This window comes from Puma concolor, chromosome E4, assembly GCF_028749965.1.
Source record: "Puma concolor isolate L17-30 chromosome E4, mPumCon1.1.hap2, whole genome shotgun sequence".
Taxonomy (NCBI): domain Eukaryota; kingdom Metazoa; phylum Chordata; class Mammalia; order Carnivora; family Felidae; genus Puma; species Puma concolor.
This window is the reverse complement of record NC_141683.1, coordinates 11,630,822-11,775,000: the sequence shown is the minus strand read 5'-3', so window position 1 is coordinate 11,775,000 and position 144,179 is coordinate 11,630,822. Positions and strand designations below refer to the sequence as shown.

Below are 144,179 nucleotides of genomic sequence, written 5' to 3'. Positions count from 1 at the left end.
GTGTGTAGTATCTAGAGTCCTCAACTCCAGTATGTAGCATCCACAAGGAACAGAAGTCCCATACCTACCACTAAATGTGAGGGCTGAGCCCCACAGTCTATAAATCTTCAGCTGGCAGAATGACAGCAGAATATAAGCAGATTCCTACATTATTGGAAATCTCTCATATCCTCGGCTAGGTAAGCTAGGCTTCCTTCTCTTTTTGACCGTGAAATGTTTAGTGATTTCCTTCTTTGTCTTTGAAACCACGAGGTACTGTGATTGAAATATTTTAAAACATTTTAAGGGCCAGGGAGAGTCCCCAAGTCCACAGAGCAATTACCTAGCACATTATTTTGCCTAGAGTGTACCAGAAAAAAAAAAAAACAAAAAACCCACAACAAAAGCAGATAGCAGATCTGGACAGCGTAAGCCCTTGTAGAGTTATGGCACTACAATAAACAAAGGTCAGCGTTCACTCTCCTTGAGCTTTTAGGCTCAGTTGGTGTGTATTTGTGTCCCCAGGTTTGGGACAAGAATTTGCACTGGTGTTTTAAATACAGAGGCTCAAGGGACAGCCAAAGGGTAAGGGGATGCCTCTCTTGCTTCAGTCAATGCAGAAACCTCTGTTTTCTGCCCCTTCTTTCAACCCTAGATGCCATCCCCATAAGCAAAAATGTTACATTATGAAAGGAATCTTATCTGGCATTGTCCATTCCCAGTATGGTGAAATCGTTTCTGGGTGGGTGTACCCAGCAAAAGGGGAGAGTGGAGTGCATTACAGACAGCCATCAGAATTGATCAGAAACCCCAGCTATTGTGGCCTTTGAGTATAAACAAGTACTTCTGTTACTCTATTGTCAATTGTAATTTGCCAGCACAGCTTTGCGGCCTCAGATGAAATTGTCTTTACAGTTGCGCTTCCCCGAAGGCAACGCAGCCACATTTAAGCTCAAATTAATTCGCTTAAGGGAGGCCCTCTTTACTCCTGCTCGAGCCTGGAGCCTCGTGGCTACCAGGCCCCCGGGAGCCCTCGCCTCTGCCCCCAGGGCCTCCCCGCCCGTCTCAATTGCTCTGGACCAGTTCATTTCGCCACAGCTCGGAGCCGCTCGGAAAGCAAAGATTAAAGGGGAAAGTCGCAGCTGTATATTTATATTTTCATTGCTAGAAGGGAATTGATTTCCGCGCATTTATTTTGGTAGTTGTAATACACAAGGGCGGATTTGCGTCACCCGAGCAACTTGTCGGTGGAGATAAAGTTGCACAAATATTGAAAGGGGAAGTGCTAGGAGTCATTATAGAGTTTTTCTCCGGAAGAAATAAGGATTTCTGCAGTATCCTAAAATACTAAGGCCGCTTCTATTTTGAGACCAATCTCGCAGGCACATCCGCTCATTTAGTACGAGTTTGAGCCCATCAAAAAACAGGAGATGACCTGAACTCCGGCGAGCCCGGGGTTTCCTGCCGCTTTCTTGGTTCTGAGGGGTGGGTAGTAAGGAGGAGGGGAGTCAGCGGACTCAGAAAGGAGCGAGGGGCCAGCAGCGGCGAGACCCGATCCCGGGAAGAGGGTGTGTGTGGGGGGAGGGGGGGGGACGCAGGGGGTCGTTCCAAAGGTTTCCTTTATTTGCGTTTCCCTCCAGAGTTCAGAGTAGGCCCGGGTGGCGCTGACGCGATTGCAAGGGGGCCGAGGGCCTGGAAGAGCAGAGGAGAGCGCTCGTGAAGTTGCAATTTACAGCCAAGCCAGGGGGGAGGGGGCCTTCGGGGACACAGAGGAACGCGGCGTGGCTAGGAGTCTGCAGGAAAACCCCCCTCCGGGCCTTGCCTTCGCCAGTCCCGCCTGAGCCCGCGCTCGAGGCCTTCGAATTCTGCAGACGCGGGTCGTGGATGCCTCAGGACACCCCAGGGGCGCGCGTTCCGCTTAGTCAGCACCATGCACCCACCCGCCCCCTGAGGGACGCGTCTTGTTTGGGGGCGGGAGGCAGGGGTGAGGCCTGTAGAAACTTGAGTTTGAACTTAGGCCGCTGTTTGAATGTTTGCGGTCAAATTGGAATTAGAAGTGACACTAGAAAACACAAGAAAAAAGGGTGTATGGCCGTCCCTAAACACACTTGCGCTGGTGACCGGCCCTGGGAGCCGTGAAGTCACAGCGAGGCCGCGCCCTTGCAGCGGAGTCTCGCCAGAATCCCCGGCCTCGGCCTGAAACATCGCCACTGGAGCATTTCAAGGAGGGTCCAACGCCCCAAGCGGCTTATGCCTGTCACTCCTTTGCCTCTGGCTAGAAACAGAACTGGACTTCCTAGATCTCTTACCCCAGGTGCCCGTGTCCTCAGCAGATCCCACCGCTCCATTCCATCTCTGGAAATAACACCTCTGTCCTTGCTGCATGGAGCCAGGCATGTCCTTTAATAAAAGGAGAGAGGGAGACCCCGAGAGGGAGAGAGAAAGACCGAAAGGGGATGGGGGCGCGGGTAGGGAATGGGCGGGAGGCGGTGTTCCAGTGCTGACCGGACGGAAGTGATTGATCAGTGGTTAATTACTTTCCAGGAGAAAGTCAAAAGCTTAAAATGACAGCAGCTGCAACAAAAGTCTAGAAACGACTAGAAATATATTTAATTAGCCCACATCCTGAGCCTTGACATAGGCATGGCAAGTTCTGTTGCCTCTGGGTTTGTTTGGTAAGACCTCTTGGTGCTGAAGTGAAATAAAAAATGTCACAGAAGCTTTACTGCAAGTATATTAAAAGTTTTCTTGGGGGGGGGGAAGAAATACCATAGAAGCGCAGAAGTTCTGTTAGGAGATGCTTATTAGGACAATCGAAAACAAAAGATTTCGTGTTTCATTATTGTTATTATTTTATTTTCTTCCTGAAAATGTGCAAGAAGAACTCATCTGGGTGGCCTGTGGTTTGTTTGGGAGAGGGGTGGGGAAATCCATTCTGACTGTAATTTAAAAGAGAACGAATTCTTAAAATAGAGATGTTGATGTTGCAGAAAACCCCCACTACACCCACCCTACGCTCTAAAGACCCAAAGCACGAATGGAAGACGTCGACTCCGCTTCGTCTTCTTTTCCGACCAGGCCCAAGGGGTTCCTGGGGAAACCGTCACTGAATTGAAAGTAGTATTTAACCCCAAGGAAATGTGCTCTTGTGGGCGCTTGCAAAACAATGGACCCCACGTGATCTGGGGCTGTGGTGGAGCTGAGAGGGTGACATTTCCTACAAGGTGCAGCAGAGGAGGGGACGCGCGTGCCGCTTTCCCGGGTTTCGGGACGGCGGCCTGTTTTGTTGTCGTCTGAGGCTCCCGGGAGGGTTTGGCTGAGACCAAGGGAGTCGTTCGGAGACATCCATCTTATTTTGTTTGAAAAGTTACTCGTCCAAGTTGTCACTGCGTGACAGCCTGGAATAAAGCTAATTTGCGACCGCCCCTCCTCTCTTCCCTGAAGGTCTCCGAGGCAGCAAGGCTGACGCGGTGCTAAATTGGGCGGGGACTCCGCGCCCCAGCTCTCCCGCGCCAGAGCTCAGAGCTGAGCAGCTTGGCAGCCGGAGCCCACGAAGGATGAGGACATCGACTTTCGGGATAAAGGCTGAGTGAAGAAAAATCAGGCCCGAGTGAAATCAGGAGGAGGGAACCCAGGGGGCCGCCTCCCCGTGCCAGGAGGCGGGCTTTGCACCCGTGAAAATACACGGGAGCACCAGCTGCTCTGGGCAAGCGCCCCAGGAGCGCTGGGACCAGCTCTCCACGTCCGATGCCGGGTTGGAGCTGCAGAAGTTAGTGGAGGGCCACAACTCCCTGCAGCCGCCGCCCGGGCCCCTACGCGCGGGACCCTGCTCAGCCCACGCGGCAGCAGCAAACACTTTGGCGTGGCCGGGGGCGTGGCCGAGGAAGCGGGCCACGCCCCTCTTTCCCAATTCCCCTCCACTTTCCGCTCCCATTGGTCACGAGGATGGCCAATGAGCGCTCGGATCGAGGTCCTACCCTGGGTCTGACTCCGAAGCTCCTGCCAAAACTTTGGGAGTTTTTAGAGAGGAGTTTTTTTTTTTTTTTCTCTTATTACTTTTTTTTTTTTTAAGCTAACGGATTATTATTGTTGTTGTTTTAAATTTAGCTCGTAGGGCTTAGCTGTTTGGGTTTTCTTTCGGTGCCCGGCCCCTGTCTCCCCGGCTTCCCTGGAGTGTGCGGAGCCGCGGCCCCTGCCCGCCTAGCAGCTCCAGAGCCCCTCGCTCGCCTCCGGCCCGCGGGGAGCGCGGGCGCCTCGCCGCCTTTAAAGTGAGGCCAGGGGCCGAGGCTGTGACCGGCCGGGATCCGGGCCTCGCCTCCTCCCTCGGTGGCGCTAGGGCTCCCTGGCCTGTCTTCAGTGCGGACGGAGAAGCGAAAGCGGATCGTCCTCGGCTGGGCTGCCGCCGCCTCCGCGACCCAGAGCGCCCCTCCCCGCGCACCCACCCACCCAGCTACCCGGCCGGGCCCGGCCGGGCCGCGGCGGCGCTCGGCGCACCCAGCCAGAATGTTCGCCGCCGGGCTGGCTCCCTTCTACGCCTCCAACTTCAGCCTCTGGTCGGCCGCTTACTGCTCCTCGGCCGGCCCGGGCGGCTGCTCCTTCCCCCTGGACCCCGCCGCGGTCAAGAAACCCTCCTTCTGCATCGCAGACATCCTGCACGCCGGCGTGGGGGAGCCGGGGGCGGCCCCGGAGGGTCTGGCGGGGGCCTCGGCCGCCGCCCTCACCGCGCACTTGGGCTCGGCTCACCCGCACGCCTCTTTCCAAGCTGCCGCCAGATCCCCGCTTCGACCCACCCCGGTGGTGGCGCCCTCCGAAGTCCCGGCTGGCTTCCCGCAGCGGCTGTCTCCGCTCTCAGCCGCCTACCACCACCATCACCCACAGCAACAACAGCAGCAGCAACAACCACCGCAGCAGCAGCAGCCTCCGCCTCCACCCCGGGCTGGCGCCTTGCAGCCTCCGGCCTCTGGGGCGCGGGGGGTCCCGAATCCCCCCCATAGCGGCTCGGCCCCGGCCCCCTCCAGCAAGGACCTCAAATTTGGAATTGACCGCATTTTGTCTGCAGAATTTGACCCCAAAGTCAAGGAAGGCAACACGCTGAGAGGTAGGTCTTGGGCTAGAGGCTGCAGGCCTCTGACCACGGCCCTGGCGCACTCCCAGGTCCCAGGGCCGTTTGGGATGCCTTTGAGTATTTTCACAATTAAGGACAAGTCGGTAAAATGAGGGAGAAGAAAATGAATTGTAAGAAGACTGTGAAACGTTAGGTGTAAAACTCACCTGCTCTGCATTACAAAAAAAAAAAAAAAGTTTCCAGGGATGCTTTAAAAAACACACGTCACAGAATCATTATTCCTAAAAATCCGTTGGCATAAATATTCGCTAAAATGGCTATTCTCTGTCTCTTGAATCACATATCTAGAGAGTGAGCTATATTAATTTGACAGGGGAAACCCTTTCGGGGAACACTTTCCCTTCCATTTATCTGATTTCTAGTGAAATGCCACTCAAAGAATGTAGATAAACAAAATCGCCCCTCAGCAGAGTGGGGGCTCCTTCACGGGGGAGGGTGGAGGTCTCCTGAAAGTGACTGCCTTTTGGCCGTTTTATATAAAGCCCTTCCTTGCTATATGTGTGGACGTGGACGTGTGCGCTACACATGGGAACATTTTGTGCATCGCCCCTTGGCCTCTGTCGGGGAGAGAGGGCTTTTGGGGTAGAGACAAGGTCTCTCGCGACTTTGCTGCAGGGAAACCGGTCCAGGTGGGAGGGGAGGGACAACTCAGCCGGAGAGTGTGGGTTTGCCCGAGGTGTAACCAGCTCTTCTTTTCCCTCGTCCCCAGACCTCACGTCCCTGCTAACCAGCGGGCGGCCCGCAGGCGTACACCTTCCCGGCCTGCAGCCTTCTGCCGGCCAATTCTTCGCGTCTCTAGATCCCATTAACGAGGCTTCTGCCATCCTGAGCCCCTTAAGCTCGAACCCGAGAAATTCAGTCCAGCATCAGTTTCAAGACACGTTTCCAGGTACGGAAACCCCGCTGAGCGACGGCCTGATGGGGCGGGTCGACTGACTGCTCATTCAGGACTGACGCCTGGCGTGGCCACCGCGGTTCCGCCAACCCGGGGTCGGTGCAGGAGGCTACCGAGCCCGGAGACAGAAACCGAAAGAGTTCTCAGCTAGCTAGCTCACCCCTCGGTTGGCTCCCGGGGGCAGAGGGTGGGGGACCCAGGGAGGCCGTGGGCGGTGGGGTGAAGGGGCTTTCCCTAGTCTTGCCGCCAGAGAGGGGCTTGACAATGCAGCCAGAGGTGTTGTTTTTTAACATACACACAGTTTGGAATGACTGCAAACGCTTTGGCCAAGGAGAGGTTCTGTCGGCGCACACATTTGCAAGAACTTACACACACACACACACACACACACGCGCGCGCGCACACACACACACACACATCCACACACACACACACACACACACACACACACACACACACACACGAGAGTCAAAGCTGTCTTCTCTACATCCTAAGGCCCAACCGACGTTTTCGCCAAATCTTTGCATGCCCAAAGGCCGCGCATTTGGCTGATATTTTCCCTTTGGCATTAATCGATGAAGCTCCGGCTTCTCCATTCCACACTTGCTTTAGGCCTCACGCCTAAAGTCTCAAGAGCTGTAGGATTCCATTTTAGACAGGCCATTCCCAGTCTGCGCGAAGGGCTATCCGAATGCGGGGCGGGGTGGGGGGCAGATGTTAACGCAAAAACAAGTCTTAAGCAGCGCGGTGAGTCCCGGGCCCGCAGACCGCGGACGTGGCACTGACGCGGCCCTCCTGTCTTTCTCTTGCCCCCGCTACCGCCTGGTGGCAGGTCCCTACGCTGTGCTCACGAAGGACACCATGCCGCAGACGTACAAGAGGAAGCGCTCATGGTCCCGGGCTGTCTTCTCCAACTTGCAGAGGAAAGGCCTGGAGAAAAGGTTTGAGATTCAGAAGTACGTGACGAAGCCCGACCGAAAGCAGCTGGCCGCGATGCTGGGCCTCACCGACGCGCAGGTAAGCCGGTTCAGGCGCCCGCGCACCGCTCCCTCGGGGCGCGGCCTAGCCCCAGGGCTCCCTCCGCCCCGGCCCACTCTCCTTCTGCGGGGGAAACGCAGGGTCTTGAATTTCTCGAGACCTCGTACACGTCGAAACTTGAGGCAGGAGGAGGGGGGATGTGGGGGTGAGAAGGACGGAAAGAATAGCCCATCCCCAAAGATGTATGTCAACAACCGCAGCATGTTTATTTTGGCCAAAAGGCGAAAGAACAGCAGAGAAAGCGAATAGGCCGCAGGAGATAATAATTATGTACTCGACTGTAGTGCAATTCGCTGTAGGAGGCAATTTATTTCAGAAGAGATAAAAATCCAAAGTCAAGAGATTGTTGTTGGTCCCCCCCCCTTCTTCCTCCCTCCTCCTCCTGCTGCCGCTGGATTGTGAAATCCCCATTTGTGAGGAAGTGAAAACATCATTTCAAACGGAATTACTTAGTAGGGTCAGGAGTGCCCTTAGAGCAGAGCCACCACCGTCTGTCCGATTTTCTAACGGCACAGGCTCTCAAGAAAATCTCTGGTGGGGGGGCGTGGAGTGAGAGAAAGAAAAAAAAAAAGATTTTCTTAGAATACCTAAGAGCATTTCAGCAGCTTCTGCCTACTTGGATTTTTTTTTTTTTTTTTTTTGCAAGGCAATGGCGAATTGATCGTGTTTGAATCCAATTTTTTTCTTTTTTTCAAATTCAAGAATTGGACCTTTTTTTTTTTTTTTTTTTCCCCGGAAATAGAAGAGGCACTTTGCTTCCACACCCCACAGCAGTGGCCTTTGCTCCCTGGGTGCTGAATGTTCTGAGTAGAGCAGAAGCCAAAAGCAGGCACCTTTTCATAGCTCCTTTAGGTTACCCCCCCCTTTCTGTCCTCCATTACACAACTCCCCCCCCCACCCCAGCACACACTGGAAGAGCCCAGCCGTTTTCCACCAGCTGTGGATGTTATTTTTAAAAGGGAAGCTGGAACTTGTGTGAACAGCACTAGGTCCCCCAGGGGATTGTATATATTTATATAGATTCTCCACCCCATCCCTACCCCCTTCTTCCACTCTGCACAGGTTTCATTCCAGCATTTTCTAAGCCCGCTGAAGGATCAGTTTATCCCAGGCAGGGGCAGGACTTTATCGGTTTCTGAGTACCTACCTGCCAAGGAAATGCTCTTCTGCTGACGGTCCAGCGGTGCCCCCCCCCTCACCACTGAGACTAACTCTTTTGAACCCTATTTCCCCTCTGTTCTCCCCACGGTTTCTCCTTAACGAGAACTGCTTTCGTAGAAACTTGCCTTGGGTAGAGGCAGTAGAGGGGCAGACCAGCTTAGCAGAAATTGTTAACGTTGGTTCACCAAACTCTTGAAATCATGGGTATATTTTTCTGGGCTAGGGGTCCATAATTTAAATCAGATTTTCGGAGAGCCCTGACTCGAGTCGGGCTAAGATGCATTGATTTGGAGCAGAAATCGTCCTTCGTCTGCTTTCCAACAAGCATCCACGTCATTTCAGGATCAGGTCTGGAGGGCCACATTGTGAGAACCAGGCCTAGTGGGTTCCGCAGGCGAGGATCCCTGGCGAAGGCCTCCGTTTCCCGGGGCTGCCTCTCGGCCCCTGCGCTGGGCACAGGGCCCGGCCGGTGGCAGACAGCTGGGGACCGCGGCTCCAGGCCGCGCGCGAGTCGGAGTGCGGCGAGCCCGCGTCTCATCTCCGTGTCCCTTCTTGTCTCCCCACCTGGTGCGGCGCAGGTGAAGGTGTGGTTCCAGAACCGGCGGATGAAGTGGCGGCACTCCAAGGAGGCCCAGGCCCAGAAGGACAAGGACAAGGAGGCGGGCGAGAAGCCGTCGGGCGGCGCCGCGGCCGCCGACGGCGAGCAAGAGGAGCGGAGCCTCAGCCGCTCGGAGGGCGAGGCCGAGAGCGAGAGCAGCGACTCCGAGTCTCTGGACATGGCCCCCAGCGACACGGAGCGGACCGAGGGGGCCGAGCGGTCACTGCACCAGACCACGGTCATCAAGGCCTCGGCCGCCGGCGCCCTCCTCCCGGCCGGCGGCGGCGGGAGCGCGGGAAGCGGCGGCGGCGTTGGCGGCAGTTTCGGCTTCGGCAGCCTTGGCGGCGGCGGCGGCGCGGGTAGCGGCGGCGGCGCCTCGGAGCTGCTGCCCGCGCCCCAGCCCACCCTCAGCGGCGCTCCGCAGAGCCCCGAGCCCGCCCCGGCGCCGCTGGGCGGCCTGTAGACTGCGCGAGGCGAGGGGCCCCGGGGCCCGCGTGCCGCCCCCTGCCGCCCAGGGTGGGCCGGACTTCGCGCCTGCTTTGCGTTGGCAATGGGGCCAGGGCGACGCCGCGGCGGAGCGCCCTTCCCTGCGGTCCCACCTGCCCGTCGCCGCCGCGCAGGTGCCCAGAGCCGAGGGGGGGGGGGTCTCAGTGCCCCCGCCCGAGGCCCCCTCCCCTCCCCCGCGCCGGCGAGCAGTTCACACTGTGAAGTGTTGGACGAAACAGTTCCTCCCCGCACTCGGGGCTGTGGCGCAAGGACGAGCTGCACATAGGACGACACAAACTTGTAAATAAAATGTTTACTACGGTTTGTAAAGGCCGCTCGGCTTGCTGGGGTGGTGCGGTCGTTAAGGTGGGGGATCTCCCACCCGGACCTCAGCCTCGGGGCGCTGGAGGCCGCAGCAGCTGGAGGTGGGAACTAGTACTTTCCTGCGGGGGGGGGGGGGGGGGGAGGAGGAGGGGAGTGCAGCAAGCTGAGACCCGCCTGGCTGCAGAGATCGGCGTTGGGGCTTAGAGGTCCCTCCAGTTCCGAGGGCCCCTCGGACGTAGCCTGCGCCCACCGCCACAGAACCGGCGCTCCACCACCCTGAGTGTGGCCAGAGAACCGAGGTGGCCGCGGAATCTGTTAGGCCTGTCGGACAGATGGCTTCCCCACCCGGGGTCTGGGCCCCATGAGTGTGCCCGAGGGCTTTCCTTGGCTGGAGAGCCTGCTGAGTTGGAGTGGAGGTGTCGGTGATGCGGGCGGGGTCAATTTAGCCACAGTCAGTACTTGCAACGTGGCGACTCAATGGCCGGAGTGGAGCTTTGAAGCAATTCCAACACAAACCGCTCCTTGGGCTTGGATGGCGTAAGGGGAGAAGGTAGTGTCCTGGAGGAAAGGACAGACAGATCACAGTGGTTAGGGTTGAAGGGCCAGGTCTGAGAAGGCTTTAAAGGTGCCCGAACAATCGTAGGCCAGTCAGGGAGGGGACCTGTTCGAGGTCACACGCAGACAAAGTCAAAACCGGAACTCAGACCTCCTGGCTCACATTTGCCCAGTGATGGGTCTACAAAACTGTATTTCCCAGCCCCATCCACTCACAATCTCCCTGGGAGTTAGGCCACTGCAGGTGCCCAGTGAGTCCCTCCCCAGCTCCAGCCCCAACAGCCAGGAGTTGAGAGGCTGTTTCCCCATCACACTGCAGCTGGGATATTTATTTTGCTTCCACTCTGCAACTGGGATGGACCATTTCAGGTTGTTTTGTTTTGAAAGGCTAGACAGTCAAACCTCTCTCTCAGACCTGTCCTCTCTGGGCTCTCTTTCCCTCGAAACTACAAGTCCAGAGTTTGTATAAAGCTCTTTTGGGAGATTTAAAAACAAACAGACTTCGCTGACAAACCTGACCCCAAGGGTCTATTTGACAAGGCTTCTTACAGGCCCACCATCCATGCCAAGATGTGGTTCTCTGAGAGGATGCTCTGTTGAGAGTGATGTTCCCCCAGAGACGCTGAGGTCAGCGAGCCCAGGACACGTCCCAGTCCCCAGGCTGGAGTGAGAAGGTTCTTAGTGGTTCCCCGATCTGGCTTAGCTTCTTCCCCATTTTGACTCATTGACTTGAGCACAAAGAACTCCGTTTTAGAGCAGAGTCCCCAGAGATAGCCTTCTTTGGCCTGGCGTAGCACAGGGGTGCAAGTCTGACCATTCCCTGCCCCCATCAACCTCCTAGCATCCAAGTGGAGCCGAACCCCTTGAGGAATGTGCACAGTTGGGGAGGGGGAGTGGCGGCGACCAGGGTGGTCCACTGTAGGAAAGAGAAGGGAAAGGTAGAAGGCTCGAAGGAGGGGCCTTAAGTTAAATGGGAACGTGAGCTGGCTATTATCTTTAAATGTGCCTAGAGTTTCCAGGCACAGCAGCCTCCATACCTGCTTGGGAGGGATTCCTTCACCACTCCGCGGGCCTTACCACCTAACCGCAGGATTCTTCCTGTGCCCCAATTTTGCTTTCATTACGGAAATCAGTTTCCTCTGACCCCTGAAATATTAAAATGCTGTAATCAGGACATCCCAAGGACACGGAATTTTGAGGCACTTAAATCCAGTGCTGGCATTCAGGAGAATAAGGCGGCAGCAAGGATGCCTAGTTGAGGAGCTCAGCTGGGGAGGAGAATCGGACAGGAGCTGGTGCTTTAGACCACAAGGCCTCGGGGTGCCCACTGCCCTGATCTCCCTTCGCATTTCTCCTCCTGGGGCCTGAGTTTTTTGTTTTTTAAGTAAAGGAAATGATCTCCCAGGGACTGTTAAATGAAATGATTTCAGGTACATTTCGGCCTTAGCACGACCAGGATCCGCTAGACCAGAGGTTGCAGCAAAGCTGGGGTACTGGGAAGGAAATGAACCTGGCAGCGGGCACCGGGAGGTGGCAGTGGGGATGCTCCTGGAGCGTTTCCTCCGCCACCCCCCCTCCCCCCACCTCTCCTTCTGGAACATTTCCCCCGTGAAATTCTAAGGGGCTTTACTCTGGGCGGTGGAGTTCTCCCACATTTTCATCAGGAACGGGGTATCACAAGTCCAGGAGAAGCTGAGGGTTCATTTGGAAGAGGAGCAGCCACAGGACGAAGAGTCGTCTCTAGGCCGGCCCGGCGGCGGAGAGGAAACACCGCATTTCGGGCCGCGTGGACTCGTCCCGGGACTGCTCCCTCGGCCCAGGGATTGGGAATTTTCCCGGGCGCGCTCGATGCTTGCAAGCGCGTCCAGGGAAGCTGGGAATTCTTGAACGAAGACCGAGATTTCTAAGGCGCGGAAGGGAAGGCCGAGCGCGCTGGGGCTTGGAGGCGGCGGCGGGTGCGCGCGGGCCCCGGGGCAGAGCCGAGCCGCCACCCCAGCTTGTGCCGCCCAAGACTCGCCCTTCCCGAAGAGCAGCCGTAACTCTGCCCGGGCTGGGCTCTGCCTCGCCGGCCGCAGTGGTCCTCGCGGCGCCCAGTCCTCGGAGCAAGGTCCTCGAGGCGCAGCCGGGACGTGCCGAGGGGTGGCGACCGCGCGTCTCGCTGGGACCAGGCAGCGGGGGGTGGGGGTGTGTCTCAAACCCCCTCGGGTGCACGCGCGCACGCACCCCAATTACACACACAGGTCAAAGCGCCACATGCTCACAGAAGCGCCCAGGAACGCAGACCCCGACGGAGACACGAGAGACCCTGTCCTGGCCGGTTCAGCATTCTCTGGGCACAAACGCGCGAATAAAGTTCTCCCTTCTGCATTCGGCAAGGCAGAGTGAAGAGCCTCACGCCGTCTTCTTCGGCCACGGTTGGTGGCCGGGTGGGTGGGGCGCTGGTCTCCAGAAAAGCTTCCTTGCGCCAAGCCTCGCCGGCCAAAGCCCTGTAAGCCGGAGCCGAATTCCGCTCCAGTTGTCCGCCTCAGTCCAGAGGAGGCAGGACCTGGAGTCCGGGAGTTTGGGGGAGCGGGTGGCCCTCGCTGTCCTGTCCCCTTCCGGGGCCAAGGCTGTCAGGCCCCGTGGAACTTCAAGGCGAAGTCTTGTCTCCAAGGGAGGCTCTGGCCCGCACACCAGCCAAGGTGTTCTCCAGTTCTCCTCACCCCACCGCCTCGCAAGGATTCGAGAGTAGCGTGTGTGTGTGTGTGTGTGTGTGTGTGTGTGTGTGTGACTTGCTCAGACTCCGGTTGTCACAAATCCCTGTGACTCCCTCCGTACCGCAGAGGGGACCAGTGGCTCTGGGATCTTTCCTGCGGCTGCTCCCTCTAGCTGGGGTCTAGAAGTGAGGTGTCGGCAGGAGTTTGAGGCCAGCACGGAGCAGGTGAGCTCTGAGTGCGCAGCCTGCTGGTCCCTCCTGTTCTAGGTCGTGGAAGCTAACCTAAGTGGAAGGTGACCCCAGATGCCCCTGCAGTCGCAATCTCCGGGAACTTAAGGAGCCGCAGGGTGGGGCGGGGATCAGCACCTGGCAGCGGATATCATGGGGGCGCTCCAGACTTGACTTTTAACCTGTGTGGCTTTAACCTGTTGAGTTTTACTCTATCCCCAGATCAGTCCCCGCCCCCCGCTTCCCCCCAAGCCCAAGCCAACTCAAACAGATCCCCCAGCGTGCAGGGTGGGGCCTAGAACAGCTCTGGAGCAAGGTATGGGGAAGGGAGGCACAAGGCTGAGGTCCACGCACCCTCCTCCCGGGGGCGCAATGGTCTGTTTTGAGAAGGAAGAACCGGTTGAAAGACTGAGTGCTGGGCCCTCCCCATAGGACACGGTGACACTAAGTTAAAGAAGGTGGAGAGGACCCTAAACAGACAGGGCCCTCGCAACCCCTCCCCCCCCCACCCTTCTTTAGCCTCTGGCGAAGGAGGGCTGCACTGTCCATGGTCTTTGTGAAGATCCAGCTACTGGGTTTTATGGAGGACTCCAACTGTAGGTGTTTGGGCTTTGGGAGATACACCTCGATTTAACTGTGCTCAGGCACGCATCTGGCTCCCAGTCTTTCCCTTTGAGGTCGTGACGGGATTGGCCGGGGTCCTGAAGACAAATGAACTGCCTTCTCTGCGGGTTCTCCCCACGCACGGGATATTAAAACCTGCAGCGGGCACCCTCCTCCCCCCACCCCCGTAGCCGCTCTTTGGATTTCCTAACTGCTACACGGGAGGCGTGCACTTTCCAAACTATTCCTTCCCCTCCAACCCCTCCATGCCCCCACCCCCGCCCCACCGGGGTTCTGAAAGGCTGGGCCCCCACCGCGACTGGCCTGGGGCCTCCGACAGCTCCGACAGGTGAGCTCAGAGAATGGGTGGTCCTTGGGTCCCTTAGATGTTCTGTCTTCTGTCATTTTATGAACAAGCATAGATGTCGTGGCAGGTGTGATTACTTCTGACTTCTTCATTTTAAGGATGGGGCAACAGAGGCTGGGTTCTTGACACTTGCCCCAGGTCCCCTGGGGAGTGAGTGCCAGGACTCTGATAAGGCTGTGGATTTAGTGCCTCCTGAGGGGCAAAGGGAGAGGAGTCCTACCAGACACAATTGACCAACCAGATTCTGATCTGGATTGTTACAACTCAATGGCTTTTTAACTTTTTTTCTTAACTGTTTATTTATTTTTGAGACAGAGAGAGAGCATGCATGCATGCAAGCAGGGGAGGAGCAGAGGGAGAGGGAGACAGAGAATCCAAAGAGCCTGGTGCGGAGCTTGAACTCACCAACTGAGATCATGACCTGAGCCTGAGTCGGATGCTTAACTGACTGAGCCACCCAGGTGCCGCTCAGTGGCTTTTTAAAAAGGGGGCATAAAAGGCACTGAGCCTGGGGGGAAATGTGGGCTCCAACTGATCCATTTGTTCTTCCTTTTGGTAGTCCCCAAGAGGTGTCCCTCCAGGAGTTGCAGGCCTGGGCCTCTCCAGGATTACACCCCCACCCTTCAGCCTGTACCACCTATGTGGCTCTGCTAATATGTCTAAGGCCACATCCTGCTCTTGGGACATGACATCATTCTTGAGTGTTTCTCTGTCTGGTTGCTGACATTTGGGATTTGGGACAGCACAAGGTGTCCGAGAGCTCATCACGCTTGTCATGCAGCCACTGAGCTAACTCCTTCTCTCTCCCCCGGTCCTTAGACCTAGTCCCAGCCAGCAGATAATGCCTCCTCCCTTCGCACAGTTCTGGGTGGGTAACAGACCAGCCATAGAAGGTGGTGGAGGTGACAGCGGCTACACCACCTGACCCACGCCCAGAGCTCGAGGCTTCAGTGACCCCAATGACTATTTCTGGGGGGGTTTTACGTATGGGAAGAGGCTGGCATATGGAGCTCGGAGTTGAGGGTGTCAGAAGGAGCATGCCTGACCCCAACCCCAAAGAGCCCGAGAAGCGTTCATTCATTCACCAATTATTAAATGTGAGACCTTGGGAAATTGGCTTCAGTTTCTTCATCTGTACGATAGGAAATAATGTTACCTAACTTCTAAACCACTGTGAGAATGAATTGCATGGTAAAATGTTAAATGAGAAAGTGGATGGCGTATTATATTCCTTCCTTCCTTTATTAATTACAGTATTTACTACCTTATTAGTATTTGCACAGTTGGAAAAAAAAAAAAAGGCAAGAAATCAGATCCTTCGATGGAGGCTCATGAATTCAGGGCAGTCACTGTGTCCCCGGGGAGGAACCTTTGAAAGAGTAGAGCAGAGTGTTTGGATACAGTGTGTCCACAGAGGTTGTGCTCAGACCCCTCGACTCTATGGGAAGACCAGTGGCATGTCTTCTTGGTCCTTCAGGCACTGCGCCTGGCATTCTGTGCATACAGCAGGTGCTCAAGACAGCGCTTTTAGGTGTGGTTGGGAGTTTTCCTTGGGAGCTGGAAGGGGAAGGAGCCAGAGTTTTCTGACACTTCAGGTTTGAGGGAAACTTAAGTATCTGGGGTCCAAGGAGGGAAAACTATGTGCCCACTGTTGAGGTCATGTCAGGACAAATGGAATTTGGGGAGTTCTATTAAGTTCTTAACTAATCGCATAGAGGGAAGTCTTCAAAACGGAAAGAGGATATCAACTGTCCTTTTAGCTGGGGAAAGGCACCCTTTGCTTCTTGAGGGCAAGGCTGGGCTCTGCCTTAGGGTGGGAGCAATTCTAGCACCTCGCACAGCGCTAGGTACGGGGAAGGCGCCTCAAGAAGTGTTTACTGAATAAATGAGTAACACACTGTTGTGTTCCTTGTGGTTACTGATAGTCCCAGTGGATCCTCAGGAACAACGTGATCGGTGGTTAGCACTGTGGACACAGGAAGAAGTGAGCAAAGAAGGCGCGGGAACTACTGAGTGGGGACTCCGGTAGGAGGAGCGGACTTGGAAGTCCCAACTCATTGGATGAGGCTACACAAGGGTCCCGGACACTAAATCCGTTGCAGAAGAAGAAAAAAAGTTCCCAAGCAGCGCTCCATATAGATGACGAAAGCGCTCGTTCGCGCACGTTCATCTGGAGAACGTCGTGCGCAGGTGGGCATCGTCGGCCCCATTTTGTAGGTTGAATGACTCGCCCACAGTCACCTCGCCAGTAGTCAACGCGAGGACCAGGACGGAAGCCGGAGAATGTGTGCTTTCCGGGGTGGCCCGCTCCGGGCGTTAAGATCCGCGCCGGCGTCTCTCGGCACAGTGAGCGAGCGGGCTGCTGTCAATGTGCACCTTGCTTTCTCCTTCTGCTGCGCAAAAGCGTCGGTTAGTTTCGCCGAGTTCCAGAGCTCCCCCCACCCCCAACTGCTCACGCCCCACTCGCCTCTGGCTATTTCAGGGTCAGCAAATTTCAGCCGCGCCTTGATTTGTCAGGGCTGTTTATTTTTGTGTGTGCGAATGGGGTGAAGAGTGCACCCCGCACTTTCCTGCACGTGGTGCGAGGTCAAGAAATGAGCCAATGGATGAATGAAAGAACGAATGAACTAATGACCGCATAAGATTCCTTATCTCGCAGGCCCCACAGGCGTCTGGTTGAGGATCTGGCCATTTTCTGGATCCTTCTATGGAGACAATCGGAGGCCGCGCACGCCCTCCAAAGGAGTCGCTGCGCGGCCCGGCTCTCTCCGCTCCCGGCGCAGACTGTGCTTGAAGCCTCAAGCCTTTAGGAGGGCGCCCGCCCCCCGCCCCGTTCGCCACTCATTTGGGTCCGATGGAGGGTCCCAGGTCCTCTGTCTTCTTGGATCCCCAGCGCCCAGTCGGAGGTCAGCGACCTCGCACGGGTGGGTTCCGACGTCAGCCCCGCAGCGGGTGGGCTGCGCCCGGCAAATCTGAAAGTCTTCTCGGGAAGGCTGCCTTGGGTCCCCCGCAGCGATCTAAACCGCATCCCTTTGTTCTCATCTCCCGCAAGGTTCCTGCCTCCTCCGCCGACTTGTCTCCCTCGGCGAGGGCGCAGTGGGTGAAAAACTAGAAAGGAAAGGAATGAAACTTTTCTATGACACACAATTTAAAAATGAATGTCGACCCACCGTAATGCAAATGTTCCCCTTTCCTTCGGTCTCCACTCTCCCAGTCCTCCTTCTCGCTTTGGGCATCCCCATCCCTTCCCACTTTTTGTTTCCCCCTCTCTCCTCCTCGTGCCTGGGTCTTCCTTCATCCAGCAATTGTCCACCTTTCCACGTAGGACTTTCAGAGGAGCTGGGCCGCGCTGGTGGGGCTCGAGGGCAACCAGGGCAGGCGATGTGGTGCAGGGGCTGCTCCAGAAGTCGTGGGCTCCAGCCTCGGCTAAGACCCCAAATGAAACGAAAGGCAGTTATGTTGTTTGAAACTATTATTAAAAAACGAACGGCCCGTAAGATTAAAACAACAACAACGACCCGCGAAGATGTCATCCTCATCAGAAGCATGGTTCAAGAGCCAAGAGAGATTGATGTGTCGGTGCACGTGAACCAGCCATAGCCTCGGTGTCATCTGTTAACACATGCATACAGCATCTGCGCCCCTACTATGCGCTGGCGGGTTCGGTTGGGGACCATCAGCGGCTCCAGAGGAGCAACAGGAAAGCGCTCTGAGGTGCGCCGGCTGAACCAACAGTTTTAGCTCTCGGAATCTTTCTTTCTCCCCTCTTTTCCCCTCTTTTGGTTTTCGCATCGCAGAGGAGTGGTCATGAGGACACCCATCCTGCCTTCTGAGTCCTCTCCAGCCCTCCCACTATGCTTCCCCATCTTCTCCCCATCAGTTTGCTCAGCGACCCTGGAGGCAGTTCAGTATCCCTTCTACATAGGTTAGGGGAGCATATCTAATACAGGGGACAGTCACAGCCTCGCGCACGGTCGCGCGCGCCGTTATGCTGGCAAACAGAAGTGGCGCTCAGTAAGCGAGAATTGGCATTAAACTCTCACCACCCTCACCGCCATTACATCGCTAATTTCTTCTGTTTGGAACGCGTCTTTACTTGGAAGTCACCCTGGGTGGGGGCGCGCAAGTGAAAACGGAGGAAACAGACACAATCGTTTCCCACTTTTAAGGCACACATTCAAAGTCTTGTATCTCATTTAACCTTCCCAGCAACCCTGGGCGAGAAGATGTTTTCTTCCAATCTTACAGATAATCCAGTTTGAGGAGCAGAGAGGTTAGGTAATTTGATCCAGGTACTGGCTGGCAAGGGGCGTGGCCAAGCCTCTGACCCCGAAGCCCACCGGTTCCTAGTTCCAATCCTGAAAGGGTTGGCTTCCCCGACTCCCTCTTCGAAGAAAAAGAAAAGTTCAAAGTTCAAAGAAAAGCTCTGCTCTCCTTTTTAGCGAATTACTCCATTCATTGTTTCAAATATCCACTTTACATTGTGAGAGTAGACCCCGCAGCAGAGAAATCCATTAAGCATCGTTCTGTTGCACCCCCAGAGAAAGCGCATGCCCGGTGTACCCTGTCTGGTGTACAAGGTTGATGACTGAAGGAGGGGAGAGTTCAGTACAAAAACATCTGTAAGCGAGGGGTCGCCATGAGCACTTAACTGTTCCTTTCCACCTCAAGCTGGGAAGCTAAGGTTAGTCTAGAAGCCACATCTTCCCCTTTCTGTGCTCCTAGTCACTCCCTTTTCTTTCCGTCCTCACCTGGCCTCCCGCTCTGCTGCCTCCCTCCACCCCCTCCTCCCACACTGCGGCCCAGAGCCTCGGCCGGGCTGTGACCCGAGTCCTAACGCTGCAGTGGTGTCCGTGCAGCGGCGGGACGGGATGCGACCGGCCTGGAGCTGCGGCGGGTCCCAGCAGCGCTTTGCCGCGGGCCGCAGCTCCTAGGGCCGGAGCGAGGGGCCCGGCGCCGGGCGGGGCAGGAAATTTATGGTCTGTGTATACTTTCTGGCTCCAGAGCCCCGCGCACCAGAAGGATGGGGCCCCGCGAGCCCCTGAGGCCGCGATCTGGGGCCGCAGGCGCCGCGGCCAAGTATGGTGCCCTCGAGTCTCTCCTTTCTGCTGCGCTAAGGCCGTAAACCTCCCCGGGAGGGCGCGGCTGAAAACGAAAGCCCTGCGGGGAGGTGGGTACCAGCCTCGCCGAAGTTAACCCAGCCCGGCCAGCCTAGGAAACCGGCTCCCAGGCCTGCGTTCAGTCGCTCTGCGTGTCTAGACCGCCGGTGCGGCCGTGGCGCAGGGTGGGATTCCGGGCCCAGTGTAGGACTGCGTGGCCCCAAGTGAGGCTAGGTGACGGGCCCCGGGGTTCCCACGGCGCCAAGTCGAGGCCTGGCCTCGGTCCTCCGCCCGTGGGGCCAGACTTCATTCTATTTCTCGAGTGGGTCCGTGACAGAGAAAAGAGCCCATCCAAAAGTTGGGGGCAAATGCGAGACTTTCTTGGGCCTGGGGGGCTGGAGGAGGCGCGAAAATGGTCCGGGGCAGGCGGCCAACGCCCAGCAACACTAGAAGTTCCAGTGCTCCTGCTTCAATCCTGCCGGGTTAGCACGAATTGCGTCCACGCTGTCTCTCCGAGGCCGGGCCACACCGGCGCACAGGAGGTGTGAGTTAAGCCAGGCAGCCAGAGAAGGACAGGTCCTTTCATTCATGTTGTCCCCAGGACTGGTGTTCACGGAGTGGCGCCGCCTAACGCACCTCGAAAGACGGTTAGGCCTGAGCTTAACTAATAATATTGGGCACAACTTTTAATTTAAATAACGTAGCAGAGTTTTGCGTGCCTATGTGTCAGGCACTGTCCTGAGAACTTTATATACATAAAGTATATACTTTATACTTTACTTATACTGTATATACTTTATATACAAAAGCTTATTTGCTTTTTATAAAATTCCAATTGTTGTGATTACTTGGATTATCCCCATTTTACAGATAGAGAAACAGTGGCTAAGAAAGGTTAATTAACTCGCTGAAGGGCAGCCAGTTTGCAAGTGGAGTTGGAAACAATTTCCATCTCCTTCTCCAGGGCCTACATTATCTAAGTCGTCTACGGTACTAATGAAACCACTACTTATTTCGAATATATTAAGAGTCACGCAGGCAAGAGCGGGCTGAATTCCCGCAGAGAGCCCCGGGGGTGGGGGGTGGGGCGGGCGGGTGTGCGTGTGCAATTTATGCAACTCTTAGTCCTTCTCGGAAGGGGCTGCACACTCGCCCCCTCGCTGGGAGCTGCAAACCTCGGGGTCAGGCAAGCAGGGTGGCCCAGTCCATAAATACGGACCGTTTAGCAATTACCCCGGGGCGTGTTAATTGCGCTGGGAGGTAGTAATTGTGAGTCTCAGACAAGGGCTTCTCTCCCTCTGCTTTCTTTTGATTTACTGTTGGGCCGGGTCTCTCGGGCAGGAAGATCTAGGCGAACCTGGGCTTGGGAAAACGCGCGCTCTGGGATGCGCAAGGCCGCTCGGGCAAGTGGTGCGGGGCCTGCACAGTTCCAGCTTCTCTGCAGGGACAGCTAATGACTGCTGCCGGTGTCTTCACTCAGCAAGGGGGAGGTGGGGAGTCGCGTCTCCGAAGCTTTGGCACCTTTCATCGGGCGCGCCCGCTGACGGAGGTGGCGATTTATTTGAAAATAGGAGAAGAGGTAGGAGTAAAAAATTGAGCAGGGTGGATTATGAAACAACGGAGTGAAAAGAAGAAGAAGAAGAAGAAGAAGAAGAAGAAGAAGAAGAAGAAGAAGAAGAAGAAGAAGGAGAGAGAAGTTGGAGATCATGAAAATAAGTGGAATTTTGCAGCATTTCTCACATTTTTCTAAAGGAGGTGGGCGGGGCTGATACAACCGGTTTGGGGCCGGGCCATAAATTAATAGATTTATTCCTCAATCAGGAAAAAGCCATTAAGATATTCTTGGCTTCGTCTGTGGGAAAATAATTTCTTTGATTGAGTTGCCCCAGAAGACCCTCCGAAGCCCTCTCCTCTCCCCCTCCAACGGCCTCCTCTTTCCTGCCTGCCGGAAGGAGGGGAGAAGCGGGAGACCCCTGGGAGAAGAGGCCTTTCCATCTTTTCCAGCATCTTGAATTTCACTTTGCAAGCTTCTTTCTACTTCTTGATTTGATCCCTGCTGCCTTGGAGACTCGGAACCTCTGAGAGAGAATTCTCCCGCAGCCAGCCTCGCCACCATCTCTGTCCCCCACCTCCCAGTCCTCTGCCCCAGCGGTGATTGGGCGCTTAACCTCCGGCCCGGCCCCAGCGCGCCTGGTGAGCCTGAGAAATCCAGTTATGGGGAGGGGGCGGGGCAAAAGTGCCCTCAAATGAGAAGAAGCAGCCCAGAGCCCGGTGGACGGAGAGTTGTTCCTTTGGAAGGAAGGACTTGAGCTCCTATCAGGCCCTTAAGAGCAGATGTGTGGTTCCGGGACCCCTCTGGGTCTCTGAGACCCTTTCAGAGGATCCCCGAAGTCAAAGCTATTCTCCCAAATATTGGCTTCTCCCAAATTACTGGCTTCTCCGCCAGGGTGCAATGGAGTTTCCCAGAGGCCACATTAGGTGTGGTGACGTCTTGGCTCTGATGGCTTATGGAATGTGTGCATCTTCTAGTACATTCCGAAAATATGTTTTGGTTTTCCGTGTGTATCTGTGCAGTGTGGCTGTTTATATTTAAATTATTTAAAAAGAAATGAAATATTTATGTCTTCAGTCATACCTGCCACGTTTCATTGTTCAATAGCCACACGTGGCCAGTGACTGTCCCCAGTGGGACAGTGCAAATGTACGGATGTTCCTTCATCATGGAAATTCTACAGGACAGTGCTCATCTATGAGGTAAATGGGCATGGGCACAAACACACAAATAAATGCCCTTTAGCCACCTCAGGACGTTTTAAGATTGTAAAGGAGTTCTGAGGCCAATAAAGTTCGAGATTCTCTCCTGAGAGCATCTTCAAGGTTACATCTTTGACATAGACGTTGAAACTAGAGAGGGTGAATTTGTGTCTGGACTTTGCACTTGCTATCTTCATGATGATAGACGATTTTCTGAACTCCGAGTGTCAATTCCTGTTTCTGCAAAACAAAGGTAATGGTTTCTGATAACAAAACATGGAAAGGCAGTGTGGCTGGCGGTGGGGAGCTTACACTCAGGGCAGACTGAATGGACTTGACTTGTATCTCAGCTCAGCTCAGCTCAGATGACTCAGGGTTAGTGATGGAACTTCTCCAGGGCTCAGTTTCCTTATCAGTAAATTGGAATAATAGTAGTAATGATAACATTGTCTTCTTTATAGGGTTATTGCGAGAATTAAATTAGATAATAAATAAAAAGTACTTAAGAACCTGTAACTGGCAGACTGAAACCTTAGTGGGTGATGATAAAATTTAACTCCCCTCCCCTTTCAGATCTGTATCTCTATCTATCTGTCTATAAAATTCTGGGTAAATACACAAAACATAAAATTTACTATCTGAACCACTTTAAGCATATAGTGCAATAGTGTTACGATATCCAATCTCCAGAGCTTTTTCATCTTACAGCACTGAAATTCTATATCCATTAAATAATAACTCCCCTTCAATAATATTTTTATGTGGATGTGAACTGGGCTCCAGGCTTTAGAATTTTAGTCAATACTTTGCACTTGTATTAACCATTCCAGTTAAGAAATCAATTAGTCCTTCAAAATAGCTGAACTGGTTGGAAAAGGACAGCCAGAGTCCTCAAAATGTAATCAGGCTCCATTGAATATGCCACTTTCACTGATTCCCTGGTCTCTAACTCCTGGGATCCCACAGCCCATCGGTGACTAAGCAGTGGAAATACCCTGGGGCTGAAAATGATGTGATGTCGCCTATATCAGTGCTCATCGTGTGTTTGGGGAGTTAATGATGGATCTTTGAAATGTTTTCCAGAAAGTGCTTGAATCATTGTTACAACAGCAGATAAAGAAAGATAAGCTCCAGATTAATCTCTGGTTGCACCTAAAACCCTGGTGATGGTTAGTTATCATGAGAACAAAAAAGTCAAAATAATTAGCAATATTCTTGGTACAGTGTGGCTGGAGAGAAAAAAACCTCTTTAAAAAAATTTTTTTTTTCAGCGTTTATTTTTATTTTTGGGACAGAGAGAGACAGAGCATGAACAGGGGAGGGGCAGAGAGAGAGGGAGACACAGAATCGGAAACAGGCTCCAGGTTCTGAGCCATCAGCCCAGAGCCTGACACGGGGCTCGAACTCACGGACCACGAGATCGTGACCTGGCTGAAGTCGGACGCTTAACCGACTACGCCACCCAGGCGCCCCGAAAAAAACCTCTTTAAAACAATAGTAGTCACTAAAAATAATGAGACACTTCTTTTGGGTAAAGTTTATTTTTCTCCAACGATTTAGTTTTCTGTCATTTTAATTTTTTTATTTTTATTTTTAATTTTTTAAATTTTCATTTTTTTTCGTTTTCTGTCATTTTTAATTAAAAAAATAAGATCTTCACTTGAAAATATTAGATAAATACAATAGACTTACTACATAGGATGCTTTGAGATGTAAGAAAAGAGAACTCAGTGTAAGGTGGTATATCTAATAAAGGAAATTAATTGCTTCACATGATTGAAAAGTGTAGTGATGGAGTGACTTTCACGCATGGTTTGATCAGGGCTCTGGCTCTGTTTTCTGTGGGTTTCTCACCTTCTCTCTATATCCCTTCATGCTCAACCTGGCCTCCCTCCTGGTACCATGGCGTCCTTCTCTTCTATGCACGCTAGTATAGAAGATAGTGCTTGACCATAGCTGGAAGGATAATCAATTGGAGATTATCTCAAGTCTTGAGATGATGGCTTTCTTCCTACATCTTTAACACTTTTGCCTTTGTCTACAATTCCCATATTGTGTTCCTATTTTCCAGATGCTGTGACCTATTTCATCTTGGAAATTTATTAGAATCCAAGTTCTTACTGATTTTCTACTAGGTTTTACTTCAGTAGGTTTTGGATGAGGGGATGATTGGATATTTGGATGTTTAATACGGTATCCAGGAGATTCCTATTATCAGGCTAGTTTAAGAACTAGGAAGCTAAAATTGGTTATCTTTGCATTGGATGTGGGGGAGCTCAGCAGGCCAGTTCCTGAAAAGTGTTCAGGATGCTGTATGCATGCATAGATTTTGGATACAAATTCAGTAAAACCTTGGGTTGTGAGTGACTTGTTCTGTGAGTATTCCTTCCACAAGATGAGCAAACACCTCTCATAAATCTTAGCTTGATAAACGAGCGATGTCTTGTAATACAAGTAGTATGTGATGCCAAATCTCACGTGATCCCAACTGAGCCAATGGTTCTTGAAATTCACTTTGATATACGAGTGCTTTGGATTATAAGCATGTTTCTGGAACGAATTATGCTCTCAAACTAAGGTTTTATTATATTAGTCCTGGCACCAAATTCTTTTATCCTTACTTCTTTTTCTCCCAAATTTTCTCCTTAAATGAAATCTTACTGTACTGTGTGTGTGTATATGTATATATACTATATTATATATATAGTATACTAGACTATATATAGTATATAATATAGTATATTATATTATATATAGTCTATATATATATACTATATATATAGTATATAATATAGTATATATACATATACAGTATGTATATATACATATACATATACACACACACACAGTACAGTAAGATTTCATTTAAGGAGAAAATTTGGGAGAAAAAGAGTAAGGATAAAAGAATTTGGTGCCAGGACTAATATAATAAAACTAATATAAAAAATTAGTATACTATAGTATACTAGTATATATACTAGTATATATATATACTAGTATATATACTAGTATACTATATATATAATATAGTATATATACATATACACACACAGTACAGTAAGATTTCATAGTATATTATATATAGTATTATATATATAGTATACTATATATATATATAGTATAGTATACTAGTATACTATAGTATACTATACTATATATATATAAAATATAGTATAGTATACTACTATACTATATATATATAAAATATAGTATAGTATACTACTATACTATACTATATATATATAAAATATAGTATAGTATACTACTATACTATACTATATATATATAGTCTACTATACATATAATACTATATATAATATTATATATTATTAAATATATTATATATATTATATTATATAGTATATAATATATATAATACTATATATAATAGTATATAATATATAATATAATATATAATACTATATATAATAGTATATAATATATAATATAATATATATAATATATATTATATATATAATATATATATAGTATAGTATACTATGTATACTATAGTATACTAGTATATATACTAGTATATATATATATATAGTATACTATATATATAATATAGTATATATACATACACACACAGAGTACAGTAAGATTTCATTTAAGGAGAAAATATAGTATATTTTCTATGATATAGTAATATTTCATTTAAGGAGAATATATAGGATACTATACTATATATAGTATACTATATATACATATATATGTGTGTGTGTATATATATATATATATATATATATATATATATATATATATAGTCGCCCTGTATATATATAGTATATATATATATTTGGGCTCAAACTCACGAACCTTGAGATCACGACCAGAGTTGAAGTCGGACACTTTACTGAGCCACCCAGGCTCCCCCTCTTACGGTTCTAGAGGCCAGAAGTCCAGAATGAGTTTCCTTGGGCTAAAGTCAGAGGGTTTAGCTGGTTCCTTTAGGAGGCTACAGTGGAAAATCTGCTCTTTGTCTCTTTCAGCTTCTGGTTAATTACGGCATTCCTTGGCTTATGTTTGTGTCACTCCAATCTCTGCTTTTCTGGTCACATAGCCTTTCCTTCTAGGTCAGATATCTTTCTGCCTGCTTCTCACAAGCACATTGTGGTTGCATTGAGTGCCCACTCAGATAATTCAGATAAACTTCCATCTTGAGATCCTTAATCACGTCTGCAAAGCCCCTATCACCACATAAAGTCACATTCGCAGGCTCTAGGGATCAGGGACTGGTTATGGCTGGGGGCCATTATTCAGTCTCCCACACAAGGACCAGTGTTGCTGGAGGGTTGCTGGAGGAGCCTGGAGCCTGGAGCCTGCAGCTGGGGAAGAGCAGAGACCCAGTTGTGGGCAGAGGGCGTAGCTGTTGACACAATGGTGTCACCTGTCCCTGGGGGGAGGGGGCAGGAGGAAGAAAGCCTCTGACTTCCTCGTTCTCACCCCATGCTCCCTGCCCTGATTTCCTGCCAGTGTGTCCCATCAGCTAAGTGGCCCTCCTGGGGACAAAGCAGAGCACAGCACGGATATGGAGACACCCAGCATCTGGGTGCCCAAAACTACCAGAGCACTGCCAAGCGGTGGGCCCTGGGGCAGTCCTGGGCTCTGAGCTGCGTTTCTCAGAGGAGGGCCTTCTGCCACCTAGGGCTGCTCATACTCTGGTCACACACATTCTCCAATGTTTTCACGGAGTCCTCGGTCTGGGTCCTGCCAGTTAAGAGGAGATAGTCTAAGAGATTTGAGGCTGAGTTTCAGCCCAGGTTTTGGGTTTCTCTTTGTATCCCCGGGACCCTCGTCTAAGGTGAAAAAGGGCTATTTGGTTGACATTAAAGGGACTGAGCAGTAATGGGATCCAGGGCACTCCAGCAGTCCCCTCTCCGTCAGAAGGTTCCAGTCCTTAGGAACTTAGGCTGCATATCTTGTCTTCAGGAACCCCATGCTGTTCTGGAGACCAGCAGTGGAGCTCTGATACCTTGTATACCAGCTGCCATCTCCATATGGAAATTTAAAACCCAGCTTGGATCAGCAAGAGACTGGGGCCAGGCCTGGGATACTGGGTTACGGAGAGCCGCCCCCTGGGGCTGCAGGCCCAGCCGTCTGCCCTTGATCCGAAGCCCCAGCCCACACACCTCACCGCTTCTTTCCCCATTGCCACTTCCTAACGGTACCCCCCTTCCCGTCCTCTGCCGGACCCACAACGGGCCATGCCCACCGCCCTCCTCCTGCACCTCTCCCCTGTCTCCCCTGTTGAGCCTTGAACCGCCCATCCTGGCCGACCTGCTGGGACTGACATCAGGTGTGATGGGAAGCTCCCATGTACAAATTCCTGCTTTCTAATGGTTGCCTGGATTTTTTTTTTTTATTGACATTTGAAACTAAAGACAAAACCAGCTGGTTCTTGAGGGGAAAAAAACAAAACATGAAAAGAATCTCCCATATAACACACTGCCCACCACCCCCTGCCAAAGCCCAAACCAATAAAATGAGTCTAACTAATAATTCAATCTCCCTGCCTGGTTCACTGTGACCAAAGCCAGGAGAGGCAGCACAGCAGGGAACCCTCATTGACGAGAAATTTATCATTGGTAATTTTATTAGGTTTAATGTAGCCAACAGGGGTTAGTGATAGTTTCAGTATTCTTTTTCCGGAGGGATTTCTTTCCCCCCGGAGGGACAACTGTTATATAGTACTCATATTTGATTGTCTTTATAATTTAGTGTAGTTTGGTTGAACTTTTCAAAATGCTATCACTGAGAAAGGATTCCATAGTTTGTAATCTATGCCAATTTGCCATTTGTATCTTTCTTTTAAAAATTTCTCAGGGTGAGGCAGCGGGGCGGCTCAGTCGGCTGAGTGCCCGACTCTTGATTTGGGCTCAGGTCATGATCCCAGGGTCATGGCATCGAGCCTCGTGGCAGCCTACTTGGGATTCTCTCTCTCTCTCTCTCTCTCTCTGCCCTTCTGGACACATGCACTCTCTATCTCTCTCTCTCAAAATCGATTTCTCCGGGCTCACAAGCGTATCTACCATAATTATGATAATAATCCTCTAAAGAAGACATTCCTCTGTCATGGTTGAAAGTCATTTCTTTTTAGTGGCAATGCTTTAAAATGTCTTGTTTGGACAGAAATGGCCATCCGTTCGTTGGTAATTTAAGCAAGTTACTTAAAGTCAGGCAATTAGGTTAATGAGACAGTTGGCCTTTTGAAGTTGAATGGGATCAGGGATGAGCTCACCGCTCCTCCAGAAGACGTTCAATCTATTTGCTGTCAAAGGTGGAGGGACACAGCTCCCCGCTGCAGTTTTGAGGAGAGATCATGCACACACAGATTTAGTTCCAGGCATGGAAATCGGATGGTGGGCCCCTTCGACTTTCTGGCAACCACCATGCTGCGGAGGAAGAAACAGCAGCTGCTTCTGCTATCACTGGGGAGGATGACAGGCCTGGATTAGGCCTTCCGTGGAGCCTAGAAACTCTTGAGGGAGCAGCCCCGGGCCCTGACACGACAGAACCACGGACACATGGAATGCCCCAAACCGAAGCAGATGGAATTGCTGATAAATGAGTTGAAATGGTAGAGGTCCCTCCAGCGGGAGCCGGTTGGATTTACTGAGAGCTGCTCCACGGAGGGGGCAATTTCAGGGCGGCCAGGCTGCCTTTAGATGTTAATCAGAGGCATTCATATATTCTGTCGTTCACCCTTCAAAGGCAGGTGTCAAATGTCTTGATGAAATACCTCTCCCGCTTACTCAGACACGGGCAATCAGCTACCGTGCTGATAAATGACTCAGGGCGAATCAACAGCGTGAGGGTCAGGCTTGGCTAGACCCATGGTCACAGGGCAAGAGTAATAATGTCATAATCGATCTGTGGGGCAGAGCCCAGGCAAGGCCATGCTCTATGTTTGAAGGCAACGTGTGGAACTGGGGGGGTTGGGGATTATAAGGGATGGGAGCCGGGAGCTTAAGACAACAGCACTCTGTGATGGCCCCAGTTGTGCCAAATCATCTTTCTGCGACCGTCCCGCGGCCCCCACACGCGGCCGTCCAGATCTGGATGTAGGAAGCAGCAGGATTGCATAAGGATGTTGGTGCTTGCAAAGGGGGCGTGCTCTAATAGTTTGGGAGGTCCCCTGGCGGAAACGGGCCACCAAAGTCACACTTAGCTGAAGGGAAGTGTATGACCTATAGAGAGAAAAATGTGGGTGCTGTTCCGTGGAAACAAGGTTGCTTTCCAAGTCCGCTGTGGGAGAAGCCACTATTCTGAGATGGACTTCTCTGTTGCACCGCTCCTGCCTCTGCCTCTGCCTGGGACCTTTTTTTTCCTCTTTTTTTTAATGTTCATTTATTTTTTTTTGAGAGAGAGAGAGAGAGCACGCTCAAGGGCGGGGGAGGGGCAGAAAGAGAGGGAGACAGCCGAGAGCCCGATGTGGGGCTCGAACTCACAAGTCGTGAACTCATGACCTGAGCCAAAGTTGGACGCTTAAGTGACTGATGAGCCACTCAGGTGCCCCTGCTGGGGACCTTTCACGCATCGTAGACTAGTAGAATAGGGGTACCATCATGCACCCTCAAGATTTGGGGAGATAGAACTTTATTCTTCATTATGGTGATGGGAGGGAACAATGGGTGGAGACAGAAAAACCCTGCATTCTGGATGCTTCTGGGGCACCACCACACAGCACACCGGGCCCTCATGCTGCTGCTAAGGATCTGTGATTATGAGGGCAGCCGCTGTGAGAGAGGAGGAAGTCACTTTGGCAACTGGTGCTAGAGAAAGGCCTGGGGTCATGTGCGCGTGGTTGGCTGACATTGTCTGCCCTCCTCTCTCCCTGCTTTCAGTGCTTCTTCCAAAGCTGCCCCCATGTGTCTTCTTCCCCACTCGAGGACTCTCCAGATGTTCAGATGTTTCTTTTGACCCCATGTCACCTGGAGCATCTAGAAGTATCCGTTGTGATCGTCTAAGTTTCTGGGCTCTGGCTTGTGCTAGGGTTAGTCCTGATCCGTTCATAATTGTGTCTTCTTTTCGCTAGAGTTAGAGAATCAGGGTGAGCTCTCCGTATAAAAAAAAAAAAAAAAAATTGAGTCACTGAGACAATCGTGCATGGCTTTGGTCTGTCTTGACCCGCCTGTGATTGAACCACACCCAATGCAGTTGCCAAGGCTGTTCGACACATGGCACCAGACTCAGAATACGGTGTAGGATGTGGGGCCGGGTAACATGGATTCCCCAAAGCCTGAGTGAGATGTCCGTGTAGGGCAGGTGGGATGATACCGGCTAAGGTCAGCCTGCTAAGGTGGTGTTACCCTGATCAGCAACACTGGCCAGGATCAAAGCAGTATCAGAGGCAAGCTCCAGGGCAGCCAGATGGATACTTCTAGGCTTTTCCTGTCCAAGTTCCTCCATTTCTGGGCTACTCAGAACTACCTGAGTGGGGTTTTTTTCGGACATTCTTAAATCTTTATCAAGAACCTTAATGTGCCAGGCACCGTTCTAGGTCCTGGGGGGAAATAGCAAGGAATCGGAAAAACATTCCTCCATGGAATTTAGAGTCAAATGTAGATGCAGACAAGAGGACAAGACATTATGATACGATGTAACAATACATGCTAAGATAAGGGGATTCTTGGGGGCTGGAGTCGGGTCAGAGAAGGCTTTTGGGAAAACGCCATCTCTCAGCTGGGCCCCTCCAAGTGTTTTTTTTCAGGCAGAAGGAGGATTGTCTTCAAAGATCTAGAAGGAAGAGAAGGCACAGCACATTCTATCATGGGTGTGGCCAGAATGTACAGTCAGGGGTGCGGGGTGGAGATCTAGTTAGGAACCTGCTGCCCAAGGCCATCTCGGCTCCCTACTTGAGGGCAGCTGACTTAGCAGTGATGTACGAAGCTCCTTCAAGGCACTGGGCTCTGAGCTAGGAATTGTGATGGCAACAAGAAGGACAAGGCAGGACTGTTGTCTTCAAGATGCTCCTCTCGCCCATGACCTCTGTGTCTAGAGCAGAGAAGCACATCTCCACCCTCTTCTGAGTCTCCCTGTCACAAGGGCCAGGGCCTTGGATGGCTCCTTCCAACACCTCCTGCCCCTGGAGGCAGGTCCTGACCAAAGGGAGGACATCCCCGGGTTAGAGATGCTGTGCTTGGATTCTGTCAGCTGGCCGTCCCAGGAAGGTGCCCTGAGGTGGGGTGATTTACATCCAACCATTCAAATTCTCTCTTATTTTCTTCTGTGATCAAAGGCTGTGAAGGCTTAACAGGCTGGGTTGGACTAAAGGCTCCATTTGACGATTTGCCAACACGAGGCCTTCAAGACCTTTCTCTTTGACTTCCAAGATCCCCCCTCCCCCAACTTTGCATAAGAAATTATTCTTCCTTCTTTTCAGTCAGTCCACATCCTTTCTCCTTTATCTCTTACATTTCAAAATAAGGTGTACCTCTTCCAGGAAGTTGGCCTCGATTAATTCTACCCACCGTCCCAGCATCTCCAGTGGCCTCTATCCCGCATATATAATTGGCTTGTCTTACATACAGGGCTTTCACTCATTTCTGAACCCTGGTTTTGCTCTTTCTTGAGTGGAGGTCGTATTTTCACCTTTGCTGCTGCTTATGCAGTTTTGAGACCCGTACAGCAGGTGGTGTTAGTATCCTCGTGCTCTGATTACACATTCTGAATAATTTGCAGACAAGGAAAATGGAAGGGGAGAACTAGTTTTTAATCGAGTACCTACTATGCGCCAGGCCCCTGTGCCGCAGCTAATTTGATCATCAGAAATATTCTGTAGGAGGCAGATATCACTGTTTTCATTTTCCAGTTAAGGAAACTGAATTCGGGGAGAGGTAAAGACACCTCCCCAGACTCACGCCATCCTTTGCGGCAAGGCTGGGATTGGTCCCTGGGTCTGAGCTCCCCAGCTTTGTGTTTAAGATGAAACATGCAGATTTCCTCTATCTGATTATGAACACAATAATGAAATGAACCATTGTTTCAAAGTAACTGTTCTAACAACACTTCCGGGATAAGTTGGTATCTTTCTCACTAAATCTTATATTGTAATAATCCAGAATATTTGTAGATGGGCAACAAGCTGTCTCGCAGAATTTTTTCTCAGCACTGGCCATGTTTTCCTCCCTCCATAGTTGCCCGCTTAGGTGTTTGGATGATTCACCAGGAGGTCTAGGAAGGCCCTTGCGTGCTATTGAGACTTGGCGAGGTTGGGAGGGGATCTAGTCTGGATCTTAACTTAGGAATCAAGGTTCTGTGATTCATGGGGTCATAGATAGTGACAGGCTTGGGGGCTAGGACATGAGTGGGGTGGGGTGGGGATTCCAAGTCTTATGGGCAAACGTAGTGTGTCTGGATTAGCATTCCAGGCAAAGGAAAGAAATCACTTAGTCTCCAAGGTCAAAGAGGAGACTCTAGGAGGCTGGGCAGAGCAAAAGGCTTTCACCTTGGGGTCCAGTGGACTGTGAACGGTCATTGTAACCTATTCCAGCTTCCAGTGTGCTCAGACCTTTTGGAGCAGAGAAAGGAGGGCTGGGCCCGTGCATGGCAGGGAGAAGGAGAGCGGAAGCAAGACGGCATGCTATTTTTCCTCTGCAGTTGTTTGCTCCTTTCCCCCTTCAGTATACAGACCAGATAAAAAGCTACAGTAGCGGGGGGGGGGGGGGGGAAGCTTAACATCTAATGTCCCAAAGTGTCCATTCCCCACAACCAAGTTCTCCGAAACTTCTAAATCATTTTTGCTAATTTGCCATATTGCCTCTACTTTGAGGGAAGACTTCCCTGTCCAGTGACTCGAGAGCTCAGAGTCTTGGCTTCTAGCCCCAGCTCTCCAGGTAACGAGAAATATTTCTTGAAGTCTGTCTCTTCTCCGGTCTGGGCTTCAATTCTGCCACATGCGCAATAAGGGGGTTAGAATAGGGCCACTCCACTCCTCTTCCGTGGTCGGGCTGTCTACTTGGCTGTGCGAATGGCCTCCTTTCAACTCATCCGACAAATCGGGAAATGTGCCACCATGAGGCACGACATTTTCTGGGTTGGTTCATGTAGTGATCAATAATTATGCATAGTTATTCAATAGTTACGATAATTCAATAATCAGAATAAGCCAGCCTCTTGTGGCGGAACTTGCTTCACAGTTAAGGGTAAGTTTCGGGACCATCCTATGTAGGATGTCCCCGTGTTTCCGTGAACACACTGTGTTGTTTCTCTGGTGCACACCTTCCTCACGCCTTTGGTCCCCTCCAGACTAGGGGGATGATGCACGCGTGTATGTGTGCGTGCGCGCGCACACGGGTGCATATGCGCATACATACGTAAATGTGTGCGCGTACGCATGTGTGTACGTATGCATTCGTTCATTTTTCACAGTTGTGTTCGTCTCACAGAGGAAGGTCTGTAATTCTCACTTCTTGTCATTTGATTGCGAGCTGCAGTTTGTTGGCTGTTTCTTGGGGATTCCTGAGAGTACCAACGAGGACCACCTCTCTCCCTGGAGCACGGTGCTGACCACGTATGGGCCTGTGTGCCAGACCCCGAGGGAGCGAGGCGGATTAGGCGTGGTGCTCCGAGCACAGTGGAGGAGACGGTTGGGCAGACCGCGGGCACGGCACCATCAGTGAGTGCCTTGGAGGTGTGGGCCGTGGATACGTGCCCCAGGAGCGCAGATGAAGGCCTGTGCAATCGCTTGGGTTGTGGGGAAGCAGGCAGGGCAGCCTCGTTGGCTCTGGGCCTCGTGGGAGGCCGGGCAGTACTGGGCAGATACCATGGGAAGTGTGCACCCATGGAAGGGTTGGACCAAGGAGGTGGAAGGGTTACCTGGGAAGTGTGGCGAAGGCTTGGGACTTAGAGTTCAGTTGTGTCTGTCGTGACAGGAGATGGGAGAGAAATAGATCTGTATCGTGGACCTGTTTTAATTTTCTGTCAAAAGGGGTTCCTAAGATCGTCCTGAGGAACCTATTATTAGGAAGAGCCTTATTACTGAGGTACTAAGGTATCAGTCGAGAAGAAATAGTTATCAAGTGTGGGCTAGCTGTATTTTCAGGTCACCTTGCTGATCCCTGGCGGAAGGTTGAGGAGGACTCCCAAGCTGTGAAACACCAGAGACCAGTTTGGCCATTCTGGCTGAGCTCCGATCTCCCGCTCGACTCTTCTGTAAGCCTTCTTGTCTCACCGGATGCGGCCCTGCCCCATTCCAGGCTCTCCGTGGATGCTGCTCAGAGCGTCCACCCTCCTGTAAGATGGGGAAGGGGTGGATGAGAGTTTCACTCTTCCGTAGCTGCAGCTCAGAGGCGGACGGAGCTCAGGAGAACGGGGCACGGGCGATGGCAGGAGGTAGGGGCCAGGCAGTGACTGCTACAGCTTCGCAGGCCTCTGGTTCCCGGGCTCATGGTGCTGGGGAGCCCTGCAGTCGACGGAAGTCATAGGTACACAAGGCACAGTCTTGTGTGAAAGGCCGTAAGTGTCCAGTGAAGCCAGGGGCCCAGCAGCTGTCATTTCCTCCCTGGGACAAATCACTTTAACACTCAGCCCTTCCTCAGAGGGTTCTTGTAGGGTCATGCAAGACTGCCTGTGTAAGGGTGGTAGATATCAAAATTTTTGCCATTTTTTTATTGACAGTATTTGCTCAAAAGGGTTTAATAATGGGACGCCCGGGTGGTTCAGTCGGGTGAGCCTCCGACTCTTGATTTTGGCTCAGGTCACGATCCCAGGGGTGTGGGATCGAGTCCCACGTCGTACTCTGCACCGGTCGTGGAGCCTGCTTGGGATTCTCCCTCTCTCACCTCTGCTTTCTCCCCCACGCGCGCTTTCTCTCTCTCTCTAAAAAAAAATAAATAAATAAATAAAGAAAGAAAAATAAAAAAGGATTTATTAATGATGCATATTGTTTTTTTACCCCCCTTGGTGCTGTATCTTTGTTAGGTGTGTATGTACTAATATTGTAAAAAGTCTAGGAACTGGTGTTTTACCACTTGAAATACTGCTGGGAATGGCATGTTGCTGGGGTCGTGATACTGGGACAGGAGAGGCTCTGATGATTATTCCTAGGTAAAAATAACAATACATGTGATTCACAGGAACATTTGGAAACTTCAGAAGAGACAACAAAATTTTGTATGATGCCATTATCTTGCTACCAACTTCCATTGTATAACCAGATGCCCGGTCTATGTCACGACTCCCTTACTTAGCTTATTTCACTAACACTGTGTGGGGAGCATTTCCCAGTAACAATATTTGCTGTGTAAAAATAGGCTATCATTTCATACACATTTAGGTTCGTTCCAATTTTCATTCTTTTTTTAAAATGTTGTTTTAGAGACAGAGAGAGAGAGTGTGTGAGCAAGGAAGAGGGGTGGAGAGAGGGAGAGAAGGAATTTGGAGCAGGCTCCATGGTCAGTGCAGAGCCTGTCTCGGGGCTCAATCTCACGACACTGAGAACATGACCTGAACCAAAGTCAAGAGTCAGATGCTTAACTGACTAAGCCACCCAAGCGTCTCCCATTTTTAAAAAAAAATTTTTTTTAACGTTTATTTATTATTGAGAGAGAGAGAGAAAGAGAGAGAGAGAGAGACAGAGAGACAGAGCATGAGCAGGGGAGGGGCAGAGAGAGGGGGAGACACAGAATCCGAAGCAGGCTCCAGGCTCAGAGTTGTCAGCACAGTGCCCGGCACGGGGTTCAAACTCACAAACTGTGAGATCATGACCTGAGCTGAAGTCAGACGCTCAACCGACTGAGCCACGCAGGCGCCTGCCCCCCCCCCCCCATTTTTAATTCTTATGCATAATGCTGTAGTAAGCATATTTATGGGTAAATCTTTGTATTTCTTTAGAATAAATTTCCTTAGGATAAATATTTCCTTAAGATAACTTTGTAAGATAATATTACATATCAAAGATTCCATTTCTTTCTTTCTTTTTTTCCTGTGAATTTTTGTTTTCTGTTTTCTGGTACCAATAGACACATATGGGCGACACAATTTTCTAACTTCTACCAAACATTTGATATTATAATGAAAGACAACTTTGCCTAGAAGATAGGCAGAAAATGACAAAGAGGGTCTCATTTTAATCTGAATATCTTTTGAAACTGGTAAGGTTCTATATTTTCATATGTTAAAAAGATTATTTTAATGCTTTTAAAAAAATTATTTATTGAGAGAGAGAGAGAGAGAGAGAGAGAGCGCGCAAGCGGGGGAGGGACAGAGAGAGAGAGGGAGACACAGAATCTGAAGTAGGCTCCAGGCTTGAGCTGTCAGTGCAGAGCCTGACACGGGGCTTGAACCCCCGAACCGAACTGTGAGATCACGACCTGAGCCAAAGTCACACTTAACCGACTGAACCACCCAGGCGCCTCTATGTTTTCATATGTTAATTGCTTGTTGGTATTTATTCTTTAGTAGATTTTGAGTTAATGTCTTTGCAAATTTGTTATCAGGGTGTTCTTTTTTATTCCATGATTACATACATGTAAGATTCCTATGTAGCTTAAGGCATTAACTCTTTGTATGCAAATATTTTTTCCAGTGTTATTTCTCAATTTTGTTTATGGTGGTTTTCTTAGGTTCAGAAAATGTTAATTTTTATAGAGTCCAGCATTTAATTGTTTTTCTTTCATGGTTTCTGTCTTACGACGTTCGCCCAAAGGTGACATTATATAAATGTTTATCAGTATGCCTTTAAGTATTGTTTTTTTTTGTGTGCAAGCGGCAAACGGTGAAGGGGCAGACAGAGGGAGACACAGAATCTGAAGCAGGGTCCAGACTCTCAGCTGTCAGCACAGAGCCTAACCCAGGGCTTGAACCCACGAACCATGATCATGACCTGAGCAGAAGTCGGATGTTCAACCAACTGAGCCACCCAGGCACCCTTTTCAGTATGCCTTTAGATATTATTATGGATTCAATTATTATTTACCTTGTAATATAGTGGATTGTCGTTCATCTGAAATTTATTTTGGCGTGTACCAAAATTCTGGTGTACCAGAAATATTTTTATTTTGTTTTTTTCAAATAATTATTAGATTTGCTTCATCATTTGTTTTCCTCATTGACTTGAAATGTCACCTTTAAGTGATTCCATTTTTATTCTTTTTACATTTTAAAAAATGTAAAAAAATTTTAAAAAATGTTTTTATTTATTTTTGAGCGAGAGAGAGAGAGAGAGAGAGAGAAGGAGATCCTGAGCGGAGGAGGGGCAGAGAGAGGGAGACACAGAATTCAAAGCATGGTCCAGGCTCTGAGCTGTCAGCACAGAGCCCATGTGGGGCTCGAACCTGTGAACTGTGACATCATGACCTGAGCCGAAGTCAGATGCTTAACTGACTGAGCCACCCGGGAGCCCCATGGGTGATTCTATTTTTAAATAAGAAAAATACCTTCACTGCAAAAATGTATTATTGACTTGTTCAGTCTTATGAAGAAACATGTTTTTAGTTGTCGAAGTGTATGGAGATGGTGAGAAGGATTCTGGGAAAGGAGGCAGAATAATGGCGGTGCCAAGAGCAATTGGAATGTAAGACCATGCGGTTGCCAACAAGTAAAGATTTAAGTTTAACTTCATTGGTTTTGTTATGTTCATCACACCAAGATATATCTGTTAGGAGAACGCTCTTTTCTTTCTTCTAGCAAACATTTGTTAAGTGGCTATTTCTGGACTAGATTCCAAAGGGGGCTCAAACATAAATATGGCCTCTGTCCTTGACTTTCTCATCATCTGGTCCGGGAGCATATTAGCAGGGAACGCTTTTAGCTCTGGTAAACAAAATACTCAACTAAAAATGGCTTAAACTAGGAGTGCGATGCTCTGCATTTACCGAGGGTAGTTTAGTAGCTTAATGATATCAAAGCTCTGCGTCGTCATCTCTTTGATGTCCTTGGCCTTCTTCCTCATTGTTGCAAAAAAGCTGCAGCTGCTCTTAAGCATGTTGCCCCCCTCACCCGTCCGTGTTCCATAGCAGGGGGAATGGGCAAAGTGGGACAAGAGCGCTTCCCCTTGTGGTGCCTCCCTCTTACCAGGAAGGAAAAGCTTTCCAGAAACCTCATGGGTCAGAAACCAGAAGCTGAATCGGATCCATTTCTGGGGACCAATGTTTAGAGAAGAAGCTGGTCCGGTGCTTAAATCAGAAGCCCGGTCCGTTGCTGGGGTCTAATGCATCTGTGGCCCGCACTGAACAAAATCCTGGTTCTATAAATAAGAAAAGAGGCAACAGTGACATTTGGGGACGTGAGCGATAGTGTCTGCCATAGAAGGATATTAATTTATACAAATATATACATACACAAATATATATTAAAATACATGCTTATATGTATGCATATAATATATACTAAAGTAAGTACCAAGAGAAGCTTTCTAATGTGTGCCCTGCTTTTTATGGCTTTGGTAAACCTGACCTCTCTGAATCTCAGCTTTCTCATCTGTAAAGTGGGGAATGAATACTCGCTCTGCCCACATCCAGGGCTACGTGCCCATCATCTTCCATGAATGCTTTGCAAACCATAAGGCATTGAATACCTATTGGCTTCTCAGTGCAAACACTGCCCTTGTTTGGGACAACCTGTGTGATTCCGCAGATCTGTACTTTGGCCTGGTCAATCTGGACCTGGAAGTGGGGCGAGGGGCCGGGGCCTTGAGAGAGCTGGGATCCAGGCACAAAGCTGGGACACTGAGAAGCACCCGGAAGCTTGCTGTCACATTTCTGCTCACCAAGTCCTGAGCCACACCAGGAGCTGGGAAAGTGAAGGCTCTCCTCTCTGAAAGTGGTCTGCCCTTGGGGGCAATGCTTTTACTTGACGTTGATGTGGGGGAGACAGATACCCTAGGAAGTGTCCCACGGAGGGAATCCATGGTGGACGCCACAAAGTCGACTTCCTATCTCTCTCCTGGCTGCTTTCTCTCCTGGGCGTGGGCTGGTGAGTAGAAAGCTCCCAGGGAGAGCCTGAGGCAGGTGCTCCTTCCGGAGACTCAGGACGGTGGTGGCCGAAAGACTTGCTCCCTGATGGCAAAGAGCTGTCGCTCAGCCTCTAAAAACAACTTGGACAGGAGGAAAAATTGAGTTAGCTGGAATGAAAGGTTGGTCAGGGGAGGGCTTGAAGGGGGACGCTGGTGATTAAGTTCAACCGTTTCCTTTTTGCGGGTGTGGGAGAGAAATATTTCTGAGTGTGCCCTGACCTTTTAAACTTTAGCCTGCTTGCTAATCTGGTTGGAGCCCAAGTTCCTCTTCTAACCACAAAAGTCCTTTGCGTTCTCCCTGGAAATGTGGAGCCTTGCCATTACCCACATCTGCCAGAACCTCCCCTCTGTAAACCTTGCTTGAACCTTGGTCCACGTTAACCAACCCTCTTCCACGTACGGAGGCAGCTTGCTAAACAGACAGCGTTGGGCGCAGTTAATAATCTTGTCATTTTTACCTTGTGGTCTTTTATATCTACCTCACCCATCCAGTTAAATTAAATTACCATCAGTTTCTTCCCTGCCAGGGTGAAGATTAATGGCTCTTCAGCTCTCCCCTTAGAACACATGCAGTCGTCACGTCCTGAAGAGAAATGCAGTGGCTCATAAATTATGGGCTGTCGTCAGAGAAGATGGTGGGTACCTCCAGAGTCCTCCTGGGTTCGTGGGGGTTTGAGCCGAGCATGTGCAGGGTCAGGGATGGGCACCGGGTCGCCGCGTCTGTCAATGCTCAGGTTTCTGACAGGTGCAGAGGAGGGCGGGGTATTGGGACAAGGGGACGCGCATGGTCACGGAGCAGTTTCTGCTGTTGAGGCCCTGGAAGTGTGGGAACAGGTGGGTCTTCTCCCAGAGCAGACGGCCTTCTAGCTGGTTTCTAGGGGCAGGCACATTTGTTGTTACCAATGTCACCTCCAGGGCCCGTTTCTGTTGTCCCAAGGACTTGTCTCCTGATTCTTCAGAAGGCTTGTGCCCTCTGCCCATTGAGTGGGGCTTTCTAGGTTGTGTCCCGAGCCCTCACTTAGCACCTGTGGGGCTCCCGGGAGCTTTAAAAAAATCACTGTACCCCCAACTTGAACTGGCCTTGCAAAATGTGTAGCAATGTAAATGTCCCCCCTGCACTCAAGGATCCCCGTCCTCTCCTGCTGGCACTTGTGGGGAAAGCTTGCAAAGTCATCAGTGGGAATGAACTCAATTTTATTTTAACAGAATGGATTCGCGTTGCAGTGCTCACTCTTCTATTGACGGATTGGGTTCTAAAGAGACATAAAACGTTTTATTTATTTATTTATTTATAAATTTTTTTTTTAATGTTTACTTATTTTTGAGACAGAGAGAGACCGAGCATGAACGGGGGAGGGCCAGAGAGAGAGGGAGACACAGAATCCGAAGCGGGCTCCGGGCTCCGAGCCGTCAGCCCAGAGCCCGACGCGGGGCTCGAACCCACGGACCATGAGATCATGACCTGAGCCGAAATCGGACGCCCAACCGACTGAGCCACCCAGGCGCCCCGACATAAAAAACGTTTTAAAATAGAAATCTTACTGATACCAAATGTCCTTTCTAATGTTCCTTAGAAGTAAAACCAAGAGTCCAGTTGGTAAAGCAATTCCCCCGATCCGGTCTGTGCCATTGGACGATTTTCCTCATTTCCTCTCTTGATTGTTAAATCTCAGAGAAAGACTGACCTTGCTAATGACGTTCACTCTGTTCTACGCACCGTTTCCACTGCTGGTTGGGTCCCTCTGAAGGCGAAACTGGTCGCTTTGGGGAAGTGGGCCCCCCAAACCCAAAGAACCAGTAGCTATTGTTTCATCCCTTACTGGTCAGCGAATACCCCACATTGTAATACTATAGAATTTTAATCAGAATGCACATAGATTGCACGTGCATTCTATGCACATGCTGTGCGAAGAGCTGTGTGAAGAGCTGTGCGACCTTGAGTAAGTCATTCATTGTTTACCCCTTCTGTCTCTTCGCATGTAAAACGAAGCTACAAAGAGCCTGCCATATTGCTTCGGCGTTTGAGTAAAAGAAAGTTAGGAAAATGTCTGTAGTCGCAGCGCCGCTTCGAGGGACTTAAACGATCTTCATGAGTTGTTTTCCGTCCGAGGGGTGAGTGGCATTTGTAGAGCATGTCGCCTTGTACGAAGGGCTTAATATGCACTGTCTATTGTCTGCTCCTAATGGCTGCATGTATTGTTGTAGGGATAATTATTTACCCCCCTTTCCAGAGAGTCATAGTAACTAACATTTATTGTTTTCCATATGCCAGGCGTTATTGTAAGCAATCTACGTGCTTCAATTTATTCTAATTTTCACAGCAAGCTTGTGAGGTATAGACACTGTAATTGTTCCACTTTACAGATAACGGCGTCAAGGCGTGGAGAAGTCACGTGTCTTCGCCAACATTATATACTAAGTGATAGAGCTGGGCGTCCCGTGCCGGTGGTTCGGCTCCAGAGTTCTCGCTTGCAAGGTGCTAAATTATACGACTAGGGTAACGACCAGCCAGTGAAAGCTCAGGTCCTATCTGGAATCCCAAGGCTTTTCTTTACCCGTGCTACCTCTTGTGTCCCTGATACCCGGGGCGTTTCTAACTAGTGTTAAAAACCGTTATGAGAACTGTACGTACGTATGGTACATAAACGCACACTTATCTCCATGTATTTAGACAACGTTCCTCAAATATGCTTGTACCGAGACCCCAGCAGACGTTTCCCATTCAGATTAGAATGAGAAAAATAGTGATAAAGGACCTCAAACTGGAGACCTTACCATCTTGACTGTCACCGTTTATGCTGAAATGTGCACTGTTTTCAGGAAGAAGTATGATCCCAGTTTTCAAAGGTCAAATAAATCACCTTTAAAGTCGTGAAAAGGTAAACAGACTGATGCCTGGACAGCTTTCCTGAGTTTATGAGGTCTTCTGGCAACAGGGATATACAAAAAGCCCCATCAATCACCCCCTCCCCATCCCCACCTCCCGGAGCATTTATTCCTGGGGGGAATCACTCTACCATGAACGGTAATTTCCCCTGAAACTATTATTAGGAATATTAAATCAAAGGAAAATAGAACCCCCCAGAGTAAACACACTGCTTCAGAAAAGCATTTCTCCTCTAGCCAAATTCTAAAACGTGGCCGTGATTCAGGGAGGCAGGGAGGGGTAGGAGAATGGGGGTGGGGAGGAGGAGGTGCGTGAAGGGACAATGGCAGAGGACGGTCGGGAGACCTCTGGGGCAAGCGGGCGCGATGCGATGTAAACAAAATTGTTGTCACAGAAGAAAACTAATTGTGCAGCGCCCACAGTGCATTTGACTGCCAATCCGTTTCCACTTGGCTGGTGTCATCTTCTAAGTCCTTTAAAAGGGCCCTACACACCTGCTTCCAGCACATTCTCAGGTTATACATCTATATATAGAGCTCACTGTAAACCTACAAGCCATCCTGGAAATGACTATTCCGTACAAGAAAATAAATGTCTTTTAAAGACCTTTTCATCAGAGCACTTAAATTGTGTGCTATTATTTCGCAGGCATGTAATGAGAGCCTGCCTGGTGTAACAAAAACCCTTTAAAGGAGTGATTATAGTCGCGCCTTGCGAGCCGCCCCAAGGATGGATGGATGGAGCCTTGACCGTAGAGCGATATTGAAGTTCATGCCAAGACCCTTTGGGGGATTTATTCTCTTCTCCGGTTTTTCTTCTGGGTGCAGTAACTGCCCCAGATGGGCTCTTTCTTCTGGAGAAGCTTCCCCAAGTTTAGAGGCATAGTGGTGTTTTCTTCCAGTCTAGATATCCTTGGGACATTTGGGGAGGAGGCATGCAGAGTGCTTTAGAACTTCAGAAGAACCTGATTCCAGAATTTTCCTTCTTTCTTTCTTCCTTCCTTCCTCTCTTTCTTTCTTTCTTTCTCTCTCTTCCTTCCTTCCTCCTTTCCTTTTTCTCTTTCTTTCTTTCTTTCTTTCTTTCTTCCCTCCTTCCTCCCTCCTTCTTCTTTCTTTCTTTCTTTCTTTCTTTCTTTCTTTCTTTCTTTCTTTCTTTACAATAGACAAAGGGTAAGGGAAGGAGGGTCAGGAGGGAGGGAGCAAAGATGAAAACTGGATTTCTTCTAACTCTTGCTCCTTTCGAAATCAAATCGTGTTCCATTAAATCAATCTCATTTGCCTTTGATTTTTGATCCCCTTCCCCCACTTTTTTTTTTTTTTGTGGCCTGGGATTTGTCTAAGTCAAGCTGGAGAGACCACCAAGTGTTCTCATCAACCAGAGACCTAATTGTAGCCATTTATTATAGTCACTTATCTGATAGTAGCTTCATTATCTGTGATAGTTTTACAGGGACAAAATCCACCAGGCATCCAATGGAGTGTATAAACATGTTACCTTGTGACAGGGTGTCTGTTACTTACTGTCAACACTAACTGGCCCTAGCCACATATCTGCAGCTTATATGAAGTAACGATGAGTTTAATAAGCTCCAGTGAAAGCTGCAATGTAAACATCGCATCAGGAGTGTTTGCCTTGTCAGGCCTCTTAAACAAATAAAGGTGATGGAGAAGTACAAACAGAACTGGACTGGAGCCTAATGAGATGGCCATCGGGTGGCTCCAGTAAATTCCTCTGCTGCTTCACCGCGGACTCCGTGATCATCACAGGCCACGCGTTTGAAATCAGAATACATTAGAAGGGATGCCTCCTGAAAAATCTCTTCAACGGAAGTGCACCCCAAATTCTGATTTGAGGACTTGGGGGGAGTTTGCCGGCCATTGGGAGCAAATATGTGCTGAAACGGGTACTGATTTCCTCAGGATTATCGTCTTCAGAAAATATCTAGCGAACCACTTGGTTTTGAAAGGCACCACGTTCAGCATCATACGGCCAGCGTTTCATGGACCCGTCCCTTTTGTCGGCAAAAACTCACGTGTGATGGGCAGTCAGTTTCAGTTTGGCCCCCTTAGAATAAGACCACGACCCAAGCTATTAACAGATGGAAGAGTCAGTGGGCCGCACAAATCAGAGTATTCCAAGTTATTCTTAAAAAAATTTTTTAATGTTTATTTTTGAGAGGCGGAGCGTGAGCCGGGGAGGGGCAGAGAGAGAGGGAGACACAGAAGCTGAAGCAGGTTCCAGGCTCTGAGCTGTCAGCACAGAGCCCGACGCGGGGCCCGAACCCAGGAACTGCGAGATCATGACGTGAGCCGAAGTTGGACGCTTAACGGACTGAGCCACCCAGGTGCTCCCCCGCCCCCCAACTTATTCTTAGCTAGCCCCACTCCTGCGCTGTGCCTCCACGCAAATACATGGCTATTTGCAGAACCTTACAACCTTAGTTTGGAGGAGGGTGGAAGGGTTCCTTGCCCAAGCAGGCAAAACTTTCCTTGCACCCACGGGGAGAGAGGGCTGTGGTCTGAATGAAGGAAGACCAGCCTCCTTGGCTTCCTCAAAGTCTTCCGTGATCCCTGTCAGTAGGGATTCACTTCATTCTTCTGGGATTAAAGTATTTCTTCTCTTTGACTTTAAAATGTAAACAGCTCTGGAAAGTGAGCCTATTAACCCCTGATTGACAAGAGTGGCCAGTTTAAAAGGAATCATCACAGAGGCTTGGATTTAGCTCTCAGCTTGCTACCTCCTGCTTGGGCAAGACTTGAGAAAGTTCCTTCCCTTCTTTAGGGCTCAGTTTCTTCATCTGTAAAATGATTTTTTTTTCCCAGAGTATTTTGTGGAGTAGCAACCAGTACCGAATAGTGTGCTGCTGTTCTTAACTCAATGAGCCATTATTAGCTCAACTATTCCAACCATTCTGACAGAATGAGACAGCAAACAGGGGGGATTTGATGGCACAGGAGCGGTTCAGAGGAGAAAACTGGGCTTCAGCAGAGTTTCTCAAAGGGTATTCTGTGGACTGGTGATTCTTTCTTTGTTAGGTGTTATTAAAAAGGGGCAGTGCGGCCAAATGCATTTGGGAAAGGGAGGTTAGATAAGTTTCTCTAATACAAGACTTCTCAGAGCCTTCAGTAATGTGTCTTATAAATACCAAAGGGGGAATTTAATATGTAAACATATTTAATCGTGAGTTTTCTCTCTTTAATATTTTCTTGATGGTAAGTGTTCCTTAGAGTTCCCAGTTGGAAATTCCAGCCTAGAGCATCAGGTTTTGTTTGGAAAGTATAGGTTTTGTTTGGTGTCACAGGTTTGTTTGGCAGGTACAGGTTTTGTTTGGCGGTCCTCTGTGTCTGAGGGTCGTGAAGAAGATCTGAATCTAAGGTCGTAAGGTGCAGAGAAGGGGTGAGGATGGTCTGCCGAAAGTGAGGAGACGTGCCTAGGAGGTGGGAGAGAACTGAAAGCAAACACTATCATCTTAAGGGTTATAATGAAAGCAGCTCAGTGAGTATTTGAAAGCTGGTCGGCAACACTTAGAAGTCACCCGTGGGGCTGCGCACTGCCATGGGAAAGAAATGCATGTGGGAAACACTGGGTTGAATAAGTTTTCTTTTAATTGCGAGACTTTTCACCGATGTGCGTTGTCGATCTCCAAGAAGCGCACACAAGCCCTTTTGGGCACAGTCAAGTGAGAAGCAAATCAGGACAGGGAGAGAAGGAAGCCAGGAGAGGAGGGGAAGGAAATGAGGCGAATGACCTGGGCATGGGGGAACACCTTGGGGCTCTTCTGAGACGTCGCCGCCATTGTTTCCTCGGTCTGACTTTTCTGTGGGTGTGGGAGCTGTGCCCTATTCTCGCTCCAGACCAAGATGGGTGGAGGGTCCTTTGCATGCACTGGTCCGGTTCCATGCTTCTGCCCAGGCACGGCCCCAGGACCTACAGACTAGGGGGGAGAGAGCGAAAGGCCTTGGGTGTGGTAGGATCACCCTTCCTGACCCTCAGCTTTGCCAGTGTCGAGGATAATCTTTTGCTTCCTAAATATTGGCTGAATTAAATAGAATGTAGGTGGAATCTGAGAGGAAGACAGAGCCTTAGCCTTTTCCTCTCCATGCCTTGGAGCAGGGTCATCTTTAGAGGTGTAAAATTATGTATGTAATATACCGTATGTTTCTCTTTAAATGAGAAAAATGGAGATTTATGAGACAACGCTAAGAATAATATTAATGACGACCAGCATGTCGCCTTGTTTTAGTAACAGAGGCAAGTGTGGTACAACTTAAAGTCCATCTACCGTCGTCCTGTGCCATGAGTTTAGTTCCTCTTTACCTTCATTTCTAACAACTTTCCAGTGGGCAGAAATCCCAAGCCCTTCCTACCCAGATACTCCTGCCTCTCTTAACAGTTCACGTAGCATATGTCATCTGAGGAATCCTTTGACCAAGCAGCAATGCTTTTCAAATATAAACTTGAATATTTAAAAAAAATTAAAAAAATTTCTTAATGTTTATTCATTTTTGAGAGGAAGAGAGAGACAGAGCACGAGCGGGGGAGGAGTAGAGAGAGAGGGAGGGAGACACAGAATCCCAAGCAGGCTCCAGGCTCCGAGCTGTCAGCACAGAGCCCGACGTGGGGCTCGAACCCACAAACCGCGAGATCAAGACCTGAGCTGAAGTTGGCCGCTTAACCGGCTGAGCCACCCAGGCGCCCCTAAGTTTTAATACTGATAAAGGACTTTTTACATGCCTATGACCACAGGGGAGGGTAGAACTCGAGTTGGGTTGAGTTGAGGATTTGTAGTGAGTTGGAGGCCCCTGGGTCACTGTGTCTTGAAGCACCCAGTACGTGCTCAGGATGGCTGCACCCAGGGTACAGTGAGGGGCCTTCAGAAAGGGCAAGGTTTTTAACAGGGCTACGGACAGAATTGTGTCCCAAAATTCATGTGTCGAAGCCCTCGCTCCATAAATGACTGTTTCTGGAGATAGGGTTTATCGGGAGGTGATTAAGGCTCAATAAGGTCATCAGGGCGGGGTCCTGACCCAATAGAATCAGGATCCTCTCTCTCTCTTTCCGGGCCAGGTGAGGACCCAGCGAGAAGGCAGACATCTGTGTGCACAGGAAGAGAGCCCACATCAGGAACCAAATTGTCTGGTATCTTGACCTTGGAATTTCAGCCTCCTTCTGTTGTTTAAGCCCCCCAGTCTGTGCTATTTCGTTTTGGCAGCCTGAGCTGACTGCAGTTGGCTTCTGAATTTTGCCTTGAATTTGGCATTATCACTTCCAAGGGAGCTTTGTCTTATCCATGCTGGTCCTGAATGACAATAGGAAGAATGGGGCCCCTTTTTGCTTGGCCTCTTCTCAAATTCTTTCTCCTGCTTTTCTTATTTAAGAAGACACAGCTCCAGGGGCGCCTGGGTGGCTCAGTCCTTTAAGCGTCTGACTTCAGCTCAGGTCATGATCTCACGGTCCATGAGTTCGAGCCCCGCGTCGGGCTCTGTGCTGACAGCTCGGAGCCTGGAGCTTGCTTCAGATTCTGTCTGTCTGTCTGTCTCTCTCTCTCTCTCCTGCCCCTCCCCTGCTCGTGCTCTGTCTCTCTCTCTTTCAAAATTAAATAAACATAAAAAAAATTAAAAAAAAAAAGACACAGCTCCATAGACGTATGTCCTTTCGGGGTGTAGGAGGGGAGCTCTCTCTCTCTCCATCTGTTTCCTCTCTGTCCCTGCTCCACTTCTCCACTATTTTCCATTACATTCAACCAACCATATCTCGGGCCTATTGTAGAGGTTCCAGGGACACACCGATGCTTTGATGTATGGGTAACATGTCATGTTTTTAGAATGGCAACGAGAAAATATGTGCTGGGGCCTTTCCCCCACAAATGGCAAACTACCCATACTTCCTAGCAGGAAGCCCTGGCCCATGCCGTGGTTTAAGACTCAGGAAGGACATCTGTGATGAGAGAGCTCAAAAAAAAAGCAGATGGTTGTTTGAGTTGCTAGGAAACGGAGTTGATTATGTATTTGGAAAAAAAATACAGCGTATATTTATATATGTAGATACACTCAGCTAATTTTGATTCTTCTTAAAAAAAATTCTTTTTAAATGTTTGTTTATTTCTGCGAGAAAGAGAGAGACAGAGCGCAAGCGGGGGAGGGGTAGACCAAGAGAGGGAGACACAGAATCCGAAGCAGGCTCCAGGCTCTGAGCCGTCAGCGCAGAGCCCTAGGTGGGGCTCGAACCCACAGACCATGAGATCATGACCTGAACCAAAGTCGGACGTTTAAACCTACTGAGCCACCCAGGTGCCCCTACTCAGCTAATTTTCTAGAAAATTCGTTAATTCATGTCAGTGAGCATACACCCTGCTGTGCCACTTGAATAAATAATTGAGTTTGCTGGTTTCTCGCGATTGCTTGTCTCTTCTCAGGTCCCCTGTTCACCTCGTGCTCAGTCAGGGAATAGCCCGAGTGACAGCTGAAGAGCTGAGCCATGAGAGAATTGTCAAAATTCCCATAGATTAAGAACCATTTTTGTATGGGGGTGGGCATAAAGAAATCAAAGATGGCACTAAGTGCCTCCTTGGTCCTCATACGTGGCCAGTCAGGGTCCAAACGACTTATTTTTAACAGCACAAACTGCTGACTGTCTCCAGAGAATTCGAGTTTTCGCTGGAATGCTCAGGAGCAGGGCTGAGGGCAGGGGCGGGAGAGAGGAAAACTTGATGTCCCTGGCAGCTGGGCCACCACACCGATTTAGATTTTGGAAGCCTCGCAGCAATTAGCAGATCACCGTGCCATCTGTAGGCACTAATTGACTGGCCTGGCCACCTGCTGCAGAGGGCTGGCTTCATTTGACAAGTGGCAAACGAGATTAGAAGGTCAGATGGCAGCAAAGACCGCTTCGAGCTTCCCGGACACGGAGTGCCTGCGACGCGCCAGCCGTTGCGGGCCGATTTTGTCTAAGCTTTGTACCGAGGATCCGCGTCATTAAAGCGTTATGTAGCAATACAGGCTATTACCTTTCCCACTTTCAGATGAGAAAACCGGATCCCCAAGTGACTTGCCCACGGCTGTGTGGCTTCCGGGCAACAAAGCTGGGGTAAATGCATCGGTCTGCCCTTTGGGACTCTGCCAATTTGCCAATGTAAGAAAGGTGAAGAGCCTTTCCTTTCACGGGGCGCAGAATTAATGGAAGCCCTGTGTTTCTTATTTTGTGAGGTGGGAGGTCCGGAGGGAAACAAGACACACTTCGACAAGTGCAAGAACATTTACAGACAAAAAAACACAACAACAACAAACTCCTATAAACCTAGGATGATAATAGAATCTTTGGGTCTTGGGGACTAAAGGCCACGGGGTCACACCCAATAGACTTAAATTCCATGAAGTCAGGGACTTCGTCTTATTCGCCGCTATAAAATGGTGCCAGGCACACAGCAGATGTTCAAAAATTAATTAAAAAATGAATGAGTATGTGAATATGTATGCATCTCCTGGCTGATTTTCCAGTCTCTTCTCTAGCATTTCATTTCCTTGACTACATTTACTGGCACGTACTGAACTAGGGCTCGCCTGTCCGTGTTTGCGGTACCTTTTGAAATACTAGAGTATTTGGCTATGCGCTTGAAAGGATTACGTGTTTTAAAGCCACACTCAACAAGTTAGTAATAATTAGTACACAATTACTACTATAGCACAAGCGCAACAAAAACTCACAATGTCTGAATAAACATCCACGGTTTCTGGATGATTCACTTACTCTCTGTGCAGGCATTCATAGTGACGCACTTTTCTGGTATAGCTCATCTTCCATTACGGACGCCAAAGAAGCCAGGCACTTGCGTTCCCAGACTCTTTGGCTGCTAGGGTAGGGCCATGTGATTCAACGTTGGCAATGGGCCTGGAGGAACATGCAACTCTAAGAAAGGAGACCCACTGGAAATTCTTTGCTGTACATCATCATGTCTACCTGTGACGACTGGAACTCTGGTAATCGTTTTGCATCCTAGGGGATAGATACCTAAGGACTAAGTTGATGGGCTTTGGTCTGATGATTGGAGAGATGGAGGAGTCTGGGATTTAATGATGTAATTGAGTTGCTGGACCAACTTTGTACCACCTTCCTCGAGACTTCTTGTCCTGCAACGTAATAAATGTTCTTACGTGTTACCCACTTTAGTTGGGTATCGTGTTATTAGCAGATAAAAATATCCCCGAGTACTTTCGTTGCTCAGCTAGAAATACCTGTGACCCAGTGGCACATTCTTGCATTTTTTACATTTTCTCGTAAGGTGCGAGTTTTCTTTGGTGGAAGATTGGCATTACCCCCTGCTCCAGGCAATATTGTCTCCTCACTCAACTCAGTGATTTAGCTGAGGAACCCAGCTGTATACAGGGTGGCAAACATTCCTTTCAAGCATTGTTTACCGTTTGGCAGTATAGTTGGGAAATGCTTTGGGTATATCCGTGTGCCACGGCTGACTGGTTGGGAAACACCACTGTGTTGAAATGTTCTGCCCCCGTTGGTTCCATTTTCTTTGGTGGCTGCAGAATAATTTACTGATCTTTCCATCCCCAGGGCGTCGCCACTGTGTAAACATAATAACGGTTAATATATATTGAGTGCTTATTTTTGTGTTGGGCATGGTTTTGATCATTTTGAATGTATTAACTCATTTAATTTAAAAATATCCAAAAGGATGCTGACTCAGGATATGAACCGGGCAGGATGGCTCAGAGCTCATTCTTGAATCCATTACGCTCCACTCTTTTTTTTTTTTTTTTACGTTTATTTATTTCTTTCGAGAGAGACAGAGACAGCGTGAGCGGGAGAGGAGCAGAGAGAGAGGGGGACAGAGACTCCCAAGCAGGCTTCACATTGTCAACACGGAGCCCGATGCGGGGCTCAAACTCACAGAACCACAAGAACATGACCTGTGCCGAAACCAAGAGTCGGACGCTTTACGGATTGAGCCACCCAGGCACCCCTGCCCTCCACTCTTCACCAACAAAAGCTTCCAAATAAATGTATGCTGAATTAACAGTACTGCAGTGGCCCCTTGACATCGTGCCCTCCATGTAATGCGCACTCGGTAAATATTTGTTGTATGTGGTCCAGTCTCTGCTTAATTACTCAGGGTAAACCAGGGAAGAGTCTCTGGAGAGGCTGGGCTTTGAGCAGGGCTCTGAAGGAGACAGCTGCTCCTGGGCACAGTACAGCCATTTCCTCTGGGGTCACCTGCTCAGGTTCAGCCCAGGGCCCTGACTCAGCAGGCGACAATATCCGTGTGGCAGACCATGGGGAATAAGTGGTGACTTTAGCCTAATGCCTGGAAAAGAATCTCTTTGGCAAATCTAAATTCTCCGCTGGCAGCCTGAGTGGAAGGCGGGAAGAGTTGGATGTTGCTTAGCATTGGGATTTCCCTGAGGTTGACTGAAGTCTGCTCTCACCTTTTCTGCACACACCCGAAGGCTGGGAGAGAGCTGTGGGAGAGCTTCTCTCCTGGCGTACCCCACTCATAGCATCACGGCGGACAGTGGCAGGGATTGTGTGTTCAGGGTCCAGCAACACGAGGGTACGGTTCGGGATGGGGAAGCAGTTAGCTCATCGTACTATATTTTGTGGCATTTATCAAATGCCATCTAGATTACATATAGAGATAATGTATTATAGATATGACGTATAATATATATTATAGATATATAGATATATATATCTCATAGATATGAGATATAGATAACATATCTATATAATTATAATCTATATCTGTAATACATACATATTTATAATCCACAATGCGTATCTATAATCTAATCTAATCTATATCTGTATAGAGAGAATGTAAAAAATGTGTTACATATTATATGTTGGTGTATATCTATTTAGTTGAGGAGCTTTGTTAGAAATGGAGATGGGAGGTCTCACAAAGGTAAATGGCTGACTGAGAAAACCCGGGGCTGCTATAATAATGAGGTTTGTTCCTGCCTACCCCTCTTGCCCCTGCCTGAGAAGTAGAAGTTGGCTTGCAACCTCTCATTTTTGTCCTTGGAGGGTGGGGGCAGACCAGCTGTCATATGGCATAAGTCAACAGGACGCCTCTTCTATGGCTTGAACATGGGCCTGCGTCAGCCCCCAAGGGTCCTCTCACTCACTGTCCATTTATCATGACCTCCTCAGTCCTGAGCAGCTGTGATAGGCTTTCTATTTTATACATTGCTGGAATGATTTAGCACCTCTGAAATATGTGACAGTGGATTTAGCCATAGGCAATAACCACCCGAGCCGGTAAGTGACTGCACTCAGAGCGCTCGCGTGGAGGGAGCTGTTTTCCCAGCACCCATGGGACATTTCTATTTCCAACCCCCAGCCCAGTCCACCTGCCCCCGGGGACCGTGTGGGCACAGGTGATTCCAGGTGCTGACCAGCAGCCCTCCTCGTGGCCCTCCCCGCCCGGCTATTGTTTCCCCACCGTGTGACCACAGCCTCTTGCTGTCTAGCCCTGATAACAGGACCATAAATCTCCCTTCTGGCTGCAGCCTGACACCTGAAACCTCAGCCCGGGCCTGATGTGAGAAAACAAGATAAGACATCAGGACGGGGTATTTTCAAGTTCTCCAAGGAGGCAGGGGAATCGTGGTAGGTTTATGGGTAGAGATAGCATTCCTCGAGGCACTGTCTGCCCGGCCAAGTAAATCTCCTCGAGTGAGATGGATGGTGTTACCTGTTGATAGCATCTACCTGCTGGCCCCGCATCAGATTTCTAAACTTGTCGACAGTTCTGTGGGTGCCCCTCCCTGCAGTAACATAACGGGCTTTGGCAGAATCAGAGGGGAACAAACGTGGGGTTGCTCTGGCCCGGCAGAGAGCTGGGGATTGATGGTTTGCCACCACTTGCAAGATGCAGTCCCCGTGTCTTCATGTAGCTTTCGAGCATCCCTATCATCTGGTCCCTTCCTACCTCGTCCAGAGGAAAAGCTTCTAGCAGTGAGCACTCTTCTTCCTGGAGTTCGCTGCCTCTGATGGCTGAGCTGTTCGGGCAGAGACTAACTGACTACTTTTCAGGGTATCACTGAGAATTCACGTACGAAAAAGGGGACATTGTTTGGGGCACTTGGGTGGCTCAGTCGGTTAAGTGTCCTGTTCTTGGTTTCTGCTCAGGTCACGGTCTCACAGTTTGTGATTTCGAGCCCGCCGTCGGGCTGTGCGCTGACAGCGTGGAGCCTGCTTGGGATTCTGTCTCCCTGTCTCTCTCTGTCTCTCCTTCTCACTCTCTGCCTCTGTCTCTCAAAGATAAATATGCAAATATATATATATATATATATATATATATATATATATATATATACATGGGGTTGTTGAACTGGATCCCTTGTATGAAGCCCTTTCCTCATGAGATTCTATGACTTAATCTTATGCTGTATGACTCCGGAGGCCTTCCTAAGCCCTTCTCAACGGGGGTTCAGTAAGAGAATTCTGCCGTGATGTGGAAGGCATCCATTTTATGTAATGATCCAACTTCTTTCCAGTGCGGCTGAAATAGAACTAATTATGTACTATCCTTGTGAGAGAGAAAATAGTCATCCCAAACACTTTTTGTGTCCTATGGTTCATAGGGGAAAGCCTGATGGAGGATATCATGGTCTTTAAGGGAAAAGGCAAAGCCTTACTTAGAAGGAGGGATTTTTACCAAGGACAGAACTGCTTGTAAGGCGTTATGGGGTGAGTGGACAGAGTCAAACTAGTTTTAGGTTGTAGATGATCTCATTCCCTGAAACACAAGCGTGTAGTTGTATAGCATGATTTGGTGATCTTGGTCAGTGACAAAGTGTGGCCAATAGGGCCACAGGTCTCACAGTAGGCTTGGTAACTGATGACGTCTGTCAGATAAGCATATAACCCACAAAGGTTTCCTAAACTCCAGGTCCCGTCGTCTTCTCAGGTTAATGCTTAATACTTCTTGTTGTCGCTGCTGGTCATGACAAATGGTATGATGAGCTTTAGAGAGGGAAGCCCATGGAGTGCCTCCCAGCAGGACGGCACCTTGAAGTAATTTTGATGTCTTCATCTCAGTTAGGTTCAGCCCACAAAAATAGTGTCAAAGGGGAGCACGCCCAGAATGCACTGGGAGATCACGATAAACCCTCCTGATGCTTTGCAGCTGGGCCCATCATCTGCGCATTTCACAATAAAATTTTATGGTGCGTCCAGACACCCAGCTGCTTGTGTTCATGGGGACAGCATTTCCTCTGCTACACCATTCAGATCTGTCCCACCTGGGACTCCTTTCCCTTTTCCATCGACCTCTTTCAAATGACAATGAAACTTCATTATCACACAGCTCCTGGGACAGAATTTGAGGAATGCCGTATCCAGAAAAATGTTCTATAGAGGCAACTTCATTTTATTGGACACAGAGAAACTATTCCATGGTCCCCAAGAAGCTATAGGCCTATTCCAAACTTTTGGGAAACATTTTAGAAAGGGCCCCTCCAAAAACCCCTAACCCTCTTCCAGGGAGCAGAGCCCCCGAATTCTCGTGCACTCTGCGGCATCGGGGTTAAAAGAATGGGCTTTGAAATAAAGCACATCTGGCTCCATACCTCAGCTCACTGCTTGTTACGAACTTGGTTTCCTCACTTGTAGGGTGGAAATAACTCTACAAACCTCCGGGATTAGAACTGGCTGAGACACGGCATGTGAGGTGCCCAGGCTGTGCTGGGCAAACGTCGATGTTCAGTACATTGTACCTGTTGTCATCACACACTGGATGATGACACTGCATTCTAGGCATCTAACACTAAAGGGGATCTAGTCCAACTTTCTGCCTAATACAGAAGAGCCCTTCCTGGTGAAGAATTCTCAAGGCGAAGGGTTTACATTTTTGCATTGGGAGCATTGTCAGTGCATTAATTCAGCCGTGCAAGTCCTGCCCACATTCAGGACATTGTGCTAATTGTAAGAGCTGCTATTTCCTGGGATTTCCATTTAATAGCCTTCCTTCCCCTGCAGAGATGGAGAGGTGTAGTCCCCCCGGCCCATTTTTGGATTTGTTACATTTTCAAGGTGCACATGAATATTATCTTCTTGTAAAAGCTAAAATATTACACATCAGACCGTACTCTGTCCTGCTCAGCCCCCTCGGCCTCTCTGCTCCTCTCTCTCCTTCTCTGACTTCAACCGTAAGGTAACCATGGTCAGTAGACAGATGTGGACCTTTCCACACATTTCCCGATCGATTTACATTCTAGGGTGGTTGTATTTATAGAAAAGATTTAGGTTGTGTAGTGTGTTTTTGTGTGTGTGCGCACACACACACACACACACGGATGTACGCTTTAAGCAAATGGGCTCCTACTGTGTTATTTATATTCATTTTTTAAAGACCTAACATGTCTTAGAGACCTCCTCATGCTAGTACAAACAAGTTAACTGCACTCCCAACTGCTGTGTGCAACAAATATTATTTAGTATGGCTCTATCAGCTCATTTTGCCCTTCACCTCTTGTTGGGCATTTTGTTCATTTCCAGGTTTTCAGTTAACATCCTTGTGCACGCTTTATTACTCATTAGCTTATTCACACATGTGTTTTCCGAGGGAGAACTAGAATACTAGGTTATAGGGTAAGATCATTTAAAATTCTAAGGGATGCTGCCCAACTGTTTGCCAAAGTTGCTTCACCAATTCGACTCCCATTTCTGTTTTTCCGTATTTAAAGGGAGCATAGCTTGCAAAAGAGGTCTTGAATCAGGCCATGTAGAAGTTACAGTCAGTGTGTCCTCGATCACAGGCCACGCCCCTTGACAATTACTCTGCGTCTACTGACTGATTGTCAGGGGATTGGCTGACAGTCAAAGGTGTGATTCGCTTACTTAGACAGGAATGGAGAAAATACAAGAAATAAAATCCTTCCTCAGCTCCAGACTGCCTGAACCCACAGCGCCCCCCAGTTTGGCAGTTGGGTTTTGGTGACTCAGCGCATGAACAGGGTGGGTGAGTACACGGCTTGGAAAACCGTGGGACGTTGGGGTCTCCCCCCAGCCTCCCCGGCTCTAGCTCTGCCTTGGAACTCCCAGAAGCTGTGAGGATGGTGTGGAGAGAAGCCAGTCATCGCGACTTTCATTGATCTGTGGTTAAACAAACACAGGCCCAGAAACCAAATGTCAGAGTACCAGAAAGATCTGTCAGTTTTGTCCAGGATGGGAAACCAGTAGGGCAAACCTCTTTCTTAGAGCGCGGATTCTTTTACCAAATGTGCAAACTCATTCTTACCTCCCTTTGCCCGGTTCTTCTGGCAGTAGCTCGGGAATTGTAAAATCCTGACATGCTTGAAACTGGGCTTCTCCTCCTTTCTACTCATGAAGTGCTTATCAAGCATCTGCTGTGTTCCAGGTACTGTGATCAGTGCTCGGAGATCAGCGGTGATCGATCTACATTCCAGCTCTCACGGAGCTTGCAGTCTGATGGGGAAGAGGCAGGTACTGGGGTCTGGGTGATGCAGTGCCATGTGACATGGACGGTGGATAAGAGAGGTGCTTCTCCAAGGATGTGGGAGGTCACTGTTTCCTGTCCCTGAGGGCCTGGCTGATTTGGGCATTTCTTTCTTTCTTTTTTTTTTAATGTTTATTTATTTTTGAGAGAGAGACAGAGTGCGAGGGGCGGGAGGGACAGAGAGAGAGGGAGACACAGAATCCGAAGCAGCAGGCTCTGAGCTGTCGGCCCAGAACCCCACGCGGGGCTCGAACTCACGAACTGCGAGATCATGACCTGAGAAGTCAGACGCTCAACCGACTGAGCCACCCAGGCGCCCCTAATTTGGCTATTTCTATCTCGTGTTTCTAAGAAGTCAGTGGAGCTGAATCTTGTCAGTCCAGACCCAGCAGGGCATTGAGACTTAGACACGGAGATGGAAGGGTTAGGAAAAGATTCACTCCTCCTACCAGCAAACAGTCAGTGACACCATCTCACTTGGAGTCTGGGCAGAAGATACCGCACGGGGGGTCTGGAAGCCATCATGGCACTTCGACCCAAAGGGCATTTCTGGTTAGGGCAACATCCAGAGGGACCTCAAAGTTGCCATTTAAGGGAAATTTCCTGCACGGTCACATCCTTGTTGGAGATGCAGTCTCCCCTGAAAAAGTTATAACCCCTCCTACGTCAGAGCAGGAGTCCTAGGATTCTCCTGCCAATACTGGGAGTGACCATGCACTGCACAGGGTGGCAAAGGAGAACCCAGGAAGGTCCCTGTGCCCCCACACGGGCAGCATGAGTAGTCACGCCAACTTTGGTAGCTATAAACCTTAGATCGAATGCAGAATGTTGGGTCACCTTCCCCCTAGCGTCGACGTCTTTCCCCAAAGTTCTCATATGTCTAGGTTTGCTTTTGCACATCTTGCTGAAATGATGAAAACCCAGAATTGTGAGTCACTCAAGCTGGGGATAATTAGAAAAAGTTAGGAGACTTGTTTTAGGGACTAGAAAAGAGACGTCATGCCAGAGGCAGAGCAGGAGAGAGAGGTTCAGGAGGGGGACTTTGGCATGATGTAGTCTGCAAGGGAGTCTTTACACCCGTGTGTGTGTGTGTGTGTGTGTGTGTGTGTGTGTGTGTGTAGGGGGGGAGAAGGAGGTGGGGAGTTAAAGGCATCAGAACAGAGATCTGAGCACATTATTTAGATAAAGTTTGATGAAAGCTTTTTCTGTCTCAAGCTGCAAGGTTCCCATGTTTCTTCTGGAGCCGGGCAGAACAATCTGGAACCATAAAACCAGACAGCACTGGACAGTCGGGGGATGGACTGGATGCGGGGTATGTGCCTGTTGGTACGGGACTCACTCAGAACAAAGCAAACGCATCTGCAAGCATCTCATTGAAATGCTGAGAAAAGCAGCCCAGGACAAGGATGTGGTGCCCGGGAGCTCAACCAGGGGCGGTTTCTCCCCTGGGGATGTTTGGGAATGTCTGGAGACATGTTTGGTTGTCACCACTGAAGCGAGAAGTCCCGGTATTTGGCTAGATATGCACAAGACAGCCCCCACCCCCGTAAGAATGATGGGACCTGAAATGCTAATAGGGCGGAGCTGGGGACACCATGGCCTTGAGAAAGGGATGGCAAATATTTAATTTTGTGGTGCTAATGATTACTGCGAAACATTTAAAAATTTAAATTGTGTAGTTACTTTGCTGTGAAAAATATTTAGGAACATTTTTTTTTTTTTTTTTAATTTTTGGATTCTTTTGGAACCTTTGTCTTCCGGCACTATAGTCCTAATAGAATCTTCAGTTCTTCAATTCACATCCCATGGGGCTTTCAAGAATTTATTTATTTATTTAAAAAAAATTTTTTTTAACGTTTATTCATATTTGAAACAGAGAGAGACAGAGCATGAACGGGGGAGGGTCAGAGAGAGAGGGAGACACAGAATCTGAAACAGGCTCCAGGCTCTGAGCGGTCAGCACAGAGCCCGACGCGGGGCTCGAACTCACGGACCGCGAGATCATGACCTGAGCCGAAGTCGGACGCTCAACCGACTGAGCCACCCAGGCGCCCCGGGGCTTTCAAGAATTTAATTCTTGCGCTTGATGAAGGACTACTGTGTAACAGCGATCGGTTAATGTATGCAAACTGTTCTGTCTGAAACACTGTGGTCAGAGTTCGGGAGAGAGTGTCTACCCATCCATCCAGCGAAAGGTTTTTCCTGGAAATTCAGGGTGCCATTATTGGGGCACTGTATAATTACAAAATAATCAGATTTGTCTTGTGCCAGGGCTGTGACTATGTGAGCCCAAGGATGTGTAGGTATTAAGGCTCTGAGAAAAGATTTTCTTGTAGGTCACTTCCCACCTCCTCCCATGTTTTAGATGAAAAATTTCTAAACATAGGTTGAGAGAATCTTACAGTGAATTGGTGCCACCAAGCTTATACAATTCACTTGTGCTGTATTTGTTTACACATATGAACCCACTTCTCCATGTCTCCACCCATCCATAAATCTACTTCCTATTTTGGTACATTTCAAAGTAGTACATTTCATTAGTTCACGCTACTCCTAAATTCTTTACTATATGTTCATTAACTAGAATGCAGTGTTTGTTTAGGGTCTTTTTTTTAAGTGGAGGGTGAATTCTGCACAGAAAGGCACAAATCTCTGGGTGTACCATTCAATCAATTTTGACACATTTATACACCTGTGTAACCGAACCCCCTATCAAGGTATAGAGTATTACCATTATTCCAGAAAGTTCCCTCATGCTCCTTCTCCACCAGTCTTACTGGTCTGATTTTTTTTTCCACCCTGGGTTAGTTTTTTTTTTTTCGTCTACTCTTGCAAACCGTTCTTGGCAATATAAAGATGAATTCTGGCTCTCACTCCAAATCAAGTTGGCCAAGCATGTCAGCACCCCCTAAACGGGAGTCCCTCCCCACCTGGCTCCTTCCCTCCTCACTGCCCTAGGGGTTCATCAGACGCAATCTCAGAAACCGCTGGCTTCATGTCTCCTGTCCAACAGGGTATCTGCCTTGTATCCACTCTTGTTTTCCACCCTGTCCGCATGGCAACAGAGCTAATACATGATGAAATAGATGTTCTTATTGAGTCATCCTTGGATGATCCTTCTGTTACTGGTAATCAAATGTAGGCTCTCTGTGGCCTATAGGAAAAAACGAAAATTATTTGGAATTAAATACAAGACTCATCAAGATCAGAAGCCTGCCTCCTTTTCCAATCTCATCTCTTATCAATTCTTTCTATGCACCTTATATTCAGGCTATACTGAATTACCGGTGGTAGCCTGAAACGCTGACCTCTTTACCGGAATACCACCTTTTCCTTAATTGCTTTGGGAATTCCTACATTTCTTACATATTCTTCAAAATTAATCTCATCTAATCCTGGAAGCCTTTGCATATCTCCTCAGACGCTTGACTTAGAGCTTATGCATTTACAAGTAGCCACTGTTATGAGACTGGTATATCCTTATAGAATTTTACCGGTGCCTTTATATGCAAAACAGAAATAACATATTTTTTTTTGAAATGATAACTGATGTAATATTCCGCCTATTATTCTGCAGTCAAGCATTTGCACACAGCCTCCAACTCACTGACCACATAATCCATCCCAGAGTTTCGTCCCCTACATCCTTGGGATGTGGTTTGGGTATGGCTTGCATGGAAGAACTATAGGGAATAGAGGTTCCTGTAGTTTGCTATTTTCATAGGAAATTCAATTCTTGTTCTTGGCCCCAGGTGCCTTTCTATCCCCGTATCGTCTGACTTCTTGAAGCTGTAGGATGTGCTAACAAATATACCGCAAGGAAATCGGATTCGGTGACGGAATCACCGGGCCCCAGTCAATGACCCCGAGTGGGTCTGCCTTGGGTGGAGATATCCCAGGACCCACGAAGTGGGTGACTGTAAAAAGCTTGCAACGGGGTCCTGCCACGTGCTGCTCAGGCTGGCAAAACAGCCTTCTGAGTTACTGTGCCTCCTCTTGGTCTGACCCTTGGACCTTGAGCCCCAGAGCCGTCCCGTCATACCTGCTCTGCCTGACTCATGTTTACACGGTTCCAAAAGCAATCTCACCCTCTTGTCTCCGATAGTTCCTCTCGAGATAAAACCAGATGCTCAGAAATGAACTTTCCCCCCTATTTTATTGTATTCTTATATTTAAAGACAAACTGCTTTGGGCATCAAGATGCTGCTATCTACATCTGTTTGCATCATTTAATTTCCTGCCAAACATTTATACGCTAACCTGATTTTAACGGGTAAAACTAAAGCTATAGTTTCCTTTCACACAAGGCAGGTCAGGGATGTTCATTTTCCACTGCCCCGACCCCATGCCTCTGTCACATGAACCATGTTTAAGAGTTCTCTCTTATAATCTAGAGGGAAAACTTTATTTAAAGATATTTTTTATAGACAACTGGGTTTTAAGGGCAACTAACTTGCCTAAGAGCTCTCTTTGATTTTCTTCTTGAGCTTGCTTTCTTTGAAGATTCCTTGGAAACAGCTTTTAGAAATATGGTGCCATCTCTGGGAACCATAAAGTGCCAAGTCCGACAAGACCCCCATGGTTTGCTTGTGTCTATGGTGAAATGGAATGTATTCATCTAAAGCTCAACCACCCTTGCTAAATGTTTCTTTAAACACAAGCCCTTACACTGTTGCTTGCTTTCTGCCATGCTATGAGTGTTAGATGATGAGGATCTCTTCCAGGGAGCTGTCCATAGGAGAACCTCAACCTCAGTTGATTCCAGACGTCATGGCTCCAGTGGATACAGACTCAAAGCCTGCTGGGTTCTCAACCCCTGGATTTGAAAAGCCACCAGAGGATGTTGGAACTAGGAAGGAGGCCTTGAGCAGGGATTCCAGCAAGGGCAAGAGAAGGCCAGACTTCCGCACATATCTGGGACACCAGGTGTAGGAATGATTCAAATCAATGTCGGCGTGGTTCTCAGGGCAACTGGCCCAATGGTTCTGTCTGACATCAGATGCTGGAACGTTGGGGTGCCGGAATTCAGGACTAAAATATTGGCTTTTAGAGTGAGAATTCTCTTTGTGGCAGGAGCTCAGTAGACCAGAGAGCATGTATATTGCAGGAGGAACAGGAAGTGGGATGTAGCCTCCAGAGGAGGGGATCAGAATGGGATGGTAGTTTGGTGGGCGGTGGGGGGTGGGGTGAGGTGGTCCAGTCACTTCATGGACCAGAAAATTGATTTCAAAGGAGCACTCAGTGGAGGTGTAGCTCAAGAACAAGATGAAGAAGTGTTTACTAAAACATTTGGTTTGTTTTAAGTAACGTTTGCCCCAATTAAAATAGTAAAGTACAAACACAATCAGTGTATACAACTTGGAAAAAAACTCAGAAAATCACAAAGAGAGCTTCCAGGGTTAGCCTGGGCTGGCGGCGGCAGAATGGGGACCGGGCCTGAGGACAAGGGACTGACCTGCCGCCCGATGCTGGCCTCTTCCTGGGATGCTGCAGGTGGAACTCTGGCCCAGAGCCTTCCTCGCACCCAGGCTCGCCCGCGTGCCACCTGTCCTGGGGCCGAGATCTGGTGATTTTGAAGAGAAGCCTGAACAGCCAAGATGAACACCCCTGCTCTTTTTACCTGAGATGTGGCCCTAACGGGGTGAGCACAAAATGATTTTCTACAAAAAATATAGAAAATTGGAGTCCCCCAGCCACGCTTGTAAAATAAAGTTGCTCTCCGTTGGTGAAAAGCAATATGTGTTCATCACTAAAGTTATGGTACACATGAGGCCGCTTTCAGCAAATTCTTCAACGAGCTCTCCTTCAAAAGTTCAAAGCAAGTAAGGGAGGATCATCTTACATACATCAAGTGACCTCAGTGTTCATTGAAAGTGTACCCGTTACTGCAAATCTAGAACTGTAAGGTGATAGGGTCATAGATTATTTTTGTTTGCAGTATTTTTTGTTTTTTAGGATCGAGGCTAGACCTCCAGAGGGTCCAAACTATCGTGGAGTTTCCGGGGTGAAGGTTGTCACCTGGAGCTCAGCAATTGATGAATATGATTAGGTTTCAACGGCAGAATTGGATTCCTATTGGAAAGCGGCATCGGCCGGTTTTGGGAAATAAGGGATCCAAACGTTTGATTGACCTACAATCGTCATCGACCTCAGGAGCCTTGCACGAGTCACCCTCCACACCTTAGCTGTACTTGTTACTGTAAATCTAGAACTGTAATGTGATAGGGTCATAGATTATTTTTGTTTGCAGTATTTTTTGCTTTGATTTTTTTACTTTTATTTACTTTTATTTTTGTTTAAGCACTTAAACTTTTTAAGGACTTAAAAAAATTTTTTTAAACATTTATTTACTTTTGAGAGACAGAGAGACAGAGCATGAGTGGGGGAGAGGTAGAGAGAAAGGTAGACCCAGAATCTGGAGCAGGCTCCAGGCTCTGAGCTGTCAGCACAGAGCCCGACGCGGGGCCTGAGAACGGTGAGATCGTGACCTAAGCCAAAGTTGGACGCTCAACTGACTGAGCCACGTAGGTGCCCCTAAACTTTTTAAGGATTTCTAATGCAATTCATGAGTGTGTTGTATATGTGTTTGACTTAAGTACTGTTTTAATTTATACAAAGACCTTATGTTTTAGAAGAATGAAAAAATACAGTATTTGATATATTTTTCTTCTAGTTGATCATTCTCGGAAAACTGAGCCCTGAAGACTTGCAACCTTTAATTTCAGATCACCAAAATACATTTTATATTGTTTATTTCAGGTGAAAAATTAGACGTGATGTTTCTGCAACATTAGTTTACATCGGGCCGTTAACCTTATGTTCTGTCACATCAGAGCGATACTATGGATAAGAAAGGAAAACCAGAACGGGACTATTTGTTAAGATTATTATTTTAGATTTAGCGTCTGATGCAAAACAAGAGAAGTCATCTTGTTTCATCCCAATAAACGCAGAATGAATAAGGAACTCTTCTTTTCTGAGCTGATAGTGGTTCCTCTTTCGAGACACCTTTCTGCCACGTTTAAGCATAAAGCACTGAATCTCTGCACTGAAGGATTGAGGCATATGAATCAACAAGATTGTGGTTCTCGTTGGCAGATACAACTTTCAGAAATTATAACTATCTTATATGCCTCGAAGGGTGGTATATTTGCATCGAAAAAATAAATTCATCTTCTCTGGGAAAAGAAAAAAAGAAAAAGCAACAAAGAGGAAAACCCTTTTTACGATCCAATTGGTAGTGTCCTTCAAATCTCTCTTTCTCTATAATTGAAAGATTGGTATCATATATACAATTTTGAGATCTTGTCTATAATATGAATTCTATATTATTAATTGCTAAGCTATTTTTGCATACAACTTTATGAACATCTCTATTCTTTAGAACATATATCGTGAAGTGAATTTTTTTCTGGAATCACAGGGGATATTCCTATCATCTGGAAAGATTATATGGATTTACACCTGAAGAGTGCCCTCTCTGTCACTGACAGGGCTTTCCTGAGTCTGAGCTCCATGGGGCACTCAATACAAGGTAGGGATGCACAGAACTCAGGGAGCACGTTGTGGGGAATAGTCTCCGGACTGGGGAGTGAAGAGATTTTGAGACTTCTGGTCTTGACTATGCCACATACCTGAAACATGGCCTCAGGTGAACAATTATCCATGTGGCCTTTGTTTCCTCATCTGTAAAATATCGTGGTTGGATGTGATAATATCTCAGCTCCCTTCAAACTTCGACATTTTCTTATCCTCAATGACAGTGAGCACACTGAGTAAATCACCCAGCCCGATACGCCCATGGAACGTTTGATGAACTCAGTCTTTCAAGAAGACCGTCACTGCACAGATCAAGAAGAGAGACAAACTCTGGGTCCTGGAAAATAAAACGCGGTGCCCCCACCCCCCGACCTGAGACAACCAGCAGCTGTCACGTTTTCAGGAGTGAATTACAGAATGGCCTCTCCCCTTCTTTTGTGCTCCCCTAGGAGGCAGAGACAGTAAATTCTTACTTCATGGAATTAATTTCTAGGGTGTCTTATTTTTTCCTCTCATGTGGTTGCCTCATATAAACAGATGGGGGAAAGGGCAAGAATGAATGGTGGGGAGCAGCTATGCGGACTTACAAATATGAAAATATGAAGTGAAATTTCGTGAAGGAATCCAGGCGACCAGACAGAGGGGAGCGGCTGCCCTATGATCTCAGGGAGACGGACGGCCCAAGTGGACCACAACAAACCACGGAACGGCCTTGGGCTCTGCCCTTCTCGGGGCTGCCTCTTTTGCTCCGACTCAAATGCTAGAATTGTCTCTTGTGCTGCAAACAAGGCCCATGGCACAGTCTGGTAGTTTAATCGATTCCTCCTGGTTGTTGGGGCCAGCAGATGAACGATTCGTTCTTTTCTCTTGGCGCAACTGAGTTGCTGTTAAAAAGTGCTTCTAAGCGCCTAGAATCACGCAGTACATGGAACCCAGTGGGCACCTGGTGGGAAGGTGGCCGTCACGTGGCTAATTTATTTCAAATCTCACCCAGGAAATCCAGTTTATTTCAACAAATCCTGGGCCAGGAGCGAGGGCTGAGGGAGAGCCACCAGGAGCAGCCACAAATATTAAGTATTGCAGAGCTGGATTAAGGCAGGGTCGGAGCTCCGATGACTGTTTCAATTATTATAGAATGTAAACTCATCGGGTGACATCTAATCTGGCCATATTTCCCTCAATTATTTGACCCCAGCAGGGTTTACTTTCCCATCAGTACTGGATCACAGAGCTGTCAGCTGGCGGGTTTGAAGGATGATTTGTTGCCCTAATGATGATACTGAAATCTGTTTATGGTTGTTTATCTAGGGGTCATCTTTCTTCCAGGCAGCTTTCTTCCCCTGGGATTCTGTTGGGGCAGCTCTCTTTAATTCCCCAAAGAGAACAACTGTCAGGACTTCATACAGGGTAAATATTCCTTCCATGTTCATTTTATGACCTATGACTGTAGCATAGTTATTGAGACAACTATGTTAATAATGATGCCTTAGAGGGGTGCCTGGTGGCTCAGTCACTTAAGTATCCAGCTCTTCATTTTGGCTCAGGTCATGATCTCAGGGTTTGTGCGATGGAACCCGAAGTCAGGCTCTGCGCTGACAGCACGGAGCCCGCCTAAGCCTGCTTGGGATTCTCTCTCTCGGTGTCTTTCTGCTCCTCTCTGACTCAAGGGCACGCACGAGCTAGTGTGTGCGCACGCTTTGTCTCTCACGATAAACAAATAAACGCTAAAAAAAATAACGATGCCTTGTACATGGAAGATGCTTTGACGTTTACCCAGCACACTCATACGTATCATTTCACAGGCTAATTATATTCAGCACAGTAATTCTACAAATCAGTTGTACTAATGGCGAAAACAATGAAAATACATATCGGGCAGTTTGCAATGTTGCAGGCAACAGTCCGGGGGTGTGAGTACCACTATCGTCTCCATTTTGCTGATGAGGAAATCGAGGCACAGGACGGTTGAGCGCCTTGTGAAAAGTCACACAGCTGGTGATCTGGGCTACTTCTTGGAGGCAGTGGCATGGGAACAGCCCTGTGTGGAGGGGCGTGGGGCAGGCAGAATGAAAATGCACCTCTGGGGGATTTGGCTCTAAAATTAATAGTGACTCTCAGAAAGTTCACCATATTTTTTAAAAATCGTGGGATTTTCTTATAGTTTTGTGCAAAATTTTCACTCTCTAATACACTTGCTCCATTTGAGCAGTGATAGTCCATTTGCTCCCAGTATTTAATAAGAAATTGCCAGATAGATTAATGATGTGTGTGTGTGTGTGTGTGTGTGTGTGTGTGTGTGTGTGTGTGAGAGAGAGAGAGAGAGAGAGAATCAGTTAATAGAGAGACCGGGGTATCTAGGTTGGAATGATCATATACAGACATGTAATAGAATTGGGATTAGTATGTTCAAGAAAAAAGAATACATGAGTAAAAGTTTAGAAGTTAAGCGTAATCTATAGAAAAGTAACAAATATCAATCTGAGAATACAACTACAATATCTGAAATTAAGAAACAAACTAATAATGGATTAAATACAGATGAAGAGAGAATTAATGAACTAGAATATATGTCAGCAGAACACATACAGATTTAAGAATAGAGCAGAGAAAATAATACAGACAATAATGTTGTGAGTAACTTTTGAAAAATTTTTGAAAAAATCCGCTGTAATTCAAACCTCAGAAAAAGAAGGGATAGCAAATGACGCAGAACAAATGTTTGAAGAGCTTAAAAGCCACCAATTTTTCCAGACGGTCAAAAGACATCAAGCCACAGATTCAAGAATCACTATAAATCCCAAACTGGCTTAAAGGAATCCACTCCTAGGCATATCATAGCCAGACTTAAAAAAACCTAAGATGACAACGACGACAACAACAACAACAACAACAAAACCAACAAAACAAAAGAAAAAGCCCCAAACCCAAACGAACTTGAAAGCAACTACAGAAATCTTGAAAGGAATCTTCAAAAGGAGAAAATAAGACCTAGCTCATTTCTCAAGAGAAACAATCAAAGCCAGAAGACAATGGTGTAGTGTATTTAAGTTTGAAAGAAAATAACTGTCAACCTAGAATTCTACACCCAGAGGAAATGTTTAAAATGAAGGCAAAATAAAGTCATGTTTTATTTTTTATTTTTAATTTTTTTTTAATTTTTTTTTATTTTTTTAAATTTTTTTTTTCAACGTTTATTTATTTTTCGGACAGAGAGAGACAGAGCATGAACGGGGGAGGGGCAGAGAGAGAGGGAGACACAGAATCGGAAACAGGCTCCAGGCTCTGAGCCATCAGCCCGGAGCCCGACGCGGGGCTCGAACTCACGGACCGCGAGATCGTGACCTGGCTGAAGTCGGACGCTTAACAGAAACAACTTAGCTGTATATCTATACTAAAAAATGCCATAGCGAGTTCTTCAGGCAGAAGGAAGAGTATCCCGGATTGGAAAAAAAAAAAATTGTAGAAAGAAACACAAAACAATATAATGGATAAATACATGGTGAAAATATAAACTACTATTTTCATAAAAGGTAACAATAATGTGTTGTGGGTATGAACTATATGTAGATACAATACTTGACAACGAAGCTCAAAAAGAGAGGAAGAGAAATGGAATTTAAAATGTTTTGGGGCGCCTGGGTGGCGCAGTCGGTTAAGCGTCCGACTTCAGCCAGGTCACGATCTCGCGGTCCGTGAGTTCGAGCCCCGCGTCGGGCTCTGGGCTGATGGCTCGGAGCCTGGAGCCTGTTTCCGATTCTGCGTCTCCCTCTCTCTCTGCCCCTCCCCCGTTCATGCTCTGTCTCTCTCTGTCCCAAAAATAAATAAACGTTGAAAAAAAAAATTTAAAATGTTTTTACGTCATGCTTTATTGTGGGAAAGAAAAGTTCTAATTTATGTCAGACTTTACAAAGTCAGGGATGGATGTTCTGATGTTCAGGGTGACCACTGAAAAGAAATGGTAAAAGAATGTATAATTCACAAGCCAGTAGCGGAGAACAGAAATGTTCAAAAGAGCCTTGAAGCTTTGTCCCAGAGAAGGCCAGAAAGGAGAGTAAAAGGAAAATATAATAAGGGAGACATTATAAAACAGATAGTACAATAATGGTAGTTTAAGTACAAACACATTGGTAGGTATATTAAATGCAAATACATTAAATGACATTATTAAAAGACAGAGATACGAGGCTGGATTAAAGATCACAACCAGCCATATGGTGCTTATAGGAAACAGACCTTAAATGTAAAGATACAGACATTTTGCAAATAAAATGGTGAGAAGAGATGTGATGTCATCATAATCTACAGTAAGCTGGAACAGCTGTGCTGATAGACCAAGAAGACGAAGTCCAGAAGTATTACTGTAGCAGAAGAGGGTTGGTTGATAATGATCAAATGTCAATCCAAGGGTCTTGTTCCAGTGTTTCTGCTGAGTACCTTTGGGACCGTGCACAGATCACGTGCCTGTCAGAGTTTCGTGTTTTTTGTGTGTGAAGCAAGGGGTTGGATCAGAGTGGTTGTTCTTACGCTGGATTCTTGAAACTCCTCAGGGCTCTAGACATATGGGGACTCTCCCATGCTTAGAGGATTCAGTTCTCAGTTGGCAGGGGACTTTGCCTCGTGACTATGGATCTGTGTCCTCGGCTCTCAAGGGGTTTCATAAATTCATGAAATTGTTTACGAATTTGACGTGTGTGTAGGAATCTGTATTTTTCTGGGGATAGGCTCCATCATTTCCAGTAGATTTTCAAATGACCCACAACACAAAAAAGCTCACTGAGATTAGCGACTAATTTACATTCTCAGTTAATAATCAAAAGGGAGGGGGAGCCTGGGTGACTCAGCTGGTTAAGCATATGACTCTTGGTTTCAGCTCAGGTCATGATCTCATGGTTCGTGAGATCAAGCCCCACGTTGGGCTCTGTGCTGACAGCATGGAGCCTGCCTGGGATTTTCTCTCTCCCTCTCTCTTTGCCCCTCCCCTGCTCACACACTCTCTCTCTAAGTAAGTAAATAAACATTTAAAAAAATAATCAAGGGGGGGGCACTTGGGTGACTCAGTCCATTAAAAAAGCAGCTGACTTTGGCTCACGTCATGATCTCGCGGTTTGTGGGTTTGAGCCCCACATCGGGCTCTGTGCTGACAGCTCAGAGCCTGAAGCCTGCTTCAGAGTGCGTGTGTCTCTCTCTCTCTGCTCCACCCCCACTCGTGCTCTGTCTCTCTAAAAAATGAATAAACGTTAACAAATTTTTTGAAAAAAGTAATCAAGGGTCACCTGGGTGGGTCAGTTGGTTAAGCGTCTGACTCTTGATTTTGGCTCAGGTCATGATCTCGCAGTTTGTGAGTCTGAGCCCCACATCTGGCTCCACACTGACGGTGCAGAGCCTGCATGGGATTCTCTCTCTCTCCCTCTCTCTCTGTTCCTCCCACTGTCTCTCTCTCTCTCTCCAAATAAATAAAGAAACTTAAAAAATAGTAAAAAATAATCAAAATGCAGTGGTAGGAGCTTGGGAGTCTTTGAAAGCAACAGGTGATTCTGATACTCATCTGCTACTTGCTTTTTCTGTTCCAAAGATAATCTCAGAAGAAGGTTAAGATTTTTACTAGTATTAAGAAAATGAAAAGCCAATGTTTACAAAATTTGGCTGTTTTTTTTCTTCCTATAAAAGTGCTCTACTTTGTAAAGATGGAATTGACATTAAAGAAAATGGTTTTAAAAATTTCCTATTGAGTCTTCACTATAACATAACTGTTCATCATTTTGGTTTATTTTTTTCCGAAACTTTCCACTTAGTACTTATTTATACAATAATTGTAATATATATGTATTTAATGTTTTATTTATTTTTGAGAGAAAGAGACAGAGTACAAGCTGGGGGTGGGGTGCAGAGAGAGAAGGAGACACAGAATCCGAAGCAGGCTCCAGGCTCCGAGCTGTCAGCACAAGCCTGACACTGGGCTCAAACTCATGAACTGTGAGATCATGATCTGAGCCAAAGTCGGCCGCTTAATGAACTCAGCCACCTATACAATAATTGTAGTTGTAATGCAGATGCAATTTGTACCTTCTTTTTTATGTACGAGTATATTATAAACATTTTCCACAGTTTGAAATAAATGTAACTTTTAATAATTAAAATTAGTCCACTGAGTCGATGTTTCATATCTTATATTTAATAGGATTTGGGGATTGTGCACTCAGAAAAGTACAACAATCATAGTTGTAAAGCTTGATGAATATTCACAAAGTCAACACACCCATATAACAAATGTCCAGATCAAGAAGTAGAACATTACCAGCCCCTTTCCACTTACTATCATCCTTTCATTCTCAAAAGGGGTCACGATCATGAATTTTATTGATTTTTTATTATTTTTAATGTTCTATTTATTTTTGAGAGTGCAAGCGGGGGAGGGGCAGAGGGAGGGGGAAAGAGGATCTGAAGTGGGCTATGTGCTGACAGGAGGGAGCCCGATGTGGGGTTCGAACTCACGAACTGAGGGATCGTGACCTGAGCTGAAGTCGGGCGCTCAACTGACTGAGCCACCCAGGTGCCCCCACGATTATGACTTTTAACACCATGGGTTAATTGTGCTTCTTTTGAAATATATATATATATATTTATATATATATATAAATATATATATATAAATACACACACACACACACACAGTCATCTGGTGTGTACTCTTTCTTCTGGCTTTTTTCATTCAGCATTATGTTTGTGTGATTTACCCACATTGCCACGTGTAGCAGTTCATTTTCACAACTGCATAGTATTCTCTTGTAAGATTTACCCCAGTTTGTCTAAATCTTGATAGGCATTTGGGTTACTTCCAGTTTTGAGTTATTGCAGATAGTGTTGTTATGACCATTTTTGTACATATCTCTTGGTGTACATCTGTAATAAGTTTCTGTTGGGTATGTATCTAGGAGTGGAATTGCTGAGGCATATTGCATATGCTATGCTTAGCTCTCAAAAGAGAGCTGTGGACACTTCTCCAAAAGAAAGGTACAGGGGCGCCTGGGTGGCTCAGTTGGTTAAGCATCTGACTCTTGATTTCTGCTCAGGTCATGATCTCAGGCTCTGTGCGATCGAGCCCTGTTATTGGGCTCTGAGCTGACAACACTGAGCATGCTTGTGGTTCTCTCTTCCTCTCCCTCTCTCTACCCCTCCCCTGCTCACATGCGTGCAGTCTCTCTCTCTCTCTCTCTCTCTCTCTCTGTCAAAATAAATAAACTTAAAAAAAAAGCCAATCCACAAAGGATACAGAACAATTATTAAGTTGCATAGAATTTATAACATAGCCTCAAAATACATAAAACAAAGAAGGGCCAAATTAAATTTTGTTTGTTTATTTTGAGAGAGAGAGAGCGAACAGGAGAGGGACAGAGAGAGAGGGAGAGAGAGAGAATGCCAAGCAGACTCCGAGCTGTCAGTGTGGAGCCTGATAGAGGGCTCAAACTCATAAACCGTGAGATCACAACCTGAGCTGAAATCACCAGGTGGACGCTCAACCGACTGAGCCACTCAGGCGCCCTCCAAAATGACCAAATTAAAGGGAAAAGTAAACAAATCTGCAAATGTGGAATACTCAAAATTCTCAGGATAAACTTTTGAGAATGTCAACTATTTTTTTTCATACATAATACTAAAAAGGATTTTAATGTGCACAATATGTTCTTTTTCTTTTGAGTAATTTCTTCTGAATAAGGAAGAAGTAAGAAGATATAATTTTTTTACTTTGATATGAATATACACGTGAAATTCCCAGAGAGCTCCATCTACATGTGGTGAACGAGCTTCCTTATTCCTTTTTCCTCATTTCTCCCCCCACTGGACCTCAGATGCAGAGAATTGTCTTATTTATATTCCTTAATTCAGAGCACATTGCCATCATCTGTACAAGACCTCTTTCTTGTTTAAATTTATTTTATTTTATTTTTCGCCTTCTTTTTCAATTTCTACTCCCACTCAGTCTCAAAATCCCACCCTTCTTGTCTGTTCTCCCCGAGGATCCTTGGGAACGACAATTCTCGGAATCTCTTGACAGTAAAGTTCTACTTCCTATTTCGCCAATGCAAAATTCTCATAAAGGATTTGGAAGGCGGAATAGATGTAGATGTCATTAATTTTCCTCGGTCTGAGGCATGCAGACATCAGGATTTGGACAGATGAGATTTTACAACATTTTACCGCATCAGCCGCAACAGTGAGTTCCTGCGGGTTTCGACCTGGTTGACAGAAACCTCCTCATTCTCTGAGAGGCAGAAACATCCTTCCCTGACCTTTACTCCTCCATCAATGGAAGCAATTTTTACGTACTTGATTGCCTGTATTAAATCCTTGCTTGAAATACATTGCGTGCTGGTGTTTCCGGGACTGAATCTCGGCTGATAAAATATTTGGTGCCGGTAGTGACTGCATGCATATTTCTATGTGGGAAGCTGGGGTTTGTTATTTGACCTTTGAAAGCGGTGGTGACATAATTGCCAGTGACATGGATATTAATAATTCATGGCATGCAATGACAAAAGCATTATTGAAATTATCACCTGTTGGTGCCTACAAATTTTCTTTTGAAGACGAGACATTGAGTGACCAAGTGCCTGTTGCAGTCAACTCTAAGTACGGAAATAAAGGCTACAGGGACTGTGGGATGTGACAATGTCTTATGACTGTGAAAGAGAGTTTAAATTATCTGATTAAATCACAGTCGAAGAACCAGAAGGCTTGGATGACTGAACCAAAAGAACCCCTTAGATGTGGTGGCTGCTGGGCCAACGTATAAAAAAGTCAGATCCACAATGTTGATCCTGCATCTTATAGAATTACATCGCAGGTTGAATTCACAGCCTTGCTGTGTCACATGTGAAAATTATGACATTGCTTTGCAAAGGGAGACACCATAAAAAGTGAATTGGGAACATGTGGGAAAGGGTGGGCGGGTCTGATTACCTTAAAGCTCACATCTAAATGGCACCCTCTTCCCAGCAGCTCTTGCCTTATCTGAGGAGGCTAGGCTTGCTGGAACTGCCTGGAACAATTCTCTTATAAGTGGATCTTAGTGTTCCTCAAAACCTGCTCCTGCCACTCCTGATTACCTATAGACCTGTAACTCAGGTCAGAGCCCAGCCTGCCCCAGAGGGATAAGTCCAAGTATAAGTACAAGGGGAAGAGATGGCTGATGCTCCTTGATCCCCCCCTCCCCCGCCCCCATTACAAGAGAGATCGAAACAAACATGAAATCTGCTAAAGTTATTGGTTTGGGGGGATTATCAAAAGATTATGGGTTCAGTGTGTCCATTTCAGCAGCTGGGAACGGCTCTTGAGTTTTCTCTGTTGGTTGATTCTGTAATGATTTGTTTGCAAAATTTACTCAATAGTTCTTCCCACTCCTGTATATCCATCCCTTTGTAATGGGACTTCACCATCAAAAGAACTTCACTGTTTGTCCGCTTCTTGAATCTGGACTTGAAATGTAACTTGCTCTGGTTATGGGACATTAGCAAACATCAAAGCAGAGGTTTAAAAAGTGCATGTGTGTTGGGATTTGCATTCTCCTGCTGGTGGGAACCATTTTGCCACCATTTAAACAAGCTTAGGCTAGGCTAGGTTAGTAGCTACTAGCTACTGGTGGGTGAGTGATAACTTGGAGACCTGGAGAAAAGTCTCAACCATCTCAGGCAAATCTTTGGATATATGAATGAGGTTATCCTAAATCATTCATCCTTAAACCCAAAGAACTGCCCAATAATCCCAGGGAATCACAGAAATAGTATTTGCAGCTTTTAAAAAGTTTATTTATTTATTTATTTTGAGAGAGAGAGAGAGAGAGAGAGAGAGAGAGAGAATCCCAAGCCCAGGGTGGAGCCGGAAACAGGGCTCAATCTCACGACCCTAAGATCACGACCTGAGCCGAAACTAAGAGTCAGATGCTTAACCCACTAAGCCACCCAGGAGCCCTAGTGTTTGCAGTTTTAATGTGTGGTTTGTGAAATATTGTTTATGCAGCAGAGCTTAATTGATACAGGTTGAAGCCTGGATTTAACTCTGTCCCAAAGAAAATAAATTGAGATGCCAAAATTCACTTACCTCTTTCTTTACTGGGTCATTGGAAAGACTCCAAAGGACACTTCCTTCAGAAAGGCATAACAAAATATATTGGTGAGGGGAGCACTTGCCTTCTCTGAAAGCTCTGTAGTGACTTTGAAAGTTGGGAATGAAGACAGGAGGTGCTGCCATTGAAATGCACTTCTTCCCAAGCAGCAGAGACCAAAACCCAACATTCAATCACCAGAAACCAAGTGAGCAGATTATCAGTATGGGATGCAGGGTTAAAGTTAGTAATATTGGTTTGACCCTCAGTAATCTTTCATTGATTATGTTTCCCCAAGAACCAATAGGAGGGAAGCTGTACAAATCTTACTTGATATACATAAATGAAAATACTTTAGGTCTTCGTTTTAGTCACCATAGTAGGGAGTTATGGCCCTACCCAATTTCTTTCTTTCTTTTTTGAAGCTTATTTATTTAATGAGAGAGAGAGAGAGAGAGAGAGTGAAAATGCAGGGGAGGGGCAGAGAGCAAGGGAGAGAGAGAATCAAGAATCTCAAGCAGGTTTCTGTGCTGTCAGCACAGAACCCAACAGGGGGCTCGATCCCATGAACCATGACACCATGACCTGAGCTTACATCAAAAGTTGGATGGAACGCTCAGCTGACTGAGCCTCCCAGGTGCCTCCCTTTATCCACTTTCCATTCTTAACCATGTTTGTGGACCTAGAATCCTTAGAGTGAAGTGTGGGGCAGGTCCCCTGACACCAAGTATGGATTATAAATATTTTTCTCAATATTCCAAAGAGACATTACAATCTACTGGTGTCATCATTCCACCAGTTTGAGTGAAGTATTTTATGTGTCTTTAGATATCCCTTATTCTCACCCATCCAAGAAAGACATTTCTTCAGTAATTTTCCTTCACATATATTTACATACATATAAACATGTATATTTAGAACCACACCAGACAGTGTTATAATCTTTACTTCAATCATCAGACATAATTCAGAAAATACAGGATGAGGAGGAAGAGGAGGAGGAAAGCCTATAGTAATTTACCCATATTTTTCTTATTTATTTATTTTAATTTTTTTAAATGTGTATTTATTCTTGAGAAAGAGAGAGAGAGAGAGAGAGAGAGACAGCGCACAAGTGGGGGAGGGGCAGAGAGAAAGGGAGACACAGAATCCGAAGCAGGAGCTCTCAGCTCAGAGCCTGACATGGGGCTCTAACTCATGAACAGTGAGATCATGACCTGAGCTGTTAAGCATTGGATGCGTAACAAACTGAGCCACCCAGCTGCCCCTCTTCTGTTTTAAATATTTATTTATTTATTTATTGAGAGAGGGGAGACAGAGAGAGAGAGAGAGAGAGAGAGAGAGAGTGTGACCACGAGCAGGGAAGGGGCAGAGAGAGAGAGAATCCCAAGCAGACTCTACACTGTCAGCACAGAGTCCAATGCAGGGCTGGATCCCACGACCCTGAGATCATGACCTGAGCCGAAGTCAAGCGTCAGATGCTTAACTGCCTGAGCCACCAAGTCTCCCCGACCCATATTTTTTCTTACATTGTTCTTCCTTCTTGATCTTCCAAAAGTTCCTTATTTTATCATGTTCCTTATGTTTAGAGACTGTCCTTTAGATATTCTTTTAAGATAGGTCTACTGGGGACACCTTTTAGCTTTTCTTTACCTGCGAATGTCTTGATTTCCCCTAATTCCTGAAGGATATTGTCACTAGTTATAAGATTCTATGTTGAGAGTTTTTTTTTTCCAGCTCTTGAAAAATACTGAGCCACTCATTGCTGACTTACATGGTTTCTGTTATGACGTTAACTGTTGTTCAAATTGTTTTTTCCCAACAGGAAAGCTGTGGCTGCTTTCAATATTTTTTTCTTGTCTTAATTTTTATGACAATGAAATGGAAGGTTCTCCACTTTGCTCTCCTCATGTCACCGAACCAAGGGACACAGAAGGGGGGGTTCCTGTGTTGTCTAAAGCTACCAATCCTCCAATATAATAGGGTTACTACTTTAAAACAGAGTCAGAAAGCATATATGTGGATTGGGGGAATTAGGGGTGCCTGCTGGTACTTTCGTGCCAGTGAAAAATGTAATGGAAGACGATAGTAACCCAACACAGACAGGGCCACCAAGGGTTCCAGCCCTTCAGGAATAGAGTGTTGGCTCACTATACTAGATCAAGAGCTACGGCCAGCGGAAGTGGTTATTGAAGGACAAAGAGATCATGGAATAGGTCCTGGAATATGAGTTAAAATACCAACTATAGTCCTGGGATCGGTTTTAGACATGATGACTGTAGCAGCTATTCGTATTTTCTTAGGTGTATGTCTTTGTCTATGTTAAGCAGTATGGAATTTCCACCTTCCCTCTTCCTTTCCCCTTGTATTTTATATAAGGTATGCTGTTGGTGATTAAGTACATGTCTTTAGATTGACTCAACGATAGAAGGATTGCGGTTGAACTAGACAATGGTTGCAATGATGATGGTAGACTTGGAAACCTCTTTGTGGAAAGGGTGAAGGCCTCTTTATTTGTATGAGGGGTAATAGCATCACATGAGGCAGAGAGTGTGATGCTCACACTATTGTTGTTTGGAAGTTAAATACAGAAGGGTGCGAATGGGTCCCGGGCAGCCAGAAGAATGTCTGTTGTTCAGCAACTTTCCTCTGCCCTTCTAAGTGCTCCCTGCATCGCTAAGCTAGAAGCTCACGTGTTCCAGATTCCACGGTCAGAAGGTTCTAGTTTACATTTCACTGGTGAGAGATGCCCTCGTTCGAATTAGGAACACGTTATTTTTCCTTCCTTGTTGTAGCAGATGTGTGGGCTTTGGCAGATCTGAGATCTTGCAGCAACCTCAGGGCTTCTCCCATAAATCACCTGCCTCAGTGCTAACGCAGTTGTAACCCTTGGTGGCACTTCCTCAGTCCTTAAGGGTGACTGTATCAACTTCTTGTTTTTTGAAGTCTGGTAGTGAACTAGGGAACCAGCGGTGGTCGTCCCTGCCCCTCACGCCTCCAGCCCTTCCAACGATTTTGAGTGCGCCTCAGTCCCTGCTTTAAATCCCTTCTTGCCTGGAGGTTTGTATTTTCTTGCCTGTCTTCTCACCAGGGTACTCTTGGTAGAAGACCATTCTAATGTGTCCCTGAATGTGTGTTCTTGCAAACTATGTAGTGTGGTTCTGTGTACGCATGTGATGTATTCTTCTTTTTATCCATACATCGATGGAATTGCATTATAACTTTCATTTTGTTTCTCGCTTGCCGTGTATCTTTTGAGATTTATTCTTGCCTTTTCGCGTATTACTGCACATTATGCCGTAGCATGTATTTCTTGTACATAACTTATTCATTACCCTAGTGATCAAAAACTAGCTTGTCTCCGACTGCTTGCAACTATAAACAATGTCACGGGAGACATTATTGTCCAGGCACACTTATGGACTTCTTTGGGATTTATACGTAGGAGTCCCTTATTGTTTTGTGTTGTTGTCTTTATCACATGCTAAGTATGTGCCCAGTCACCTACATACTCACACACCCACAATGCGTGTTAATTCCGAGTTCTCTATTCTGTCCCATTGATCTATTTGTTCCCGATGCAGAAGTGTCTGCTTTGATTAATAGGAGTTTATGTCTTAATATATCAATGTTATTTTGACCTGTATTTATTACCTTATTACCTTCTATTATATTTATGTTATATATTGTATTTATTAATTTGTAGATATTAATTTCCAATTTTTTTTACTATTTATACCTTCTTTTGTGTGAATTACCTATTCATCTTGTCTTCACATTTTTATTTATTTTTTTAATTTTTATTTTATTTTTTTAATTTTTTTTTTTCAACGTTTATTTATTTTTGGGACAGAGAGAGACAGAGCATGAACGGGGGAGGGGCAGAGAGAGAGGGAGACACAGAATCGGAAACAGGCTCCAGGCTCCGAGCCATCAGCCCAGAGCCCGACGCGGGGCTCGAACTCACGGACCGCGAGATCATGACCTGGCTGAAGTCGGATGCTCAACCGACTGTGCCACCCAGGCGCCCCTTTAATTTTTATTTTAGAGAAAGAGAGAGATAGAGACAGCACGAGTTGGGTAGAGGGGCAGCGGGAGAGAGAGAGAGAGAGAGAGAGAGAGAGAGAATCCCAAGCAGTTTCCTTGCTGAGCACAAAGCCCGACTCGGGGCTTGATCCCTGGAATCATGACCTGGGATCAAGAGTCAGATGCTCAACTGACTAAGCCACCCCAGCGCCCCCACGTTTTTATGTTTATAGCTTCCCTTTTTTTCTTATAATTTTGAATCAGACTTTGTATCTTACAGAAAGTGACCTTTGTCCACAGTATTAATATAGAAATTCTTTTGCTCTTAACATCCAACGGACAGCTGGCTAACTGTTATGAGAGCTAAGAATCATAGAATTCACTGATGAGTGATTGTGTGTGTGCACGTGCACATGCGTGTGTGTGTGTGTGTGTGTGTGTGTGTGTGCATCTGTCAAATATGTGCTGAGGAACAAGGACAGCGGTACAATCACCAAGGGTTAGGGCTGGAGTGTTAGTCTAGTCATTTACAAATGAAGGCTCAGAAAAATTCAATCCTTTGCCAAAGTTCCCACAGCTCATCGTTGGCAGAATTGAACCTGGACCCCAGGGTCCTGACTCCCAGCCAAGGCCCTTTTTTTTGGCACACTTTCTGGCTTCTCCTTCAGGGCGTAGTTGACAACTTGTTGGAGGGTAGGAGGAGGCTGAGGGAGCCTAGGGCAGGGGCTGGGGGGGGGGGGAGTGGTATATGGAGGCCCGCTGGGGGGGCTGGAGGACTCTAAATAGAAACACTGCCTCCTTCACAGATTTCAGCCACAGTACATCATTTTTGGCTTCGCGTTTTTTTTCTTTCTGTGTCTGTTTCATGGCAGCTGGGTCCCCTACAGCTTTGACTGCTAATAACGCAGCCCAGAGTTATGCAGTAAGTAATAGCAGACCGAGAGAGAACCTCCGGGGGAGAGCAGACCAGTCCTAGGGGTACCCCTGACTCCTATCTGCTGGCGGGGGGTGGGGGGCTGCTGCGGGTTGTAGCAGGCACTGTCCAGGTCCTTGAGAAGAAGGACTTTCTGGAGGGATGTAAATTCCACAGAAAGTTCTAGAAAACAGGGAAATCCCGAGAGAAAAATGATTTTGTGGACGTGTTGTTCTGCAAGAGTCAGGCACAGGAGACTGAAGACGGTAGGGGAGATGAGTAGAGAGCCCCATATTTTCATAAGACGCCTGTAGATTAGCACCGGGGTGAGTGGCCGGGAGCGGTGTTGGGGTGGCCTGAGAGACCCTCTCGGGGGTGTCTGAGAGTACCAGGGTGGAAGGTGATGGTGTTAACCGTGATGTCACCACCACCACCATCTCCAGCATTTATTCAGAATTGGTGAATTCCGGGTGCTGCGATAAATGCTTCATGGGGTGATCTCACCGAATGCTTACATGGTTGGACGGGTTGAAGGAATTCCTCAAAGTCACCACATAGAGACGGGACTGGGGCGTAAACGTGCCTTTGATTGACCCCACAGCCCATGCTTCCAACCACTTGCACGAGCAATTAATGGTTTTCCTTTTTTCCCCACTTAATTGACTTCTGCATCCAAGCAGCAAGCCCTATTGGCCCATCCTTCTCTCGACACCACGTTAGCCCATGATGTGGTGACGTCTCCCTCCCTGGACTCCTGTTCCAATGGCTGCTTGTTGTACTGATTTGTGCCCTCAGGTCTGAAAAAACAAACACGTTTTCTCTTCGTGTATGGTTCTGTGTTTCTTCCTCTCCTAGACTATACGATTCTGAAAGTTTACTCATTTCTGTAACCACCGCCCCTCTCCCCTCACACCAAACGTAAACCACAGTGCCTGACCCCCGAGATGCTCCACAGTATTAATTTATTTCCTGAAATAAAAGCCAGGCCATGTCCGGGAGAGAAGAGAGCCAGAGTCCTAAAGCCCTGAGGTCCAAATTTGACTTCGAAGTCAGTCACCTACTATTTTTGAAAACTCGGGCCTCCATTTCTTAATGTACAAGCCAAGCATAATAATAAGACCTGCCTCACGTGACTGTTGGGAAAATCAATGAGGAGGTTGTCTGGACATCCTTTGAAAGAAATCAGAGAAAGACAGATATCGTATGATTTCACTCATATGTGGAGTCTGAGAAACTCAATAGGTGAACATAAGGGAAGGGAAGGAAAAATGAGATAAAAACAGAGAGGGAGGCAAACCATAAGAGACTCTTCAATACAGAGAACAAACTGAGGGTGGCTGGAGGGGAGGGGAGATAGGTGGGGGGATGGGCTAAATAGGCGATGGGCATTAAGGAGGGCACTTGTTGGGGTGAGCACTGGCATCATCGTAGGAGATGAATCACTGGGTTCTACTCCTGAAGCCAAGACTACACTGTACATTAACGAACTTGAATTTCAGTAAATAAAAAAAAAACCCTAAAGAACGACACGCAAATGTTGTAACGGTTAGATATCCCTACTGTGTAGGCTGAAATGATGCCAGTCCTACAACGACTTCATCCTCAGTCTGGTTTAGTTTCTCTCTCACCAGTCCCTCTCACCCTCCACGCGCTTAAGGTGTTTTCTGGATATTCTGCGACAGCATCCCGCCCTCTAACGCTGACACCGTCATACGAATGACACTCAGGAATCATGTTTGCATCTCCACTGTCCCGCAGAGCATCTAGCATGAATAACGAATTAGTCATTAGTAAATGAATAAAAGCAACGAATGAGTACTCGTACAGATGAGCATTTGTACAGAAGAACACCTTTTAGACCCTCCTAATGGTACGACGAGGCCAGCATGGCAGACAGGGGGACTTTCTAGACTAAGTATAAAAGGAAAATGGCTTTTTTGAGGCTGGATGCTCATTCTTCAACCGAAAAACCAGGAACTGGAGTGAGTCACCTCCGGAGTTCTAGTCCTGCACCAGAATTTTACGATTTCATGAAGTGCATTGAGTAGCCAAACAACTTACAATGGAAGAGGCGCCACCCAAACAAGAAAACACCCCTTTTTTGATTTTACCAAAAGCTGGAACTATTTCTCTCTAGTTATTCATGTTTTATGTATTTTTAAAAGATAAAACGGGGACAAAACCAAATAGCGGCATCTGTTGTCCACATTTCTCTTCCTCTGACGTCCTCAGGATATTTTCTTCTCTGTTATTTTTTTTTCAGATCACATACATCTGAGAATTCAAGGCGGAATGTTTCACTTACTGTTAAACAGCTTTCTGGGCTGCCGGTGAATCAAGAGAGGTGGGGGGGGGGAGGCGGGAACAGGGCCCCCAGTCCCAGGTGGGGAGGCAGGGAGTCCCCAGACGGGGATCCCCAAGCTGCCGCCAAGATGGAGACTTGAGTTACTGTCACGGCCACTGTCCGTGCGTTGCCATTTGGTTTTTGCTGTGGATGGAAGCCTCGTTATTGAAACAATTTGAGGAGAAGACTCAGGACAACAAAGCGCTGGGACAGGCAGGGCCACTGGCCCAAAAGAAACTAGGAATGGAGTGTAAGAAAGCCTAACAGATTTGTAACAGAAACTCCTCTTGACGAAGCATCTATCCCACTGCCTCGCTCTGGGCGCTGCTGAGGAAATGCTCTTCCAGGCCCTCGAGCACACACGTCCAGGCTATTATCTGTGGTTTTCTGGGATAAAGACTTAGATCACTTCTTCCACCCCTGCCAGGAAGGGGTTATTACTGAGGGTCTACAAGCCTGAGTGAGAGAGCTGACAGCATCCTGCTCCAGGCTTCTGATGGCCGTGACAGCATGGCAGGCTGGCCCTTGAATGTGTTTTTGTCTGTTATCTCCCCAACCAGCCTCATGCTTTCCACGCTTAAAATCTTTGCATTTGCTGTTCCCTCCTGGGATGCTCTTCAAAATATCTCTGTCTATTAAAATCCTACTCGTTTGTTGCTATGAAACTCAAATATCATCCCTTCTGGAAGCTTTGCTGGAGTCTTTGAAGTTTGCAAGAAACACTCCCTCTTCTGAACTTGCCCAGCAACGACGCTAGCTACCGTCCCCTTGGCCTCACGCATCCACAGCCGGGTGCAACGGGCATTTGTTTGCTAGCTTTTCCAGTCCTCTTTGGTTCTAAGCCTTAGAGGGCAGACACTTCTTGACTGAGGCCGACCCTCTTTCTCCTCCTTTTCTCAGTTGGATAACTGTAGTGATGGCCTCCTAGCTGACTGCTCCGACCTCCGGTCTCCCTGCTCCGTGAATCCATGCTCCACGCTGCCCCAAATCTTCTAAGATGAGATGAGATAAGATAAAGCCTCTCCCTTGTTAAAGCACGTTATGCGTTCCTGTTGCATTTTGACAAAATGCTGCATGTAAATCTCCCCACAATTTGACTTTTTCCAGCGTGTCTGGTCCCAACTCTACCCCTTCCCACAAGGACCCTATCATCTAATGTTGGTGAACCGCTTGCTTTTTCTGGAACGTCCCATGATTGTTCCTGTCTCTTTGATGCCAATCCCACTGCTTGGAATGTTTTTCCCAGACTTGATTACCGGGAGAACTCATACACCGTATTTGAAAATTCAGTTTAAATATTACTTCTTTGTCGGAGCGGGGGGTGGGGGGGGACGTCTTCCTTCTCTTGGCAATGATTCGCTTTGTAAAGTCTCCTTTTACAATACACATTATATAATGGTGATTACATAAGATGAGACACATACGGAACTTCAGGTTGTCTATAAATATGTTAGTTTTATAATTCGCTATTATTATTCTTAGGAATGGTATCAGCAGGCCAAGCCCTGGGAAGGGAGAAAAGTTATCACCAGAATGAAGAAAGCCTACTTGAGAGTGTGGATGAGTCTAGAAAAATACTTTCAGCTTTATTAGGTACATATATCAATATCTAGCAGTAGAGAAAGTCACTCCTTCACAGAATCAAAGTGGTCACTTTCCCTTTGCTCTTTTATTCCCAACTTTAAAAAAGAAATAGTGAGTCCCAGCTGCTGTACTTAAGGGAGTTGTATACTTACGGAGAAGCTCATTTTGGGACTCTTGTCGTGGCTCAACCAATTTTGTCTGCCTGGAACGTGTCCAGTTTCTTGGATATCTGGGGTCACCACATCTTCAAGGCTCGGTTTCTTCCCCACCTCTTTGATAAACTGTCCCCCAAGTTTTCTAGTCCATTGGGCTGTTTTTTCTGACCCACAAAATCATTTTTCCCTCATGATTTCCCTGTTTTCTAGAACTTTCTGTGGAATTTACATCCCTCCAGAAAGTCCTTCTTCTCAAGGACCTGGACAGTGCCTGCTACAATCCGCAGCAGCCCCCCACCCCCAGCCAGCTGGGAGTGGGAAAGAGGGGAAAACGTCATTTTCTAAAGAGGACTATTATGGCAGCCTCTTGTGGGGCAAACCAAACTCATCCACGGTCCTTGTTGGGGAAAGCAGACTTTCCCTTAAATGGGGGCACTCCATGCCGAATGAACGGGAGGGTTCTGCTTGACTGAAACATGAGCGGGCATTGTCTTCTTTAAGGACCAGAGCCTCCAAGCTCTGGTAGTGAGGAACATGTGGTAATCCTGTCCTGGAGCTCCTGAGGTAATGACTGACCTTCCAGTCTGCTTTTGGTGAGGCCTGCTTCCTCATTTCCAGGTAGATTCCTGCCTTCTATTATTAATAGCCTTATGATAACTTCTGTTCCCCATTTTTAAGGGTAGGAAAGCCATGAAATGATTCAGATGTCAAATTCCTACGGAGCAGAAATGTCTCTCCTGCTGCGCCTTGGTGGGACTGGGCCTGTAGAATGTTCCAGTAAGTGCTGGTTGATTCATTGATTGAGTTAATTGGATTGAATTTAACGAGATACAAAACTCTTGGTATCTGCAGCTGCTGCTTCTCCCACTGTCTCCCGCAGAGAATCTAGCCTAGACGTGTGCATATAATAGGTGCTGCACATTTATACGGTGCTTGTGGCCTGAAAGACTGGCTCTAAATATCTGGATTCATTTGTTAGCAGGTGCTGCTACAGATTGGCTGAAAGAACATAAGGAATTTTATGAGCCATATGGTCTTCATTTGTGTCTCTAAAATAATGCTGAAAATGACAATTCCTTGCCAACCTTGACAGGTGACGTTAGAATCAAACTTTTAAAGGCTCCCCTCACCCCTACAAGCGCTATTGGGTTAGCATTGTACAAAGAAGCTTCACGTCAATTCACTTATTTGAGGTTCACACAAACTCTGAGAAGTAGTTATTATAATTACCTCGATTTTAGAGATGAGGAAATTGAGCCGTGAAGAAGTTAAGAAACATCAGCCAAGGTCTCACTCATACAGTAAATGGCAAAGCTGAGATTTGAATCTAGCCTTAATCCCAGGGTCTCTCAACAGACCCACATTCTGCCTACTCACCAGTCATCAGTGTTCTTTTAGCTTCCAGGGGATCTGAAAAGTTGGAAGGAATGAAATCATGGTTCTTGTCACTGGGGAAGAAAGATGACTGTCTGAGCTCCCGTTGTTCTGTTGAATCAAGCACCTGCAGGGCTGAGGAAATACCTGTAGAACAGTATGGTACCTCATCACGTGGGTAGTCTTCATCAGTGTTCATAAATTACTTGAAGGCTGGATGTGGAGGCCCCGATCAAAGGCAAATCATCATAACTTGCGTCTGTTTACCTTATAGCAAATCCATTAGGAATTAGAACTGTTAGAAATGGAGTGGTTGACATCCCCTTCCAAACTTCTCAGAGTCTTCAACGAATAACAAATGGAAAAACAACCAACTAAACAATCCAACTGCTAAACAATCCATCTAGCACTGAGACTCTGAAAGAGCTCTGGGGGCATTGCTGTCTTGGAACATTACAACATGTTTTTCAGGATTACAAGGTAATTCAAAGCAGATCATAGAGGAGCAATGACAAGATCTGCTCCAATTTGGGAGAGGAGGAAACTGTGAGGGAGGCCTCACGTGGTGTATTAGCATCACGAGTCCTTGAAACCAGGTTCCTTGTTGAAGGCGTTGGGGGAAGGGAAGGGAGGGGACCACAAAAGAGCTTCACTTGTCTCCACCCTGCCTGTGTTACTGAAAAGCCAGCAGAGAGTGGGATGCTGTGGGGGCACCCCAAGGGAGGCAGCAGAATTCGTGAGATCTAGAAATGAAATGACCCGTCTGCCTCAGGCTTGGTTTTATTCTTGATAAGCTCCTTCACAGAGACGGGGCGGCGGGGGGGGGGGGGGGGGGTGGTGGTTGATCGTTTCCCCTTTTGTCCAAAGTTGGGTGAACTTTGACTCAGTTAGCAGTGGTTGACAGGCATGAGCAATGCCTTCATGAAGACGTCTGACTTAGCTAAAATTAGTGCCATATAATCATGACTTCATGTTGCCCAATATAATCCATCTTGTGAACAGAGGGGATGATGTTTTTCAAACGGTTTTTAGCAGCATCATCAAAAAGAACTTGTAATCAACTCTCAATCATTCCTCCTGAGAGAGAGAAACAGAGTGGATGATACAGATGACACACAACCCTGGAATCTTTTACATTTGGTTTTGATTAATGTTTGCATTTCATTGGCATGCAGGTGTTCCTAATGTTCCCAGAATTGAGATCAATTTCAGACTCAGCACTGAAGCCACAAAGAAGACTAGAAGTATCTCTACAGGCCTGGAAAGGTGGAGCCCACGGATGGACCAGAGAGGGTGGGATAGAATCCTTCCCAGCGATGGCAAGAACAGTGCTTTACTTGTCATGACCGTACAAAACACTACGCCACAAATGGAGTGCCCTGTACTCTTCTGTTGACACGGAAGGCTAAATGTCCTGTTTTAGACGCCCCTACACCAGATTACGGGGAAATACAGTATAACGAGGAAAGACATTGTCTTCTTGGTGATGTTGAGGAAACCAAACAACTTTTGAGTCAGATAACTTTGGTTTTGAATAGCACCACAGGTACTTTCTAGATACACGGATCTTGAGCCAATTTACATAAAAGCAACAAGGGTATACTACTGTTTACCTCGGTTATTGTGCACAATCAATGAGATTTTGTGGTCAGTACGTCATAAACGTTATTATGCTGTTATTAAGACCTTGACTCAGGTGAGTGATGCTGATAAGGAAGGAGGCTGTGCACCTGTAGAGACAAGAGGTATATGAGAGATCTCTGTACCTTTCTCTCGATTTTGCTGTGGGCCTGAAATTGCTCTACAAAATTAAACTCCTAGAAAAAACAGAAGGAGTACTTGAACCTAGCTTGATTCATTTTCTGAAGAGGAAGTTGGAGGTGAGTTGGAAGTATGTAAACTAGTCCATAAATAATTGAGCATAAACTTGCATCAACTGGGCAAACCGATAAACTTCCACTAAGGAGGTCTAGAAAGAACAGCATACGTCACAGACGCTTTTGAGTTAAGTGGACATTTATATCTGAAATTCTTTAAACATTTTTTTTTTAGTGTTTAGTTGTTTTTGAGACAGAGGGAGATAGAGTGTGGGCGGGGAAGGGGAGAGAGAGAGAGAAGGAGACACAGAATCCGAAGCAGGCTCCAGGCTCTGAGCTGTCAGCACAGAGCCTGACGGGGGGGGGGGGGGGGGGGGGGCTTGAACGCACAGATCATGAGCTCATGACCTGAGCTGAAGGTGGAAGCTTAACTGACTGAGCCGCCCAGGCGCCCCATATATATGAAATTATTATTCACCAAAGTGCAAGGCACCAAGTGGGAGTTCAATGCACTTAATTATACTTTAACTCATTGAAGATGAATGGATGGGGAGACTCATGTGCAGTGAGCAGTCATTCTAAATGTGCAGAGAGTTTTGGGTAGAGAACTCAGGGGGTGAGCTTGGTGGATCTTTGACACTCTTTGGCTTTTTTTTTTTAAATGTTTATTCATTTTTGAGAGACAGAGAGAGACAGAGCATGAGCAGGGAAGGGGCAGAGAGCGAGGGAGACACAGAATGAGAAGCAGGCTCCAGGCTCTGAACCGTCAGCACAGAGCCCGACGCGGGGCTTGAACTCACGAACCGTGAGATCGTGACCTGAGCCGAAGTCGGACGCTTAACTGACTGAGCCACCCAGGTGTCCCTTGGTAACCACCATTCGACTTTCTGTTTCTGCAGGTTTGACTTTTTTTAGATTCCACATACGAGTGATACTATACAATATTTGTCTTTCTCTATTTGACTTACTTCACTTAGCATGATGCCCTCAAGGTCTATCCATTTTGTGACAAATAACAGGATTTCCTTCTTTCTCTTGGCTGAATACTCTTCCATTGTATACACCACCACATCTTCTTTATCCATTTGTAGTGAATCTTTAAATACTGAACTAGATGCATCATATTTTCTGTTGCCTGTTGGTCACTTGGTGAGGTCTTTTGGAAAGAACTGAAGATAGCATCTTGATCTTTGAAACCCAGGGACAACCTAGCATTCCAGGAATTCAACCAGCATGCTTTTAATGAGCTGGCACACATTGATTCCACATCACCTTCCATATTAGGCTAAAATAAAGCCTGGCTTAGGTTTTTAAAAAATGTTTATTTATTTTTGAGAGAGGGAGGGAGAGAGAGAGAGAGAGAGAGAGAGAGAGAGAGAGAGAGAATGAGTGGAGGAGGGGCAGAGAGAGGGAGACACAGAATCCGAAGTGGGCTCTAGGCTCTGAGCTGTCAGCACAGAGCCCAACACAGGGCTCGAACCCACCAACTGTGAGATCATGACCTGAGCCAAAGTCAGATGCTTTACCGACGGAGCCACCCAGGCGCCCTAAGCCCTACTTAGGTTTTATCTGAGGCTTGGATTGAAAGTTATACTCTATCCCATCCCATAACAAAAATATATATATATTTATACTATATACTATACTGTATGCTGTATATTTATACTGTACACTATATAAATATATATATACACACACACATATACATGTACAAAAGTATATATATATACACACACACACAAAATATATATATATATATATATATATATATATATATATATATATATATATGGTTTGGCTCTTTCCCTGCTCTGGTACTTTTCTAATCAAATCAGCAGTCTTATTATTTACGCTCTACTTTCCTCAGTCTCTTCACTGTCACACTAACAAGGAGACAGGAGACAGCTGTGGAGATGAGCACTGGGGATAAAGATATAAATGGCCTTGCGCTGGCCCTCAAATGGCGGCCTCATGGTTTTTGGTAGGGTCAGCGTGTTGTAATTGTGTGAAAAATGTAACTGCAGAAGTGCAGAAATAGAAGCCCAAAGAAAGGAAGTTACTTTCCGGTAAGTTCGAGTCAAGAATAACAGAAATGAGCAAAGCCTTCAGAGTAGCGATGGCACCTGAGTTGAATGTACTCATTCGACTTTCGATTGTTTATCGAGCAATAATTTTTATGAATCTGGTCTGGCCTTCATGCTGGAGATACAGCAGTGAATAAAGAAGCAAACGATAAATAATAATAACAGCGGTGAACAAAACTAAATAACAATTAATAAATATTTATTATATTATATAGTATTAAGGGAAATGGAGAAAAATAAAGCAGAAAAGGGAGCTAGAGAGTCCAGGTGTGGAATAGGTGGAATATTAGAGGGTGAGTTTTGATCTATGTGAAGATGATGCTTTTTGAGAAAGCCATTTTGATGGTGGCATCAAATGTCCTGATTAAAATGCATAAGCTTTGTATTAGTTACTCAGTAATATGTGTAACAGACACTCTTGATTCTTACTCAGAATCTAACTACAATCTCTTTTCGGACAACTATCACTTTCTACTTAGTTCATTTTTGTATTGTTTGAGTTTCTTACAATCATACATTATTATATCCAGAAAAACAAAAAAAATTTATATATATATATATATATATTTTTTTTTATTTGAGAGAGAGAACGAGAGCAAGGGAGAGGGGCAGAGGGAAAGAGAGAGAGAATCCATGCTCAGTATGGAGCCTGATGTGGGGTTCGATCCCACGACCCTGAGATCATGACCCCAGCTGAAACCAAGAGCTGGGTGCTCAACTGACTGAGCCACCCAGGGGCCCCAGAAAAACAAGAAGTATTTTTAAACTCTGGGACTGGGTTGGATTTTTAGGGACACACTAGTTGTTATTCCCTAAACCATTACTATAAAGGAAGTTAATTATATGAAATATAATATTTCATATTAGAGCAGTACTTACAGAACAGTACTCAATTGAGAATTTCCCGGGCTGTCTGGACTTAAGAATAAGAATAATATTTTGGCTTGGATATCCTCCCACCCATGTTTAATGTGTTACTCTAAATCAGGGCACCTGTAAGAAAGGGGTGTGCACCAAATGGAAAAGTAAATACCGTATAAAGCAAAGCAAATGTATTTGGTAAATGCGAGTACTGACTATGATCATTGTAAATTTGAGGAGAAAATTTGAGGAAACAAATGAGTTCCTCAAGAATTAACAGATACGATGGCGCGCCTGGGTGGCTCAGTCGGTTAAGCGTCCAACTTCCGCTCAGGTCATGATCTCGCAGTCCGTGAGTTCGAGCCCCGCATAGGGCTCTGTGCTGACCACTCAGAGCCTGGAGCCTGTTTCAGATTCTGTGTCTCCCTCTCTCTCTGACCCTCCCCCGTTCATGCTCTGTCTCTCTCTGTCTCAAAAATAAATAAACGTTAAAAAAAAATTAAAAAAGAAAAGAATTAACAGGTACGAGATGGTAGCTACACTTGTGGGAAGCATAGAAAAGTTAAGTCACTATGTTGTACACCTGAAACTAATGTAACATTGTGCACCAACTCTACTCAAATAAGAAAAATTAAAAAAAAAAAAAAAGAATCAACAGACACCTTACATAGAAGTTTCTGAGTTGGGAAACTTTTGAAAACATAGGACTTTTTGATGACATTTAGTTTGCCAGAACATCCAACTCATTCCTGATAAAAATCCCTGATTCCTTGAAACAATCACATTGAAATGGATCGGACCCCCTTTCCTAGACTGGGGCACTGTCTGGGGGCAGTGCTCGGGCTGAGATGCTACAGACCCGGCAGAGAGTGACTCTTGCTGGGGTCTTTGTGGTTCTAAGACTGGGGAAAAGAGCCGTCCACACTTCTTCCCTCTGCGTCTCCAAACTAGTTTGGTTCAGGAGTTTTAAAAAAAAGGCATGTCCCTGCAGGAGAATTACTTGGGGGTTTCATCAAAAGTGCAGATGCCAGGGGCTTAGCTCATACCTCTAATCAGAATCCCGGTGTCGATGCTTTCTTCTAATAATTACAAGTACGGATGCCGCTGTTACGGTTCGAACTCAGACTTGCCGTGTTAGACGCTAACAGGAGTGATTCAATTATACATTCGTTGATGTACATATCATATGGCAATTTCTCAGCCAGAGAGGAGCGCTGCCCCTAAAAGGAAAAGACTTTTGCTCGGGAATCCCAGGAGAGTGTTGTCCGCAGGCTGAGTGAGATCTGTGGATTCTCAGCAAAGACGTCCGTAGCTATCCAAATTGTCCTATCTCTGGAAGTCCTTCTCCCGCACCTCAGGGAAGGGCTGCGACTCCCAGAGACACTTCGCGCGCCGGGTAAACTTTGGTTTTGGTCAGTTGCTCTCCCCTCAGTCGCCTCGGAGGGTGTCAGATGGCTTATCTCCCTCTGGAGCGGCAGTCCCAACGGCAGGCTGCAGGCCACCCCCGCTTATCACCACTTTACACGGCTTCTCCAAGCAAATGGTGAGCCCTTCTTGACTCTGGGGCGAGAGCCCTATTGATGATTAACTTCAGACAAACATCTGGTTGTCATTACCAGTGGCAGCAGACCAGAGCGGGGCGCTGGACGGGCTGGTGTGGTCACCTCGCGACCATCAGAACTAGCTATAAAGAAAATTTAACATATCCTGTAATTACAGTCTGCCCGGCACAGAGGGACGGAGGCCTCTGCAGATCTGATTTCAGGCCCAGAGAAAATGTTGATTGTATCTGTTCCACACATTTATTTACTCAGAGGTCGGGAGGCCTGCTGAAATACAGCCACCCCGGCCCTGCTTTTCCTGCAGGCCCAGAGCGCCTTCTTGTTTAGGTCAGGAAGCTCTTGCGTGGCTCCAGGCGGATGGTCCCTTAATGCTTTTCCAGGCTTTGGAATTTGGGCGGGTGGACGTGGAAGGGAGGATCTTGTCTGGAAGCAACAATCCTCACCCTCCACGGCGCAGGGTGCCCTCTTCAGGTGCTCCCCTCAACCTTCCGGCGATGCCTCCAGTGGCTTCCCCAAAGGCGTCTTCTTCCTCCCTGGCCGCGGGGAGAGAGTCTGTGAATTCACACCTACGGCTCGTCAAATACGTGTGAGACACGCGCTTGGCATTTTGATCACATTTTCTCATTTGCTCCTCACAACTCCCTGTGAGTCACACGTTAGCATACCCATTTAAAAAGGAGGGAAACTGAGGCCAAGCGTTGTTAATTTGAAGGCAGTAATGGTGTCTCCCCTGACATAATGTGGGAAAGAGACCTCCTCGCTGCCACCCACAGTGGAAGGACGGTAATGAGCTTACCCTTAGGGTCTTTGTGGATTTTTTGGCAGAGTGACCTCAGTGCTACGGGCTGGAGAATCAGACTGATAAATGCCACGACTGTCCTGGGATAGAAGCCATGGGAAGTCAGTAAACTGGACACGCCTGCCTTCCAGGTATGACACTCTGAACACTGAGACACGTGTGGAGAAATAAGAGTAACCCCCAAGCTCAGAGGTGATATCATCAGAAGGGCGACCACAGGATTCAGGCAGTTTAGTGGGGGTCAATCACCCAAGATGGGCAGTTTGTGAAGCGGGTGGGAAGGGCTGGTTTTAAAGTTACGAAGAGGCGATGGGTTGAGTCTTTGGCTTCCGTTTGTCCCTCTTTCAAACCCTACGTCCCTGAACTGTCTCCTTTCCCCCGTCAAATGCAACCCTCATGAACAGACTGCATGAATTTGTTCAACCAAGGGGTTTAAATGGCTCACGTCAAGGAGTGGAGAACAGTTCATGCATTAGCAAGTTGATTAGGGAAGTTTGGGAGTAGACGGTGTCCTAACTCATGGACAGGTTAACCGCTGCAGGGAGGCTGCCCAGGAGGAAGTAAGATCTGGAAGCCCTCCAGTGGACGAGTGGGCAGGCACAGGAGAGATACCACACTGCGGCTTCTGCGGAAACCTAGCCCCGATCCAATTTTCCATAAATTGGGACATGATGCAGATTACCAGGTGGGGACTTGGACTCAGTTACCAGCACGGCATGTAAAAAAGGGCTGGGGCAGAATTGCTTTTCTTCCACCTGGGGACAGGGGCAGGGCAAGACAAGTTATAGGAGGACTGGCTTGATGCTCACTTGGGGTGTCTTCGATCATTCTTGTCAGAGACCAGACTTGGGGGCAGGGTAAGCCCAACGGCCATAAGTGAAGGAGGAGGAGGGCTGTGTAGGAGCTAGGCCTCCCTGTCACACCTGCCACACCCCAGATCACTCCTGGCAGGCCTTGCCTACTCTACCTCTGGCCATTTCAAAGAGGGTAACACTGAGGAATTGGAAGGTTGGCATGCATATACCTGGACATACCAAATGGTGTATATGCATGAGAGAGCAGGTGTTCGGGGAAGTATTCTCCCAGCTTGGTCTCTTTCACATTAGTTATCATGAAAATTCCAAAATCCTTGGCAAATTTATACAAGTACACAGAAAATCTAAACAAAAAAAATCCACTGTAAGTGCTAAAAGAAAGTAATAATGATATTCTTATGCTTTAAAATCCTTGGGGCGCCTGGGTGGCTCAGTCGGTTAAGCGTCCGACTTCAACTCGGGTCACGATCTCGCAGTCTGTGAGTTCTAGCCCCACGTCGGGCTCTGGGCTGACGGCTCAGAGCCTGGAGCCTGGTTCGGATTCTGTGTCTCCCTCTCTCTCTGACCCTCCCCCGTTCATGCTCTGTCTCTCTCTGTCTCAAAAATAAATAAACGTTAAAAAAAATAAAAAAAAAAATAAAATCCTTCACATTTAGGAGCTGATGTAATGACAAATAGAGGGAGATTTCTAGTCAATCGATATCTAAGAGATTCTGGTTAAACGTGATGCTTTTTTCCCACCGAAATCCCACTAAAGTGATGAGAAAGAAAAAAAAGGAGTAAACTTATAAGAGAGAAGAAAAGAACAAAATCTGGACACTGGAAAGTGACTAGACCAGTGGTAAAAAGCTGCAGTGTGGAAAGAGTTGAAAATTAAACACCTGTTGGCAGGAAGCAACAGTGAGAAAAGTGAGCTCCGAATCCTGGGGAGAATCCCAAATGGGAGGCACCAGTCTGAATAAAGAGCCCCGGATCTTCTTCACCAACCTTGGAAGCCAGGCTCCTGCCGTCCCCTAATTTCTAGACCACTGGCAGTTTATTCTCAGGGTAGGCAGGAAGAGAGAGGCCCTGTTCAAGCATACCAGGCATAGCAGTGGAAGGGGGCATCACACAGAAATCAGGAGGATTAAGTAAAGGTTTACATACCAACCATTGATATCCCCAGCTTCCTTTTCTGAAGCAGCTTTTGGAATGTGTATAATCAGGGTTATACCCTCCTGTTAGGGAACAGAATGCTTTGTCCTTGGGGAAACTTGCTGAAGAGAGAAGAGCTAAAGACACACAACTCTGAGAGGTTCCCCAAGGGACGACCAAGTCTCCACCTATAATGAAACTCACAAATGAGAAGAAGACCTCAAAACAAAAATGCTTCTAAATAAAATTAATATTTCACTCATACATAGGAAAGAATAATCAAGGGACACCAGGCATTTGAGAAAAGCCTCTAAGATGAAAATAGAGACTATAATTAGAACAACAACACCACCACCAATAACAACATCAGAAAATGGGGACTCAGAGGAAGGAAAGACAATGTAAGCGAGCAACGCACACTTAAAAATAAATCTCTCTAAAATAATACCCGCAGAAATATATAAAAACATATTATCATGAAGGAATAGCATTCTACTTAAAAAGGAACATTCAGAGAACAGGAAGAGCGTTTGCAAATTAAGAAGCAAAATATTAGTGGTCAATATGAGGGTTGGAAAACAAAGTTGAAGAAATCTACAAAATAGAACAAAAAGTAAATGGACAGAAAATATGAAAGAAAAGATCAAATTAAATGACCAGGCCAGGAAGTAATAGTTGTAAAAAGAAAGATCAGAGAAAACAGAAGGGAGGAAATGATCTCCTAACTGGAGTTCCAAAAAGAAAGAACAGAGAAAACAGAAGAGAGGAAATTGTCTAAGAAACAATACAAATGAAGGATATGAGGTTCCAAATTAAAAGGACCCAGTGAGTGCACATTAGAAAGACACACTAAACATCGCTGTTAAATGTCAGAACACTGGGGACACAGAGAAGTTCTTAAAAACGTTGACAGAGAAGAATAAAAAAAAGTGGAGGAAGGGGAGAAGGGAGAGTTGCTGTTCAATGGGCGTAGGGTTTCAGTTGTGCAAGTTTTACAGATCTGCTCTACAACATTGTGCCTATAGCTACCAACAGTGTATCGCACACCTACAAAATTAAGAGGTAAGATTTCACGTTAACTCATGTTAACTGTTCTCACAATTTAAAAAAAAAAAAAGGAAAAAGGGAAAAAATGATCTCCAAGGTTCTTTTCGCAGGAAGGTATTAAAAACGGGGTTTCTCTAAAGCAAAAGAGTAATCCAAGAAAGCAAAACAAGGAATCCAAGAAATGTGGGAGAGAGGGCATTCCAGTATAATAGTGAAGGGAGATGAAATTTGTTTAGGTAGAAAGCAATCAGCCCAGATTGAGCAGAAGGTTAGAAGGCTCCAGAAGGGTGATGTTTGACAAAATATGAAATTAATAGATGGCCTAGTATGCTTCTCTGAACAATGAACATCTTGAAGGAGAATTAGTGACAAATACAAAGCATAGTAACTAAAGAAAAATCTGGGTAATTATTGACTCCAGGGAAACAAACTTGTTCGAGAATGAAATGTAATTGTAGTGTACTACATGGCTTACCTGTGAATAATATTCATAGATCCATAATAACATAAATGCTAAATATTGATATAATGAGAAAATGTGATACAGCTACGTAATTGATTTGTTCCTTATTTAAATTGCTCTACATCCTCACCAACACTGTGCCAAGTCAGAGTATCAGCTGGCCTGTGTTCCTTTTTGGAGGGTCTGGGGAAAGAATCCAATGAAGTTTATTCAGATTGCTAGTAGAATTAATTTTCTAGTGGCTGTACGGTTGAAATCCTTGTTTTTCTGCTAGTCTTTGGCTGAGGACTGTTCTCAGCTCCTAGAGGCCACATCTTCCCACCAACAGTTCACAGCATGGGTGTTTGCTTCCTTCTAGCATAGCTGGAGTATATCTGTCTGTCCCCCTCTTCTGTTCTTGGCTAGAGAAAACGCTACACTTCTAAAAGGCTCACGGGATTAAGTCAGACCCACCTGGATAATCTCTTTATCCTGCAACATGTCCTGCAACATAACCTAATTATGGAAGTAAAATACATCATTTTTCACAGTCCTGGGAATTATGTAAGGTATGCATACCATGGGCAAAAAAGCCTTGGAGCATGTCGTAGAATCTTGCCTACCACAATTAGATTGGGAAAGGAAGAGCATATTCGCAAGAGAAGGGGGTGGTGGTGATGGTTAAGAGAGATGAAATGCCTTCTTCCCTTGCAGAGCAAAACCAGATAAAACCTAACGTAGAGAATAAAACGATAGCTATGTTAAGTACGTCATTTAAAATATACAGGTAATTACCTATAGGAACTTTTAAAAAGTAAGAAGTGGTTGCCTGTGGGGAATAGACTTCAGGGATAGGGTGGTGTGAAACAGAAGGCTGGCATTTTTCATGATGTGCCTTGAGTATTCCTGTATTTCAATTAATCTAAGATCCTTTGATTGTCTAGTGCATTCTGATTCACAGTTGTTACAACGTGAAAAATGCGATTTGCCTTACATTACTGTATATAAGTTGACATATCTAAACACACACACATACACACATACATACACACCCACTCTGTTGAAAAGAAAAATCAGAAGCAAACCACAATTAAAGCCAAAGAATAATTTCTGTTTTGGGTAAGTTAGTATGTTCTGGCCTCGCGCAGAATGTGTGGCATGCTTGAAGACAGTCTAAGACACTCTGCGGACGTCAAATAAGTCCCTTAGAGCATAAATAAGCAACGGGAATGTTGAAGAGTGATGGTAACTGGAAGTATAAATACATAATCATTCCCCACGATTAAAAACTTTTTTTTTTGCCTTACCTCCTAAGTCCAAATTTAAGAAAAAGTGTGAATTTTATTTTATTCAGAGATTTTATTTTTAAGTAATCTCTACACCCAGTGTATGGCTCGAACTCATGACCCTATCGACTGAGCCAACCAGGTGCCATGAAAAAGTGTGAATTTTAAACCATAAGAGAATAAATTTGGCATTAGCTTTGCATCTCTCTCTCTCCATCATCTTTTTTTTTTTTTTTTTTGCATTTGTAAGCTAAGTTCCAACAAGGAACTAAGAGTCTAGCAGGCTATGAGACACTCTGCCAGAGTAGGGAAAGCATGATATAGCTGGAACGGGGTAAGTGAAGGACAGTTATTGTAGAAAATTGAGTTGGCAACGTCATGTTTTTCAATCATGTTTTATATAATGATTGACGTCTGCATATTTTCTTTAATTAGCCTGACTTTACCCAATTCAATCATTAAAATATTCACTGCTAAGATAATCAAGTTTTTCTGGTCTAGTGGCATATTTATGTCATCAGTGTTTAGAAGTTTGGGGCTCAATTTCTAATAGTTACTCCCATCATTTCCTACTATCTTGTAATGGTAGATTTCACATGGTCAATATACTTCAAAGCCTTCTGGGCAGGCACTGATTTTCATTGTATAATGGTGAATGAGGATAAAAATAAAAAGAATAAAAGGCTTGCATATTTTCCATGCAATGCTCATTTCTGGAGCTCTTCGTTTCTTTGTGCAGATCCAGATTTCCATCTGGTTTCATTTTCTTTCTGTGTGAAAAAGCAGAAAGAAAATTGGGGTATGAGGCGTTCATTCAGCGTCTGTGTGCCTAAACAAGTTTTTATTTTGCCTTCATTTTTAAAACAATATTTTTGCTGGATATAGAATTCTAGGTTGACAACTTTTTTCTTTGAGTAATTTAAATATGTAGCTCCAGTGTCATCTGGCATGAATGATTTTAATGAGAAGTCTGATGTCTCTTTTTTGTGTGTGTATATAATTTCTCTCCCCCCCTCCCCTTTCCGGCTGTGTTTAATGTTCTCCTTATCTCCCCTTTTAAGCAATTTTGTTGTAACATGCTTTGGTGTAGTTTTCATGTCCCTTGTGCCAAAAAGCTCATTGAGCTTTTCGGATTTGTTAGTTTATAGTTTTCATAAGACTTGGACGTTTTGGCCATTATTTTTTCAAATATTAATTTGGTCTCGCATCTGTCCTCCATTTTTTTGGGATTCAAACTACACGTCTTTTAAGCTTCTTGAAGTTGATCCACAGCTCACTGATGCTGAGTTCGTTTCTCTTTAGTTATTTTTTCCCCTGCGATTCATCTTGAATACTTTCTATTGCTATGTATTCAAGCTCGTTAACTTTTTCTTCTGAAAAGCTAGACCAGCATTAATTTCACCAGTGTAATTTTTAAATCTCAGACATTTTGGTTCTCATCTTTGGAAATTCAAATTTTATTTTCCTCATATTGCCCGTATTTCTATTTAACATGCTCAATTTTTTATTTAGCTCCAGATTTTTTAACCTCAGCAAAATAAAGATGCCTTGGCCGACTCCGAGCTCCATTTCCTTGACCCAGGGAGACGGCATGACGCTGTGTGTCCATGGGTTTCCCTTCCCCAGGCTGCAGCCTGGAAACTCCGTCCAGGAAGTAAGCTGAGCAGTCGTTGAGCCCGCTTCCTTTCTTGTCTCTCAGGGATCATCTCCCTTTATCACATGATGCCCAATGTTTTGAAAGTTACCGTTTCACGTCTTTTGTTTCCTTTATTAGTTGTTTCAAGTGGGCTGGCAATTCGAGCCCTTGCTACTCCATCTTAGCTGGAAGTGAAAGTCAATTCGTTGTATGTAAGTCACTGTTGGCTGCATTTTAGTCAAAGAAAGCTCCTACCATTTCCCATAAAGTCAAATATCACTTATAGGTTGCTCAGTTCTCCCTTAAACTTTTGAACTGATTAGCTCCATGAGCTGATATAAATTGAAAAAAAATGATTAGAATTCATTTGAGGAAACTTTGGCTTAATGAAAACAATGATTAGAATTCATTGGCAGAAACTTTGGCTTAATTGAAAACAATGATTAGAATTCATTGGCGGAAACTTGGGCTTATGTTCCAATTTGGTGGACTTGTTCTTCCCCTGTGCCCTGTGCTGACTGGTGGGAATTAAGATACTTCTCAGTGTGTACACGGGATTGGTGAATTGATTTTTTTGAATTGATCCAAGTCTGTTAAAAATATTAAATAAATTGATCTGAAATACTGTGCTTTATTTAATTTGATTTTCCATGTTATGAATCAACCCTACGAAATGCTATTCATGGTTTTCTACCAGCCACCTGGTTAATTCAGTTAAAAACTTGACATATATGTATGTATTTTCTTTTTCTTTTTCTTTTCTTTCTTTTTTTTTCCATGATTGTCTGCTCTAGTCAAGGGACCAACCTGTTTTCTGTGTCTCAGGTAGAGAAGGTAAAGCTCTATAGTACAGCTGTAACTGAAGAAAGAAAATTGAAAGTCCTAAATGAAATATTCATTCTGTAAGTGACGTGATTCAGTAACCCTTAGCAAATATGCCCATCACTACGGTAATAGGTCTGCTAGGAAAGATTAGATCTCCTGAGAGTCACCTCATTCTGGTGTCCTTCCTGCTCCTTTTGTCCTTAGACTTTGGTCTTTTTCTCCATTTCCTACATTAATATCATAGGGTTTTCACTCTTCATTACCAGGTTTTGCTGATGAAACCACGGAAGGCTGTTAATTATGTCTCGCTTCTAAGCCTGACAGTGTGGAGGGGTGCTCAACTTTGATCACGCTCTAATGAGTTGAGTGGTAAGTGTCGGACTTGTCTGCGAGTGGACTTGATTTCCCCCAGGCATATTGCTTTCGTGAGAGAGTGAGGATTGCAGTCACGGATAACCCTGATTGGTTGGCCCTCTCTCTTTCTCCTCATCTTGGAAAAACTTGGTTTTATAATGTCACTCTTTCTTGGTTAAGTGGTAATTTCTGGTAGTTCTTTTCAGTCTCCCTTAAAGATTTAACTGTACCTCCTAGCCCTAGGGTTCCTATCATCAGGATACTTCTCTTAGTACATGCTCTTCCTCCTTCCTGTGAAGGCTATCCAGGGCTGCGGCTCCAACAACTCCCTGTGCATGAAGGACTCCCCGGAGTCTATTTCTAGATTAAAACTCTTTCTTGGTAGGTTTCCATTGGCCTAAGAAAAATAAATCCACTCGGGGGTCCCACAGACTTCTCTAACTCTACACCACCGAATCCAAACACCTCACCTCGTCCCCCAAACCGGCTTTCCTTCTTGGCCTCTAGCACTTGGAGGATGATGCCACCTTTCCTCAATTGCTCCCAATGGAAACCCGAGAGCTACACTAAATTCCTCCTTCTCCCTGCTCCTACCCAGTCTCCAAGTCCAGTAAACTCTCTTAAAATCTGTCTCCTACCTCTCGTCATCGCCCTCATTATACAGAGACAGGAAGATTGCAATAGACTCCTTCTGACCGGTCATAAAACTTTAATTCACCTTCCTGCAAATTATCTCTCAAAGCCAGAGTCTTCTTCCTAACAAACAAACCTTATCTTTACTTTCCGACTCAAATTCCTCGATGATTCCTTCTACCGACAAAACAAAATCTAACCTTTTCTTCGTGATCTAGCCTCTTCCTGCCCGTTCAACTTCTGCCATTATCTCCCTTAAATTGATTTTGAGGCATGGTGACTTACACATGATTTGTAAAGAAAGGATGAATGGATGAACAGCAGTCCTCCGAATAAATACACCATACACTCTTAGATGTTTCTTTTTTTTTTTTTTTTTTAAACGTTTATTTATTTTTGGGACAGAGAGAGACAGAGCATGAACGGGGGAGGGGCAGAGAGAGAGGGAGACACAGAATCGGAAACAGGCTCCAGGCTCCGAGCCATCAGCCCAGAGCCCGACGCGGGGCTCGAACTCACGGACCGCGAGATCGTGACCTGGCTGAAGTCGGACGCTTAACCGACTGCGCCACCCAGGCGCCCCCTCTTAGATGTTTCTACACACACACGGTTTCTGCTGTCTGAAATGCTTTTCTCCACTCCACTCCTTCCTGGCACCTTCCATGATGCCCCCTTCCCACCCAGGTGGGCACTCTTCCCTTGCTTCCACAGCACTTAGCGCTCATCTCCAGGATGGTAGTGGTACACATATACTTTTTTTTCATCTTTTTTTAAATGCTTTTATTTATTTTTGAGATAGAGAGAGAGAGAGAAGTGGAGTGTGAGCAGGGGAGGCGCAGAGAGAGGGAGACACAGAATCTGAAGCAGGCTCCAGGCTCTGAGCTGTCAGCCCAGAGCCCCACACGGGGCTCAAACTCACGAACCGTGAGATCATGACCGGAGCCGAAGTCAGACGCTTAACGGACTGAGCCACCCAGGCGCCTTGGTAGTAGTATATTTATACTATCTTACCCTGAGTGGCGTTGGTTCTGGGTCGCAGTATTCAAATCGTTTGTTTGCTGTTTTCTCAATTGACTTAAACATTTTCCAGCGGGATGGGGGGGGGCGACTTTGCAGCTTTGTGTCCTCTAGGACCTGACACAGGGCCTGCACATAACCGGGGCTCAGTTCCCCTTTGGTGAGTGAAAGCATGCTTGTCAATAATCGGACGGGAGAGCTCTTTCGTCCCAACGTGGGAAATTAAGCGCGAACCAAAATTTAAAAAGAGTGTCTGCTGGGGAGGAACCGCGGTAAGTGGAAGCCACTTCCCTCGTTTGTGCCGAGTGGGGAGCAGAAGCAGATCTGGAACCACTTCCTCTCGCCCATCCTGAGAGCTGCTGCCCCGCCCTGACCAGCCTTTCCCTCCTCTGCGTCTCTATGTCTTTGGTTTTTGAGGAGAAGGTGAGGGGAAGATGAGAGAGGGAAGGTCTGGAGGATGTTTCCACCTAGACAAACTGGAGGAGATTTACCACTTCCAAAGGGAGGGTGGCCGGAAGTTTAAAAAAAATCAAAACTTTAAAAAATATTTTATTTTTGTTTATTTGAGAGTGAGAGCCAGCAAGAGGGAGCAGGGGAGAAGAAGGAGAGGGGGAGAGAGAACCTTAAGCAGGCTCCATGGTCAGCGTGGAGCCCGACGCAGGACTCGATCCCCTGACCCTGGGATTGTGACCTGAGCTGAAATCAGGAGTCGGACACTCAACCGACTGAGCCACCCAGGCGCCCCTGGAAATGTTCTTGTCTTGACCCAGTAAGTGCCACCTGGGACTGGCTATGTGATTTGCGGGGCTCAGTGGAAAATCAAAATGTGGCCCCCTTGTTAAACATTTATGATGAAATTTAAGGGAGTGACAGCAAAGCGTCAGACCCCGCGTGGGGCCCTTCTGAGCTGGGGCCCTGTGTGCCTTGAAAGGTTCACATTGCCCCGTGAAACGAGTCCTGGTGTTCCTTGAGGGAGGTTTCAAGTACTGGGTTTGGCTGATGTTTCTTTTACTTATTTGTTTATCTAGAAGTTTCTTTGAAATCTTCTGGACACTCAAAAAAGGGATAAACAAGAGTATCAATGTACCTATCACCAGCTTAAGAGACAAGTGGTGACAAATACATTCGAAATGATTTGTGTGTCCCTGGCTCCCAAAAGTAACCCTTATTCTGATGAACCACAGGAACGTATCATTCTGGTCCAGGTCGGTATTTTTTACTACAGATCCCCAAGAGAGATGAACTTTAAAGTGATGCAGGGGGAATATTTCCTGAAGTAACTGAGAAAGGGATTAAATCCTGTTGAGACCCAGGATCCACCAACTCCAAATCCGTGTGAAAAGGGAGTCCTGGTTTGCTCCTTGGCATTTTTATTCATTGTTTATATTTTCTTTAGCCCACCTCTACCTCCCTTCCTGCCCTTTGTAGAGTCTGTAAACCACACTTCCTCTTCTGCAGAATGTGTCTTCGTCCATTTTGCTTTACTTACGACCTGCTTCTTCTGTAATGCGAAACACCAGTCCAGGCCCCAGGCCCGATCTCCTTTCTCCTTTATGGTTATCCCGGGTCATGGCGCTGGGCATTCAGCGGGTGAGTCGGGTTGTGGCTTTGTGATGCTTTAAGTACGGCTGCATCTGGGAAGTTGGAAAAGCAGGGCTCTAGGAAGGCAGAATCTGTTGGAATTAAAAAAAGATATATATATGTACATATTTAAAAACTGGAGTGAATTGGATTCAGAGATGAATATTCAGCCAAGGCCACATTTGAGAATTATGAAGTGGGACTGGGGGGTGGGGGTGGGGGGGGGGAGGGGGGCGAGTCGTGCTCAGCCCCGCAGCTCCGTGCAGGGATCCAGGCAGCAAGAAATGTCGTGAATGTTGTGCCAAAAACGAGGGTGTGGCCTGGGCACTTGGACTCTGGGCTTGTCCCACACGGTCATAATCATTAAAAAATTAATAGTTTGCACACCCTCCATGCCTTCAAAAGATGAAAGCCTGGCACATCCTCCAGATGAATATTGGAAACCGTGTGGAATTTCACAGTAGTAAGAAAGACCATTGCAAATGGCTGGTTTTTCTGTCTTCAAGGATTTATCTACATGGTAGCAGCCGCAGTTGGGTTAGAGCAAGGGGTTTTGGGATGGATTTTGGCAGGCCTTTGATCTGAACTGACTGAAATAAAAGAAACAATGCATCCCTAATCGCCTGACCAGATACCTTACACAGCACCACTCCAAGCTCATGTGAATAATATGGTCACAAAATGCCAATAATAACCACCAGGATTTCCAGCGCAGGGAGTGATTGGAAATTTGACTCATGTGCTGCCCCCAAAAGTCGCTCTGGCCTAATTACTGTTAAAAACAGATGAAGATAAAAGTTAACATGGCCCCAGTGAGTCATCTCGTCGGGACTCACGTTACAGAAACAGCCATTCTGGGAGGAGAATTCTGAGGACAAAGGCTCTGAGAGTGGCCACAGACGACTGCAGAGAACAAGTCTGTTAGAAAAGCCCGTGTCTGGATCCCAGGAACTTAGCGCAAGATAACTGTTCTGTGGTAACAGCGGCTTTTCAATAGTCTTTTCCACGAGGGCACATGCAACTGCCATATGGGAATACGATCGACAGCCCCATTTCCTCCTAGAATAGAACTTTCCTAATTGCGGCTCTTCCACTCCCCCCCCCCCCCATATACTCTCTTACGCTTCTTTCAGAAATACTCTTCTTAATGAGTAGGGTTTGTCCGGCATGGGGAAGAGAGAGGAGGGGAGCAGGCAACAGGAAGCCTTGTCTGAAACCGGTCCCTTAGTGTCCCCCGGTAACGTGTATTGGCCCCCTTATAGATGAGGAAAACTGGGAGCCAGAGAAATCCTACAAATCAAATGTTCCTCTGTACGCGGAGCTCCGTGATCGACCGTAATATTCAACATGGCGGAGTCGTGTTGGGGGGAAAGCACAGGAAGTTTGGGGTTGAACCTTGACCCTGCCGCTGTTAGCTGTGTAAGGGACATGTTATTCAACCTCGCTGGGCCTCAATTTTCTCACTGATGACTTGGGAGTGATGACACGGACCCTAAATTAATGTTGTAAGTTACTTTACAAGGGGAGCAAGGTCTGAGTAAATAATTCTCTTCTATAGGAAAGGCCTTGAGGATGTGCTCTGGGTGCCGATGGTCTGAAGTCTGATCCTGGGCGCATGAAGGACCGTGGGTGTTCTGCGAATAAGTGCCAGTTGCGATCTCACGGATGTTCTCTGGGGAAGGGACAGTTTGTGAGAGCCCAGTTCTGATGATCCTTATGCCGAAATCATCGCTGTTTTCAAACTGGGAGTTTTACTTCTGTGAAAGATTGATTTGACCTCCCTCAATTTTCCTCCTTCTCCTGTAATTGCAACACATGTCCTCTCAGAATCAAAGAGGTTTCCCAACAAACACATCTTAAATACCGCACCCATACTGTCTCAACTGCTAAAGAAAATAAAGACATAATGGAAGGAATACAATACGAAATTTAAAAATCATGCAAAAATGGGGTTTAGGGATGCCTGGGTGGCCCAGTCAGTTAAGTGACTGACTCTTGATTTCTGCTCAGGTCATGATCTCATGGTTCGTGAGATCGAGCCCCGTGCAGGCTGTTAGTGCAGAGCCTGCTTGGGATTCTCTCTCTCTCTCTCTCTCTCTCTCTCTCTCTCTCTCTCCCCCCCCCCTCCTCTCTGCCCCTTCCCTGCTCGTGTACTTTCTCTTTCTCAGATATATAAATAAACATAAAAAATGGAGTTTACCATGGTTTATTTGTAGTAGCAACAAACCGGAAGTAACCTAAATGTCCAATAATAAGGGATCGCTAAGACAATGGGATACTATGCACCACTGAGGCATGGCTGTAGAATATGCAAGGTCCTGAGAAAATGCTAACAATATGCGGTGCAGTGGAAAAGATAGATTTAACTGCAACATCAGAATTTGAACGTGATTTATACGTGAATGATGAATTATGGATGCTTTGTTTCTTTTTGTTTAAATCACACAGAGCATAAAATTTACTACCTGAACTGTTTTGAAGTGGGTAGTGTTAAGGATATTCACATGGTCATGCAACGAATCTCCAGAACGCGTTCATCTTGCAAACCTGAAACTCTGTCCCCATTAAACAGCAGCTGCCCCATGTTTGCTCATCTGCAGCCTCTAGCAACCACCGTCTTATTTTCTGTCTCTATAAATCTGTTTGCATTAGGTGCTTCATCTAGGTGGGATCCGACGGTGTTTGTTCTATCGTGACTGGCTTATGTCACGTAGTATAGTCTCCTTAAACTTCACCCACGATGTGGCAAGTGAATGATTTCCTTCTCTTCAAAGGCTGCCCAATATTGCATTGTATGGATATACCACATTCTGTTATGCCTCTACCCATCGATCGACACTTGGGTTCCTTCCGCATCTTCGCCTTTGTGAATAATGATGCTCTGAACTCAGGGGTGCAAATAGCTCTTTGGGATCCTGCTTTGTTCTGGTCTACAAAAATCCAGAACCTGTGTTTATGACCCGGATGTTTTTCTGTCTCATACGTGACAGTCCCCTATAAAAAGAGCTCATGCTGTTCCAAGTCAGCAGGTGGGATGAACAGAGGACCTTAGATGTAAGGATTTCTGGACTCATCTGGGCTTTAACTCGGTATTTGTCCAGGAGTTTCTGTGGCTTCACACACTGTGCTCCTGGCCGGGCACCAGCAAGTCTTCTGTTCTTTCTGTCCCCAGCAGGAAGAGGAATGGGGGCAGAGGGGGTGGGGGGGGGGCTCTAGGTTGTCAGGTGAACAAGCTGGCGCAGTCCCCCGGCAGAGGAAGCAGTCTAAGGGAGAGCAGGTTAGAGCAGTGATACTTTATGGTTACTAATGAATTCCGTTTTATAGCCCAACTCCCTTAAATTGTCTTCCTGTGATTAATTCTCGTTCTCCTGCTCCCCTTTAGGCAGACGCTTGTTGATAGGGAGTGCTCAGTGTTGAATGAGTAAAACGTACTAATGCATGTTCTCTTCAGCCAGAGATAACCTTGCTTTAAACATGATGAATGCAACTTTTACGAGAGAAGATATCATCGAGAAGGGGGCTTGCGGCTTATCCATCAGACACTTGGGTATAAGCTCATCGCCTAGCAGCATTTCTATCTCCATCTCTCTCTCTCTCTCTCTCTCTCTCCTGACCATTTTGAATAGTCCATCTGTCTGTCACTGTCCCTAAAATGAAATGATGTAAATCACCCAGATGACTGTTCTGGATTTAATCAACCCCCCTCCCCACCTCCCCCCCCCCCACCTCCCAAGGACTCCACACCTTTTTCTTCCTCAGTGAACAAAGAAACAAAGAAGCAGCATTTCTGGGAAAGTCATAGAGCTTAAAAGTCATTAATCTACAACCATTAGAAATGATTCCTTTTGGGGACCAGAGAACAGTGTGTGTGTGTGTGTGTGTGTGTGTGTGTGTGTGTGTGTAGACTTTCACAGACGTGGAGACACAGCAGAGAGGTTTTTCTGGTTAGCATTGTACGCTTTGTATTTTGACACAAGTTGCCTCGATCCCAGACTTCTTAATTTTGGCCCAGGCCCCCAAAATGTAGAGAATACAGCCACCAGTCACCCGTGGTTGTTATTTAGAGAGATGTGTCTATATCAAGAAACCTCTAGCTAAAGGGGGAAGGCAGGGGAGGCAGGGGAGGTTGAGCTGGCACATTGATTGGGACTCAGCAGAGGTGCCCGCACGATGCACGTGGCCACTCGATAAGAGCAAGAACGAGCAAAGCAAAGCAAATTATTTTGTGTGAACAAATTATTTACACGGCTCGTTTCTTCCAGCGCTTACAAAGGCTCTCTTCCACTCTGGCAGGAGAAGACTGTTAGTTTAAAGAGGAAAAGAAAAAAATCTCTCTCCCAGAACTGATAACCAAATAAAATCCTGTTATATTTTCTGTCTAATAAGCACCAGAAATTCCATAACTCCCTTGATTAAGCATATTATCCTTCTTCAGAAAGTCAGCTTGATTTATGCAAAAAGTGATTTGGGCATACTTTCGCCGGCCATGGAGATTTCATAATTCCTAGTGTATGTCTGGAAAATCTCCTCTCGTCGAGTCCAAACCAAATTAATGTCTTCCAGAGTGACCTGAGGAATTAATGAGGTTTCTGCTGTCAGTTCTACCCATCCAAAGGTCAAGTAAATCATTTGCTGGCTCTCGGGCCGCTGTATTTTTGCTGCCTCTCTGACTCCACGTTCAATGATAACAACGTTGCAGATGCCTTTGAAATACGGCATCACAGACACTCTCCGTCCATCTGCTGGGACATATTTTAGGCTCTGCTTCTCTTTCTGCTGTAAACTCGGCCTTTAATGGAGTCCGTAATTGCTGATAAATGGGGTATCAATGAAGTCAGTGTGCTAAGGCTCCCTCATTCTTTTCTGCTGATGTGTGCTATTTAAGTCTCCTCCGACGTGACTTAAAATTATTGTGTGCCCAGCTCTTTAACTCCCCAACTGGTGTTCTTGGCTGAAGACTGGGGTTATTTATTTTTTTTCCTCCTCCTTCTTTTTTGGACAAGCTAAAGCTGGATGGCAAGACGCTTTCCTTGAGAAGCCGTGTTCTTCTTACCAGGAGAGGCTCCACAACCTGGAGCGTGATGATGTGCGCAGAATTGGCTGGAGGTTTTCGGATCTTTCTACCTCTTTCCGCCTCTGCCGCCCGAGTGTGGGGACCAGCTTCTCTGTGGACCCAAACTGTGAAATGATCGGAGGGGTGAAAACGCTTCGCAAGTGACTTGTCTGGTATCTCTGTACTGGAAGCCTGGAGTTTCAGTGTCTGTCCCTAAACTTCATCACTGTTGTTCCCTTGGGCTCTTTACTGATTGTAAATGAGGATGGAAAGTAAAAGCCACGATTGTCTTCCCCCCCGAGTCTCCTCATTCTCTTTGAGTTTGCGTTTCTCATGAGCATCTGGTTGAACGGCCGCTGCTAATGAGCCAACAATCCAGAAAGGGCTGGTAAATTCTTTTGTGGCTCCTTAGCCACGAGTCTGGAGGAACCAGAAGCCTGTTGCTTCCCATTTGTGCTTTCAAAGCAGAAACACCTAAAATTACCTGCTAACCAGCCAGCCATGTGGATGTACACATTTTCCAATGAGGTTTGAAACAGTAAAGCCGACAATGTTGCCCGAGTCTCCCTGACCTTTCCAACCTCAGTTTCCTGAGCTATGAAATGGGGATGGTCATACCTGCCGGACTTAGCACCGAGGTTTGACCTGTGGCTGCTGCTGCGGGCTGGCTTTTCTGAGCACTCATTTTTTTAAAAAATATTTTTTTAACGCTTTTTTATTTTTGAGAGAGAGAGAGAGAGAGAGAGAGAGAGAGAGAGAGAGAGAGTTGCAGCGTGAGTGGGGGAAGGGGAGAGAGAGGGAGACACAGAATCTGGAGCAGGCTCCAGCCTGTCAGCACCGAGCCCGACGCGGGGCTTGAACTCACGAACCTGGGGATCATGACCTGAGCCGAAGTCGGACGTTCGACCCACTGAGCCCCCGCAAGTGCCCATCTGAGCACGTCTTACGTGCTGATATGGAGCTTAGCACCTTCCCCGTATTATTTCATTAGATCCTTACAATAGCTGTATGAAGCACGTGCTGTTTTCAATACCACCATTTGGCTAACAAGGAGATAGAGGCCTCAATGAAACAGTGAGGTTTCTAAGGCATGTTTTGTAGCTCTTACTGGTTTCAAAATACATTTTCATCCGTTAATTTGTCTTTCACCCTCAAGAATTCTGCGAGGAATTTACTATTATGTTTCTTTCATTGGAGTTTAGAGAGAGGACAAGAGGCTTTCTCAAGGTCATACAAACCAGGAAGGGTTGTGACTTGAAAGAGACAAAGCAGTTGTAAACATGCCTCCGGGGGGGGGGGGGGGGGGGAAGCCATGTTGATAATACAATTCGATGCCCAATTGTCGTTGCTATGATATGATCCATTAACCCCCCGGGGGGGGGGGAGCAGCCTTGTCACACTCATATTTCAGATTAGTCCGTAAAACAAATAAACAATACGCCAAGCTACTGCAGCCAAGCAGAAGATGAAGCGTGGGACAAGGTGGGGCTGGAGAGAAGATTGGGAAGAAGTTTAGTGGCCTACGATGGCACTTCAGGGAATCTGGTGAATTTTGGGTCAGAGGTGGAGAGGAAACCCTGGTGAGTAATTCTGATAAAACTTTGAAAATGGCAGGCAGGCTAAACCTCTCTGGTGCTTCTTACCCGATTTTGATTTCGTTCAGCAGGGAGACACCTCAGAAATTTTTCTTCGGCTGTTTGTTTCTCATTTGTTGGAAAAACGGTGCACGGTACAGCTGGCTAGTGCCATTTAAAGTTAAGCAAAAAGGGGGGGCCTGCGCGGCTCCGTCGGGTAAGGGTCCAGCTTCGGCTCAGGTCATGATCTCACGGTCCGTGGGTTCGAACCCTGCGTCAGGCTCTGTGCTGACAGCTGGGAGCCTGGCGCCTGCTTCCGAGTCTGTGTCTCCCTCTCTCTCTACCCCTCCCCCACTCATTCTCTCTCTCTCTCTCTCTCTCTCTCTCTCTGTCTCTCAAAAATAAGTAGACATTTAAAAAAAGAAAAAAAAAGAACTAACTTCAGGGGGCCCAACTCGGGGAGGCTCTCTTGGAATTGTAGAGATTTGCTTTTTCCATCCCACTTACGGCTTCAGCACTTAACCTAGACTGAAGTCTAAGGTGCTTCCTCATTGCCAAGGTCCGACTGCAAATAGGAGTGGGTCTGCGGGTGTGGTGGGGTGGGGGGCGGGCAGGTTTTATTTCTCTAAAAGACAGTGGAATTGGCGAGGTTAGAGCACGCCGTTTGAGTAGGAGCCCCAGGAATAATGCCCACGGGGCCACTGCACTTAGTGGAGACTAGAATAAGCGATCAAGCGGACTTCTTTGTGGGGAAGAAAAACTCTTCTCACGGCCACCTACTGGTGCGAAACACTTTGCAAGTCAGTGGATACTTGGGCCTCATTTTTCTCACCCGGCAAGTGGGGCCGCTGGGGCTAGTAGGTCACAGGAGTATGGTGGATATTAAATGAGATAAAGGATGGGAAAGAATTTGCAAACTTGAAAGCATTAGCCCTGCCAGTGGTACTTGTTAGCGGGGGTCCTCGCCCCAACATTTTGGTAGGTGGAATCAAGGGAAAATTTAAATCAAGCCCCCCTTAAAAACACTGGTGGGTCAGCGGAAGTGCAGAAGACACGGGGGTAGATGGTGGAGACTCTAGGGTGCAGCTGGGCTCAGGCCTGGCTGCCGGAACGTCTTTGGAGTTTGGTGGAACCTTCGCACGGGCGTTTCAACCTTGTCTGCCACTGGCCATCTCGCTGCTCCAACAGCCAAACCCTAGCGCACAGGCCCTGAAAATGCGGGGAAATGAGTGATCTGTTTTCCCGGAATTCAGAACCAAAATGCTTTACCTTCAGGATCGGAGAGCCGGCCAGAAAAAAGCAAAATACAGTGCAGCATTATCTATTTAATCTACTAGGCACTGCAGAAATCTCAAAACAGAAATAAAGTGAAATGAAATGCTCAAAATTTTCCGACGTGCTATCCACAGGCCGCTGCAGGGACCTGTCCTCCTTGCCGCCTGTCTCTGGAGAGTTCTCTTGCAGAGGCTGCTGTGACCCCCCCCCCCCCCCCCGCCCGGGTTTGGGTAGCGTCTGCGTCCTCCAACCGCCCGGTCCTGACTCCTTTGGGCAGGCGGGCGACCTCCTGACCCGGGAGGTCCTGACAAAGTTACCAGCATCTCCGAGGAGGGGGGACCCCTCGCCTGTCTTCTCGTTTGGTTCGTGAGGCCGGAGGGCACAAAGGCATCCTGCACAGGATCGAGGGGGAAGAAGCCGTGAGTTCTGAGAGCGAACTCCAAGAGGTGACCTCCACACCCACGCCCAGTGAGCTCATCTGTGGGGGCCCGTGAAGTGTCTGAGAGGTCCCTGCCTCACGGGGACCATGGCTGTTGCCCCGTGATACCGTGACATGTTTGTGTGGTTGCCGTTTTTTAAAGAGCAAAATCCACCTGGCTGTGAGCACATGAGAGTCACCTGCTTTCGCGCCGGGCCTGACTCAAGCTCCAGTGGTGCCCAGCTAAGGCACGTTGAACGAGTGAATAAATAAACCAGGGGAGAAATCTGTTTCTAGGTGGGAAAATAGGACCCGTGTGTGGTGCTGGCTGCGAAGCGTGGTAATATTTTGACCTGGAGGATGGTTCTGGGGGTGGATTGGATTTGGGGCGGGAGCCAGCAAGGAAAAACAGGCTGCAGGGGGCCTTGGATGCGAGGCTCCGTAGGGCGGGCTCTGTCCTGAAGGCAAGGAGAAGATGGCGAACGTTTTGTTTTGTTTTGTTTTTTCAATCAGAATGTGATGTGAATGGAAATCTGTCATCTGTTTATTACCTATCTATCTATCTATCTATCCATCTATCTATCAGACAGAGGAAGAGAGGGAGAGAGACAGAGAGACAGAGAAAGAGACAGGGAGACAGAGAGAGAGGCAGACAATGGGAGCAGCCAGTTCAGCTGCCCCACCAGGGTCTGGCAAGGGGGGTACCTAGGGTATCTATGTTTGGGGGGGAAATCCGGTGGGGGCTGGGGGCACTGGCTCATCCCCCTGACACAGGCAGAGAGAGACCAGCTCCCTAGACAAAGAGCAGGTGGTTCCAGCTCTAAGTCTTGGCCCTCAGTGCGATCCTGGGCTCTCTGCATCCCCAAGAAGACCAATGAGAGGAGAGTCGTGCCGTGGGGTACAGTTTCTGGGTGTCGGCCAGGAGGCGCCCTCCTCAGCTGGGGGCGCCAGGACCCGGGGCCGCGCAGGGGCAGCTGCACCCACAACAGGGCGAACAGGGTGTGATCAGCCAACGTGGGCCTCGGTGCAGAGGCGGGGCGGGGGACTCACCGCGTGGAGGGATGCCCGGTGCACAAGAGCAATGCATCTGTGTTGTCTTTGATTCTGTCGAGCCCCCGGTACCTTGTGGAGTAGCAAAGACTTAGGAGGTTTCCAAGCACTGTCGGGGACATTGGGCAAGAACAGCGATCTGTTGTGCCATTGCTTGTACATGTGCAGTGTTTCCTCCTGGCTCTCTAAGTAATCTGCTTTTACAGCCATCTAGGTGGTTAGGGATTAGAAAGGTAGACTTGAAACGTTACCGTGCAGCTCACAAAATAAGCGGTGACCGGGAGGCCTTAACCGATGTTAAGTTCAGGCTGTTAAAAGCATAATGACTTACTGATGGGTGTTTGAAATACCATTCCCCCCATTTCTGTCTACACTGGAGCCTCTTCCCCACCCCCCCCCCCCCCTTCTTCCCTCTGTCTTTGAGAATGACATAATCTTCCTTGCTGGTTGTCAGTCCTACGTGGATGCCCGTGATTGGGTGACTTGTAATAATGCTTAATGATACCAGGTCCCTTCCAGGAAAGTTTCAAAATAAGAGAATTGGATGAGAAAAGCAATTGCCACATATTTATGCCCTTGAATGTGCTTGTCAAGATGCCGTGCCCTCTTACGCACTCCCCTCCCCTCCTCTCCCTGTTTGCCATTGCAGTCTTATTCCACTTATCGAGAGAATCATTTTGAGGAACCAACTGCCTCTTTAAAACCCAGGCGGGCCCAGCCTGGTTAGGTCCAGCAGGAGGGGGCCGACCTTGGCCCACCGGGCCGGGAAGGAGATGATTGGAGGAAATCAAGTCCAGTAGGCAGAACAGGTGGTAATCTGTCAGGGACTAGGCTTGGGAAGGCCTAACACAAGGCTACAGGGTCTCACCAGGCCAGTGGAGCAAGGCTGTGGGAAACCAAGCCCGGATGGCCCCGACAGAAGCACTGTTGAGGCCCTCGTGCCCTGGGCACTTCTGGGTGATTTCCTTACGCCGTCTCTGACTCTGGCCTAACGCTGACGTTCTAGCTTATTTCATATCATCGCAGGCTCATATCCGACTTTCAAGGTCGAGATTATTATTCACCTGATTTTACAGATGAAGGACCTCATGCTCTGGGAGGTGGAGTAAGTCCCAGGCCACACAGCTAACAGGTGGTAGAGCCGTAGCTCAAATCCAGGGCTGACGCTAAAGGCTGTGTTCTTCCTCACTGCACGTGACTGTCACCACAGGAGGAGACTTCCGGCCCACTTCAAACCAGTATTATCCACCCATATTACCAAGTGGCTGTGGCTGTGTGACAAACCGTCCATACCTGGGGCATGTGAAATGACGGAGATCTGAGCGGATATAAATTAGTTTGCAATTCACAGGCGAGAGCCTCAGCAACTCACACTCCTATCCTAGGAGGTCAGTAGGGTCGTGTGAGTTTCATGTGTCTTTCGTGTAGAAAGTATGAAGCAAGTTCCCGGTCGAAAGGTACACAGAGATGCGGGGGTATGTGCTTAAGCAAAAGGAGGAGCTGAGTTCTGTGCCGCTGTTGGGCAGCTCATGTTTCCATCTGGGTTTTCATCACCCGAATGGCATCTCAACTGTTATTTCTGTTGTCCTCAAAAGTTCTCTCTCTCAAGCCTCGTCTTGCTTGAGGACCACTTCCTTCATCTTGAAAGGTTTCCTCTGATCCCCGTGGTGCACGCTCCCTGCTCTCCTCACAGCTCTCTGACTAGTTTCTCCAGTTTTTCCATCCCTTTTTTTTCGAGAATAAATTTTTTCACTTATTTTGAGAGAGAGAGAGAGAGAGAGAGAGAGAGAGAGAGCATGTGCGCATATGTGGGAGGGGCACAGAGAGACAGAGAGAGAGAGTCCCAAGCAAGCTCCACACTGTTAGCGCAGAGCCCAACGTGGGGCTTGAACTCATGAACTCAGTGAGATCATGACCTGAACCAAAATCCAGAGCTGGGGGTTTAACCAACGGAGCCACCCAGGCACCCCGACTTTTGCCATCTCATTAACTCCTTTTGGTCGGCTTCTTCATCAAGAACTGAGCCCCACCGATGTCATCAGGGGCTACTGCTGCATAAGAAGCCACCCCCTAATTTAGTGGCTTTAAACCGTGACCATTTATTTAGCCGTTGGATCTGCCGAGCAGTTCTGCTGGTCCAGGTCAGGCTCAGCTGCTCTTGGCTGAGTTCCGCTACCTTCGGCACTTCAGGCTCATCACATCAGTGGGAGGCTGGCTGGGGTCAGATGGCCTCAGCTGGCAAGACCTTGTTGACTCCACACGGCCCCTGCCCTTCAGTAGGCCAGCCTGGGCTTGTTCGCATGGTGGCTGTATTCCAAGAGACAGAGCGTGAAGGTGCAAGGCTTCCCGGGGCCCAGGCTTGGACCTCACACAGTGTCACTTCTGCTGCTTATTTATTTATTTATTTATTTATTTATTTATTTATGAGAGAGGGATAGAGAGCAAGTAGGGGAGGGACAGAGAGAGAGGGAGACAGAATCCCAAACAGGCTGTGCGCTGTTTCAGCCCAGAGCCCGATGCAGGGCTCGAACCCATGAACCGTGAGATCATGACCTGAGCCGAAGTCAAGAGGCACTTAACCGACCGAGCCACCCAGGCGCCCCACTTCTGCTGCGTTCTAGTGAACAAAGTGAGTCACAAGGGTAGTCTAGGTTCAAAGGCAAGGAAATAGATTCTCCTGGTGGGAGTAGATGTTAAATCACACTGCAAACAGGTGAAGGTATGGGAAGGAGTGGAGAATTGAGCGCATTTTCTCAAACATCTTGTCACACTAGGATCCTGCCTTTGGTTCTGCTCAGATGAACTCAGTCTGTGTCGTGGTGTTGCCCTTATCCCACGTACCACAATGTCATATCGTTGCCTCCTCTACAACTTAATGTTATGCTGTCAGATCGAAACTCTGCTTTTGCCATTACCTTGAATAGAATGAAAATGCCTGCAGCACAAGGCTGGATTAGAGGAGTAGTGACAGAGACTGCTACTTGTCCCCCCGGACTGATTCCCTTCCAGGGCGCCTGGGTGGCTCAGTCGGTTAGGCGTCCGACTTTAGCTCAGGTCATGATCTTGCAGTTCGTGGGTTCGAGCCCCGCATTGGGGTCTGTGCTGATGGCTCAGAGCCTGGAGCCTGCCTCAGATTCTGTGTCTCCCTCCCTCTCTGCCCCTCCCCTGCTCGTACTCTCTCTCTCTCTCAAAAATAAAAATAAATTAAAAAAAAAAAAAAGACTGATTCTCTTCTGGAGTAGTACATCTGCTGAGCCGTAGCTGAGCACATGGCTGTGCAGTTAGAGACGAGATTAGTCCAGCCATGTGCCCTATTTCTGGGCAGTGGGATATGAGTAGAAGATATGTGCCAAGGAAAGTGCCTGATGGACCCTGCCTCCCCCCACCCCCCGCCCCTCCTTTCCCGGGGGTTGGACGAGGGTGAGACCTCATGCAGTTAACTTGAACCTGAAACCACAGATAGGACGGCACAATCACACTGTAAGCACTGGACCTACTTCTGAACTGCAAAATGAGAGAAAAATCAACTCCAGTCTTATTTAATCTTTGTGTCAGTGCTTTTGTTAGAACGGTTTAGCCTGTGCCCTAACAGATCTGGCTCTGGCAGCAGGGAGTGAAATGATGGGTAACCGTGGCAATGTCAGGCTGGGGTCTGGTGGGTTCTAGGTCAGAGGGAGCACCAATCTTTCCAGTTTTTCTTTTCTCATCCTTGTTTAGCGTTTCGTTTTCTAGTCTCCTTTTCCTCCAAGGCACCTTCTACCAATCTTCTCTTTTTTGTTCCACAACATTTCCATAATGATATAGTGGGAAATCTTTTATAACCTTGGCCTGAGGAGAGAAGATTAGCAACTATATTGGTAGTCGATATTATATTGGACGTAAGAGGACTTTTTTTTTTTTTGAAAGAATACAAAAAGCATGAAAAGGTAGTATTGAGAGTGTCTGTATGCCCCTCACATGGCTTCCCCTAATGTTAACATCTGCCATAACCATGGCACATTTATCAAAACTAAGCCGTTCATATTGATTGGTACAGCACTATTAGGTAAACTCCAGACTTCATGCAATTTCTTCAATGCCTCTGATAATGTTCATTTTCTCTCTAGGGTCCGGTCCAGGCTACCATGTTGCATTTTGTGGTCACGTCTCCTTAGTCTCTTCCAATCTGTGATAGCTTCTTGGTCTTTCCTTGTCTTTAATGACCTTGACACCTTCGGTCAAGTATTTTTTAGGTTGCCCCCAAATTTGCATTTATCTGATGTCAACGTCATGTAAGATTGACCGCGATAGACGGTGTAGGTGGTAATCCCACTTACCATCACCGATTGCACTTTTGGTCATAAAAGAGCAAAGAAAAGAGACCCTTCAATACAAGGCTCTTCTTGGGTTGTTCAACTTTTCCCTGTTACTTAGAATTATAAAAATCGTGGAGTGTTATTTCTGGAAGAGACTTTGGAGACACATGACTATATTTTTTGATTCCTGATTTAGAAATAGGGGCAGGAGTATGATCTCTCTGAGGGTGGTGGTATTTTGTATTTCCGACAAAATAATTAGAGGCATTTTCTACCAGATAACTCATTCCTTCCTGTGCTTTCTTACCCCATATTTTTGACCCAGGCAGAGTCCTCTACCTGGGGTGCCCTCTCCCTCATTTTTTTCCTTCTTCTGCTGAACTTCTCCTGTAAGGGACAACTTAAATGTCTCTTTGCCTGAGTAGTTTCCAGTCTCCGATTCACCTTCCATCCTTCTTTACAGAAATGAATCACTCTTTCCTTTGAGTTGACTTAACACCTTAATGTAGCTGTTGAGACTGTGTTAAAGAAATACTTGTATGTAAATGTCCCTTACTATAGCATCAGTGCCTGGAAGACAAAAAGAGTGCTATCTCCATCCCCGGGGCCAGGTGCAGAGACGGCTTTCATGAACACTTGTGGCTTTGAATCTGACTTCCCTCCTTTACTTTAAAGGCAAAGAAACTGATGGTAAGTGACGGGTATCATTCCTTTTTCAAAAATTCCCTTTTCCTGAAGATTGGTTGATCTTTGTTCAGTACTCCTGGAAATTGATGGTCTTTGCTATATTATTTCTTAAAATTCTTTTTAGCACAAAGAGCCCACGATGCCTCTTTGTGTAAGGTTACAGGAGCAAGGGTTTGGGACGTAAGTAAGCAGACTGGGGATCAAACAGTGCCTTCTTCAGAGATGAACAAACAGTTCTGTGCCTGGTGAACCCAGTTGAAAAAAACTACATGAGGCTTTTGTATAGATTGTCTGGGATTTTCCCGTGTGGCGTGGCCGCAGTTAGATCTGCAGAACATCTGATTCTTTCAAACAAAGGCTCACATACGATGAATAGATTGCTGCTACATTTTGATCCGTGTTCCTACAAAAAGACACATTCTCTCATTCATTGTATCCAGAAATCCAAAATTTATAGATCTCTTCCTTTGCAGAAACTCCTAAACCAGGTTTATTTCCATGGACTTGACCTTTGGCGTGTAGACTTTCTCCCCACTGGCAAACCCAGGGTCCATTTTTTCCTGCAGACGGCCATTTTGGCAGTCTCCTTAACAGCCTAAGGAAAGAACCAGAAGTCTACATATGGAGACTTCATCCCCGGTTGCCTAATGGATTCAAAAGACATCCTGAATATTCATCATTTCTTCTTTTATGAGCACCTTGGCAATTCCCTCCAAAGGTGAAGGCTGCAGTAAATTCAGAAGTGCCATTTAGTGAATACCAATTTATTCTCAATTCGGGTCTACTTTTTTTCTGCTCTTCAGCACAGCATTGGAGCTCCCGAGATCCCGTGAATGCAGGGCATTGTCTGGGCTCTGAGGAGGCAGGGTCTTTTTGTGCAAATCCAAAGCCTAAAGACATTGTCTGCTCCCCAGCCTGCCTGCCGAAGGAAGCACCGCGTGCTCACTTCACATTCTCTGCAGCAACCTCCCTGGAGAAGTCGGACCTTTTAAAACCACACTGGAGCGCCTGGCTTGGTGACAGGGCTTTTAATTAATAGCTGTAAATTAGCAAATATTGTTTTTCGGTTCCGCACACATGGCTTTTCCCTTTGGTGTAATAGGAATCCGTCTCAGGGCTCCCTAAAGGTGTAGGTCCCAGGATACTGATGTGGGCAGCTGTTAGATGAAGACAGACCCAGAGAGAGACAGAGGCCCTCGTTACATTCATCCATTTAAACAGTTCAGGCTGGCTGGCCCTGTGCAGTGCTTAGAGAAGGGCACTGGGGGAGGTGGGTTGGGATAGTGTCTACGCGGGGTCCACTCTGTCTTACCCCAGGGTCTACACCGGGCATTGTGCCCTTTCTCTCACCCCACTTCTCTGTCACCAAACACCTGCACATCACTCATTGGCTCCCCACGGTTCTTCTCTCCGTTCTGGAAAAACTGGGACCTGAATCTCACTCCCGTTTGCTTTTGTGCCTCGAATGGAAACACATGTATTTCTTATTTATCTATTCATACTGGTATGCTCTTTAAATTAGACTCCCAAATCCATCCCTTAGCTTATTCTGCGGAGATTATTTCTTGGACAAAGGGAAACAATTGTCAACCCAAAGGCTTGGGCCAGCCAGCGCTGGCTGCTGGCCTAGTGCTTCCCCCGCGGCGTACCTTTCTTCCACACAGGTTGTTAAACTTCCATCCGAAGCCAGGAGGCTATGCCATTTCTCTCTCCTCCCTTATGCACCCCAACTGTCTTACTGCGTTTAAATAGCTCGTGAGCCTATCACAGAGGTTGCAAACCACGGCTCACAGGCCACATCTGGCCCGTGGACATGTTTGCCTTGGCCTTCACACTGTTTTGAAATGTTTTTAATTAGTTGCCAACATTTACAAATTGGGAAGTTTCTTTGGGAGCCTCATGAAAAATCCAAGGATCGGCCTCCCCTAGACCTGTACTTCTAGTCCACAACGGGCTGGAGCTGAACGATGGGGAGTCTGTAGGTACTGGGCAATGTGTTTGTTGGTTTGCTACAATCCCCACCACTGTGAATATTTCATGCCTGCTCACTCACTCACTGACCTGTCTGGCCTCTGTGGCATTTGAGTTTGTGAGGTCTGGTCTAATGGATGATAGAAAGTCTGCCTAGGAATATTATATTTCCTGATTTGTTGCCCTCTCCCCCAGTTATTCTTCTCATAGGAAGGAACGGACCCAAGCAAGATTTGTGACTTTGACCAATTTTGGAAATCTTTTGGCTGTTCAGCGGGGCAGGGAGGAAAGGTGGAAGTCTCGCACTGTTAATAATTATTCTTTTTTTCACATGCAGAGGCAGTAAATGGAATTAGCCTTAGATCTTAGGATTCTGCAATTCTCCAGCAGGAATTTGAGCAGGTTACATAAAGTAGAGACAGACTCTAAATATAATATTGGGGGAGTGCAACTGACAAGTAATCAACCTAGCAGAACAGTACAGGCCTCATCGAAGGCATGATGTGAATGAATTCTATCTGATCGATGCACGATGCCAATCACAGGGGGAGAGAAAATAGATAATGGTCATTTACCTTGGAAGAAAAGATTAAGGATGTTAAACTGCTTTCTAAACTCAGGGTGCTTTATAAAAGCAAAGGATCATTAATCTTATTCTTTGTATTGATTAAGAAGAAAGAGAGAGGTGCTTGGTAAAAAGAGTTTGTCCCTTTTTTTAAAAAAATGTAATTTATTGTCAAGTTAGCTAACATACATTGTACACCGTGTGCTCTTTGTTTCGGGGGTAGATTCCCGTGATTCGTTGCTTACATACAACACCCAGTGCTCATCCCAACAAGTGCCCTCCTCAATGCCCATCACCCATTTTCCCATCTCTTCTGCCCCCACCCCCATCAACCCTCCATTTGTTCTCTGTATTTAAGGGTCTCTTATGGTTTGCCTCCCTCCCTCTCTGTTTGGAACTATTTTTTCCCCTTCCCTTCCCCAAGGTCTTCTGTTAAGTTTCTCAAGTTCCACATGTGAGTGAAAACATATATCTGTCTTTCTCTGACTGCCTGATTTCACTTAGCATAATACCCTCCAGTTCTATCATCTGATGAATGGATAAAGAAGATGTGGTTTATATAAACAATGGAAGACTACTTGGCAATGAGAAAGAATGAAATCCTGCCACTTGCAACAACGTGGAGAGTTTGTCTCTTTGATTGAACAGTGAGTGGTAGAAAAAGCTGGGTCTTCTTCTATTCTGCAGGTGACAGGGTGGTTCAGTGATTGAGCATGACTTGGAGAATGACGGATAGGAGGGTAAGTCATTCTGGAACTTACCAGTAACTTTCTTCAAAATGTTAGCTTATTCTTCGATTGTAATTCTGTTGAAGAAAAAAGCATTGGGGGTCTTCTAAAGTACATCAGTAGACAAGTGCTGAGGGCGTGGCTTTGGAATGATCCTTCTAGATCTGGGATGCTAGTACCCTGAGAAGTGAAAAAACTTTGCATTGCCTATGGTGTGAGTTCTACGTGGTCTGTTATTGAGTTGTAAGCCTTGGAAGGGAGAAATACTGTCTGTCTCTCTTGGTGGCAGATAAGAGAACAATTGAGCAGTCCTTCCAAGCTTCTCTGTCTTGTTTTTTTGTCTTGTGTCATGCTCGATCAAAACCCATATGTTGCAAAGTCATGTTTTAAACCTAGGCCAGCTTTTCTGCTTTTTGTATTTGGGAACATTCTGATGATCAAACTCACATTCTCTCCAGGGCACTTAGAGTTTTGAATCTGAAACTCCCAAGTTTTGGAAGTGGTTCATGGCTTCTGCTTCTACTTCTTATTCAAAAGTCATGGTCTGGTCCCTCTTGGCTTTTGATTTTAAGTGTCCTACTTGTAATCTGCTCAGGCTGAGAGAGAGCTGAGAAGTCGGAAGTATTTTATGTTCCAGGCTGCAGGCCTTATGAGGTGATGACAGTGTCCTATAGGGATATCTGCTCTGCTTTTCCTATTGAATTTGGTGGAAGAACTGGAGCAGAGTGCTTGACAGGGGCAGAGAGCAAATGGAACTGGCTTTGAGATAAAGCTGAGAATGTGGTGACGGCGTGTATCAGCACTGCTCATGCAGGTGGGGGGCTGAAGAGCAGGTTGGGGAGACAGGGAGGAAGAGAAGGTGTCCACACACTCTAGGCTGAAGAAAAAGCCAAAGGGATCAAGAAATTGGAGAAATAATAATTAGTTTGAATAACTTTATTGTCAACATCCAAAGATGCCCATTTCTGAATAGAAGCAAGTGACCGAAGGCATCGTGGTTGGGTCCGTTGTGAAGGGGCTTGGGCTGTGTCCCTAGCTGGGGGCTCAGTCATTGGGCTCAGTGAATTCCTTACTTAGGCTGTTCCCAGTGTGCCTGTAGACAAGTCAGCGACCTCTTTGGAGTCTTTATTTGCAAAACAAACCAGAATCTGCATTTTTCTTGCTTTGAAAGACAATAACAGAAAGAATCTTGGAATACCTTTTAAACCAGTCCTATTTTAACCGCCCCCCCACCCTTCTTCTTTTTTTCTGAAAAGCATCTTCAAGTTTTCCTATAGAAAACCTTTCTCAATGAAACTCATGAATATTTGGGTCCTTTATTTCTCTCCTTTTATAATTATTTTGTTTCTGTAGCCAGAGTTATATTAGTAACATGTCAGTCTGTTCTGAATTGTCCATTATATTATTAGAGTAAAAGCCCATCCTGGATTATTAATATATTATCATTTATGTAAAGTTCTAGATGTACCAATACATGATGGACATAGTTTTGCACCTGGAGATAGTCAATCACCGCATTATGTTCTGGCTGAAAACTGATATGTCTTCATTCAGCATCAATCGTTATTGACTTTGGCAATAAATAAAGTTATTTTAAGATTACTTGAAACAGGCTTTAAATTCCTTGGGGGATGATATTATACCTAGTGCATCTCTACAAATATTTGTCCATTGGAATGCTCATTCACAAGTGAATAAATCTACTTTATGTCCGGATTTGGGATAGGCTCTGGGGATACATTAAGGAATCTCTTGTCCTCCTGGGGCTTAAAATTGTAATTTTGGGATTATAAATTAGTATGTTTATTTGGGATACAAAATAAGGTCTTACATGTCAGGACTCAGCACAGAGTGGGTGCATGAGAGGCATATCTTTTCATGTGTAATTGACTGGGTAGCTCACCAGAACTTGGATAGGTCACAAGAGCTGAGTTTTTGTTCATTGGTTTCTTTTCTTTTCTTTTCTTTTCTTTTCTTTTCTTTTCTTTTCTTTTCTTTTCAGATGTATCTTCTCAAGAGTAGTCTTCAATTCATTTTTTTAAATATTTATATCTGAGAGACAGACAGAGACAGGTCATGAGCTGGGGAAGGGCAGAGAGAGAGAGAGAGAGAGAGAGAGAGAGAGAGAGAGAGAGAATCTGAAGCAGGCTCCAGGCTCTGAGCTATCAGCACAGAGCCCAATGTGGGGCTCAAATCCACGAACCACGAGATCATAGCCTGAGCCAAAGTTGGATGCTTAACCGACAGAGCCACCCAGGCGGCCCCTCACTCATTGATTTCTATTCAGTTGCCTGATCAGCTACTCATGTTATACTTCCAAATGGGAGTTTTAGGTTAAGACCAGTCTATACTCATTTTACAGCCCTGGGGTAGGGATAGGAACTGTAAGTTTGGGCTTCAAGCCTTTTCTTTTTTTTTTTTTTTTTTAAATTTTTTTTTCAACGTTTATTTATTTTTGGGACAGAGAGAGACAGAGCATGAACGGGGGAGGGGCAGAGAGAGAGGGAGACACAGAATCGGAAACAGGCTCCAGGCTCCGAGCCATCAGCCCAGAGCCCGACGCGGGGCTCGAACTCCCGGACCGCGAGATCGTGACCTGGCTGAAGTCGGACGCTTAACCGACTGCGCCACCCAGGCGCCCCTGCTTCAAGCCTTTTCTATGCGTCTCTGCTCAGAGCCTCATAGAAACTTAAATTTGGTATTGAGAAGAACACCTGTTGGGATGAGCACTGGGTGTTATATGGAAACCAATTTGACAATAAATTTCATGTTAAAAAAAAAAAAGAAACAAATTTGGAAATATCTAGTCCTATGTGTTTCACAAAGGGTATACTTTATGTTAAAAAATGTTTCACAGGGGAAAAAAGCATTCCGAGATCAAGTCGGTTTAGGAAACAGTAAAATTTCTTACCAGATTTTTTTACTGTGAGACTTCAGAGTCTTAATGTACTAATATGCATTGTGCATTTTTGCTTGGGTTAAAATGTGTGGAATTTTCCAAATATATTTGGTCTCACAAGGCTTATTTAAAAAGATTCTTAGGGGCACCTGGGTGGCTCAGTTGGTTAAGCATCCGACTTCGGCTCAGGTCATGATCTCACAGTTTGTGAGTTCGAGCCCCTGATCGGGCTCTGTGCTGACAGCTCAGAGCCTGGAGCCTGCTTTGGATTCTATGTCTCATTATCTCTCTGCCCCTCCCTCACTTGTGCTCTGTCTCTCTCTCTCTCTCAAAAATAAATAAAAATGTAAAAAAAAAAAAATTTAAAAAGATTCTTAAAGCATTTTCTATGGGTCCAAGGTTTTGTGAAATTCACATCAGAAAGTTGCGTGATGAGCTCACGTTCCTGTTGCATAGACCAGGAAGCTCGGGCAAAGCACTCAGTGACTCAGTGAAAGGCCCAGAGACAGCCGATGGCTGCCAGAGCCAGACCTGAGTGTTCAGCATCCAGGCCAGTGTTCTTTCCACTATGGTGGAAAATTAAAAAAAAAAAAAATTCTTTTATTCTCTTTCTTCCTTTCCTTCTTTTAGTTCCCTTTCCCCACCTCAGTGGCTCCAGCCTACCAGTAGCCCTGCATTCTTTCCATGGCCTTTGAGACCCTTTTGGAAGAGTCAGAGTGGCCTGGGGTTCTGACTGGAGCTTCTCCCCCCAGACCCTCCCAAGTTCAGCATCTCAGCCAGCTCAAGGTAGCACCTTGGCTCCTACATCCCTGACTTCATTGTGAGCACAAATCCCTTGTTAACCTTTCATCCCGTGTCCTGTCTTCCCACTGAATCCCATCAGGAATGCTATACTAATTTGAAGTCACTCTTAAGAGATTCATTTGTACTTCTGGGCTACATTTGTATTTATTTCAAGCTCTATTTTCCTTAGCCGATATTATCTGGCTGAAAGTAGCGGTCTCTTCTTCTTCCTTTTTTTTTTTTTTTTTTTTTTACGTTTATTTATTATTGAAAGACAGAGAGAGTCAGAGAGTGAGCAGGGGAGGGGCAGAGGGAGAGGGAGACACAGAATCTGAAGCAGCTCCAGGCTCTGAGCTGTCAGCACAGAGCCCGACACGGGGCTTGAACTCACAAACCATGAGATCATGACCATAGCCAAAGTCGGACGCTTAAACGACTGAGCCACCCAGGTGCCCCTCTTCTTCTTTTTTTTTAATGCTTATTTATTTTTGTAGGAGAAAGAGAGTGTGAGCGGGGGAGGGGCAGAGGGAGAGGGAGACACAGAATCCCAAGCAGGCTCCAGGCTCCGAACTATCAGCATGAAGCCTGGTGCCCGGCTCGAACTCATGAACCGTGAGATCATGACCTGAGCTGAAGTCGGACGCTTAACTGACTGAGCCACCCACGTGCCCCGGGGGCCTCTTCTTATGTTACCCTTACCTTCTGCCCCAGTTCCATCAGGACCTATGCCTGTATCTGGAAGTTTCTGTTGCCGCAATGTTATTAACTTCTGTGGTGCTCAGCTGTAACGAATACCTGTCTGTGACCACACAAACATAAGCAAAGAAAGTTGGCCATAAAAAATTTTCATGTCAAGAGAAGCTTTGGATCCTTTATTTTACCCAGTGTCTACCCACTTAATTAAAATTATTGTGGGACACCTATGTGGCTCAGTCTGCCGAGCGTCTGTTTCTTGATTTTGGCTCAGGTCATGATCTCAGGGTTGTGGGATCGAGGCCTGCGTCCGGGTCCGTGCTGAATGTGAAGCCTGGTTGGGATTCTCTCTCTCCCTCTTTTTCTGCCTCTCTCTCAAAATAAATAAACTAAAAAAAAAAAAAAAAAAAAAGAATAAAATTAGGCCTTAAATCCCCACAAATGGATAAAGAAATTAAAAAAACCCAATTCCTATATAGCCTGGCTTTTTACATAATCCTTTACTTCCCTTTGGAGGAAGGCCCTGTTCATTGGCTAGTCCCAAAAAGAGACACATGTAATTGCTAATTCTTTGTTTTTGCTTTTTTTAGTGTTATATTTATGATTACAAAGGCTTGTTTAAGGCATCGTGGCTAAAAAAAAATGTAGTCAAATGCACTGGAGCTCTTAAGGAACTTTAATAGGCTATCAAAAAACAGCGAAGATTTATTTAATGTCTCCTTTCCAGGAGGATATATTGTTGGTTCAGCTGCAAATTCTTAACTTCATCATATTTTATATACTTTGGCCATCATGGATTGCCACAAGGCCCGTTGCACGGTGTGATTTAAAATGTGTTCTGATTAAGTATACAGAAGTGATTCTGTTCCCCAATGGAGGAAGGAGAGGAACATCATAAATATACATTGTTTAAGTGTAAATTCTACTTCGCACTCATAGGTTATATTGTACTTGCATGTTTTATGCTCTGTTGGTACTTAAAAAAAAAAATAATTTCATTTGGGGGCATTTCCACGGACCCGAATCAAGAGCCAAGCAGCAGAGACCTACTTAGAATTCCCTCCTTAGGGTCTGTAATGGGGAAGAATGAGGCAAGGAGAGGAAGTAAGTGTATAGAACAGAAACTCTCCCATTGAGTTATGTAGAATGGGTACAAATCTTGGTCTAGCAGCTCAAATGGGAAAGGATGTTTACTTTCTTATTTCTTTATGTCATGAGTCCCCATTTGCCCGACTGGCAGAAATTCCATCATGGCCACTTGTTGGGCTCTGTTTACTTTTGTCAGGGATGGGATCTGGGAGGCTAGTGAGCCCAAGTAAATGGGTACAAGGCCCCTCATCTCTGGACCCCTATATACACACTGATATCCTTATGATTAAACCATGGAGTCTTTGGTATCTGGTTGCTCTTTGCCTCCATGCTGTGTATGGGGCACAGGCATTTCTGTTGAGCCTGGATCCTGAGGGCCTGGGATCCCTCCCCTTAAAGTCCTTCTCGGCTCTGGCAAGACCATGTGTCACTTCCTCAAGCATCATCCCGGAGAGTAAAAAGGTCTACACATCTCCCAGGTCTTGCCCCCCCGCCCCTTCCCTTCCCAAGACCCGGCAGGATGGCTCTAAGATTCGAAAGGGTTTCCATCCCTTGACCTGCTTGGTACTCGTAGTGCTATCTCAGCCTCAGGATGCTTCTGTTCTTCGTTCGCTGTTAATTCTGCTAAACTCGCAGAAGCCAGGAAGCCCAAAGGGTGTGTTCACCCAACAAAAATATAGGGAGAACAATAAACATTTATAGTTTGGTAAATTATCCTTTTATAAAATTCTTGCGCTATGTGGGTAAAGATGTTAGGACCACAAGGAAATGACAATAAAAGTAGCCAGATTTGGGAAACTGAGGTAAGTACTACTGGACTCCATGCTGTCCGGAGAATTGTGCCTGCCGGTAGCATGGTTCTTGTGATGTAAGCAGTAGGATAAACAAAGACTGGAGACTAAATTAAAAACAGGCCCCCGAATGCGTCTAGTGAAGAAAAATGGAGAGGGCAGTGAAATGAAGAAGACCCTCCCCCACTTTTTAAAAAAATAGTTGCTTGGTAAGTGCTGTTGTCTCACTGGTCCTCTCACTAGAGAATCCAAAGCTCCTTGCGCTGATGCATAATATTTAATTTGCATTCATAGCCCTAATCCTAAAATACTAAGGACGAGATGCTTCTGGATCTTTTCAGTTGTTACCAGGATAACAAGGTGCATATACCTCCTATTATATAACACCCTTTTCTAAATCGTTATTTATTTATTTTGAGAGAGACAGAGCGAGGATGAGTGGGGTAGAGGGGAGGGAGAGAGAGACAGAAAGAGAATCCCAAGCAGGCCCTGCATTGTCAGTGCAGAGCGAGACGCGGGGCTCCATCCCACAAACCATGAGGTCATGACCTGAGTCAAAATCACGAGTTAGATGCTTAATCGACTGAGCCACCCAGGCGCCCTAAATAACACCCTTCATGCGGCCCAGGGCAGCACTTTTTAACAAACACCGTATTTCCTAAGCAACATGCACAAATGCTTTTTACGAAGTGAAATAAATGAAGATTGTAAGTAGTGTTACATCTGTTCGGGTCAAGTTTTGTTGTTACATAGAAGGAAATCAGGTCAGATTGTGTGGCCAAATAGTTACAAAAAAACCTGTAGTGTTGAGGGCCTTTCGTATTTTGGAATCTCACCTAAAGGACTGTGGATCGTACAGGAGTCTGTACCCGAGCAGGAAGAAAGGACACACTCTCCTGTGTAACCTGCTCACAACTGTGGTCAGGTGGTACCAATGCCATCTTTCTCCTTCAGGCTGCGGTGTTAGTTGTAATGGAAAAAAAAAATTTGTTTCCATTCTGTCAGTTCAACGACGTGTAGAAACTTTAAGACATATAGAGGCCTTGGTATTTCTCATTCCAGTCATTCAACAATGAACGAGACCCTACTCTGTTTCAAGAACTGGCCTGAGTGTCAAGGGTGTGAAGTTTGGGAAGATAGTCCGCATCTTCACAGTGTTTCCTACGTGGTGGGAGACAGTAGGGAGCAACTGCGTAATCAGAGACGGCGTGGAATGTACTAAATCAGGAGAAGGCGAAGGATGCTATGGGAATGGAAAAAGAGAGGCCATCTCAGATAGAGGGCAGATGTGAGAGTCTATCTGTGTGAATGAAGGAGGAGAAGGCCCTGAGCTGAGCCTGGAATGTTACTAGGCATTGCAGGTAAATGGAAGCAAAAAGTTGTAGGGGGGATGCAGTCAGGGAATGTTCCAGAGAGATGAAGCCGCATATGCAAAGACAGCATGAAAGAAGGTCAGCCTGGGACAGAGGGGGCCAATAACCGTGGAAGAGGGGGGGCAAGTGTCGGTGAGGGAAGGATGACTTTGTCTGATAATCTGGACCGTCTACATTAGTGGGTCACCCAAGAAAAGCTTGCCCCAGTGCAAACAAGATGTTGGGATCATTGGTTCATGAACCACCATCGAGAGCTCATCTGGTTTGATTAAAAATCTGTGATTCATGCCAGGAACGTGAGATTAGGCACTGTTCTCTTGTAAGCACTGAAAAGGATAAAGAACCCTGAAATATACACGGGAAGAAGCAGTTTGAAGACTATTCTTCGAGAACTCGCCGCTCCCGGCAACCCCAAGCTGCTACCCATCCTTATCCAGGAAAGAAGAGAAGACATTGGAGACACAGCTTCGGTCAGATCAGTGTCGTACCTGCCAATTCTACCTCTTGTTGAGTCAAAAGCAAAAATAGACAAATGGGTCTACATCAAACTTAAAAACGTTGGCACATCAAGGGAAACAATCACCGGAGTGAAAAGATAGCTATGGAATGGGAAAGAATATTTGCAAATCGTACATCTGACAAGGGGTTCATATCCAGAATATAGAAGGAACTCCTCCAACACGATCAGCAACAAGAAACAAAACCAAAAACTCCATTAAAAATGGTCAAAAGATTCGAATAGACAGTTCTCTAAACTGATGGCCATCTATACAGATGGCCAACAAGCATAAGGAAATATAGTCCACGTCATGAATCATAGGAAAAAGGCAAACCAAATTTCCACTGAGATATCACGTCACACCCAGGTGTTAGGATGGACCCTAGGAGAAGAACAGAAAATACAAGTGTTGCAAGGATGCGGAGAAATTGGAGCCCTGTGCACTGTTGGTGGGTGTGTGAAAGTGGGACAGCCACCATGGAAATCGGCATAGAACACTGCTTAAGAAATGAAAAAATAGAACTGTCACCCCAGCCAGCAATCCCACTTCTGGATATATGCCGCAAAGAATTCAAAGTGCATCTTTGTTTTTAAATTAATTTTTTGAAATGTTTACTTTTGAGAGAGAGAGAGAGACAGAGCGCAAGCGGGGGAGGGGCAGAGAGAGAGACGGAGCCACAGAATCCGCAGCAGGCTCCGGGCTCCGAACTGTCAGCACACAGACCAACGAGGGGCCCGAACCCACGAACCCATGAGATGGTGATCTGAGGTCGACGCTTAACCGACTGAGCCACCCAGGCGCCCCTCAAAGTGCGTCTTGCAGCGACCTTTGCACACGCCTGTTCGTTGCCGCGTTATTCATAATAGCCAAGAATGCAGGCAGCCCACATATCCACGGATGGATAAATAAAGAAAATATGGCATGCACACTCAATAGAATATTACGTAGACTTAAAGAGGGAAATCCTGTCACGTGCTACAACACGGACAAACCTCAAGAACGTTATACTAACTGACATAAGCCAGGCACAAGAGGACAAATACTGTGTGATTCCATTCATGTGAAGTATTGCAGAAACAGAAAGTAGAAAAGTAGTTGCCAAGGGCCGGGGGAGGAGGGAGAGGAAATTAGCGCTCGATGGGTGGAGAGTTTCTGTTTTGCAGGATGCAAGAGTTCTAGAGACCCCGTTGCACCACAATATGAATTTACTTCACGCTACCGAACCGCATACTTACAAGCGGTTAAGATGGTAATTTTAACGACACGCATTTTTTTTTTTTTTTTTTTACCATAATTAAAAAAATCTAGAAGATCACGTCAGATCGCAAGGTTCCGATGGTTATGGAGAGTTCTCGGGACCGGGAAAGAGAGCGTGCTGGGAAGGGGTTGGCAGTCAAGGCCGAGGCAAGTTTAAGGACGCAGATGTGTGGATGGCACGTAGAGCAGGCAAAGAGAGCTGGAGGCCGAACAGGCTCTGGGCAGTTTTAGCCTTTGCAGTCCCCTCTGTTCCCCCCGTTCTCCACCCTTCCCCTTTCTTTGAGTTGCTGCCTTGTTACTTCCAGCCCTTAGAGCTGATGAGTTATGGGTGGTGGTTGTTCCCTAAGTGCAGTGCATTTTTCCTTAATTAGATTGGTTCTTAATAGTACAGTGCAGACCTGCTCGTGGGGCGTTTGGAACCCGGGCAGGGATAAATCCCCGGGGGCAAACTCCCTCCCTACACACCATTCCTAGGATGTAACACATACTTTGCCACCGCAGATCGGTGTCTGGCTATACCCACCGCCTCCTCCCCTCTCCACGCACACACCCTGAGGACTCAGCCCTCTGTGGTGCACTTTTGGCCAAGCTCAGGGGCGGTTTTATGTTCCAGAAGCAAGTGAAAAATAATCTGGCCTCCGCTTTACCGTAGGGAGCCAGGTTGCCGAGAAGGAACATCGTGTCTTTTCTGTGCATTCAAAAATGTATTCAGGGGTTTCCTGAGACAACTAATAATGTAGTTAACACCTCTGGCTGGTATTGTGGTCAGGAAAACTAGCAGAAAAAAACCACGTGTAGCTTGGGAAAATGGCGGCTGCGGCAGGGGAAGTCTTCCGGGTGGATACCTAGGACTCTCTTATAGCGGATCCTGGGAGCACTGTGCACGGATTGAAGTTGTTTCTCTTCAACCTCCTTTTGCAACACGTGACTCTGGATGCCCAGGATGGCTGTGCTGAGGGACGGCTTTCCAGAGCTCATCTTGTTCCTTGCCCCTATCCTCACTCATCACCTTCCTCCCCTGTGGAAACAGGCCTATGGCGGGAGGAAATGCTATTGAGGATTCTCGAACAAAATCTAGGTTTGAAGTTAGATTTGGAACAAGTAAATATTAACAAGAGGCTCTCCAGGGGCAGTGGCAGGTGATAAGGGAAAGGACTAGAAGGTAACCCTCGTAAGTTCCCACCACAGAGTGTCTGCCTCACCCACATTCTGTCTTCCTGCCTCTCATCGGAAGTGAACTATCTGTGCTCCTCTCTAAAGCCAGCCTGTCCGCCTATGCACTGGTGCCCCCATGCAAAATCAAGGTGCTGCTCCCACAAAAAATATCATTTTTTCTCTCATCTGGGTCACTTTCATCAGCTTACTAACATGTCATTACTCTTATTTAAAAAATCTTTCTTTTGATCCCCTATCCCACTCCCCACCCCATAGCATCCCATTTCTTTGCTATCTTCAGCAGAGAGTCTCCTAGAAAGTCTTGTATCTCCTTGCTGCCTTGTATTCTTTTCTGTCATGCTCTCTCTCTGTGTCTCATTTTTATCTGAGGGTAGTTGACACACAGTGTTGCTTTAGTTTCAGATGTCCAACATAATAGCTGGACAAGTTTATATATTATGCTGTGCTCATCACAAATATAGATACCATCTGTCCCCATATATAGCTATTACAATACCCTGACTATATTACCATGCTCTCTTTTTCTTTCTTTCCTTCTTTCTTTCTTCTTTCTTTCTTTCTTTCTTTCTTTCTTTCTTTCTTTCTTTCTTTCTTTCAGATATATATAGAGAGAGACAGCAGGGGAGAGGAACAGAGGGAGAGAAAGAGAGAATCTTAAGCACACTCCACGCTCAGTGCAGAGCTCAATGTGGGGCTTGATCCCACAACCCTGGGATCATGACCTGAGCTGAAATCAAGAGTCGGTCACTCAACTGACTGAGACACCCAAGTGCCCCACTCATGCTCTCTTAAATCCATTCTGTTAGACATTTTCCCTTCATTCCACAAAAGCCTGCTTTTGTTGAGGTCACTAATGACTTCCATTTTGCTAAATCTGGCGACCTATCAGCACTGTTTGACACTGGAAGGTCTTCTCTCTGGATAGAACTCTCTTTATTTTGCTCCAAACTCATTGACTACCCCTTTGCAACCACCTTTGAATATTTCTCCTCTCCTCTTTGCCTCTGAACATTGGTATGTCCAAGGCTCAGTTCTTGGATCCCTTCTCTTCTCTATCTACAACCATTACTTGGCGAGCTCATCCAGTCTTACGAGCCAAGTCTCATTGCTTTAACTACCACCTGTGCTTGTAACTACACATTTATATTTCCATCTCAGTCCTCTTCCTGGATCCAGGCTCCCATCTCTAAACCGGCCTACTCTACATCTGTACTTGGATGTCAACAGTGTATTTTAAACTTAACATGCCCAAAGTTCAACTTTCAGTTTTCCTCTCAAACCCTCACACAGTCTTCCCCATCTCAGTTGCTGGCATCCTCATTTTTCTCAGTTGCTGAGGCCCAAAGCATTGACATCTAATCTATGCTTCTCTTTCTCACTTCCCATATCCAGTATCCATCAGGAAATCCTAGAGGTTTGTTTTATCTTGAAAATAATTTCAAGATCCAATCCCTTTTCGCCATCTCCACTGCTGCTCTTTGGTTCAAGCATTGACATCTCTTGTCTTGACTGTCCCAAGTATTCCTAACTAGTGTCTGCTTCCTCCCTGTCTCCTTCATGGTCTTCTCAGCAGAGTGGGCAGAGTCATTATTGTAAAATAAATAGTTAGTTTACATCGATGCTCTGTGTAGAAGTCTCCAGTGTTCTCCACCTTACTCAGAATGAAAGCCAAAGTCCTTACAATGGTAAGGGGCCCTCAGGGTCTGTACTCTTCCCCACTAGTTACCTCCATGCTTTTCTCTCCTACTGTGCCCCCAACTGTTCTCACTTTGCTCCAGCCTCCCTGGCCTCCTTCTTGAATATCTGGGTGTCAGACATGCTCCCCTTTGGGAAATCTCCATTTCTGTCTTTTGATCCTTGTTTTTGAGGGCCTGCTGGACTACGTACCAAGAAGTGTCTTTAGAACCTACAGAGCCTATGTGCCTAAGAGCCTCCTCGTTGAACTATCCACCCAACTAACTTCCTCAGTTTTCTCAACCTTTGCTCAAATGTCACCTTTTGATGAGGTTTGCCTTGACCATCTTATTGCACACTGTAACCCACCTCATGGCACTCCCAAACCTTCTTATTTTACTGTGGGTTTTGTTTCCCTATAGCATCTATCATCTTGTGACCTATAAATCACTTGTCTATTGTGTTCAATTTAATTTTTTTTAATGTTTATTTATTTTTGAGAGAGAGAGAGAGAGAGAGAGAACAGAAGCAGGGCAGAGAGAGCGGGAGACACAGATCTGAAGTAGGTTCCAGGCTCTGAGCTGTCAGCACAGAGCCCAACGCGGGGCTCAAACCCATGAACCATGAGATCATGACCTGAGCTGAAGTCAGACACTTAACCGACTGAGCCACTCAGGTGTCCCTATATTCAATTAAAATAACTGTATGTACACCCCAACCTCCTTCAAGAATATAAGCTCTAACAAGGCAGTTTTTTTGTTCTTTTAGTATTTTGTTCACTAGTATATTACAAGGACCCATGTTACTTGGTGCTAGAAGGTTCCTAATTAATATTAGTTAAATGAATGAAGGGAAAACAATACATAAGCATTTTATTTTACCAAATATAATCACATGTTATCTCCTTTAATCTCACAATAGCACTGTGATGAAGGTATTATTATTAATTATTAATTATTAATGGAGAGCTTAAATACATCAAAGATCAAGCAACTGGCAGATGGCTGATGTACTGGTATGTGGAATTGAATTTTTATTTATTTATTTTATATATATATATATATATATATATATATATATATATATATATAAATAGAGAGAGAGAGAGAGAGAGTATCCCAAGCAAGCTTTGCACTGTTAATGTGGAGCCTGACTTGGGGCATGAACTCATGAACCGTGAGATCATGACCTGAGTGGAAACCAAGAGTTGGACGCTTAACTGACTAAGCCACCCAAGCACCCTCGAAATTGGATTTTTAAAAATCAATCTACCTCAACTTGTTGGCAGATGTGCTGTGGATGACCTTTCTATGAAATAAATATACCTGCTTTCTTGTGACCTGATGAATATCTGAGGAATACCCTGATTTGTGCCCTTGGAAGTTTCTGCTTTGGTGACAGGCTTCGGGGCTCAGAGCCTCATTAAGGGTTGGCCTGGATGATCAAACATGCAACTGGAAAATGACCGTGGCTCCATTTATTTCTAATGGAAAGTGTTCCTTGAAAATTATTAGTAAACTTCCCCATGATGAAATTCCCAAGAATGTTCTTACAGACTTTTCATTTCCTTGAGCACTACACATGCTTCCCTGAGAATAAGGGGAGTTTCCCTGGGGGATCTTGAAGGATGACTTACTTTCTCTCTATATTGGTTCTTGGTACTCTGTAGACGTGTCCCATGGGCATGCATAAGCTTCCTTTTGAAGCAGGAAATGCTCATTTCTTAAAGTAATAAATCCATATATGATATTAAAATTAGTTCTTTTGGGACTGGCTGGGAAGTGGTGACTCAAGGCACCTTTTAGCTAAGTACTTGGGTTACCCTGAGCAGCCTCAGGGACGAGGTGGTTGCAATAGCATCGAAGGACTCTTTGCTGATGGAAAACTGGAGTTGCAGGGGAGCTTACTGAGTAGTGAGTCACTGTTCAGGACCAGGCCTACGGAAAGCTCTCCATTTCTGCCTTTTGATCCTTGCTCTTGAGGGTCTGCTGGACTAAGTACCAAGAAGTGTCTTCTGGAACCTACAGAGCCTGACTGTGTGTCGAATACAAAACTCAGGGACCAGATACTTTCTTTGACATCGTGGAGAAAAAAGAAATGTATTTTACTCTAAACAATGATTAATTGGGGGCGCCTGGCTGGCTCAGTAGGTGTTTGACTTCAGCTCAGGTCACGATCTCACGGTTCGTGAGTTCAAGCCCCATGTCGGGCTCTGTGCTGATGGTTCAGAGCCTGGAGCCTGCCTTGGATTCTGTGTCTCCCTCTCTTTTCCCCCCTCCTGCTCGCACTCTGTGTCTCTCTCTCCCTCTCAAAAATAAACATTAAAAAAAATAAATAAACGATGACTAATTGGGGAAAGTTTGGGATGCCAATGAAGAAAAAAAAATCATGAACTCCCATGAAATGAACAGCTTTAGTAGACTCAGTTTTAGAGATATTACATTCTGACCTCTCCAGACTCTGATTATGAAGCAGGAGTAAATGGAGAATGGAGACACTAAGGGCCACCGTGTCTTGAATGGCTGCTCCCAGTGAAGACTTGTGGGTGTAGAAGCCAAAGCATAAGAGACTGTTGAGAACTGAGAACAAACTAAGGGTTGATGGGGGGTGGGAGGGAGGAGAGGGTGGGTGATGGGTACTGAGGAGGGCACCTTTTGGGATGAGCACTGGGTGTTGTATGGAAACCAATTTGACAATAAATTTCATATATATAAAAAAAAAAAAAAAAAAAAGAAACTTCATCTGTGGGAGCACTTGGCATTTGGGGCTGCAGAAGTGCAGCCTGGACAAAAATCTTCTGCCTTTTTTGTTTCCAGGGTGTGCTTTCTCATACTCCATTAGTCTCGCCTACAGATTTAAGAGTTTTGTTATTTCAATGGACGTCGAATCGTTTTGGAGACAGACTTGTCTTCGGGACCATCGGATCCTCTCATTTTTCAAAGGGGAGAATGGAGACCCATTCATGGCTTGCTCATCCAATATCCATGACTACAGAGGCGGCAGCTTCTACAACAGCAACAACTGCTGTTACAACCTTCAACACCATCTACTGAGCCCCTACTAACAGGTAGAACCCATGTGGTCTTGTAGTAGATACTCTGCAGCAGACATTGTTCATTACCTCCACAAAACAAGCTATGGAGTCGTGTGATCCTGTTTCAATGATGAGGAAATTCGGGCTTGTGAATGATTTGCCCAAGGTAAACACCGTTGGTGTCTGGGTCACAATTCAATTCTGTTTCTTGGCTTCAAGGTCTATGCTCACGAGAGACCTGTCCTCATCCCGTTATCTCCCATTTATTTTCTCTTTTATGGAACATAAAGGAACCATCCTGTTCAAAAAGAAATTCTCTTGGTCTGGGGTTTCCTCAGAGCATGGGGGCTCTTCAAGCATGTCATTCGAATGAATCCCTGGTCATGATGGTGATCCTTAGTGGAGTAGGGACTATCAGGCAATCAGCATCAGGGTTGAGGGGGTCAAGGCTGGCTTAGGGGCATGCGCAGTAGGATTCCTGTGTGGTTGCACATGACAGCAGCAGAAGGCTTTGACTGGCATGTCACTGTGTTGGACAGTTATCCCTGAATATAACATGGGTACCCCCAGGAGGGGGGACACATTAAGGAATTATCAACTACTCCCACATAGGAAGTGGTTTACCCGCTACTGTCCAATCTTTACAGCCATCAGAGTGAAGAAATGCCCTGACAATAAAATATAGAATCTGGGACATTTTGTTTTGGGAGAAGTAAGTGAAAGAAGAAAGACACGGGACCCCGAAGAGCAGGTGGTATGGCAGAGAGGAGACTTTAAAAAAGAAATCAGGTCACAATACTCCCTTGATTAAAAAGTTTCCCAGAGCTCCTTACCGCTCTTAGAACAAATTCCAGACTTCCTACTCCGGCTTACCACACCCTATGGGACTTGCACCCTCTCCAGTTCCCTCGCTCACCAATTTTCTTTTGGTTAAAGCTCATTTCCTTCTTAGGGACTTTGTGCAGCCCTTCCCATGGCTTCGAATGCTTTCCCTTGAACCACACACAGCTGCCCCCTTGCAGCAGCATTAATCCAGACTAATCAATGTGCAATTGCCACCAGCCTTTGACACCTTATGTTACTTAGCCACATGGTAATAATTACAACCAGCTGATACTTTTGGCCAGAAGGCTTGTTTATTTATTCTCTGCCTCTGTCTCCCAAAATGTGGTGTAGGGATCCATGGTATCCCTAGTGCCTAAGAGTGCCTGGCAAATGGAACATGCTCAAAAATTGCTTGTTGAATGGATGAATGAGAGGGATAGTGGGGCAGGTAGAGGCTTTGGGCTTATTCCTCTGGGTGTTAGCTCATTAGTTTATCCAGTGTCTGACCCAACCTCAGCTCCGTGTTAGCTTTCGTACTCTGGGTAATTTACCCAAACAACATGGACCCCAGCTTTCTCATACTTTAAATGAGCATAGGAAGTCCTACTTCTCAGAGTTGGTATAAAGACGTCATGAGATGGCTCATGTAAATTTCCGATGAGTGACTGGATGCAGTGTCTGACACTGAAGAGACTGGCTTATTACTCTACACCCAGCTCTCAATATTAACGTGGGAATGAACCACTGCTGGTTTTCATATCTTCTTCTACCAACACCAATTAATACAGGTTAGTTCACTGGCTCAGCCTTGTCTAGCTGCTTCTTTGAGGTTAGAGAGAGAACACAAATTTCCCGTGGGTAAGGCAAGCAAGCTGTAGACAGGAATAGTGATCTGGGGTTGGTGGGGGAATGAAGGGTTGGGTGAGTGTGGGCGTTCTGCATTGGGAGAAAAGTTGAGGGAGAAAAGCTTGGGGTACTAGAATGCTTTTTAAAAATTATTTGTTATTATTATTATTTAAAATATTTATTCTTGAGAGAGAGAGAGAGAGAGAGAGAGACAGAGCATGCACGGTGGAGGGGCAGAGAGAGAGAGAGAGGGAGAGGCGGAATCCAAAGCAGGCTCTAGGCTCTAAGCTGTCAGCACAGAGCCCGATGCGGGGCTCGAACTCATGAATTGTGAGATCATGACCTGAGCTGAAGTCAGACACTTAACCGACTGGGCCACGCAGGTGCCGCAGAATGTTTTCGAGGAGAGGGTTGTTGAAGCCCCATTTTGCTTGGTTGGGGAATACATCCTTGGAACTTTATACTGTAGTGGAAAGAGTTCTGTCCCCGGACAGCTCCTGGCTTTGTCACCGAGAGCTGGAGTAGAAGGGCTGTTGAGAACAGGCACTGTGGGGCTAGTCTGCTTGGGTTTGAATCTGGGTCGTCATGTATTAGCTGTACAACCTAGGACAAGGTACATAACATCTTTGTGCCTCCTCTGCCTCACCTATAAAATGGAGAAATTGATAACGACACTCTCTACACAGGTTTAAGATGAAGAGTGTATCCATCAGGTGGAAAAGTTTAGAGCAGGGCCCGGAGCACATTTAAGTGTGCTGTGGCTAGTAGCCATTGCATTAGCTGTGTTAGCTTTCTAGCTCCCTTTGTTAAAGTGTATTTATTTATTTTGAGAGACAGAGAGAGAGAGCATGAGCAGAGAGATGAGCGGAGAGAGAGAATCCCAAGCAGGTTCCACGTTCAGCGTTGAGCCTGATGCAGGGCTCGATCTCACAACCGCGAGATCATGACCTGAGCCAAAATCAAGAGCCAGATGCTTCACCGACTGAGCCACCCAGGTGCCCCACAGTTCTGGTTTCTTGAGCAGCCTCTTGGCGGCTTGATAGTTTCATCTGCAAAGTGGGGGCGGTGAGGCTGGTGTTACATGCTTCTCAGGATTGTCAATAAATGAAGTCTCAGATATGCATGTGTCTGAACTAAGCTTGAAGGGCTAGGAAATACAAAAGTGGCCCCAGAATATGCAGTAAGTTGGCCATAGATGGCCAATGGCCCAGCAATGAGTAGTGTGTTCGTTCTCTTCTTATGCCTGAGAATACGTAAGTTTTCTCTTGTGCTGCCTTTCCCCACCCACAGGCACTGATTTCTCCTTTTCCAAAATTATTGTTGTTACCAGTGATTATTGCAGGCAAACGAACAGATGTATTTGCACTCGAAGAAGATGTCCGTTTACCTCAGACTTCCCTTCCCTAGCACTAATCGCTTCCAGTTACTCATCTGTCCACGGAGGCCGGAGTAAGGGCAGAGACCCCCTTCCTGGGTGCGAGGTGTGATGCTGTGACATAATGAGCCAGGTAGTCATGCTCCGAGTATAAACATTGGCTCATCTTCTCATCATGATACATTTTTAAAGCTCATTTCTAGGGGCGCCTGGGTGGCGCAGTCGGTTAAGCGTCCGACTTCAGCCAGGTCACGATCTCGCGGTCTGTGAGTTCGAGCCCCGTGTCGGGCTCTGGGCTGATGGCTCCGAGCCTGGAGCCTGTTTCTGATTCTTTGTCTCCCTCTCTCTCTGCCCCTCCCCCGTTCACGCTCTGTCTCTCTCTGTCCCAAAAATAAATAAAAACGTTGAAACAAAAAAAAAAATAATAAATAAATAAAAAAAATAAAGCTCATTTCTGGATGCACGGAGCAGCTTTCTTTTTTTTTTTGTTTTTGTTAAAATTCGAATGAAAAGAGAGGCTTACACATTAAAAAAATTTTTTTAATGTTTATTTAATTTTTGAGAGAGAAAGAGGCAGAATGGGAGCTGGGGTAGGGGCAGAGAGAGAGGGAGGCATAGAAACGGAAGGCTCCAGGCTCTGAGCTGTCAGCACGGGGCCTGACGCCTAGGACTCGAACTCACGAACTGCAAGATCATGGCCTGAGCCGAAGTCAGACACTGAACCGACTGAGCCACCCAGGCGCCCCTGACACATCTTGGTTCTGTTCTTTGTCTCTCTTTTGAGACTTCAGAAACAACTGGAATTTCCCTGGCCACCTTACAGGACAAAACTTGTCCCATTATGAGCAGCCCATTCCATCATCATCAGCGGGATCTGGAGAGCGATCTTGAGGAGGTGATGTTATTTTTGCTAAAGTTAGAAAAGGGAAAGAAGCTGATAGATTTCAGGACCATGAAAGAAGGAGTATTGAGCAAGGACATGTATCATGAGCCATCAAGCTAGAAGGAAGGACGTGCTCTTGGTTTGGTTGTTCACGACGTGCCATCAATGAAATACGAAGCCCTCCAAATCCCTAAAACCCAGGCACAGTCTGTTAACGGGCCGTAGCAGCGCGTATGGGTGGAGGCGGTGTGTGGACCTCATCGGCTCTCTCTGTTTTAAACACTGTGTATGTGTTCATTGGCCCCAGACCAGTTCTACCACTTAACCTGTCCTTGCCCCACAGCCATGGTAGTTTTTGCTTGGGACCATGTACCCTCTGCTTGTCTGCAGAATCTTGTATCCTCTCAGGGAGAGTCGTGTGGTGGGCTGGTGGCGAAATGAGAGGGAAATATGTACGCACAGGGCCCAGCTGAAAATGACTTTAGCACAGAGTTTATTTAATACATCCTCCAAATTGTAGTTTGAAGCCTCTGTTAACAAGAAAGCACTCTCTTTTTGAGCAGCGGGAGTGTTTTATAAATGGAATTTGCAGACCGGCAATGCTCCCCATTAATTTTCCCTGTCTACAATTACTATCATTACATTCTTAAAGCACTTTTAAAATAAACTACGCCATGATGTAATGTGCACACTCTGAGCTCCAGTGATGGGACAATGGGGCAGCCGCATCTGGAGTTTGGACTGCTATCTTCTAGGGAACATCTTGATGGCTATAATTACTGTCATGTTATGGGAACTGAAAAAAAAAAAAGGCGCCAGAGTTCCAAATAAAACATAAAATGGCTTTGATATAATAAATGTTACTATCATTGTTTAAAAATGTTGTGACCCGTCTGCTGTAGTTTCTGAGAAAGATATTTTCCAGCACTTGATATTCCGCCCCCCCCTCCTCTCTTTCATATTCTATTACTGCAGATAAGGATGAAGAAAATCCTTAGGACAGACTTGTTTTAAATCAATGTAACACAATGCCAGCATTGTCTCTCTTCAAGATGAACTTTTAAGTTAAATTTGGCATGAGCTTTACCAGAACTACAAACAACTTTGCTCCAGAGACACTTTATCCACCCTATTAGGGAGCATTAATAATTCAAATGTTATGGTTGTGGTTAATTGTGCTCATTGGGATAAACCAGGGGCGGGAGCATTTTTGTATAGGACATGCTTGTGTCCACTGCGTCCCCAGCCAAGGCATCCAGAACAGTTTAAACTCACTCCAGAGGAGTCGCAAAACGCACATGTGGTGTAAATATTATCATCCCATGGGAACCAGGTTTGGAAGAACCCATGATGAACTTGGACCCAGGTATTGGACCAATTTCTGTATCAAGTGATGAGGATCACTTGTATATGGGAGAAGTCATTATTGTGGGTACTGATCCATGGTGACATTCATTCATTTTCTCAAGGAAATTTTATTATATGAAATTGATTTAACTTTGTGGAATCTAAGTCATGGTTTCATAGTGAGTATCAGCAACTTTAAGGAAGCCAGTGCATCTGACTTAGGCAACCGATTAGCTTTGACAATAGTGTGTACACAAAACCTTAATGAAGTAATCTGTTCTGCTGATCATTTTTCTTTACGGGTTTGCTGATAACATCTTCAGTTTGAGGATGGACCTTCTGATGTAAGAGTTGGGACTCAACCAGGAAAAATTTATTTGACCTGATCTGGATTTCATCATGTTCTGTGAGTTTGTAGAGTAATCTTTCTACATGTGTCACATCGATTGACTGGCTGTCTCTACGTGTTCTCTTGGGTAGTGACTTCTTTTTATTTCATTTGGTATCATGTTTCCCCTTTTCTCAAAGATTTGTCCATATGTCCTTGCTGGTTAGCAGTAAGTGAGACCATAGACAATGGTTTGGCTTCCAGGTGTAAGTTTTTTCATCCTCACGCTACCTACTGGGGTGAGTTTCTTCAGCAGTCAGCACTGGCCAGCTCCCTAGACAAAGCATGGGAGACCATCTTAGGCCAAACCAGGTGAAGAGTGGCATTAACCTTGATAGTCCATCTCAGTTCTGGAAAAAACCAATCCAAGCAGAGACTCTATTGCTAATAGATAATAGAGCCTTCTTTGGGTACAGACCAGAGGGCATTGTTAATGTCTGTGTTTCCAAGTCTGCTGACCAGATCTTCTATTCACTAGATACTTTCCAAGGTCTGTTCTTTCTCAGAAGTGGGACTCACTTATCAACACTCCACAATGCCGTGAGGCTAGAGAACAATTCTAGATTTGTTTGCAAGGGACGTGAAGCCAATTGTTGGAGGGCTATTTGCATACCACCCTGAAATCCAAGTCAGGTTTTTGTTTTCCCTTTGTGATACAGCTTTGAAAATGCTCGATTCTTTGCTTTGTCTCGTAAGTATGCTTCTGCCCTTTGAAAAATAACTCCATCTTCGTCCTGCTCATTCTATCCCTTTATTGTTTTCAGTATGGCTCCCAAGTACTGGATACTCAATGAGGACTAATTGCTGGTTGCAATATTCCAAAGAATATTTGTGTAAGTGGTCTTGTTATAAAACAAATTGAACTTTCCTATTGAAAGATTATTATGCTATTTCGGCATTAAGAAGTACATCATAAAAAGACGTTAGCAGCACTAACTGAACGTTCAATCTACTTTCTGTTTGTTGAAGCGTTTATGGCTCTTACTCAAGACAAGAGAAATAACAAGGAAAGAAATGACTCTGAATACAGAACATTTTATTACACAAATAAAAAAAATGAGAGCGTATCTGTTAGCTCTTGCCAACTTTTGAAATATGGATTCCATTTGTCTTTATTATGGTCTATTCCCGTAGTGCCGTTTTCCTATTTATTAATTTTTGTATGTTACCATTAAACAGATATGTGTGCCTACTGGAAATAGTCAAAGCTATTTCAAGAAACATGAAAAATGAGAAAAATATATCAACTCATCTTTTTACTATTCTGTCAGTAAATTAAGAGGCATGCAGTTCTTGTGGCTTATAATCCCTTTCCAAAAAGTATGTGTGTTATCATGGTAAAACGTCCCAGCAAATCTGTAATAATCACGATGACTCATAGATATGTGATTCCCCTTATTAAGAAAAAAAAAGTACAGGAAATCCAATATAAATGAACTGTTTTCCTCAGTAGTGTAATAAAACTCGGATACCGGTATATGAGTTTTTGATTATATCATCCACTGATAATCTCTGGGTTCATTTCCTCCCAGTGAAGATTCAGTCTCCTTCTTCCCCCCCCCGCCCCCGCCCCCACCAGCCCCTTTTGGCCACTAACATTTTAGCAATCCTGCTCCCTCGGCTGGGGAGGAGGCCTCCCAGTCACAGCCACCACAGCGTAGGATATTTTAAGGGCTGTAAATTTTCACCGTCAGATTTGAGCCAGGGGTGTTAAGCTCCAGAAGATACACATCTGCTTCCTACTCAAATGGTCTTTTGTTGTGCTTCTCAGTAGAGGGAGAGTTGTAATGCTGCAAGAATAAATCCCGAGTGGGGAGGGGTAAATTATGGCGTTTCAAAAAGAAATGTTCATGACTGCAAATATAACCGGGCTTAATTCTGTTCTTAAATTCTGTATTTCTTTTCAGAGGGCCATGATAATTTTTTATTACTCTTTAATGAACAGAGTAAGTCACTATTCAGTTTCGAAAGTGAAAAATTATTTTGTAACCTGAGTCATAACCCCTGAATGTATCTGGTTTCTATGTTTGGATTTCCAAATGTCAGGTTTTCCTAAATAGGATCACATGAGTACAGGGCCAGAAAACAAAAGAAATGTCTAAGCAACTACTTGGGAAGTGTGCCTGTGGTCCATGCCGTTGTATCCAGCCTATGAGTTTTTATTTACTAAAAAAGAGGTAATCAAAGAATACTTAGTGTCAGAGGTTTATTTACATTCTTTCTATTCTAATACTTCACTATCCAAGAGCAGACAATGATGGACCAATTTCATAGCTAGCAGAAATGCAAAGAGATAAATATAATCAATTTTCAGTTTCCTCATGGGTTTTGTTCCAAAGTCCACTTGTGAGTCTTTCTTTTGGAACTGTGGGCGTATTTTCCCATCGAAACAAATTTATCACTGGTAGGTCAGTTTCCTAGCCAGCCCACAGAATATGCTCAACCCATATGCCGCTAAAAACCAGTATGAAAAAAACTTGATCATAAATTTTCTGGGGGTACAAGCATTTATTTATTCATTCAAAAATGTATTGAGTGCTTACTTGGTGGGAATTCAGAGACAACCTGGGTGTCCGATGGTAAGAACGTGTTGGTTGAATCAGGCAGTTAAATGCTTGTTTCTTAGTCCAAGTGCCATCATGGAAGATAAAGTAGTATGTTCTGCAAGTACCCAGTACATAAGGTGAAGGTGCAGGGGGTTAGAACAGGATTCTCAGAGGATGTCTGAGTTGTTTTTTTTTTTTTTTTTTCTTTTTGCTAGAAGAGAGGGATGGCATCAGGGAAGGGAGTGAAAGTGGGAATTTTCTCTTGGTGAGAAGGGGAATCATCATGAAGACTTAAAAGATCTTAGCCTGTTAAGAACAGGTGGGAAGGTTGACTGTCATGTAGCAAGGGCCTTGCCAATGGGGCTTGGCAAATAGAGGTTTGTTTGCTTCACTTGGAGGTGAGATTTCCAGTCGGGGATTGACATGTTCATATTTGCACTTTAAAAGTTCGTTTGGCCACTCTGTTATACTGAATGGGCTAGGCCATTGGCCCAGGGTAGGGAGAGGGAGCAGGGGGCTGTTGGAGTGAGGTCAGAAAAAAATACCGGGGCATGAGGGGAGGCTACGTGGGAAAGAAGGGATGGATTGGGGATACTAAGGAGGTAAATTTGCCAGGACCTGAAGACAGATTTGATTTAGTAATAGGATAACATTAGAGATGAATAGAAAGAATGGGAATATACTATTCATACACACATGAAAAGAGGAAGGAAAGTGAAAGGAAAGGAAAGAAATAAAATGAAAAGGAAAAGAAAGAAAGTAAGAAAGAAAGAAAGAAAGAAAGAAAGAAAGAAAGAAAGAAAAGAAGGAAGGAAGGAATGTAGGAAGGAAAGATTGTAGGAAGGAGAGAAGGAAGGAAGGAAGGGAGGAAGGAAAGATGGAAGGAAGGAAAGAAAGAAGGAAGGAAGGAAGGAAGGGAGGAAGGAAAGG

General features: G+C 46.3%; 1 protein-coding gene and 1 long non-coding RNA gene across 7 annotated transcripts; both read left to right on the top strand.

The window, feature by feature from the left end:
• The first annotated feature begins 3,211 nt into the window (after window positions 1-3,211).
• Window positions 3,212-9,606, top strand: HLX (H2.0 like homeobox). The gene is made up of 4 exons (XM_086693066.1): window positions 3,212-5,077; window positions 5,814-5,993; window positions 6,832-7,016; window positions 8,777-9,606. Exons 1-4 carry the CDS (start codon window positions 4,483-4,485, stop codon window positions 9,257-9,259), a joined length of 1,443 nt encoding a protein of 480 aa, XP_086549192.1. The 5' UTR covers window positions 3,212-4,482; the 3' UTR covers window positions 9,260-9,606.
• A 28,933-nt stretch (window positions 9,607-38,539) lies between these two features.
• On the top strand, window positions 38,540-107,502 carry LOC147572465 (uncharacterized). Of its 6 annotated transcripts, XR_015246383.1 has the most exons (9): window positions 38,540-38,824; window positions 39,392-39,499; window positions 40,855-40,976; window positions 84,536-84,741; window positions 85,437-85,527; window positions 91,411-91,515; window positions 98,836-98,938; window positions 102,032-102,163; window positions 103,713-104,259. It is a non-coding gene; the product is annotated as an uncharacterized LOC147572465 (long non-coding RNA). The 6 variants fall into 6 exon arrangements; XR_015246386.1 differs by lacking the exons at window positions 98,836-98,938; window positions 102,032-102,163; window positions 103,713-104,259 and adding exons at window positions 105,606-105,701; window positions 107,158-107,502; XR_015246382.1 differs by lacking the exons at window positions 102,032-102,163; window positions 103,713-104,259 and adding an exon at window positions 107,158-107,502.
• The last annotated feature ends 36,677 nt before the right edge of the window (window positions 107,503-144,179 follow it).

Coding starts and splice junctions, on each gene's coding strand:
- HLX (XM_086693066.1), top strand. CDS start 4,483: ATGTTCGCCGCCGGGCTGGCTCCCTTCTACGCCTCCAACTTCAGCCTC. Junction 5,078..5,813: donor GGAAGGCAACACGCTGAGAG/GTAGGTCTTGGG, acceptor CCTCGTCCCCAG/ACCTCACGTCCCTGCTAACC. Junction 5,994..6,831: donor GTTTCAAGACACGTTTCCAG/GTACGGAAACCC, acceptor GCCTGGTGGCAG/GTCCCTACGCTGTGCTCACG.